At 34.4% G+C, this 144179-nt stretch overlaps 7 protein-coding genes and 1 long non-coding RNA gene across 11 annotated transcripts; 5 read left to right on the forward strand and 3 right to left on the reverse strand.

The window, feature by feature from the left end:
- The first annotated feature begins 3719 nt into the window (after positions 1-3719).
- On the forward strand, positions 3720-17796 carry LOC115446675 (alpha-tocopherol transfer protein-like). The gene is made up of 7 exons (XM_030173439.2): positions 3720-3848; positions 4911-4989; positions 5536-5695; positions 14082-14328; positions 15381-15491; positions 16255-16388; positions 17659-17796. Exons 2-7 carry the CDS (start codon positions 4911-4913, stop codon positions 17762-17764), a joined length of 837 nt encoding a protein of 278 aa, XP_030029299.2. The 5' UTR covers positions 3720-3848; the 3' UTR covers positions 17765-17796.
- Positions 17797-19674: 1878 nt separating this feature from the next.
- Positions 19675-27767, forward strand: LOC115446715 (alpha-tocopherol transfer protein-like). The gene is made up of 7 exons (XM_037436471.1): positions 19675-19809; positions 20807-20885; positions 21262-21421; positions 25502-25748; positions 26348-26458; positions 26849-26982; positions 27576-27767. The coding sequence occupies exons 2-7, from the start codon at positions 20807-20809 to the stop codon at positions 27679-27681; spliced, it is 837 nt and encodes a 278-aa protein (XP_037292368.1). The 5' UTR covers positions 19675-19809; the 3' UTR covers positions 27682-27767.
- Positions 27768-28823: 1056 nt separating this feature from the next.
- On the reverse strand, positions 28824-58500 carry LOC115446704 (alpha-tocopherol transfer protein-like). The gene is made up of 7 exons (XM_030173482.2): positions 58131-58500; positions 47184-47274; positions 37943-38102; positions 36698-36953; positions 31993-32103; positions 31116-31252; positions 28824-30410 (listed from the first exon to the last, which is right to left on the reverse strand). The coding sequence occupies exons 2-7, from the start codon at positions 47269-47271 to the stop codon at positions 30281-30283; spliced, it is 882 nt and encodes a 293-aa protein (XP_030029342.2). The 5' UTR covers positions 47272-47274; positions 58131-58500; the 3' UTR covers positions 28824-30280.
- A 2287-nt stretch (positions 58501-60787) lies between these two features.
- LOC115446414 lies at positions 60788-63009 on the forward strand. Its single transcript, XM_030173074.2, has 3 exons — positions 60788-61201; positions 61684-61902; positions 62298-63009. The coding sequence occupies exons 1-3, from the start codon at positions 60992-60994 to the stop codon at positions 62973-62975; spliced, it is 1107 nt and encodes a 368-aa protein (XP_030028934.1). The 5' UTR covers positions 60788-60991; the 3' UTR covers positions 62976-63009.
- Positions 63010-63387: 378 nt separating this feature from the next.
- On the reverse strand, positions 63388-104409 carry LOC115446477 (DENN domain-containing protein Crag). 4 transcript variants are annotated; one of them, XM_037436379.1, is made up of 35 exons: positions 104207-104409; positions 103841-103985; positions 94698-94862; positions 89156-89395; positions 86868-86955; positions 84648-84807; positions 84116-84307; positions 83789-83890; positions 83219-83391; positions 82846-82937; positions 82421-82542; positions 82175-82277; positions 81953-82041; positions 77299-77463; positions 76454-76670; positions 75220-75400; positions 74498-74684; positions 74053-74219; positions 73664-73788; positions 73254-73370; positions 72654-72827; positions 72216-72322; positions 72008-72119; positions 71757-71868; positions 71354-71542; positions 70420-70494; positions 69612-69689; positions 68658-68884; positions 68280-68404; positions 67712-67894; positions 67259-67349; positions 66990-67172; positions 66369-66549; positions 65873-65989; positions 63388-65642 (listed from the first exon to the last, which is right to left on the reverse strand). In XM_037436379.1, exons 2-35 carry the CDS (start codon positions 103965-103967, stop codon positions 65450-65452), a joined length of 4959 nt encoding a protein of 1652 aa, XP_037292276.1. In that variant the 5' UTR covers positions 103968-103985; positions 104207-104409; the 3' UTR covers positions 63388-65449. The 4 variants fall into 4 exon arrangements, with proteins under 4 accessions (XP_037292276.1, XP_037292275.1, XP_037292278.1 ...); XM_037436378.1 differs by having other exon boundaries at positions 70420-70506; XM_037436381.1 differs by lacking the exon at positions 69612-69689.
- A 1038-nt stretch (positions 104410-105447) lies between these two features.
- LOC115446818 (U3 small nucleolar RNA-associated protein 15 homolog) lies at positions 105448-108062 on the reverse strand. The gene is made up of 4 exons (XM_030173621.2): positions 107818-108062; positions 107502-107600; positions 107176-107358; positions 105448-106657 (listed from the first exon to the last, which is right to left on the reverse strand). Exons 1-4 carry the CDS (start codon positions 107917-107919, stop codon positions 105470-105472), a joined length of 1572 nt encoding a protein of 523 aa, XP_030029481.2. The 5' UTR covers positions 107920-108062; the 3' UTR covers positions 105448-105469.
- Positions 108063-108758: 696 nt separating this feature from the next.
- On the forward strand, positions 108759-110155 carry LOC115446807 (mitochondrial inner membrane protein OXA1L). The gene has a single exon (XM_030173611.2). The coding sequence runs from the start codon at positions 108892-108894 to the stop codon at positions 110077-110079; it is 1188 nt and encodes a 395-aa protein (XP_030029471.1). The 5' UTR covers positions 108759-108891; the 3' UTR covers positions 110080-110155.
- A 29920-nt stretch (positions 110156-140075) lies between these two features.
- On the forward strand, positions 140076-140946 carry LOC119188676. The gene is made up of 2 exons (XR_005112008.1): positions 140076-140205; positions 140480-140946. It is a non-coding gene; the product is annotated as an uncharacterized LOC119188676 (long non-coding RNA).
- The last annotated feature ends 3233 nt before the right edge of the window (positions 140947-144179 follow it).

The raw sequence follows: 144179 nt of genomic DNA on the forward strand, positions 1-144179 counted from the left end.
TATTAAATTCTGTAAATACAGGAGTATTCCAACGTATACTGCCTGATCCGATGTGTGATGTTGCTGAAGCCTATATTCTAGAATCACTAATATTAAAGAATAATTATTTCAACAAAATTGAAGTAGTAGTAATACAATTACGTACAATATGACTGACATAGTCGCTAAACGACTCAAAGTCCTTAATAAAAAAATAAAGAGAAAAAAGACTGAATATCATGTGCTGTTATTAAGATGATACTAAGTCAAAAACCTAATTATGTAAGTATATAAAGGACCAACACGTATATTGGACCACCAACAGCTAAAATTTAAAAAGTTGTATAATTGTAAAATGTATGTACTTAGGTAGATATTGTAACTTTGACTTTGCGGATGAACAACACCTCAGTCCCCTCCGTGACCAGGAAGGCTGCAAAGTCTTCGAAACGCCGGGAGAAGACTAAAATATTAAAACCGCAATAAAATCCGAAAAATAGTTTTATTTTAATGTCTAACATTCGCGTAAACATAAGAAATCATTATATAAAGGACAGATAAAAAACTAACATTAATTTTATAAAATTGTTATGAAGTTAATGAGTTGATTTTTATGATAAGTTTTAAACTATACTCAATAGTTTTTGCTCGTGACTTCGTTGGATTGAATGAGTTTTTCTGGGACAAAAGTAGCTCTCTCTTTTCCAGATTATCAATCTATATAGTCAGGGCGCCCTATTCCGTCTACGGGGGCGAATCCTTCTTTGCAATTACGAGCGTACTAGTCAAAATACAAGTTTGATGGCCGTATAGGTAATTAGAGTATTTTTTTATTCTTTTACCTATACGGGTAACAAAGCTGTTCTTCGATTAGGCCACCCGTAATTGCAAAAAGACGGATCCGCCCCCGTAAGAACGAAGTGTCCTTTGAATATACCCATAAATTTCAACGAAATGCGTTTAGTAGTTTTTGAGTTTACCGCGTTCAGACTCGGCGGGGGACTTTGTTTTGTATAATATATACAGTTCAGGGGGGGGGGGGAGATTGCGTATCAAATAGGGGAACTTCGTCCTACCCGTTACCCTATGCGAAACACTTAATATTTTTGATAATAATTGACAATATTTATTTTTTTTCATCATATTCATATGTTTATATTTTATGAAACTATATCTAAAATTATGCGACCTATATATTTTTTTTCAAAACTGATATTTACATTGATAATTTTCACTTTGAATTTTGTTTTATTCTAAACGCCGTAAACATTAAGTGACGTCATATATACGGCTCAAGAAGTAACGACATTTGCTTTACAGTAAAAAAGAAGTGAAGTGGCAGTTTTTTTATTTCTCTCTGTCTCTTTGAAAGTGACACTTGTGATGTACCTATTTGTAATTTCGATTTTCGTGTGCTTGGTTCTATATGGATGCTGGTCCTACAGTCTACTTTAATGTCAAATGTGTTATGCCAATTGCTCTTTGTAGTTGGTGTCTTTTTGTTCGGTTAACTTCGGGTCGAAAGTTATTTAAACTCATATCATAATTTAAAACTTCTACCTACTCGACATTGACAAAATCACCGATAAAACTGTGGAGCCATTTTTTTTAAAAGAAGAAGAAGAAGATGTACCTATTGTAATATTGACATTTGACACTGAAAAAATATGTTATATACATAAACAAAATATGAAATATACATAAACGAACTCATAGTAAAATAATTAAGAAACGGTATTTTTGTTTTAGGCACGTTTACATTTTAAAATGGTTTCAATTAAACAACAAATAGACGATTCATTTAAAAAAAAAAAGAAATATGTTCGGATCTTATATAAATCTCCTGATACGTTACTACGTACATAACCGAGATACATTTATTATTACTATAATTTTTCCGCAGTGTGGTTGCATTAAATGTTTTTTTGCGTCAGCCAGCAATTAAAGTTTTTAAAGTAGAAACTGTAAACAAATTGCATACCTACAGCAGTTGGACTCTACCTATTTTTTATATAGGTCAAAAAGACGTGTTAGATAATAATCAGGCCGCAATGTGGATTCATTGACCCACTTAAGTCTCTAAAAACTTAATTAAATTTAACGTTTTTTATTTTAATAAAAAGTATTTACAATTAACTTGATTTTATTCTTATAGAGCTATGAGCTATCATTCACAATTAACTAAATAATTTTATTCTTAAAGATTATAGAGCTGATATATAGTTCAGGTGAACTTGAGAAAAGGTTCTAAAGTGATTTTTTTAAGTCAGGTGGGCCATTTGTCAAATCCTTCAACGCGTCGCGAGTTGAGAGTCCGCCTGGGTAGGTACCACTGCAATATCTATTTCTACCGCCAAACAGCAGTATTTAGTCACTATGTTCCAGTTTGAAGGGGATTGTAGCCAGTGTAACTACTGAAAATAATAAAACTTAACATCTCATGTCTCAGTATAGCGAGCGCAGTGGAATACCAAACACTACTTTGTAATTCAAGGTGTTGGATGGTGTTTCTTTTATTTATGGGTAGTCGTATTACTTACCATTAGGCAAACGTAAACGGCAAGCTTGTCTCGTCATACAAAGCAATAAAAAAGAAGGTCCTCCATGCTGGCATAGTACGGGTTGGCAAACTTCACATACCTTCGAACTTTAAATGTAGAATACATAGATATGAAGGTTTCCTCGCGATGTTTTCCTCCATAGTTAAAGCGAAAGATATTTGATAACAAATCATACGTAACTTCGAACAGTCAAAGGTGTATGTCTTAAATTTTGAACCTGAGGAACGTCGTCTCAACAGTGCGTTCCAATTCCAACAAGTCTAGCATACACTTAATATAGTTTATAAAAATACAATAAATTATTCGTATTCAACAAAATACAATACGGGATTTTAGTTTGGTTTGTTGCTGCTTTGCTTTCCCTGTTTCAAAAGAGATATTGTTATAATATCAATTCTCTCCTTCAGCTTTTGAAGTTATGGAATTTAATTCGAGTCACTATGGATTTCTCAGTTTCGAATATAAGTTTTATTTAAATATTCTTCATAAAACTGCCTCAGTGGCGTAATTGTATTACGGCACGACTGTAATGGGGAAGTCAATCGATCCCCGGGTAGGGCAGTAATATTCTATTTTCTACTCAGTATCAACCCGGAGACTAGAATTTGCGCCCAATATGTCTTGCCTCTTGTAAGTATAGGAAGGAATACACACGGTGGAAAATAAGTGCAACGGAGGGTTCAGTTCGAGATACAAGGCGTGAATTAAGGCTTTGAATGATGGTATTATATAACTAATTTATCATTTACATAATAGAAGGTAAAGGTCATTATGTTCCTATTTAATATAAGCTATTAACATTAAATACAGTTTAATTTTTGTTCCTTAATTTTATGATTGTTAACGTTACTTATTTTATATTTTATAATTGTTTTTTCCAACATATCAATGCATGCCGTGGCAACTAAAGGTAATGCATTTAAAATATTGTTAGTTGTTTGTAAGGTTCAGTTGTTTTAATGTAATTACCACTGTTTGTCCTTAAAATAAATAAATAAATAAATAATGTGTGTAATAAAAAAATAACATGTTAAAATAGCTAATAATAATATTCTAACAATTAAAATAATATTTTGTATGTAGTCCATAATAGTATACAATTCAAAAGTAGAAAAAAAAATACGCTCTACTAAGATAAATAGCACGTCGGCCCGCGTTTGCCTTACAAAATATTACTCATATTATCACCACGCTCGTCGAGGCATTAGTTAGAATTGTACCACGGAGCTAAGCGTTCTTGTCAGTGAAATTCGACACTTCGCATAAGCAATACATCGTGACAAATATTTGGCGAATTGCGAAAACAAGGTAACGATTTCATTATGATTTCTGCACAAAGAAAAATTTTCCTATACTTTTATGTGCATATTAAATTCACGAATAATATTTATTTAACTGTAATAAATTTATGGGTATTTTATTTTAATAGCATAAACTTATATATTTTTAAATTTAATTTTGGAACAGTCTAAAGGTGTAGCTAATTCTTGTACAATTTTGCCACGAAAATAAATCCCATTCTATTACAATGAATTGAAATCCTAAGATTACATGCGCTTTTGAATTAAAGAAATCTTAGATATTCGTTTTTAGGCTAGTACCCGAGAAAAGAAAACATGCAAAAATATTTATTTTATATTTTAAATTATTTTGATAATTGTGTAGCCATAATATTATTATACTATGGTGACGGAAGCAAATATTAGTTCACCGGCTTAAAAAAAATGTTAATAAGGAAACCTTATAGAGAAAATAGAAGAGCTAAAGATGTAAAAAGAAAAGGCGAGGTTTTTATAAATTTTCCTTTATATTTTCCTCTATATTTTTTTAGCAACATAACCCTTTTACCTAGAGCTTCACAACTATGTAACCACATGTAATAAATGAATGTATATAATTAAATATATACACACGAAGGTTTAAATAACAAAAAAAAACATATTTATGAAAATTAGAAATAAATAACTAACTATATATTTTATGTCTTTGGAAATAAAATGAAAATAACCAAATAACTAAGTATCTATTTTAATGTAAAATTCAAATTAAATAATAATAATAATAAACTCCGTAAACCGCACGACAAACTCGCATCCTAATAATATGTGAGTTTACTTCGAGTTTGGGAATGTTTTGACATGAAATAACGCGTATTAAGTAAAGATAAATTCATTTCTAATTCTCGCCGAAGTCCTGCTTTACGTTTTGTAAGGGACTGTGGTACAGAAAACATCGATAAATCTACCCATTTAAGCTGTCAAATCTATCAATGTTGAGATTTCTAATAAGTAAATGTATCTTTTTTAAAATTGGTATATATTACGTCAATAAAAACTTTATAACTCTAGTAATTACACATTAATATTACAGATGACAAACATCAGCAACAATGATATCCAATTTATCAGAGACTGGATGGCGAAAGAGGATCATCTGCCGAAAGACTTCAGTGAGTTGTTGAATTGTCTATAATTTTAAGACTACCCTCATGACACTCTTATCGCTGAAATAATGACCATTAAGTTTTAGCAAAATATACAACAATAAAGAGCCGCGATGACCTGGTTGTGCGGGAACGGACTGCCGATACGAATGTTCGCAGGTTCAAAATCCAAGGGCATGCAACTCTGACTTTCTCTAAGTCACATAAGAATTCTTTGTGAATTATCGCTTGTCGTGAAGAAACCTGCAAACTTTCTCTATAAGAATTTTGAGGATATGTGAAACATTAGTTTCGAAAACCACTGGTTTTCAGCCTCTCCTAACTTCATGCTATTATTGCATAATAATGTAAGATCGAGTGTACATACAAGGGATAATTTGACCGCGCACTTTATACCATTTTTATAGCATTTTCCTGTCATATAACTTGAACCTATAACCGAGGAATATAAATTACGTAGTTGTGCACAAGGAACTAATTTAATGTATGTAGGTAATACAAAATCTTTACTTAATATGTACATTTGAGAATTTATTCACATTATATTTTTAGCCGACATGATGATCAAGAAATTCCTGCATAGCTGCTACGGAAGTCTGGAACAAACTAAACAATGTATAGAGAAGTTTTGTGCCGGCAGGCAGAATATGCCGGAATTGTACACTAATAGAGACCCACTGTCGCCCAGAGTGTTAACTGCGAACTCCATTACGTAAGTATAGAAAAATAATTCTAATTCTGCCACCATGCAGCAGTATGTATTCCGGTTTGAAGGATATTGTAACCAGTGTAACTACTGGTCATAATAAGGTAACAGCTCATGTCTCAGGATGTAGAGCGCAGTGTGATACTAAATAATACATTGTAATTCAAGGTGTTGGATGGTGTTTTTACTGTTTATTGGCGGTCGTATTACTTACCATCAGGCGAACGTCAAGCTCGCCTCGTCATTCAAAGTTTACACAGTACACGCAACTGAATCTCTTAAAAGGAAAACTTTCCTCGTTTTTGCAACACTTTTCATTGATGTTTCACTTCTATTGGTTATAGAGTGAAGTATTATAGCTTATATGCCTTCCTCAATAAATGGGTTATGTAACACTGAAAGAATTTTTCTATTCGAACCAGTCGTATCGAAGATTAGCGCGTTCAAAAAACACACACTCTTCAGTTTTATACAATAGTATAGAAATATAGATAGATAAAGTGAACTATGAAGTTTATTTTGGTGAAGAAAAAACGAACAGGGACACAAAAGTTTAAAGGTGATTTGAAATTTTGATTTGTTCAACTACTTTTGTGCCTGATGTTATTGAGAAATAATATTCATTTATATAATCCATTAAATTAATTCTAGAATTTTATAACTTCTTTGAAGGTGAAATAATAACATCTGAGATCCATACTCAACACGTATAATTTATTTAATGGCCTTATTATAAAATTATCGGAAATATATATATGACTTAATGGAAATATAAAGTAAATGTAAGGAAAACAACATATAGAATAGTTTCGCTTGTTTAGCGACCACTTCCAGTTAACAACCAGTTGTGTTAATAGATTTCATTAATTTCAGACAAGCTTTCGTTTCGAAATAAATAGAAAAAGTATTCTTTAAATATTATTTGAAAAGTTGTTGCATATTATTTGACAAAATTATATACCAGCCACTGAACTTGAAATAAAAAAACAACGTTCGTTAACCGAGACGTGTGTTGACTTACAGAATATAATAAAAAATTAACAAGGCGCGCGACATTCAAACTTAGTTTTTTTTTCATATATGCGTTGTTCACTAAAGTATGAAGGGTAAATAATTTTATATCCATTTCAATTGTTTAATAGGTGTCAAATAAATTTTACCTAAATTTAAAGTAAAATGTATTTGTCAGCTACTGAAATATAAACTTCAAAAATATATTAGAAAGCCACAAATGAGGTCGTATTGTAACTCATAAAATTTTATTCTCTTTTACTCCTTATTCTTAATAATAAGTTTATGGTTATACAATTTAGGATTTGGAGTTATAAAAAGCCTTAAAGATGCACATGTTTATTTTATGAAAAACGTTGACTATTGTCTTAATCTAACACGCTAGAAAGCGGCGATAGCCTAATTGGTTGTGTAACGGGCTGCCGAGATGAATGGCCGCAGGTTCGAAGCCCAAGGACACATACCTCTGACTTTTCTAAACTTATGTGTGTATTTTTTCTAAATAATTGCTTGCTTTAATGATGAAGGAATACAGCGTGAGGAAACCTGCATTCCTGAGAAGTTCTCTATAGGAGGGTATATATATCGAGGGTGTGAAATCTACTAATCCGCACTAGGCTAGCGTGGTGGACTAAAGCCTAATCCCTCTCAGTAGTAGAGGAGGACCATGCGCAACAGTGGGACAATGTATAATATAGGGCTGACATTATTTAATAACACGCAGGTGGTCGCCAACTGAAATAAGTGGTCTTAGACAGGCGCATTATCCATTTTTGCAGTTTTTTCTTTATTTTCATAATTTATAAATTGAATGCTTTATATTTAATTCCACAACTAGATTCATTGACATATATTCTTTTATTTAGGACCAATTTTTATGGTCGCCAACTATTTTACATCTTATCTTGGTCTTGAATTATTCGTGGAGGTCTAGGGAAGGTTTAAAAGGTGAGAAAAATTCGAATAATTGCCGGGAAAATCCTCAAAACAGCATTTTTCTATTTCCCATACAAACGTTTTCTAACTAATACGTAGAGTCAATTTGAGCTTTATTGCTATTGTATAAAGTTCACTGTTGTCTAAGCAATGTAGGTGTGTTCCTAACATCAAAGCAGTGTGCGTTGGAGCACAGAATATAATAATGTAATGTCGCGTTCTGAAGTTCAACAAAAGTGATATCGCGGACCCGACTAAATTGAACAGTCACAAAATTTAATATATCATTAGTTATTTGGTTGGCTTCACGATATTATTTCTTTTGTTTTACTTTAAAATGCATGTTTTCGTTATGGCCAATTTTTGAGCTACTTTTGCATATCTATACTTATAATAAATCTGTAAAGAGGTCAATTCTGTACATGAAATATATTTCCAAAATGACTATCAGGGGGTGATTAGGGATCGATACTGATGCCAAAAATGCAATTAGTAAAATTTTTGTCTGTCTGTCTGTATGACCGTTATAGAAACAAAAACTACTCGACGGATTTTAACTTAACTTGGTACAATTATTTTTCATACTCCTGAGCTGGTTATAGTATACTTTTCATCACGCTACAATTAATAGGAGCATAGCAGTGATGGAAAATGTTGGGAAAACCGGAGAAGTTACTCCATTTTTTAAGCTTCCGTCATTTCGTGTGCAACCTTAATGGTTAAAAGTTCCTTCGATTTCACCAGGATCCCATCATCAGACCCTGACCGGACAATCGGACCACCTGCATACCACCATAAATTAAAAAAACATCCCGACAAATTGAGCACCTTCTCCATTTTTGAAACCTGAAATCCACGCGGGCGAAGCTGCGGGCGGAAGCTAGTGTAAAATACATACTATATGCATTGGTGGCGTAGTCGTATTGCGTGCGCGGTACGATAATGTTCCGAGGTCCCGGGTTCGATAGCCAGGTCGGAAAATGTAATATTGGGTTGTTCTGCTCAGTATCAGTCTGAAGTCTAGATTTGGGTCCAAAATCACGATAGGCTCCTATTACATCATGGGATGGAAAATACTGGCAAAAATTAGATGCCCCGGGTAGCACTCTGCCTATCCTTTTAGGGATAAAAGCTTGATGTAAGTTTTTTTTCAAATTTGAAATTAACAACTCAACTAAGTAGTTGCCAAAGACGTTCAACTATATATTTTGTGAAAGACCAGACATCAGGACCAATTTTTTGCTTCAAAAGTTATTAGAGGTAAATATTTTACTTGTTTCCTCATCGTTCTGGTTTATCAAGACAACTGCGATTAAACTGGTTGTAAATATAGGTGTAAAAGTTCTTTGGGACATTTACAAGGGGACAAATAATTCGTCCTGTCTAAAAGGTCACAAAAATAATATAATATATGTATATGAGAAATTCATGCAATATATATCTTTGACTATTTTTTATTCACGTAAGCGAAAAGGCGTTGTTGATCTTGAATGATAATGTCAAATTAAAAAGTTAAGCTTGTTTAATAGATTTTGAATTTCTTGCCAGGGTTGCCAATCATACTAGTAATACAATATAAAACTTATTCCGCTCTTCAATATGTTGAGGTTTGCATAGCCAAATACAAAGCCTTTTTAATAATGTTATGTAAACTGGCCGTGTAACAGTATGTATCTTTTGAATTATTGTATTTGGAATGAAATAACAATGTACTGTTACTAAGCAATGTGTGCTAGTCTAATACGGTTGTCTAATGTGTTAACTCTATTAAAAATATAAGTTCCTATTCTACGGAAAACCTGGTTTACTTTCCACACTTACTCTGTAAGGGCGACTCGAAGCCCAACACAATACTGTTTATTTTTTATTTTTTAAATGTAAACAAAATACTCATTTCATCGTCGCTCATATCGATGGTTCCGTGAAACTATTAAAGAGTTATATATAATTGATAAATATCTACATACACACAGAAAAGTCAATGGTGTGCCATGTTATTTGAACCTGGGTACATTCGTCTCGATCCGTTCCAAATCTAACTGGGGTGTCGGCGCTCTCTTCTAATTTTGAAATAAAAAAAAAAATACTCTTCATTTATTTTAATGTCGATTTAAATTGTGAAGAGACTTAAGATTTTGTTTGAAATACAAAAGTTGTTAATTTGCGTGAGAAAGGCAAAAGAACATGTTTTTAAAACTGAAAAAATTGAAATACGTGGGGTTAATTTTTCTATACAGTTTAGTTTGATTCTCTGACCTCGATATACTATATTTCTCATAATATTATAATATTATTATTAATACAGTCTACTCTCGACTCACAAGCTAACGAGTACCTACAGATACGTAAAATTGAAATGCAAAATTATACCTATATTAAACTACCTCGGTGGCGTAGATACTGCAGTGCTGAGGTCTCGGGTTCGAACACCGAATTGGGCATAGTGATATTGGGTTTTCTATTCAGTATCCGACCGGAGTTTGGAATGTGTGCTCGCATGGTGATAGGCTCGCCCACTATCACATCATGGGACGGAATACACAAGGTGGAATGAGGATGTACATGTTACATCTATGCGTACCCTTTCGGGGATAAAAGGCGTGTGTATGTGTGAAATTATATGAAAACATAAAATATCTTAAAAAAGGTATACCTACATCAGTAGCTGAAGAAATTGAAACCGTTTTCAAACTGCTTTGTCTTCTATCAACATATTTTTTTCTTTACAAAAATAGAATATAAGTGATTTACGTTATTTAATATAAAAGAAAAAAATATACAAATAAACTTACGTGTGTCATTGATTGTCAGGTTTGAAATTGTTAAACTATTTGTAGCTGACTGTACCTATACAATGAGATAATGTGCGAATTCTCACATTGAATATAATTACACATCAATAGTAGATAATATATAATAAATCAGAATAGTATAAAACAAAGTAACGTTTTATGAGTACTTATGTCAACTACATAGTTTCTTTTAACACATTATATAAAGTAAACATAAAATATTGCTTGATTTCTACACATAATCTATCTTTCTTACTAATATTATAAATGCGAGTATGTTAAAATGTTTCGTTGTTTGTTAGAAGTAAACGCAGATATAGCTGAACGGATATATGTGCTAAGCTCAAAAGCGATATCTCTCAAAAAAAATCAAAATCTTGATTTTTATGGCGTCGGATAGCTTAAAAAAATACCCACCCTATGAACTTAAGACAGGCCTTTACCAAGAATGTCAGCTATCTGATCTGAGGAAGTGTAGTGTGGTTGACTCCTTCCCTCTCTATCTAGTCTCCCCTTATTTTTAGTTGTCAGTCTGTATACTCTTCTGAATTTGTCACCATATTATCTTGTCCATATCCATCATAAAAAGCGGCGATAGCCTAAAAAGCGGCGATAGCGTAGTTGGTTGTGGAACGGACTGCCGAGACGAATGTCCGCAGGTTCAAATCCCAAGGGCATACAAATCTGACTTTTCTAAAAAAAAAAAATATGTGTGTATTCTTTGTGAATTATCGCTTGCTTTAACGGTGAAGGAAAACATCGTGAGGAAACCTGCATACCTGAGAAGTTCTCTATAGGAATTCCGAGGGTGTGTGAAGTCTACCAATCCGCACTAGGCCAGCGTGGTGGACTAAGGCCTAATCCCTCTCAGTAGTAGAGGAGGCCCATGCTCAGCAGTGGGCAAGTATATAATACAGAGCTGATATTATTATTATTATCCATCATAATAGTGTTTGCACTCTGTCATTCAGACCACACATGATGTCAAAAAAGACAAGTTAAGGTCTAAAATTCCAGTTGACTTTAGTAATTAGGTGACGTGGTTTAAGTCTTTGATCCATTTAAAGTTCAAACAGGACGCCTCTATGACTGAGGTTAGGACATCGACATTCAAAAATAACATTAAATAATTAATTTATTTGACCTTGGGTTTTAGATCATTATCTAATTTATTGCTGTTTTAACATTACAAGCCGATCGATAGTTTTTTTGGATATTTTTTATTATAAAACGGGCACGACAAAGTGACTCTACTGTACCTGATGGTGTGGGTTTTTTTTTTTTAAATACAGACCCCACAGTCCACACCGGGGGGACAAGTGAATGGGATACTACGAACCCCCCGGCTTAACGACTGCGAGGCCCTGGAGGAAGAGAGGAAGAGGAGAAATAGGGGGGAAAGAAGGGGGAAGGAAGAGGAAGTAATAGGATGGGCGGAGAGGAAAGGGAGGTGAATAGTTCTACGAGTCCCTGTCAGACCCCCCATGTGAACTTGCAACCATGGGGGTGTAGGCATCACCTATAGTGTGCCTAGGTCCGCGACATAATGTCCCCCCGTGCATGGGCGTGCATTCGGTGTGGAGACCGAGCGCACAAGAATTTCCTCGGGGGGAGATGGTGTGGGGTTAAATAGAATGTCAATTGATGATGATGACCCCTCGCAGTCGACACAATTATGCCGGCCTTTTAGATCTGGATATATACAGGCTGATCCCGGAACGCGATACACTTACATGGCCTATTATGGCGGGTTTTAGCACCTTGATTTTATTAATATCTATACTATTATATAAAGCTGAAGAGTTTGTTTGTTTGAACCCGCTAATTTCAGGAACTACCGGTTCAAACTGAATTTTTTTTTGTGTTGGATAGCCCTTTGTTCGTGGAGTGCTGTAAGCTATATATCATCACGCTATAACTAATAGGAGAGGAGCAGTAATGGCTAATCTCAGGAACTACCGGTTTGAAATGAAAAATATTTTTTGTGTTGGATAACCCTTTATTCCTGGAGTGCTATAGGCTATATATCATCTCGCTATGACTAATAAGAGCGGAGCAGTAATGAAACATGTTGCAAAAACGGGGAAAAAATATTAGTTTTGAGAGCTTCCGTTGCGTACGCTTCGTAAACGGTTAAAGTTATGCAACAATGATGTATGACGGGATTGTTCCTGTTAAAAAGTTCTACAAAAATATATTATAAAACAAAGTCCCCCGCTGCATCTGTCTGCCTGAACGTGTTAAACTCAAAAACTACCCAACGTATTAAGATGAAATTTGGTATGGAGACAATTGGAGACCCTGGGAAGAACATAGGCTCCCGGGAAAATATATATATAGCGTGACTTTTATAATGGAAAATTTTAGCCCGAAAATGTTTATAACGCGGGTGGAGGCGCGGGCTAGTTATAAATATAAATGCGGAAGTTACTGATTGCTGTTTGTTAGCAGAAAACGCATAAACCGTGAAATAAATCGGGTTGTTTGGCACAGAGTTCAAGCAAGACTTCCATCATAAAGCATCAATTTAAACCCTAAAGAGCGAAGAGTATATTTTTACCCTTATTTATTGATTTGAATAATTAAATTAATATCGATTATTATTTGGGATCTATTGGAATTACGTATTAACTTCGGTTGTTACCTAATCTAAGATTTCAAAATACTGATATAATCAGTCACGTGGTCACTGCCACTTAATATCTCACGTCATTCTAACATGATGGCAGAAATGGGGTACTATTAAAGCTATAAGCCATTATAATGACTGAATTGATTTGCAATAATCGTAAGTACCGTGATAAGAATTAATAATAAACGTTTCTGATCACTATGTCTCTCGCATACAGATTATATGACGTCAAACTGTACTGCATTTTTAATGTAGTATTGTATTTGTATTGTTTTGATATGGTGATCTAAGTGAATGTTGCTATGTCCTGTTTAGTAATGTCCTAGAGCTCCAAATGCCGTAGTGAGGAGTTATTTGGTCTTAGCCATGGACATAACAAATATAAAGCTAAAAAATTGAATGTACTTAAGTTTAAATTTAAAAAAAATATATATTTTTTAATTTACAATAATGTTTTGATATAAGCATAATTTCAAATACAAAAAGTTATGAAGTCAACAATAATATAGATGCAGCTTACTCATAATGACTTCATACGAATTTTGCTAACGCAAAAAAATTAAAAATAACATGAGTAACTTCCAAGTAAGAAAAACACAAAAAATACATTACAAAGTTTAACCTCATGTCTGTTCTTGACACACTACCAAATGTTTACATCGTTTAGTAACCTTTAGTACACTCAAACCACTTACAACAAGTGCAAATAAATTAATTCAATATGTAAACATATATTTGTTTTTATCTAATGTCGTTAGAGGCGTATAAAGGGTGTATGTCGGCAGATTTTTTTTTAATCTTCATATTTAAATAGGAGTTCTGTCACTTAGTGACTATGAGTCTCCCGTACGGCAGATTCTCGACTTTGAAAAATAATAAAAGACGTTATCACAGCAATGCTCCGTCCTTAGATAAATAACGTCCATGAATAAAAGGGTAATTGATCACTGGAATGCCTAAACACATACGAGGCCGCGAGCAGAAATGAGTCTCAAATGTAACCAAATATTGTTACTTTCAGAACCGTGGCCACATACAACGTCGAAGGCGACGAAATACTCATTCACCAGTTGTACGATCCAAATCTTGAGAAATTCGACTTCTATGATGTACTAAAATCGTTCAGCTTACAGGCTGATTACTGGATCAACCACTACCCAGTGTTTGCAGACGGGCACATAGTACTTTTGGACATTCAACATTACTTTCTAAAAATAATACCGAAAGTCAATATATTTTACTTCAGGCAGTTTCTTTTGTATTTAATCGTAAGTATATTTACTTGTATATTTATATTATTATTTTCTCCCGACGTTTAGAAGACTTTGCAGCCTTCGTGGTCACGGGGGGGATAAATAACCACGATAAAATCCGTAAATAAATTTATTTCAATGTCTAACATTCGCGTAAACATAAGAATCTTTATATTTGTAAATATTTAACTAGTTCAATGGAATATTTATGTTGTAAAGTTCCTAATAGTTTTGAATATAATTCTCTACATAAATACAATGAAATAGTAGTGTGTTTCTTTGCGCAATGTGTAAAGACGCCTAACGAAAATGTATAAATATTCCAATATAATATATAATTATCGCTTAATATTTTAAGCGATAACTATATAAACGTGCAACTTAAAAATGTTTTTTAAGACAGCCAAGAGGGGTTAGGTGGTTTAAAAAATACGAATGGAATTTCTTGTAGAATAAATTGCTGACTTCATATCACCTGTAATATTATGACAATAAGTTTTGATTTTGTTGATTCTAATATGTATTTAATTTACTGAGTGACATGGCTTTCAATTCCCCCAACATGGCGCGCGCACTGACCGTATTTTTAAAAGCCATCTATTCTAAATTTATAATATATATATATATATATAGATTAAACATCATAATATTTCTACAATATGTTTTTTAATTTTTTTATAATGTCAATATAGTTTCATTAATTTTATAATTAAAATACTTACAGCTAAAATCATAAAATTTCATGCATCTCTTCTTAAAGAATACATTATTTTAATTTGCAACCGACACTATTCAATAGTAAATTCAAAAACAAATATTTTGTTACTCTAAAATTTTCATTAAGAAAAAAATTATAGATAATTTTTTGCATATTCCCGCAAGTAACTCGTGAGCATTAAATCAATGGAACGAATGTCCCACGGCGTTGGTAAAGAGGAGGGCCTTAAATATTCTAACACTCAAGATTTTGTGTTGTCAGCTCACGAAAAGACAATCAGCCACTTTTTCATATACATCTGGAAGTTGCTAAGGAATGATGGTTCACACAGTAAAAATCTATATTTCAGGAAGCCATGCCGGTTAGGCTAAAACAAGTTCACGTGTTCAACTGCCCGTCTTACTACGAGAAACTGTATTTACTTGTGAAACCTGTGCTTCCTCAAGAGATTTGTGATATAGTAAGTTTTATATTATTTCTAACTAATATTATAATCAAATCAGTGTCCTGCGACTCGCCGAGCTTCACTGCTCGGTGTCATAAAAGGCGCGCCACTGCTGATACTGGCTTGAACAGTTGTAGTGGTGGGCGTGAGGGCGAAAAAGTATCTAATAATCTTCAATAAAGACGAAAGTTTGTGTAAATATTTGAATGTTTGTTAGAACTAAACGCAGTAAAAATTGAACGGAATTGTCCCAGTATATATTAATTCTATACTGGTATTTTGCTCCCATGCGAAATAATGTAATTTTTTACTCAGAGTTTTTAAGTAGATGGCACTAACGTCGTAGTGTTTGAAGAATTTCTGTGGCGTAAAGGCTTTACACGCAGGTGAAGCCGCGAGCAATACCTAGTAACTTAATATAAAAAGTATTAGAGTGTTCATAGTAAGATAAAATTATAGTTTCACATAAATTGTGCATCAAAACGTGAGCTCTGATATATGTAATTATAGTTGGTCAACAGCTAGTTTTTAATGTTAAGTTTATGAACAAAACAAAACATATGAGTTTAATAATAAATTATTTTTATCGCAAATACTAATAGATTCACGAAGCTTTTAAAGTGCATGTAAAAAACTAATTGAATAAAGGGAACTTTGTGTTTGTATTTTAAAATTATAATAATATTAATTCCTATAGATTTTTTCAAATTAACTATGAACATAATTATTTATAATTATACATAGGTAAGTACAATCTTATTGTTTTGTCGGTTTACAGATACATTTCCACCCCAATCTTGAAAGTCTTCACAAGGTAATAGACAAGAAATACCTTCCAGTCGAGCTAGGAGGAGAGGCACCGAGTATGAAAACACAGACGGAACAGTGGGTTAATAAAATTGAAGAGTCAAGGTGAGAACAGTTTAAAACGATCAGGAGCCTTATTCTCTATCTCACACGTTATTTTAACAGTGCGTAACAAGCACGTAACACAACGCATCATGTTTAAGACTATAAACATTTTGCTTACAGAATACCATTCCACGCACATTTCTCGAAGATAACATGACACGGCCGCGTTACGCGTTTACGCTATCTTGCAGAATAAGGGCCCAGAGTTCTAAGATTATTAGAGCGGACATTGGGTAGATTGTTATGTAAAAATATTGCGCTTATGTGATGCTTACTAAATATACGGTGACATAGCAAAACATCAATGTAAAATGCTTTATATTTTTTCCATATCGTGATATGCACGCTTTTAAGGTGTACATTAGCATATTTCCTGTAAATATGTTATTTTTATATTAATACTAGCTAACCAGACAGACGTTGTCCTGTCTTAACTATGTATGCACGCGCGCATTCTGTCGATCGCTGACAGTTATGTAAAATTAATATTGTCGTTAAGTTTTCTAAAATTTTCTAATTTTCCGCGCAATTTTTTGAATTTTGTGTTTCATAAGAACTTTCTCCAGACAAACACAACAAAAAAAAAAATAGTGAAATCAGTCCAGCTGTTCACGCGTGATGGCGTGACCAAGGGTAATAGGAAATCATTTTTATATATAAAGATCTAAGGACGTTGTACTGTGACATATTGTCACATGGATAGGTCGAATGAGAGCGACGTATTACCAATTAGTAATAACTTTTGGAGCAAAAATTTAGTTCTGATGCCCGGTCTATAATTATTTATACTGTTTAATGTCTGAAAAAGATGTTTTATAGCTAACATTATGGTATGGAAAGTTAAGAAATCAATACATTATTGTCAATTTATGTACTAAGCCTAGATGATTATGAAAATAAAGTTACAGGTCAAATTCTCCTTCAGTATGATTCTAAAAAGTGTGAATATTTTTCGTGTACAGTGTCTTACTCTATTTAATTAATATCCTAACAAGTTTTTTATTTAGATGTTTTTAAAAAATGAAGATGATTAAAATTTCTTGCCTTAGCATCACATCTTCATTCAATAATAATGCTCATATCGACCCATTAGATTCACACAATTTTTATAATAGCTTTCTTTGATTCAGTACAATGAATTTCAAACAAATAAAATATACTTTCTGTAAACACAATGCTTGAACAATGAACAGTGCAAAAGACAGCACAAGACCTGCCAACATTGAACCCATTAATTAAATATTTATTTATTCTTATTATTTATTTCCAGAAAAACATACCTAAACGACAATTTATGGAAGGGACTAGCGGCGAAGAAATCAAAATCGGCGGACAATGCAATGAATGGATCGTTCAGAACTTTATCTATTGATTAAATTATTATAGTAATTATATATAGTATAGTTTATGCCTTTTTATATTTATTGAGCACGTTAAAGAAGCACAAATGATAGTCAAAGCTTCTGCTAATATTGCATGGTTTTTAAGAACAAATAATATAAAAAAGTAAATTTAAAATATAAGTACTTGTTTTTGTAACTTGTAGAGATACTAACAACATAACCCTCAAACAAAACTGCGTTACTAATCTGTTTTATAAATTATAACCACAAATATTTATGCTTGGAATCACAAAAAAATAAATAAATTAATTAAAAGAATATTTTATTTTTGTATTTTAATTTACTTTTAGTTATTACCAACTTATTGTTCTGTTTATTCTTCCTTATACCAAATAATGTAATGGCTAACGACGGCACGCTGACACGAATAAAATGAAGTCGCATCAATACGCCTGAGAAACTTAATAGCCATGAAATAAATCCCACTGAGGTGTTATTGTGTATTATTTTTACAATAAACGTATGGCCGTTTAAGATATTTATTTTGGTAGCCAAATCCATCATCAACCATTAAAAACTGGTTAAGTTTAAGATCGCGAGATCTATTTTTTAGAAGATAGATTCCGCGCGTTCTTAAGGCCATAAAAAAAAATTGCTTATCAACTGTTTTTTGAATAAAAAAAACCTAAAAGATTATTTTAATGCCGACTCGGTTCTGAGGAAACGAAATACCTATAATATAAATTTTGCAAATCCCCATAAGATCGTATCCCTTTGAGAGGAAACTGCATGCTTCAGTTGATAAGATTTGACACCACATTACATAGCACATGCATGCCGATTTAATTACGTTATGTCTACCAAGAATGCAAAGAATCGACCGAGCAATGCTGTCAGAAAATAACCTTGCTCTATAAAGAGATAAGGGACTATGAGGCTAATATATCTTTCTGTTCTATAGTTATTTTTTATGCCTATGGCCCGCAGTCTGCATTTCGCTATCACTCTATTCTGCCCAAATTTGCCTTGATAGGAGCGGTAAAATTCGATTTCGACGTGCCTTATTTATAATCTGTATTTTATGTTTTTGCTTATAAAGTAGTTAATTGAATGTGAAATTTTATTGTAGGCATTCGCCTAAACAGACCTTAAATCCTATTCTAAGTAACTTTTTATTGATTTCAAATAGATTTAAAATTAGCCTTGTTTACGATGGCCGAATATTATATAACTCGTTTCCCATGAGTTATTCGATTATTTTACGTGTAAAAAACTTCGAAAAAAATTTTTTTTTAGTTATAGCCAATTTTTTACGCAAAACATGAAACCTTGACAATCACTCCAACATATTGTACCTATAGTTAAAGCAAAAATATACATACACGTTTCGAAGTATTATTATATAATATCTTTTTTATTGCTTTGAATGATGAGATGAGTCTGCTTTTCACCTAATAATAAGCGATACCATCGCCCATAAACAGAAGAAACACAATCCAACACTTTGAATTACAAAGTATTGTTCAATATTCCACTGCACTCGCCATCCTGAGACATAAGTTTTGAAATCTTATTAGATATGGCCAGTAGTTGCACTGGCTAAAATGTCCTTCAAACCGGAACACAACAGTGACAACAAACTGCTGTTTGGCGGCAGAAATAAACATTGCGGTGGTACCTACCTAGGCGGACTCTCACATTTGAGAGACCTACCACCAGTAACCAGTATTCCTGCAAGAACTTGCCAGTCTAAATATTATGAACCACGCATCACTGTAAAATAAATCATATTTCAATATGATAACAATGTTAATGCAATTTAAAACCAGTTCCATTTAATTATATTATGTAAAATATCAGCAAAAAAAATAAGCTATCTCAGTCGCACGCGTAGGTAATCAAGATTAATGATATAGTCAGAATATAATTTGCGCAACAATAGTTAGAGTTATACCACGAAGGTACGCGGACTGTTCTGTAAAATTCAGTAAGATAAAGAAATAAAAATTTTATTCGCACAATATACAGTACTAGACAAATAACTAAGAAATATTCGGTGAATTAAGAAACTTATAAAGGTAACTAGTTACACCTTGTTATTTTTGTATTATCTATAATTTAAATTTATATACCTAGTATAAATTTAAATAAACTAGATTTATTGAGGACGAGTAATAACAAACATGGTATTATAATACCTACAATCTCCTGAATTACGTTCCTATACATGTATGTCAGGAAAGAGTTCCTTCCTTATATCTAAACATTTTAAACAATAAATACAGGTAAGCAATTTCATGATATTTTGGTATTATTTAATATTTAGTTTCTTTATTTTGTATTTTATTAGTGCGTTCTTACACAAAAAATTTTCATCTTGTCTGTCGACGAAAAAGTTTTGACTACGGTTGCAAGTAACTTTTCGTTAGTCTACTTTTGTAAATTTATTTAATTGTAATTTTAACTTATTTTTTTTACAAAAGGTTATTTAATACTAACTTTGCTCGCGGCTCGGGCACGCGTGGCAAAGTTTGCCCCAGGCCCACTATATATTTCCTCGGAATAAAAAGTAGCTTATGTCTTTTCCAGGATCTTAGATTATCTCGGAACCAAATTTAATCAAAATCGGTTTACTGTTTCAGCCCTAAAAACGTAGCAGACAGATACACAGTTACTTTCGTATTTATGATATAAGTATGGAAGATAGATTGCTGCATCGAATCATTTCATTTTTTGTTAAAAAAATATTGGACGAAGATGAATAATTATTTTGTCACATTTTTTCATATAATACTAGCTTTTGCTCGCGGCTTCGCCCGCGAGAAAGAGTTTGCCGGGTTTTTTTTCCGACTTACTTGATATGTATCGTTATATTATGACCAAATTACACAAAATCATTATAAATTGTAGTCTATGTGTCATTCTGATGTATAACCGATATTACTGTAAAGTTTTATCCAAATCCGTTTACTAGTTTTTTTGTGAAAGAGGAACAAACATACATACATCCATCCTCACAAACGTTCGCATTTATAATATTAGTAGAATAAGCAGTTAATAAACCTTCGTTTCCAGATGAGTAATATTACAAGCCAAGATATCCAATACATCAGAGACTGGATGGCGAAGGAGGACTATTTGCCGAAAGACTTTTGTGAGTTACAGGTTTATTATAGAAATATAATATTAAGATACATTTATTTTTGCCTATTTTCCTTTCTACACCAGCTTATTAACAAATTTTAAAAATGAAAGAAGTTATCAATTACTCAGATTTTATTAGCTGGTTATATTACGTTATATAATTATACTCTTTAACTGGTACGTCTATGAATTTTGGCCGAGATACATTCCCAAGTATTGACTTGGGAACTTACGTACCTGGATGCGTATTGGATTGCCAATACGCATCCACTATCGATTTTTTATTAGATTTTTTTTTATGTTTTAGTTAAATAAATTAATAAATGTAATTTTTAAACATTTAAAATTATTATGAAACACAATACAACGGAGTAATATTTTTTTAGCTGACATGATGATCATGAAATTCCTACACAGTTGCTACGGAAGTCTAGAACAAACCAAACAATGTATAGAAAAGTTTTGTGTCGGGCGACTGAACATGCCTGAAATATTCACCAACAGAGACCCACTGTCACCTAAATTGCAAACTGCATTCTCTATCACGTAAGTATTTATCTACCATTGTAAAACATCGTGAGGAAACCTATTTGAGAAATTCTCTATCAGAATTTTGAGGGGGTGTGAAGTCTGCACTAGGCCAGCGTGGTGGACTAAGCCCTAATCCCTCGCAGTAGTAGAGGTGGCTCGTGCCCAGCAGTGAGACAGTAATACAGCGTTAATATTATTACTTTATATTAAAAGTGTCGAAATTGAATATATTTTTTGAATATAGTTCACATAATTAGTATTTTTAATAGTCAATAAAATGGAGAAAAAACTCCCGTTTATTACTTTAATCGCGGTTTTGATGGGAGAACCCGATTTACCACTTAATTGGGTAATTAAGTCCCATACAAAGATTTATTTCTAAAAGCGAATTGGATTACAATTTGCCAAAAATTGATGTTTTTTTTTGTCATCTATCTATATACTATTATATAAAGCTGAAGAGTTTGTTTGTTTGTTTGTTTGTTTGTTTGAACGCGCTAATCTCAGGAACTACTGGTCCAAACTGAAAAATTCTTTTTGCGTTGGATAGCCCTATGTTCGTGGAGTGCTATAGGCTATATATCATCACGCTATACCCAATAGGAGCGGAGCAGTAATGCCTAATCTCAGGAACTATCGGTCCGAACTGAAAAATTCTTTTTGTGTTGGATAGCCCTTTGTTCGTGGAGTGCTATAGGCTATATATCATCACGCTATACCCAATAGGAGCGGAGCAGTAATGGCTAATCTCAGGAACTACCGGTTCGAACTAAAAAATCATTTTGTATTGGATAGCCCTTTGTTCGTGAAGTGCTATAGGCTATATATCATCACGCTATGACCAATAGGAGCAGAGCAGTAACGGCTAATCTCAGAAACTAGGAGTTTGAACTGAATAATTCTTTTTGTGTTGGATAGCCCTTTGTTCCTGGAATGCTATAGGCTATATATATCATCACGCTATGCCCAATAGGAGCGGAGCAGTAATCGCTAATCTCAGGAACTACCGGTTCGAACTGAAAAAATATTTTTGTGTTGGATAGCCCTTTGTTCCTGGAGTGCTATAGGTTATATATCGTCACGCTATGACCAATAGGAGCGGAGCAGTAATGAAACATGATGCAAAAACGGGGACAATTTATTAGTTTTGAGAGCTTCTGTTGCGTGCGCTGCGTAAACGGTTAAAGTTATGCAACAATAATGGATCACGGGATTGTTCCTCTTAAAAAGTTCTACAAAAATATCATAAAACAAAGTCCCCCGCTGCATCGGTCTGCCCGAACGTGTTAAACTTAAAAACTACCCAACGTATTAGGATAAAATTTGGTATGGAGACAGTTTGAGGCCCTGGGAAGAACATAGGCTCCCGGGAAAATATATAGCGTGACTTTTATAACGGAAAACTTTACCCCGAAAAACTTTATAACGCGGGCGGAGCCGCGGGCAAAAGCTAGTTTTTAACATAAAAAAGTACTCATTCTTTAATTCTTTTTACCTTTATAGAGAATAGAGTCGATTGACATAACAAAAAAAAAAATGAAAAAATGTTTGCGTAATTTGCCCATTGGCTAACTGTGACTTATTGTTTCGAAACCCACGAATACTGATTTTGAACCTTAAAAACATCTGGACAGTGCCCAGATGTTTTTAAGGTTCAGGTTTTCTTATATCTATTGCATCATCAATACGTATCCGTTGATATTTTCAAATTATTTATATCTAATAAAAATATTATTTACGCAAATTTAACTGAGTTTTGTTGTTAATAGGGATTTTGTCGATATTTTACACTAGCTTTTGCTCGCGGGTTCGCCAGCGTGAAAAAGTTTTTTTGGATAAAAGTCCCGCTATATATTATTCCGGGATAGAACCTTATGTCCTTCCCAGGGTCTCAAACCATCTCTATCTGCTGGTTAGTTTTTGAGTTTATCGCGTTCAGACAAGCAGACAGAATGGTAGGGGACTTTGGTTGCATAATTTTAACAGCTTACACAGAACACGTAACGGAGGCTTTTAAAAAGAAAAAAATCCCCGTTTTTGCAACATTTTCTATTCATGTTCCACTCCTATTGGACATAGCATGATGTAATATAGCCTATAGTCTTCTTCGATGAATGGGCTATCCAACACTAACATGATTTTACAATTCGAACCAGTCGTTCCTGAGATTAGCGCATTCAAACAAACAAACAAAATCTTCAGGTTTACTTAATAGTATATATAGATAGATAACGAAAAAAAGATGTTACGTAGGTATGTTAGGCATACGTCTGTTATTTTAATTATGACTTCAAAGGATACGCTATATCGTCAAATAATTTAAGACCATTTATGTAATTTTTTTGGTCTTGAATCTTAATTATTCATAGAATTAGAATTTATGTATATATTATTATGTTACGTAACCGGTGAGTTTTTACATAGCCTACACATATCACTACATATGTAGGGGACAAGGAGGCAGCTTCGGACTGAGGCATATTAAGGCAAGAGTAATAAAAAAATCGTGAATACAGACTGCTTAATAAATGTATTAATTTAATGACTTCATCTGAAATAATACATTACTCTATCATTTCTTATATTTACATCCTACACATGTTTAAAACTGCAAAAAAAAAGGATTTTTTGTAAAAACGTGTCTAATAGTGCAGTCCTACCCTTATCAATCTATATGTTTATTTGATTACATCTCCGCTATAGCCAATCACATCTACGGCATACATGGGCCAGTTAAACTATTTAAATTAAACACCGAGCATTGGTTCGTAGTGCTATATTCCAATTGCATAAAACAACTAGATTAAAATTGCTTTTTATACTGTACTCAAACACTAAACAAAACTAAACACTAAAAAAAAGCGGCGATAGCCTAGTTGAGTGTGGAACGGACTGCCGAGACGAATGTCCGCAGGTTCAAATCCCAAGGGCACACACCTCTGACTTTTCTAAAAAAAAATCAAGTGTGTATTCTTTGTGAATTTATGGTTCCCTTTAACGGTGAAGGAAAACATCGTGAGGAAACCTGCACACCTGAGAAGTTCTCTATAGGCATTTCAAAGATGTGTGAAGTCTACCAATCCGCACCAGGCCAGCGTGGTGGACTAAGGCCTAATCCCTCTCAGTAGTAGAGGAGGCCCGTGCTCAGCAGTGGGCAAGTATATAATACAGGGCTGATATTATTATTATTATTATTACTGTACTCAAGTACTGTATATATCGACGGTTTAAAAGGCTAATTGATTTAAGTGATTTTCTTTTCGAAATTTTTAATTATGTAAGAAATTACATATGAAAAAGAGCTGATTTTAAATATGTATGAAACATAGTGTTGCCTAAGTGAAACAGTCTCAACCGTCGATATAGATTTTAGAAATATTGAGTAAAAAATACTGTCTCGGTGGGGTATACATATTCCGTGTACGGCATGACTTCCGTTCTGAGGTCCCGGGTTCAACCCAGGTCGGATAAAGTTATAAAAGGTTATTTCCACTATCAGTCCGGTGTCTGGTATTTGCGCACGATATGGCAATAGGTTAGCCCCCAATAGGCAAATAGTTGGTGAACTATATGACTCTGCCTAGTCCTTCAGGAATCCAAGATGCGTGTTTTTGTGTAAGATTTTTTTCGACTTTGTGAGTTCATTAAACTAATAGAGGTCGTCCTGATATTGCGTTACTAAACAAATCCTTCTTAAAAATAACGTTTTACAATGTTACTCGAGCTGTTGAAAATAAAAAAATTATACCTATGTTTTCGAACAAAATAAATATGACTAAAAAGTAATTTTAATTTTACACGTCCTAATGCCACTTCTACTACAGTCAGAGAATTCGTCACTTTTAGTAAGAAATACACCCACACATACCATATTTGCAAAAATCGAAAAATAAAATTGGGACTTTTGGGTTAAATATTTTTGTTGTTCATGGATAATTTGGCACAATGCTAGCAGAGGTAAAGATGCTGTCGATTTACTTATTAACGCAATGACAAAATTTACTGTATACTATTTCCCAACTCCTGCTATATTTTGCCCATACTAATTATGTTTTGTGCCTTTAATAATATAAAATAACGTTATCTATTTTCTAGAAATATGGCGTCATACAATGCTGGAGAGTGCGAGATACTTTTATACCAAATAGATGACCCGACTCTTGAAAACTTCGACTTTTACGACACACTAAAAATGTTCCTATTACTCTCAGACAATTGGATCAAATGCCATCCCGTTTATGCGGAAGGACACATTTTTCTTTTAGACATGCAGCATTACTTTTTAAAAATAATACCGAAAATAAACATATTTTACTACAGACAGTTCTTATTATACTTGCTTGTAAGTTCATTTTTCTTTGCATTTTGAGAGATTTTATAAGAGAATCAAGCACAGTTGGTGAATAATCGACCATAACGAAAAGATGGATATACAATGTTGGTGAAAATCTTTGAAAGATCTACAATAGTTAAATCCAATAACCTCATCTATGGAATGTAGGAGCAATGTGTTTTTTTCACGTGTACAAGTGTGAAAGTTTATTTTCTGTGTGACAAAGCTATCACCACAATGAAATCGATCCCTTTAGAAATTAACTTAGAAAACTATAATGACCATCCTTGCATCATAAATAGTACAATCGGGGTGCAAAGAGATTGGGATGGAACCTTGTCAATGTAAAACAAAAATGACAATAGTATCTTCTGTTCACAATATGACTCTTATAAATAAAAAGTGATTGAGTGGATACACAGATATAAAGTGATCACTTGAAATTACTTTGTAATTAACAGAATTTATACTATCAGTCTTATAGCCTTTACATTTGCATGAATTAAAGAAAGATATTCCATTACCGAATTGTTAATGACAGAAAGATCATTCGTCATTATCACTCCCTAGAAATATTAGTAATTCAATTATGGAAATATATATTCCAGGAAGCAATGCCAATGAGGTTAAAAGCAGTACACGCATTCAACTGCCCCTCTTACTACGAGAAACTGTATTCACTTGTGAAGCCTGTGCTTCCTCAAGAGATTTGTGATTTGGTAAGTTAATAGATATTAAAAAAGACACAAATCAAATATCTGATGGCACTGCAGCACTTTTACGGTAAGACTGCCATAACTTCCTGGCGCAAAGGGCGGAATTTTAATTTATTGGGGTATACAATACAACAAACCAGAACATAATCTATATATCTCCATAGCATATGCTTTGTTTCAATAAATATTTTGTAATATCGTCCATGGGCGGGATAATGCCTCCGCTAAGATAAACCAAGAGAAGCTGAAAATTGAATCAATCGAGAAAGGTTCCATGTTTTTTCAAAGTAGTTAGATTTATTTCCAACCCACATAGATTCGGTCTGGATAATACTAGAGCATCTAAAACTAAATGCATATTTCGAGAGCTTATTAGTTTGCATTTCTTTCCAGATACACTTCCATCCCACAGTTGAAGGGCTTTACAAATCAATAGACAAGAAACACTTACCAACAGAGCTGGGCGGAGAGGCACCGAGCATGAGGAAACAGATGGCGGATTGGGTCAATAGTGTTGAGGAATCAAGGTGATACAGAGTTTAATAATCACAGAGCTCTCTGTCATGCGGTCTAAAAATTTGGACCTTCAGAATCAATTGAATTTGATTTATTATCATCGTAAATATCTTTAAGAAAACAAAACAAAAATGGCGGAGATGTTTAATAATATTATTTAATTTACCTACAATTAAAAACATCACCGAATTTAATAAAACAGACAATTTCAATAAACTTTTTATTACGAGAGAATCGCTGGCATTATGTTATCACGGCTGCCTGTATATCGAATGCTTGTTGGTGGTAGGATATGTTTTATATCCACCCGAATAGTGTCCACCGTACACGTCTTAAAACCCGCCATAGGAGCCGACATAAGTGTGTCGCGTTCGGAATCAGCCTGGGTATATTCGGTTCCAACAGGTCGGCATAATTATATCGACTGGCGAGGGCTAATCATCTCTCATCAGTCGACATTCTATTGGACCCCACTCCACTTACCATCAGGTGCACTGGGGTAACTTTGCCGTGTATTAGATATAAAAAAATATATATCCACTTAATTTGTATAGATTCAGAATTAATAACTTTACAACTATTTAAATTCCATTTATTATTGCAGGGAATTCTACTTGGACGACAACCTATGGAAAGCAATTCCTACAAAAAAGTCAAAAGCAATGGAAAACGCAATGAACGGCTCATTTAGAACTTTGTCGATTGATTAACAGTCTTTAAAACATAGAATTAAATATTGAATTACTTAATTAAACTTATATTATTCAGTGGGTGGTCCCGTTTCACATCGGTTTAATAATTGTGTATTTTATTATTATTAACGATTACTTTTGAACTGATACCTGTGGCATAACTTTGGGCATGACTTTGTTGTTTTTTCTTAAAAAATAATTTATTACTTTTAAAAGTCTTTCCGGCTACAAAATTTCATAAACTCTAAAGCAACTGATAGCGTCATCTGTACGACGCCAGCGCAATCTATTTAAATATTAGATTAAAGAAATCATTATTTCCCATTAGAGCAAATTAATGGATAGAAACGTAGCCTATATATGTTATTCAGCACATGGTCTATTCGAGTGTTTTTGTGTGTTTTTTTTAGTTTTATTCTAACATTAAAAAATATAAACATTGCCATTTATAATATTAGAAGTAAGATGAAATAAGATTAATTTTTATACACCTAACTCCTTTTATTCCTGCATAATCCAGCAGAGAATGTTAGGCATTATTCCGCCTGTAGACCTTTGTGTATAAACACGCTTGGATTTTTTAATAAATAAACATCTTGAGTCATGTTAGTGACCATACGTTACCTTGATATTCGGCCGGAGAAAGTTGTCGGGCGACTCGTTTCTATAATTAGGTCATATGTGATTTACGAATGTATATCCAGCTATATAAGTATTTGGAATACAGTTTGTTGACCTCCCATTTTACTTCGAAGCCTGGAAGGTACGTAGGTATCTAAATCTTAGGGCTTTGGTAATGTCTGTGGAGAGCATGGACGTATAGTCGAGAGTTATTTGTGTTATGAAAAATATTAGTTTACTCAATTTTATTTATTTATTTTATTTTATATATTCATGAACCTATAACAGCTATATCAGCTCACGGCGTCCACTGCACTAGGCTCCAGGTCCGTATCGCAGTAGACCAAATAAGAATTAACAATATGTATACATTTTCATTAGGCGAAATACTTTATTTGAAGATAAGCAATCTGCGTTCGATGTGTAATTAGCCTTATTATATTGAGGAATATGGTTTTGTGGATATTTTTAGACATAAACTCTGATGTTCTCATTGGTTGAATGCGTAAATTAACCAAATTTATTAATAAAAAAACAACTATTCCCTTATCAGTATATTTAAAAAGGTAATATATCACATTAAATAAGGCACAAAAACCTTTAACAAATATTAATTAGGGCTGATTTTTAATTATTAGATAAAAGATATGAATTCAGGAGATAAAAAATTAAATAGGAGTAAAAAAATGTTTCATTCTTAAACTAGTCAGGTTATAATTTATATGATTATGTCTTAAATAATAATTAAAAAACGCCCCTAAAAAGTATTTAGAATTTCAATAACTGCATAACTTCGGTATCACACTATGTTTTTTTATGAAAAAAAATATTCCAGTTTTCGAAGCTAATTTCAATAAGTTTAAAAACAATTTATCGATCTTTTTATGACTGAAACAATAACAGTCGTAAAATATTGACCTTATTTACCAACAAATTGTCAATAAGGTCAGCGGGCCCTATTCCGTCTATAGGGCCAATTCGTCTTTTTGCAATTACGGTCGTTTCATTCAAAGGACAGCGTCTATAGCTGTATAGGTAAGAGTAAAAAAATCACCGATTTATGTGCTGGTGATTCATAAACGATTTTCGGCCACGGCGGCCAATCTCAACGGAGATCAGCCGAGTACGCAGGAGATATAGTTGACAACTGTGTGAACAATACACAGGCGCATTCTCTGTTTGTTCACTCTAATAGTCCGGTGAGACGGCATTCCGACATGACCAGAGAGAGATCAGGCGTAGGACCAACGGCTTTACGTGCTTTCCGAGGCACGAGGATATCACACCGCCAACTCTCTGACACCGAGCTGCGACTGAGTAATTTTTAAGATGGAAAATCCCAGTCATAATTATTTTGGCCCGACCTGGGATTCGGAGCCAGGAGCTCAGCGCGGTAGTCATACTCGTACCGTGTACAATTACAACTACGCCACTGAGACAGTTACCGATTTATGTATACTACCATCAAAGCTGTCCTTGGATTAGGAAGCCCGTGATTGTTAACAGACGAATATACCCCCGTAGACGGAATAAGGCCTTACATAATATGCTTTGTACTAAAAATATTTTATACATTGTTAAACATCAACTTGCAAAATGGTAACTTGAAATACATTTACGTTCGAAAGTCTTTGAAGCGCGTCGAGCGATTAGTTTAGTAAGACTCTAGATGCGATTCCTGGATCGAGACAATTCATATTATTACAATTTACAAATATTTGTTCAAATGTGGGATTTATACGACCAAGATTTCCTTACAATGCATTTTTTGTGACAAAGGAATTTAGTCGTAGATCCAAAGCATCAATTGTATTTTAGTCTGGAGTCAGATCTATGAGCTAGTTAAATGTGTTTACATGGACGGTTGTCAAATTATTAGGCCTACCCACAAGAAAATCCTGATTCGACCCTCCTATGACAAAAGCTGGGTACGTTCATTATAAAAAGTAATTAAAAAATAAAAAAAAAAAAATAAATACAAAACGCAAAGGGACTATCAATCCAGAGCTAAAGACCTGAAGGATCCAGGCAGTTCTTTGACTTTGTCCACCCTGTCGTCTTTGGAGTTGAGCGGTCGGAGAGAGTCATCCACGGCCCATCGCTTGTCATTTGTCAAGAACCAATCCCTGAAAAAAAGCATAAAAATTATTTATAATATTTTTAACTGACTTCATAAAAAGGAGAAGGATACTCAATTCCTCAGGAAATTTTAGTAGAGAGGGCAATGGAAGAAGTGAATTTTTTGATACTAAGTGATCATAATACAGTACTGATAAGAACTATACGGGTCATTTTGACATTGCGTTACTATATATTATGAAACCATATATTCGTCTTTTCCACTGCTAACTTTGTGTCAAGAACAAATTCCATGAATAACAAATATTTTCGCCAAAAATCCCAGTTATAGATTTCTGTTTTTTTGAACATTTTGTAGTTTAGTACTTCCTTTGTGGAAGCAGATGGCGCAAATAATTGACTTAAGGTATTAGGGATCGCGTCCATAAGGCGTGTCCACTAGGCCTGGCCGGTCCACCTAGTGGACGTGACCCCTAAAGATTATGTCTTGTAATGGCCAGTAAATTGATTAGTTACCATAATCAATCGGTTATTTCGGGTATCAAAAATTGATTTGTATTACTGACAATTGACACGTTGAAACATTTACAAAATGTAAATCAAGGTAAATGCACAACAACACTTACATCACAGGATGCAATAGGAATTTCAATATGTTGTACTATATACTAATTCATTAAACCTTTTAAAACTACAAATGAGTGGACTTAATAGCTTTTATTTAATTCTATTCTGGCTACTGACTAATTTACCTCTTGGATTCCATCTTCTTTATCCACTCTCTCTTGATTTGTTCGACGGGGCCAGCCGTGCCTCCGTATTCGTTGGGCAATATTTCCTGTGGTATGTCTTTGTATAATGTATCGGAGTTTGGCTCGTGGAATTTAATCTGTAAAACATTATCATTTGGATTAAAAGGAATGAAATGTGTGATGGTGATAACTTGTATGCTTAAAATAACCGTTATATAAGTGATCTTAATTGTGATTTAGAAATAATAATGATTATTCTTATAAATTATTTTGACGTATCATAAGTGAAACTTTGTTCGCCTACGTGAAATATAAAGTGTTTATTTATTTATTCATGTATTTAATCTCGATAGCAAAATTCAGGATATTTCGATTCATATATTACAACTATAACAGTACAAAATTTATCAATTCTTGTACATGTCTAAGACATGATCTTTACAAATTACTATACAATACGTATTTTAAGTCAAGACCTATTTAAATAATCGGCAGTTCATGGTTGCTCTCATGCGTGGGTACACTCATGCTAGTTGTTTGTTTCATCTATCTTATTGCGTATAAATTTGACCTTTGAGTACGATGAGTTTTTCCATCTTAAAAATTACTTAGTCGCAGCTCGGAATCGGAACGTTGGCGGGGTATTACCCCGTCCCTCAGAAAGCAAATTGGTCCTGCGTCTGATCTCTATCCGATTGCCGTCTCACCGGAATATGAGAGTGAAAGAACAAAGACTGCAACTGTGTACTGCGCTCACACTTGTGCACTATAATATCTCCTGCGTACCTGGCTGATATCCGTTGAAATCTGCCGACGTGGTCGAAATTCGGCTATGAGGATGCAACTAATAAACATAGATGTATTCCAGTAAACTTACCAACTTGGCGACTTCTGTCTTGAGGAACGGCTTGCAGATCGCGTGCAGTTTACCGATGTACGAGGGCGCGTTGATCACGTGTACCTGCTTTAGTCGGATCGGCATCGCTTCCTGGAATAAAGAAAATAAAAGTTACGATAAGCAATGTATGAAACTTATTTATAACTGGAAACCAAAATATGAGTACAACACTACGGCTCATTGTGAAGAGTAGCAAGTAAAATAAATCCAATATAAGATTCTCTATAGAGACGGACAAAGCATGCAGACAGGCAAAGGATACAGAAAGCTTTGCATCAAATTGCCTTTATACTCCAAATAAAGTCTGCACTGCGCTGGGTCCAGTGAAGTTAATTACTTCATCGTTTCTCATAAATGATTATATTCCTCATACTTGCTTTTATTTTCTATATGAAAAACCATCTTAATAACTCGTAATAACTACAAAATCTACAAAGCATAGGCACTTGCGAATCGTAAAACATTATTTCGTATACACTATCATAAAATCAAGAACATTACGTCAATAATTATTTTCCCATCCATTATCATTTAGACTAAGTGTAATTATGAACGTATTGAGATCTTGTCGATTTAAATACTAGAGGCTATCTATCATACTTCCTACATTTACTTAGAAATCGGTGTGACATCAAAATTTAAATGAAGTAACATCGGGAAGAATATATAATTTCATAATTACACAAAAACTGTATGTAACCCAGTATTTACTTTCAACGCTCCTTTCACTTCCTCAGAAGAATGACCGATATAATTTCGTAATGAATTTAGTTTATTGACACGTACTAGAGGTCCATTTTTATCTATCTAAACAATCTTCAAACACATTATGTCAAATACTATAATTGAAGAACAATACATTGATAGTTAGGTAATTCATAAAATAAATATTGATATCTAGATTAGACATGCTTCAGAGTTCAATACGTTTTCCAAATGTACATCCTTTTCTTTACGTTTTCGTATTTAAATTTGAATTTTTAACACTTATTGTAGAATCTACATCAACAGCAAAAGGCTTCTTGTAAATAAAAATATATCCGTTGTAAATTATTTCTATATTGCTTTTATTACTTTAACCAGACAAGACGAAAGTACAGCTCTTCAAGTTACTTTCGAAATATTCCTTAATTGACCAGTATCAACACGAATGTTTTGAACAGCAATGATTTTGCAAGTATACAAATTGACGAAACAGTTCGAAGATCGCTTTATGCCTCTAACGAAACCCCATGGGCAACGGGTAATTGTTCTCTAGTAGAGCCTAAAGACTTTGGCATTTGCGTAACTACAAGGTTGCTTAAATGCCTCCGCAAAATCTTTATGGCAGTACTGGGCCCTAAACGAACAGTTTTAGTAAATATTTCAAAAACACGTAATAAAATATCTAAAACAGTCCTTGAGGAATTTGAACTATTTTGAAATAGAGTGATGTTCGATAACTGGATGTAAATTAGCCAATGATCGCTTTGGAATATCAAGTGTGTATGACATCGTGGCTTTTCTAAGGGATCGAACGTGCAATGTGTGGAGGTCTGAAGTTTCAGATTAGTAAGAATTTTATGACTTACGCTGGCCTGACACAGAAAACGTACGTACGTAATTTAAAAAAAAGTACTGTGCGTGGAACACGTCATTTCGGAATTCTGTGATATATATTATGGTCTAGGATTTTTCAACTTAAATGTGCTACATTTAGAATGCCTGTTCTAGATGTTTTGTTTTCTAACTTTTGTGTTTTTGTTTATTTAAATAAAACGTACCAAAATCATAAACTACGCACTTTACTCCTCCTTATAGGCTTGGCACAATTACAATTTTACAATTAGTTATTCGAACTTTAAATGTAATTATAAAATAAAAAAAGTGTAAGTTTCGATCAAATTAAATATCAATGAAAAGTAATTTAAATTTTACGCACCCTAAAATCACTACTAATCTCAAAGAATTCGACACATCGGCAGCATCACACTTTCAGTCAGAAATACCTATACACTTACACACATCATATTCGCACTAAACTACAAAATTATTAAATTATCAGAACACTAAACTTGCGAAAATATCATGGATGTTTTTTAGCAGAATTTGATTAAAAGGTAAAGACGAGTATGTAATTGCATTTATTAATGTAATATAAAAATAAAAACCGTGTAAAGATAATTTTATTTATGAAAGTGCACTTTGGTCACAAAACCCCGCTGATGTAAGGCAGTGTGTGTACTACGTGATTATCCAGTTTAAGTAACCGTAAGATATAAATTGCTAAAAATAAATTATAATTATACCTATCACAGTATAATTCGCTTTAAGAAGGTTAAACTAAACGGATGTTAATCTGCAAATTTTCCGTTCCTACATAAATACTTTATGATATCGAAAAACATTCCACACAAAAAGGCTTCATTGTTTTTGTAATGTTCAATCATTGTTAGAATATTTTACTTTATGTAACCGAAGATCAAAAATTTATACATATTATTACTAAGAAATACCAAGAACTCTACACTGATCACTACACGATACTTTCTACTTAATACTTTGTAGGTAGGTAGTAATTTGATACATACGGATTATTTTTATTTTAGCGTAATTCCTAAGTCGATACCAATTATATTCAAGATGCTATGTACTGCATCATCAGCCACTTGAAGTCCACTACTGATCATAGGTCTCCCCTAAAGATTTCCAGACGGACGTATAAAACTTGTCTGGCATCCAGATGTAACGTACGATGATACGAAATACATAAATTTAATATAAAATATTCATTGCTACAATCTACAAAATAATATCATTAAAATATTTTCGCCGCGCAATGCAACATTAACGCAACCTGTCTAGACAATATAGCAATCAATTTTTTTCCTTATAACTTGTACTATGTAATAATGTTACAATTACTCTTGCCACTGAAAGTTAGCGGCGGCGGTTAATTGTAAAATAACTGTTATGTAATACGCTCTACTACCTTTTTCTCGTGGCTTCACAAGCTTAAAAAAATATAAAGTTTATATTTTCCCAGGTTTAAAAGTAGCCTGTGTGTTATTCCACATAATAATCGATTTTTATGCCAATTACATCCCAGATCCATACATCTATTCTGGCGTGGATGATGAACAAACATCCATACTTTCGTATTTATACTCTTAGCATAGATAGTAAATACACTTATACTACATTCTCTAATAAAATAATTCATGAAATGCGACGTATGGCACAAGTTTGAAAACAACCCGGTAAATCCTATGCATTTTGAGTCCAAAATTGTTGATCGAGTAGATTTTCTGTATATGGATGAGAAAAAGACATAAAAGTTGTACAAGAAACAAAAAATACATTGTCATGTGGGCTCTGAAAGCTCGGACTCTGGAATATGTGTCGAATATGGCGATAGGCTCGTCCTCTATCACGAGGTAAAGAGTGAATGCCTCGGTTCCCTCTACCTCTTCAGGAATTAAGGCGCAAAGTGTTATGTGAAATAAGATAACTTTTACTTAGGCGGATCTATATGAGCTATCATAATGGCGATTAGAAATACGTGTGAAACACACCATGCAACTTTTACACTATACTTTTGATTGACATTTGAATAAAACCTCTGTGAAATCAAACTATTCGCGGCAGTTTTATTTTGTAGGTACATACGTAGGTATCAGCCAATGGTTTTTTTTTAAATAAAAAAGAGTCAGATATGCCATTAGCTTTAAGCATTTGCAATCGAAATTAGATCGTTTGCATACACCACGCATATTAACGCGAGATAAATTAAAAAAAAAAACATTTTTTTTGTTTTTCTGATTAAATACATTATGCCATTCGCACGACATGTTAATGTAGTGAAAAGCTTGAGAAGGTCTATGTGTGCGTGCGAACAACTTTTTTTCATTTGTTAAGGTATAGCAGATATATATTTATTGAATATAGCCCCGTAAAATAAAACAGCACGCTAACCGTATTTATAAAAGCTATCTATCTATCTGTTCCAAATATTGAATACACATAGAAATTAAATTAAACATAATATTTCCACAATATGTGACCTTCACTGTACTAAACATTTTAGTTTGCAAATAAGTATAACACTATTATATACACAATTTAATAAGTAATATTTTGGTATCTTAAAACTTTCAATAATAAAATTATATTTTAAAGAAATTTGTAAGTCTTTGTATATTCGCGTACGCAACTCATGCGCAGTGCGTATGGATCAAATGTTCAAGGCCGTTAGCTCGGAGGAGCGCCTTAACCGAGGAAGTTGCGAAAGTTGTTACAAAACGTATAAAGTTTATACATCCTATTAATTATTAATGTATCATTTATATTCTCATGCCAAAGTGTACGGTCAAGGCCGCCATCTTTATATTGCACAATATATTTTAATCCCCAAAGATTTTTTGTTCCATAAAAGTGTATAGAAAAATCTTCGCAAAGTTGACTCTAGACATTTATCCTTGTACTTATACATTTCTAGACTACAATCTTTCTCTATTCTCCGCGTTGGTAATAGTATGAAATTTTTCATCTTAACACACTTCGGAAAGTACACATTAAGTCATCTAGTTAGCACTCATAATAGGTATTCACCATTTTTTTTAGAACTTGTAGCAATAGAGAGCAAGCAATAAATACAAATTAAATCTCTTTCTTGAGAGAATTTAAGTAGTATGTTTAACAGTACCTGCGTGTAAATCATGTATTTTCTCAATGCTGATAGATTGATTTTCGATATGAACTTGAGGGTAACATTCGCTGAGTCAAATATTGGTATTTCTCCTGAAGGTACATCTGGGTCTTCCGTGAGTCTCGTGTCAGCCAGCATGAAGAACGTCTTCACTGCATCCACGAAGTTAAACAGGTCTAGTTCAGGACTCTTTAGCCGATAGATAAATACTTTATAGTTCTCCTTTGTTTTGTTTGGTAGCGGTAACATGTCCCTGTAACAAAAGTTATTTTTAAGCATAAATAATAAATGCATCTATTCTTTCCCACTAGAACAATCAATCATTTATTTCAAGATAAAAATCCCGCTTTATATTTTCCTGGAATAAAAATACGTTTTAGCTACCTATTAGTGAAAATAAAATTTAAATCGGTTCTGTTCCGAAATTTACCCCTACATACCCAATATTAATAGCACAAAGATTTTTTTAGCTGTATATAAGTATTAGTATAAATTGCATAAAAACAACTACTGGAACTGACTATTTTATGTTATTACGTTCTCATCTTATTAACGTACAGATACAATATAAATACTTCTTATTGTAATCATTTTTAAATAATATTTAAACAATTCTCTAAATCTTTGGTGTAAACGGGCGTTCCTATCGCAACAAGCGACCAACCACCACCTTTATAGCATGAGTACCTACTTCATTTTTGTATTACAATTCAGCAACGCAAAAGCCTTATTTTATTCTCAGCTTATAAAGATTTATCTTACACTGACTGGTTTCTCTGAGCACTCAAGTTGTGATAAGCAAGCAAAGTATTAAAGAAACTCAAAAGCCTTATTTTATCATAAGCTAATTTAAATTTATTTTACACTTAATTATTTCTATAAGTGTTGGAGATGTGATATGCAAGAAATATTCCGCTGTTAGCCTGCTCTTTAAATACTAAGCCCCTTATTCATAGACTTTATCTATATAAGGACGGAGCATTGCTGTGATAAAAAAATATGTTTCTCAGCTTTGTTTATCTGACAGCTTGCTGTTTGTTCAGCGTTGTCTATCTGACAGCCAACTAGATTCAAGTTGTATCTCAATATGAGTCAATCACAACGGCCCTATGTCTATGCACTGCGAAGGCTGCCATGCCGTCAGCACTGAGAAATAGACTTGTTATCACAGCAAAGATAGAGCTTAGATATATAACGTCTGTGAATAAGGGGGTAAGAGAATAGAATTAAAAAAATACATACGTAATCTCAAAAACACGCCTGATCTCCGGCGCCCAGGGGTCTCTCTTGCAGAACAGCTCCGGCGCGTTGTGGCGGATGGTGAAGAAGAAATCGATGGTGCGCTTCGTTCGCTCCAAACTGAACTTGCAACTCGTCAGGAAACGTAGCAGTAGAATGTCATCTAGTAATAAAAAATAATATAATAATTACATAAATATTTAAATTCAAATGTCTAAATATTAAATGGCCTATAGCATTCAAGAATAATATAGTTATTAGTAGTAACCTATAGCAACAATTTAATTTATAGCATCCATTATTAGTAACATGTAAATTTTATCTAGGAAAAACTTTGTCTCGCGCGGATCCGCAAGTAAAATGTTAAGACTTTCGCATTTATAATATTAGTAGAATATGCACATTAAATGTGATAGAGATACTTATAACAGTAAGCCAGTGAACTGTATTTCCAAGAACCGACGATCACAAATTCATAGAAAACCGCGAACTTCCAGTGTACTTTTTTAAATTCCGATCAATAGAAAACTTTGGAACTTTCGTTGGTTTTGTTAAAATTAAAGCTAGTACCAGATATTTCAAACGTTGATTAGTAATATAATTAATTAGTATAAAATTAATATAAATTAATGCTTTGGCCTCTCAGTAGTAGAGGAGGCCCGTGCTCAGCAGTGGGCAAGTATATAAAACAGGGCTGATATTATTATTATTATAATGCTTTGGCAAATGTAAGGATTTTACATATGTATAACAGATATTTTGTGACTTTAAGTTAGAGTTTGGTTTATACTAGGTTTTGGTAATAAGGGTTGATAAATGTTACCTTTTGGGGGTGAACCAGTGCATTTATTTCTTAGTCGCATCTTTTAATTCAAGGTCTATTATAATCAAAAGCCGGTCAAGGTCTCAGACCCTTTTCATATTATACAAACGTCAAATGCACGTTGGCAAAATGCAGCGCTTAGAGAACACGTGTTTTGTATGAATTTTGATCAGGATGTCCACATGCTAACGCGCGTCTCACACTTGTAATTTGAATGGGATCATCACCGAGGTAGTAAACCGATCAATTCTTGTATTATACAAATATGTATAAGTACATGAGTCTATCAGTTTTAAAAAGATTAAATTAATTAAAAAGCAATAATTTTAATGAAATTATTATTTATACAAACATTAAAAACGTCTATAATAATTTTCTACTTTTCTAGTTCAAATCTAGTATAACGAGTAGGTCAAGGCATCCTCCATTTATGATTTTTACGGCAAAAACATTTGGACCGCATACCGATAAGGCACGGCGCGAATATAAAATAAGCTTTACGAATAAGGCATTGATTTAGTAGTGAGATCCTTTAAATACCGATGTCTACAGATATTTTGCTTTGGATTTAAGATGTATCTCATTACGTTGAATAGTGCCTATACCGAGCCTTTTATGACTGATTCCTTACTAAACGACTTTCGGCCACGGCGGCAAATCTCAACGGAAATCGAAGTACGCAGGAGATATTATAGTTCAGAAGTGTGGGCGCAATACACAGGTGCACTCTCTATTCCTTTACTCTCATAGTCCGGTGAGACGGCAATCCGACATAGGAGATAATGCGCAGGACCAACGGCTCTCCTATACTAAATCGCATCTCCTTTTAATATACTATGGTACCAATTACCAAATTCCTATCGTAGACATTAAAGATTGTAAGAAAAATGCCATCTATGTTTACCAGCTCTATAAAGTGTGGTGGTTTTGGAGGTCGCGTGATTTGTGTAATGTGACATTGACCGTTGGTTTCTTAATAAAACGGGTCTATTTACATACATAAAAATGAATGATTTCTTTTAAATTACTTTATTGGTATGTTTACGTTTATATTCAGCCTCGTTGTTCTATGTTTGTTATTTTTAACACGCTTTTTTTAGCTTCGATCGTATGTTTGATGTAACGGAAAATTTGAAGACAATTTTAACGTAAGTACTTCAATATGTGCATACTTATCAAAGATCGATGACAATGCAAAAATATGAATAAAACACGCTTTTATAAAATCCAAAAGAAAAAATAAATTTGAATTAAGAATAGTGAAAAAAAAATGAATTTGTATGAAGTAGTAGTAAATTAACAAATAATTTCTTTAAAAATAACAATATAAGATATTATTGAAAATTTTAAACTACAAAAATATTCCTTGTCGAATTGTATTTTTAATAATGCTGATTGCAAATTAAAATGATGTGTACTTTAAGAGAAGATGCACGGAATCAACAATTTTTATTGTGAATTAAATGACACAAACCAAAAAAATAATAATAATAATATTGTAGAAATTTGGTGTTTTTTTTTTCCATATTTTTTTTAAATTGTTAGCGCGCCTTTTGCTTGAGGGAGTATCTTGGACAGAGAAAATAATGAATATACAATCATATTTAACCGTGGCTTTAAGAACCCTTATTATTAAGTGCCGAAGATTTTAAACCAGACTGTGCATAAGTCTAGCATAAGTTGTCATCATAAGGTTACCTAACAAACCTCGACACCTGAAGTATCGAGTCTAAGGAAATCTAGATTTTGAAATATTTCCTTTTATTGCCTAACATTGCCATCTGCACACTATTGCTCAAATGACCCATGGCAAATGCGTAATATTAATGTTGAGGTAAAAAATGTAAATATTGATAGATTGCCGCATTATTTACCCTGAAGACATTAAAACAGATCATCTAATAAATATAGATGGGTGATGATGTCGAATTTCGATGAAGAACAAGTTATTTAAAACAATATTTTTTTGGCGCGAGTACGTATTGAAGCTGATGATTAATAAACACATACTTCTAATAAATAAATATATTTTTTACTAAAATCCCGACTACACAAACTCTTGGATAAAAAAAGTCTTCGAAACGTCGAAATCCAAATTTAAACAATTTAATCGCGCAAAAATCCGTAAAGTATTTTTATTTCAATGTCAAAAATATGCGTAAACATAGGAAATACAGTTACTTTTGCCTTATTCTTATATGCCTTCCTACTTAAAATGACTATTATTGTCTAAGAATGACTTTCAAATTTTTCAAGGCATACAAGTCTTTCACTTAAGAAACTGTCCACATACATAAAAGATGGTAATAAATATTGGTTTACCTGTTAAAGCGTTTACATTAACATTTAGGGCACGCTAATACACAAACGCACACGGATTGTCAAGAAACGTGTCAAAAAAAACTTCTTTGCGCATTATTTACGGTTGAGATGTTTACGTGTATTTTCCTTGTGGTTTTCTTTGTTTCAAAATCATTTCTCAATGGACGATCAATAGAAGTTACCACTCCAAAAAGTAATCATATTTTTAGACTAAAACAATTATTATACAAATGAATTATATGCATTATATTTGCTACAAAGTTTATAACAACTGTTTTTGCAAACGACTAAATTTTGACGAATATTTTGAGTGATCTAAAGAAATTTGACAAATTAAAGCATTATGAATTACTTGAGCCCTAGTACCTGAGATAGTATAACATCTTTATGATTTATAACAGTTGATGTAGAAACAAATAAGAGGGGCTGTTGATAATGGGTAAGAGTTCAGCCCTTAATTTTTATACATGAACCCTGCACCTGATAGTAAGTTTTAAACCTAAAAAGAATAGGAGATGGAAAGAGCAAAGACATACTTGTGATGGGCAATGAATGGTTATATGAAACACAACACGTTATCCACTTCACGCTATTGGTCTGTAGACCACATTATACACCACGTCTTCTAAAGTCATTCTCCACTTTCATCATTCCATGCCTCACGCGGAAGAGGTCGCAGATTACGGCATGCAGACAAGCGATCCAATGTCATGCTATTACTTTGTTATACTTCACTAACAGAGCGTGCAGTATACATTGCATTTTTAAACTAATATTGGATGGTAATACACTTCTTGTATTTTGTAAGTTGTAACTATCGGATGCTTTAACGATGGAAAAACACTTTCTTTTATACGAGATCGGCGAATTAAACCAACTGCACTTGATGTTAAGTGGAAAGGGGTGTAATAGAATGTCAACTGACGAGAGAGATATCAATCGGTAGTTAACACAATTCTGCCGGCCTGTTCGAACCGAATACACAGGCTGATGCCAGAACACGACACGCTTACGTGGGCCGCTATGGCGGGTTTTATCACCATAAGGTAACTAAGCATTCTCCATAAGAATTTCGAAGGGATTTGAAGTCTGATCTGCATTAGATTAGAATGGTGGAGTAATGTTTGAACGCTCTGAATAGTACAGGAGAACCGTACCCGGCAGTAGCAAAAGCCGGCCAACGATAAGTGACTCTTTACTTTGACTTTACGTGACGTCTTCAAAATCCATAAACATCCACAATTCCGAAATGCTAATCAGTAACTTCGATTAATAAACAAATTAGTAAATATTTTCACAAGTTTAAATATTTATGCATCAATAATGTTTGTTCTTAGCGGCGATAGCCTAGTTGGGTGTGGAAGGGACTGCCAAGACGAATGTCCGGAGGTTCAAATCCCAAGTACACACACCTCTGAATTTTCTAAAATCTTGTGTGTATTCTTTGTGAATTTATCGTTCGCTTTAACGGTGAAGGAAAACATCGTGAGGATACCTGCACATCTGAGAAGTTCTCTATAGGAATTTCGAAGGTGTGTGAAGTCTATCAATCCGCACTAGGCCAGCGTGGTGGACTAAGGCCTAATCCCTCTCAGTAGTAGAGGAGGCCCGTGCTCAGCAGTGGGCAAGTATATAATACAGGGCTGATATTATAATGTTTATTCTTTACGAAACCCAGTTCCTCTTAGTAGCTAAAGATTAACAAGATAGCAGCTTCCCGCGACGGATTTCCCATTGCTTTAAATATTCAATAATTTTAACTACGCGAATCCGTCTGTTCATACCGTGAGTAAGATTGCTATGGGATTATTATTTAGATTTTAATCACGCATTGCATAGAAATGACGCTTGTTATCGCTTAACAAATTCCATTTTAAATATACGCGTGTGTTTTACTTACGTCTTCGTCCGCGCGAACGAATTTTCGTTCTATATTTTGGGGATAAAAAGTAGTTTATGGGAAGTAAGTAAGTATTAAATTTCATCGAAATCCGTTCGGTATTTTTTGAGTTTATCGCGTTCACAGACAGAGGGACACGTTTGAAGGACCTTATTTTATAATATGAAAGGATAACAGATTCCTCATTAACAGACTGTATAACTCAGCGAGACGATAAAAAAACGAACGAGCGCAGGTTTGATTACCGCATCCAAGGGAATCAAAGTTATGAATGTAACTGTTGGTATTTATTGATATACAATGTTAAGTAATCACAGTTGATACATTTCCTTGTAAGAAAAGATCTATTTTCCTTTTCAAACATTGATAAATGCCTTGAAAAGGTAAGCAAAAACATAAAATTAGTTTTGCAAGCAATATATTGCCAATTTGCGATTTATTTGCGTCAATAACTCATACCATCCATGTTAACGATACACACATTAATGAAATTTTAGTTTAGATTACAAAATGGACTATGAATGATTAATGAATGAATCCTTCCGAACCATTTCTGCGAGAGTTCAACGACACTGTCGAAATCAAAGTGACTTTTACTTTTAATTGTTGCGAAAATATTGCACGCGGACCTGCAACGTATTCGAGTTGTACTACTGAATAATAAATAGGGGCAGGAACAAATAACTTTTTTATTTGGAACTAAACGTTGCTCATGGCTTCCCCCGTGAAAAGTACTTACAAAATTACCAGTGTACAGTAATTTAGGATACTGTAACAATCTACACTGTAAGTAATATAAAGATGTTTATTTACATGACGCCAGTGCTACCTATTTAAAAAAAACTAAATCAAAATCTTTACTTATTTCCCACCGGGACTTTTTTCCGGGTATAAAAAGTTAGCTATGTGTTAATCCAGGACATGGTCTGTGTATGTGCCCTATTTTATACAAATCCATTCATTTGTTAAGCCAGGTCTATGTGTGTGCCAAATTACCATTCAGACATTTCTTCGTTTACTTCTAACATTTTCACAAACTTTCACTTTTATAACAATAGTAAGTAATTACTTACAAAACCTTAAAACTCTACTTAAATATTTTGTTTTAGAAAACTCATTCGCCCATCTTTCCGGTCCGTCTAATATTTATTATTATAAGCTTTTTTGTGAATACAACATATTTGCGGATTATAAATATTTTATCTAGGTTCGGTTTGTAATGAAAATATTTTCTAGAAATACCTCAGAAACTGATTTGTAGAAATTTTGTAGGTGTAACAGATGGAAGCTGGAAGTACATAGTTAGAATTATCAAACATACATTTAATCTATACATATATAGGAAAGTATTTCAATACCAACTAAAGATAGTTCTAGCAAGCCAATAGGGGCAATAAATGCGCCTCTGCCTACCTCTTCGACAATAATGGCGCGATTGTGTGAGTACCATGTAGTAGTCGCGTCAAGTTATTATATGCCAATGCCTTTAGCCCACATATAGCTGCACAAACACGAGTATTCGTGCACGTGATGACGGCCATTTAGATTTAAGTCTACTATTAGTGTTGACCCTTGGCTTTACTTAGACTATTATATTTAATTTTTTCAATAGTACGTTGAATATATACCGTTGAAATGTGATGCATTTAATTATATTATTACTGTTATATATATTGGAGCTAGTTATAATGTAACAACTACTGGTTGTACATAAATAAAAAAAAAAACATTAGAAAAAGTAAAAGAACCTTTGAATTTATTTATAAGGATGAAAATATTCATCCCTATAAATCGTTATCACCACAAAATATTTATATTTCTCATAGATCTGGTAATGACGTCATAAGCTGTTTGTAAACATCACACTTTTGCCATGAGGAACAGTGAAAATCAACATAAATATAAACAAAGTCTACTCTTGTATCAGGAAATCCCGGATCTTGATAATATGTTTCATAAAAAGAATTCGGTGATGAAACTATATTGCGTGCGTGCGTACGACTTCTGCTCTGAAGTTTCGGGTTTGAATGCCGGCTCGGGGAATGTGACATTAGCTTTTTTCTCCCAAAAACAGCTTGGAGTCTGGTATTTGTGCCCGATATGGCGATGGGCTTACCCCCTTTCAGATCATAGGACGGGAAAAAAGTGGATGCACTGATTGCGTTTCTGTCTACCCCTTCGTGTATAAAAGCCGTGAGTGTGTGTTTACATTAATTAAATTGAAAAAACAACTTCTACCTACGATAAAAATTTTAACAATGATTTTAATTATATCATAAAATCAGATAGAAAACAATATATAAATAATATCGAGTAGTAGGAGTGTTTGCGTACTTATATTTGATTGGTAAGGTTTTAATTTAAACCTGTTCAGAATTTGTTTCACAAGATCCCATTCCTTAACATACAGCTAATAGTGTAGACATGTATATTGGGCAAGTATATCTCAATAAATCGTGAACTCAGATTTTAAGCTATTAATTTTAGTTATTAACCTGAATATACCTATAATTATGTAGCATGCATTCAAATGTCAACATAATTATTTTTAAACGTTTACGACCATGCCAAAGGAAAGTTTTGATTAAGCACAAAGAATTTTAAGATTATATAGAGTCGACATTGGGAAGACCGCTTTACAAAAATTGAAAAAAAGAGACCAATGTAACCAACACTTCATAGTTTTCCATATCATGATTTGCACGTTTTTAATACACATATTATAATGTGTTCTGTGAATATGTTATTTTTGTATTAATATCTAAGGGCGCTGTGACATCTTGTCATACGGACATTATAAATAAGTTACGATTGCTATTGATCGAATAACTTTTGGAGCACAAAAATCCAGATGTCCGGTCTATAACTTACTATACTGTTTAATGTCTTAGCTTATGCATTTATGTATCTATAATCTGGTAGGTACAAAATGTCCATATTTTTTTTTATAATTTCCTAATGACAAGCTTTTGGCACTTATATGCTGCTTTAACACTCCGTATGTTAAGTAGTTTAACATCGCCATATAATTTTACAAGCCGGAAACAAAATATAAAAGTAATAAGTAAAATTCAAACGAAACAAGAAACAAACCAGAAAATATATATTATGTAATTATATTTGCTGGTGGTAGGATATATTTTATATCCGCTCGGATAGCGACTACTGGACAAGGTGTTAAAACCCGCCATAATAGCACACGTAAGCGTGTCGCGTTCTGGGATCAGTCTGTGTATATTCGGTTCCAACAGGCCGGCATAATTGTGTCGACTGGCGAGGGGTAATCATCTCTCGTCAGTCGACATTCTATCGGACCCCACTCCACTTACCATCAGGCGCAGTGGGGTCATATTGCCGTACCCTTGTTAATATTCCAGCTTTTACTTGCAACTTTGCTCGCGTAAAGGAATTTTCCGGGATAAAAATGCTGCTATATATTTTCCTGGAATGGAAAGCCTATAACCTTACCAGGGCCTTAAACTATCTCATTACCAAATTTCATAGAAATCCCTCAGTTGGATTTTGAGAAAATCGATCACATACAGACTGATAGCTTTTGGGTACTTTGTTTTATAATATGTATAGTTAGCTGATAGAATATTAATGAAATAAGTACGATTTTTAAAATATAGACTCGCAGTCGCGTGTAAACAACTTTTAGTACTTTTTTACCTTTGTGTATCCGTTAAATAGAGTTATTTATCCATACATTGGATGTGTTAGTAATTAATTCTATAGGTATACTGGTATCTGATTGTTAATACCCATTGTAATAAAATGGTGTCTATATAAAGCTACTAAGAATATAATTGTGACTATTAATCCTTATGTAGAATTATAAAAATGTTTATGGATGATTCTTCTACAAGATTACCTGAGATCAGTCACGTATGGCCTACGGATATATGTCGCTTTATAAATATTCTCATCCATACATATTATAAAGCAAAGTCTCCCGCCGCGTCTGTCTGGTCGCAATAAACTCAAAAACTACCCAACGGATTTCGATGTAATATGGATATAGTTTAAGATCCTGGGAAAGAGATAGACAGATTTTTATTTTAGGGAAAACATATCACCCAGGTAAACCCGCAAAAGCTAGTTAAAATAAATAAAAGTTATTTTCTTTATATTTAGCTAAATTATTATTAATTGTTGTTGAATACCTATAAATAATTTCAAATATACGACGTACTTACCAACATCATGGGGAAGATGGGGTTGTTTGGAGAGCCAGTCTTTGATTGTGACCAAGTCCACACATTGCATTATTTCTTGATCCGGCATTTTCTGAAAAGAGGAAATAATATTATTAATATATGTATATCAAAAAACTTAATAAACTACATAATGTAACATTTCATTTTGGTCTCTAATTTATAACGATTGGAAAATAAATAATTTAGGTATCCAAATGAAATACTTTCAATATTAACACACACATAAATACACACTACACAGGCCTGACTGCAAATGAAAACATCATAAGTTGTGTATATCAGGAAACTAGTATTAAGTTTAGTGAATAGGGGACCGGCCTGTGTTCGATTTTGTACATTATTCTATATGAAATGGTTGATAATACGAAAAAGAAACCCTTCTGCGAAAACTGCATTAAAATTGGTTAAAAAATGAGCTAGTAAATCATATTTCAAATATTACTATGTGCCGAAGTGGGCGCGAAGTGGGAATATCGCTTCATCTCTTTCTTTCGCACGCGTCGTAATGCCCGATGACGTCACACGTGGGTATTGCGCCTCTTTTCTGTTTCTTGTTACTTACCCCTTCTACCGAAATTAAAAGACTTATAACTTGATGATTTTTTACCGGATTTAAATAATTCTTTCTGTGTTATAATTTATATAACGTAAATATTTGATAATAATAAAAAACAAAAATGAGTCCGGTCCCCTATTCTTATGATTTCTAACCTAAATCTAGTATAATAATAATACATTTTATTACACAAACACGTTTACAAAAAAGTCTATGTTAGGTAACCAATAAAACACTCAATACAGATTGATACAGTACATCCTAAAATAGGGTAGTAGCCCTGTCGCTTAGGATAAGTAGAGCTCAACCCTCCGGAAGTATTAGCAGTTAGCTATTGCAAAAAAGTATAGTGTCAATATAAATATTTGCATTTAAAAACAAGGTTTTGTATTCAGTGTAAACGAACCTACGGACTTTTCCTTCAAAGCTGTCTCATCTGTCACGCTATAGACTATCAAATACATCCTCTAGTTATGGAATGTGTGGCAACATGTTTATCAACATTTATGTGTGAGAAATCATTCTCCGAAGAATTTGGTGTTCGCAGAAACATTGCTATGACTACGAAAGCCCATTGTTACATTTACGGCAGCATTAATTTATGTTATTTTGATTGTGTTGGAATGCATTGTTTCGTGCTATTGAAATATTTAATGATAATGTAACACTTGACTCTAATTCAGATCGTACTAGTTCAGCCGCGCTTACTCTAAATAAATAATAGTATTGTGTTGGTTTGATTGTTAGTACGCTACGAATACGCGCATTATAATAGTTGTCTCATCCAGTCCCAGTGACCGTCCTGAGCCGAGGTTCGTAACCCGTTAGTGGGTTGCAATCCGCATGGTCGCTTAAATTTCAAGGGTTGCGAACGCCTAAAGGGTTCACCCAAAAGCCCATTCTAGAAGCAGTAGATAATATCAGACGTATGCAGAATTTGGAAAAGTAATATTTAAGTTCTCGACTTTATTGAATATTTTTCCTTAATATTATTAAAATGTATCAGCGCAGTTTTTTTTAATTTAATAATCCTTGAAAATCTATAATACTCGTAGACTGCAAATTTTTGGTTCACATTAATATACCTAGTTATTTTTTTTAAATCACATTTTAAATTTTATTTGTTAGGCATTAATTATACGTGTGTATAGTCTACCAATCCGCACTGGACCAGCATGCTGGACTAAGGCCTAATCCCTCTCAGTAGTAGAGGAGGCCCGTGCCCATCAGTGGGACAGTATGTAATATAGGGCTGATGTTATAATTTTTATATATTATATATTAATGATATTATGTAGCTGTATAATTAACAGCTATAAATTTTGTTTCCTATAATTTGGCACACCATATCGATGGTCACACCTTAGATTCTCTTCCAAATAGTTTTATAATTATTCCCTAAAAGCAAAACTTATTTACAAGCATGTCTATTGAATTTATTCAGATGTCTATTGTATCAACCGTTGGCACGTACCTTCAAGCCGAGTTCAGTCGACTTGTTGGCTTTAATACGTGACTCGCAAGCGTTCTTGGAACAATACAATATATGCACGCTACGTCACCTGTCTGATGTCCAAATTTATGGGTGCCGCAAGTTCGTTATGTAATGGAACAAAAATCCTTAGCTAGTTGTTTCCTATGGCCTTCATTGTTGCCCAATGTTTGTTTTGTTTTGTAAAGACGATGGCAATGATTGTTGTTAATTAGGTATGTAATTTTTGTTTTATCCATCCATTGAATATAATTTAAAGCCTATGTAGACAACGTGACGTGCTTAAACACAACTAAAACGCGCGATAAATATGATACAGAGATTTTCCCGCCCTAATACCCACAATTACAACTCCTGTAAGCCAGGATCAGCAGTGGCACGCATTTTATAACACCGAGCGGTGAGGCTCGGCGAATTATAGGGAACAATGAACTAAGAGGGCATTTTAACCTCAAGTATAGGGACCTTTACTCGATAATCCAGTTGTAAAGCGCCACGGATAAAAATTAAACAAAAGAGTCCTATCACATGAGTTGCTGCTACATGAAATGCGATGAAGTCTGTAGATAGGAATATGGGAAACTATATTCCTATATACAAAATCTGCGCGTTGAGAACTCACGTTGTTTTCATTACTAATATTATGAAAAACATGTAATGTTTTTTTTTCCAAAGGATTAAAAAAATAACAAATGTCTAACCAGTTGATTATACCAAAAAAAGAGCTGTGTAATTGTGCCATGAAACCCATCTGCGTCATAAGACAACTACTGACGTCTTAGTGGTAAAATTTGATGAACATCTTAATAATAGGTAACATGATTGGCGTTATGTAGTAATTATCTCGTAGATATATATTTTTTAAATTATTGGTTGGCAACTATAGGAAAAAAAATTGTCTTAGTTAATTTTTATGCAATTTAATTTTTGATAGCGAAAACAAACATTACGAAAACCTATCCTTTACTTATATTACAAAACATAGTCACTTCGCCGTATCTGTCTAAACGTGATAAACTTTAAAACCATCGATCGAATTTCGATGAAATTTGGTATAAATATAGTGTAAGACCCTAGAAAGGACATTACCCACTTTTTACTATAGAAAAACTTTTTCATGCAGGGGAAGCTGCAAGGATAAACTAGTAAACTACATTCATATCATCACCTAGAGTTTAGAACTGTCAAATACTGTACTCTTTTCTTTCCCTTATATGGAGTAGCTAATTTTATTACTTAGTGCCAGGTAAAATAATTGAACTTATATTATAATCTTTGTTTCTAATGCCTATGAGAAGGAAAGATATTATTTGCTGTTAAAAAATAAGGAGCGCAGACCTAGTCAACTCTTAGAAGTACCTTTAAATTGAATCTAATTTATGATTATAGATCCTATAAAGGTAAAAAAACCGTAAACTAAGTAGGTAATTATTGTCGTCAATATAGATTGTAGATTGATGTAATTTGAATCGTTACAAAATATTAGTCTTGTGGTGAAGTAATGACTAGCAAGTAGCAAGCGATAGTTCATTCCCATGAATAGAAACTACATATATAAAAACCGAAGGCAGCGCAAACAACTTAAAAAAACTTAAAATCCGTCTCACCGGAGCAAATTATCGGAATGAAAGTAACCTATATGCTTATCCAGGACATGGTCTATCCATGTGCTAAATTTCGTCCAAATCCGTTCAGCGGTTTAACTTACTGCGTTAACTTCTTACAAACATCAAATATTGTAACATACATTTGCATTTATAATATTATTAACATAGGAAAACATAGATATATTAAGAAATCCCATTGTTAAATACAATGGTTTATTGTTCAAACCTTCAATATTTCAATGTTAACATAGAAAAAAATACGACTGACAATATACAATATAATTCTGTTTGTTGCAGTGATTTATCTCATTCGCTTTGATTTAATTGCATCCTCTTTTGAATTACAATGAATTGATAATTCTATGTCTAAGCGAAGGTTTAAAATAATGTAATATTATATAGATATAAAGTCACACAACATGTTATTTTAAATACCTACTTAATGATAATCTATAAAGACATGTTTTATTTTTCCTCAATAATATTTAATTTTTTCTACATGCATACCAGTGCAAGATCTAAATCAAGATTATAAAACGCGCCCGCACGTGACCAAATATAAATTTAAATATTGCTTTAAGAAATGTTTGATTTAATAAGTAATAATCTACATCCCGGAACAACTAGTCCTATTAAAAATTCAATAAAAAAATATTTGCTAATTCTCTGATATTTCATAAAGTAGATCTATTTTAAGCGATAGAACCAGTTCACAGTTTTGATTGGATACAATACAAAATATGTATGTCAATATTTCTGTTCTTATGGATGATTTTGAAGCATATTGCTGTATTGTAGTAGCATTAAGCTGAATGAGTAGCAAATTGTTGGCATATTAATCTAATTGTTTTTAAAAAAAATACTTTATGTATTATAACTGGAGTTTGTGCCAATAACAAAACTATTTTCTTTCTTCTTATTCTATATTAATAAATTTTGTACTATCGATGTATACGGCAGAATGCACGTCGATGTGTTGTACGGATATTATTTATTGATTTTGATTGACGTTGTTCGAAATTCAAAACAAGTTTAGGTAAATGAAGCTGGATAAATTCTCGTTCCTAATATATATTTCCTGTACTTTTATTGACATAGCAACATTTTCAAACACAATAACATACTGAGATTTAGATTGTAAATACATTTTTACAATCTAAACTCTTCTTTGGAAGGAACAATTGTTAGCAATAATCTTAAGGAGATTATTGCATCATATTGTTAAGACGTATGCAACTAAAAACTCGCATGCGTCTATATCGTCAAAAATCGCACGAGCAACTTTCTCGCCCATTAAGACTTTTTTTTTTTTTTTTCGAACGTGTTTTTCTATTAATGATTTAAGAAAGCTTCAGTTATTTTCACAGTAAAATATATTTTTACAGTTATTCTGTTCTAACCGTTGAGATGTTGGAGGGGGGCAATGTTCCGTTATTTAATACGTACATAGTTCGCCCCTCGAACGGGGGGTGGGATTTTTTTTATATCTGTCAAAAGACTTGTACATTTATTATTAAGGTTAGGTGAGTATTTTCTGATAGCGTGGGTGAGAATTGCTTAACAATTGCGCATGTTCAGGGGCAACGATTTTATGTGTTTTCAAGAATCGCACGAGCGAGGCAAGAAAATTGCTCGATCTAACCGCCATTTACAATAAACGATCCCAATCATTGACGTATATTCTACAATCAGTTTTTCAATCTATCTCAAACATGAACCAATTAGTACAAAGTGTTTTTGCCATGCTTACAAATGACTTACTTTAATTTGGTTATTCTCGAAATCGGATTGAAGATTGAGATTGGGATAGTTCATTTAAAAATTATAAAGTTATAAATCGCCTCATTTATTCGAGTTGATTTAATTGATAAACTAAGAATCCTCGAGTTACATACCAAAGTTGGACAACACGATGATTGTGTGGATTTTTATAAACAATTTTCATTTTAAAACTATTTGAAGAAAGCTTCAATTGGCCGCTTCGGCGCTTAGCACATATAAATAAAAATAATCCTGCGTTAATTACCTAGTATTAGAGTATTAGCGTTAATTACGGTCCTTGTATGGAAGTTTAATTGATATAAACGAATATTTACTTGTTTTGACATTGCAAAGGCAGGTCAGAACGGACTTTATCGTCATTAACTTTAAAGTTAATATGCTATAAATTTATTTTGTAATAATTGACTATTTGCAGTAAACATACCTTTTGGTACTAATATGTACTTGTTCACATTCAAATACACTTGGATCTGAACATTTTTATATTGTTTTCGTAATTTTACACCTTGAAAAGGGTATAAGAGTAATGTACGAAACATCTACATTGTTTTTAAAAGGTTGTGCTGATTATATAGCAACTTTTTTTGGGTTTTTAAGTATCATCTAAAGTTTGAGTTTATTTGAAGTATAAAGGAAATTTATCAAGATAAGAGACATTAAATTTTGATTTTCAAGTTATTTAAAGTAATTGTAATATATGGGCCCTTATGGTTATATAAACTTAATAATAAATGTTGTTAAAAATACAACATTTAATCACAATACTTAAGATCCTCCTTCGAACAAACAGCCGTCAGCATTTGTTCCATACGTTTTCAGCGCACGAGTTACGGCGGCAACACGGGAAGATTTACGAATATTTAAAACAAAAGAAATTTGGTCTTTCTGGAAATTTCAAATTACTAATTTGTCTATTTAATTGAGTTAGTTGAACAATAAAATGATGTGTACTTTAGGAGAAGATGCATGGAATCTAAACTTTTAGTGGAATTTTAACGAAACAATATCCACATTATAAAAAAAAATTAACTACCAAAGTTAAGATAACATTGTAGAAATATGATATTTAATTATTTTTTGTAATATTTCTATTAATTTAGAGTACATTGCTTCTAAAACACGGTTAGCGCGCCATTTTGCTGAGGGAAACACACAGTTGATTACAGCATTGTGACCACTACGTATAAGACAAACTCACATGCTTACTTTATTGATCCTTCCTCGTCATCGCCTGTACAGATGTCGTAAGGCTACTGGTTAGTATTTTATTTCGTAAACTTTTAATTTCGACGATGGCCTTACTTTCCACGATTTAATTAAATTGATATAGCATATCTTCATATCCTATAGATATGATTCAATAAATAATACAGTATTTTGAATAATCAATAACTGAACACATATAAGTTAGTGGGTAAAAGGCGCCCTGTGTACAATCACCAACAAAAATACTTCGTTGATTAAATTAGGTATTTCAAATCGTCTTTATACTTTTGTGTCGTTTATTATTTACTAAGACAAAATTCGTGCGATTTACTTTATTTTAGACAAAGAAAAAGAATAATTAGATAAGTAATAAGTAGAAGTGTTTAAAAAATAATTAACAACGTTTTAATTTGTACAGCTGCTTTGCGGACCGTGCTTTTTAGGTCTAAAAGAAGCCTATATTATATTTTTATTTTATTTATTTATTAAAAGGAACAACTCACAAAACATACATCGATATTAATATATTAACTTAGACCCTCGTCTACCTGTGTGCTTGATATCATTCAACGCCGTTCAAAGGTTCCAAAATTTACTTCTGACAATAATTGAAATGCTTAAACATCCATACACTTAAGTTCTCGCTTTAATAACATAAGTAACAAAACAAGATTTTGAAGATTAGGTTTGTCAAAAATAACTAGTATATTTAACCGGCACGTATTTCGAAAATTGGCAACCCTACGCCAAATTGTTAAATTTACAACAAGCAAAAATCATATTTAACACCAAATCATTATGGCGTATAATATATTGTACCTATTTACTTACAAACGTTTACTAACAAGGTTAACAACAAAAGAGATAGTACCGGTCATCAGGTTATTGAACCCGAAATTGTTTTGCGGTTACAAAGCATGACTTCCAATTTTAAAACATATAATGCTACACAAAATGCTTCATTATTTAAAACTGTTAATTTACTAGGATATAAAAATATACAATGACTTCAAGTTAGAGCATTTTACTCAGTTGATCTTGCCTTATAATAATAATATTAACCCTGTATTATAATACTGTCTCACTTCTGGGTACGGGCTTCCTCTGCTATTGAGAGTTATTAGAACTTAGTCCATCATGCTGGCCTAGTACGGATTGGCAGATTTCACATAGCCTCAATTTTTTTATTACAGAACTTCTCAGATGTGCAGGATTTCTCACAGTTTTTTCCTTCACCGTTAAAGCAAGCGATAATTGACGATGAATACACTCATATCTTTAGAAAAGTCAGAGGTGCGTGTCCTTGAGTTTGAACCGGTGGACATTTATCTTGGAAACCGTTCCACGCCCAACTTCTTTATCGCCGTTATAGCTTGAATTTGCCACAAAACTAAAACTTAAGTCCGGGCGTTTGCTAAATCTTTGATTACGGTATCAAAATATTAAACATCAAAAAATCGAATTTACATATACCACCCATGATAATATTCTCTACAGGAAAAATAATACAATAAAACCCCGTAATAAAATTCTTGAACTAGTATAATTGCACTCTAAGTTTTACGATATTAGATACAAGTATAAAAGTAGTTCCTTATTTATAAGTGATTATGCCTATACCTGATAAGTATTAGGAAAACAATAGTTCACACGCACTGAGACCGCGCTCTACATAACTTTTTAGTCAAATTCCTGCTTTATTGCGATTAAAATTATGTTACAATATAAGAATAAGATTTTGCAAAAATCTAACAAGTGTATAGAATATTATATGGTAAAGGTTTTGCTGTAAGTCCTTTATAGAGCTGTGATCAAGTCCTAATGGCAGAAATTCTTGATACTTTTTAGAGTTATAAGTAGGTATAATCAAAGCGTTAAAAAAATAATGTTCTTGAGCTGTGAATTTTTAATATCTCACTAACGCAACATAATCTTTACGATTTTATCCTTAACAACATCATTAATATAATAATAATAATATCAGCCCTGCATTATATACTTGCCCACTGCTGAGCACGGGCCTCCTCTACTACTGAGAGGGATTAGCGGGCCTAGTGCGGATTGGTAGACTTCACACACCTTCGAAATTCCTAAAGAGAACTTCTCAGATGTGCAGGTTTCCTCACGATGTTTTCCTTCACCGTTAAAGCGAATGATAAATTCACAAAGAATACACACATTATTTTTTAGAAAAGTCAGAGGTGTGTGCCCTTGGGATTTGAACCTGCGGACATTCGTCTTGGCAGTCCGTTCCACACCCAACTAGGCTATCGCCGCTTGACACATCATTGGTGCTCATTAATATTTCTAAATCTCACTTGCCTTGACTATTGAATTCTAAACTTGGGCACGCATATTATTTTTAATTGTTTCCATTAAAATAGAGAATACAGTTTGCCTAATCGCAGCACGATCCAAGGTTACATGTTATAATAATGACTTCTATTTAAATTTATTACACAATTTGATGTCACGATATGTTCCAAAACTAAAAATGACTTGCAATAGAAATATTTAAAAGCCTAAATTTAATGTCTGTTTTTTGCTAATTAAAAGATGAATAACCGCTCGCAATCTGAGGCGAAACTATTTACGTTTGCACATCTTTGATATTGACATAACTATATTTATTTGTTAATGCTTAATCGAAATTTAATACTGTAATTATTTGAAAATAATAACGAAATACACCAACTGCCAAATATGGTCAATTTTCGTTTAGATACGCAAGAAAAGCTTCAGCGTAAATAAATTTATCGCATTCGGCTCTACAAATTATGCAAAATATTTAAAAAATATATTATGTAAATAAATCATTTTTCACTAAAGTAGGATCCTCAAAAACCGCAAAACACTTTAGCGAAACAGTATCACTAATTTGTTAAATAGCATGACGTGGTTATATTGCACCAAACGCTAAAAAATTATTACTAATTCTGTTCGAATTAGAAAGAGGAGGCTATTGCTATACGATATCAAACTGTCACGAAACATCTTTTTTTTATATCAGCACGACAAAGTGACTCCACTGCACCTGATGGTGGAGTGACGAGTGATTACCCCTCGGCAGTCTACATAATTATGCCGACATATTGGAACCATGTATACACAGCCCCAGAACGCGACACACTTAGAAGGAACACTGTGGCGCGTTTTCACACCTTGGTCGCTATCCGGGCAGATACAAAATATTTATAAGTTAATCTTGCAAAAATATATTGAGCTGATTTCATAGTTAAGGCCACATTGCACTTCTTTCGGTACTTGAATTATACATACCTAATTAGTAAAGAAAGGTATTGGATGCGAAATCCAACGTATCACATTCTCTTTTAGAAGCAGATCTCGGACAAGTTTAGTTATTAAATTTTTTTATAAAATATTTATTATACCTCGCGATTCGTGACCCAACGCCGTGAGGTAAGAAAAAATATCACAACAAAAGATCTGCTATCTCCAGTTATCACGACGAAGTGTATATTACATCTCAGGGCATATAATACCTATTTGACCTACATTTTGCACTGTGAATCTTGACCGTTGTTATCTCAGCTTAGATAACATTAAAATCAATTACAAAATAAATTCCATTTATAAAAAAATGGGTTTTTTAAGTAGTGGAAATATTTAACGCACGAATGCACAAGGTGCAAACTCCAAGCAATTCGAATAAGATAGATTAGGTATAATTGCTTCATTTTTTTGGTTGTTTGGATGTCAAATACATACAATTTAAATAAAGTGTATAACAAAGTAATTATTATTTATTTTTTAATTGGGTATTTTTGTTTTTCGACTTCAATGACGGGTATAAAATCTATGTTTTTAATTAGTTTATTCAAATTATAATTTAATCGCAAATCTTTAACCTATTTAATAGTTTATGTTCAAACCATTGATTTTAAGACAAAGGTACTTACTACAAGTTATAACTATTTATTTTTACAATCTTTTGCTCGCGAGTCTGCCGGCGTGTTAAAGGTTTTCGGAGATAAATGTCCCGCTTTACATTTTTTGGAGCCTATATTTTAAATTAGAACTCTTAATACACTGGTGAAATCAGTAGGTATTCAATTCCATTCAGTAGTTTTTGCCTAAAGCGCAGAAACGTAGAGTCAGACAAAAATTCTAAAAATGTTTTGGCTGCTGTTGCTCTTATCCCTACTCCCTATGTTAAGATTATTTATCTTACTGATAATTACTAAAAATTACTTAATAAATCATGTGGCATGTAAATTATTAAACTATAATCAAAAAATACTTTCTTAATTTTAGAAACTCACCTCTTATTTATTTCCAACACAAAACCAAAACAGATACTCGATTATCAGTTTATTTCGATTTTTGAACGCGCGCTAATACGTCCAACAATCGCGAAGAACTGAGGACTGATACCGAAGCAGACTCCGTGCGTCTGGTTCGTGCACCGCATTCACAGAGTAACCTACTTCGTAACTTGCACACACGACAGCGTGTAGCCTACGTGATTGATGTTTGTTCATTGACATGATAATTTATATAGCCAAACGTAGATATAGGTAACCCTAGCTCGATGTTATTTCTGTAGAAAAAAAATGTATCAATAACGGTTTTAATTTATAAATATAAACAATTGACCCATTTTAAGGCGTGACCAAAGTTACTCATACTGATATCAGATATGTATAGCACACGTATTTAGTTTTCCTTGCGAGGTAGTCACGAGTTAAGGTCTGCTTTTTACACAACTGAATGACGCGATAAGCAGAGCGCTCAACTTTAACCATTAAAAACACCACCGGAACTTTGAATTACAATGTAGGTACTTGGGAACAAGTACTGTACAGCGCCAATCATCCTGGGACATTAGATGATAGTAGGTATGTTATTTAAACAGTAATTAACTTATCAGTTGCTACAACGCCTTTTTTACAAAAACACACGAGTACTTGTGGTAGGTTTCTCATATCTGAGAGTCCGCCTGGGTAGAAACCACTGCAATGTCTATTTCTGCCGTCAAGCAGCAGTGTATAGTCACTGTGGTGTTCCGGTTTGAAGGACATTGTAGCCAGTGTAACTACTGGACATAATAATACTCAACATCTCATGTCTTAGGAAGGCGAGCGCGGTGGATTACCAAACATTTTGTAATTCAAAATGTTGAATGGTGTTTCTACTGTTTATGGGCGGTCGTATCGCTTACCATCAGGCAAACGGCAAGCTCTTCCGGTCATTCAAAGCAATAATTACAAAAATATCTTATAATGAACTGCTTGGCGGCAGAAATAGACATTGCAGGCACTGCAGATATCTATTTCTGGCACCGACTGCCTACCAAAGTACTTACTCAAACATTTGCGGCGGTACTTACGTACGTACTACCTATGTAGGTACTATAATAGAACAACTCGTATTTGTCATAATATTGTAACATTGAACTTGTTACATTCGATCACGATTCACGTCCCTGCCTTCCTACCGATAAACTTTGAACATAGAAAACTACAGATATAAATATAGCCAATGCATTATGCAAGTAAAGTTTACGCACGTAAATATTTATGTTTTGTTCTTTATACTTTTTAATGACAGATGCAGCAAAATATTTGAAATATAATATACACTCGCGCTTTTGTGGTTGGATTTTGAGATCTAATTTGTTGCTACTTATTTAACCTGTCTCCCATATAAGATGTTTCAACTTGCCTCTACCCTCTATAATGTTGGACTAAATTAATGATGTTTTACAAATAGACGCGTCGTAGACCAACAAAATTGCACATAAGATACACAACAGTGCAGTATTTACTATAGTCACAACCCTAGCAGCTCGCATTGATACGGCCCGAGTGGGCCCGAGCGTCGACCGGCCCGAGTGGGTCCGAGGGTCGACCCGGCCAGTTGCCATGACAGTCGAATGAAAAGCATTTATTATAATGATTTCTTATGTTTACGCGAATGTTAGACATTGAAATTAAACTAATTTTCGGATTCTATCGCGGTAATTAGTGTTTTATTTTCTCCCGACGTTTCGAAGACTTTGCAGCCTTCATGGTCACGGGGGGGACTCTCGGGAGAAAATAAAACACTAATTACCGCGATAGAATCCGAAAATTAGTTTAATTTCAAGCATTTATTAGTTAAAAAATAAGTTAAATAGTGTATACTTATTACTAACGTATTTAATGATAGGTTTTTTCGTTCACAGTCGGAGTATAATTTGTACATCGTCTAAAAACACAGGAAGGTATTTTATTTATAAAAATACAAAAAGTTAGTAAGCCGATTAGCCGCGACAGTGGTTGGAGGTTGACTAAGTGAATGTCGGGCAATTACCTTGTTTTAGTCTTGCTAGTATTGAGCTCGGACAACGTATCTATGTGATAAAAACATCTTAGGCCTAAATTATTATAATTCTCTTCGGCCTAAACTGTCTAATTTGTATCATTTGAGGTGTATTATTTTTACTTATTTATTACGGTCCTGGAGACAAGTCCATTGAGCTTGAGGCGTATCAACTGTAAGAGTTCCCAACTTAGCGGTTTCTCCCTAAATTTAAGAAGAAAAATCTTTTTGAGGGTATTTTTAAAGACCTACTTCATTTTATGATATTAATTTTTGCAATCATAATTATTCGTTGATTTAGTGATTAAAAGTGACTTTAAAATTTTTCACTACTAAAAATGAGGAATTACATAAAAATGGAAATTTTGTTGAGTTTTACGTCAGAAATAGGACTTTATAAAATTTAAAACAAAAAATTTCCTTTACACGCTTTAATGACTATTTACTTTGTCTATGAAAAGATTATAAATTGGAAATCTATTGGTTCTTATTTGCATTGAAATCGTGGAACACCCATAACATTGATATCATCAACTACAATTGTTATTTTTATTTTTATTACCCAAATATAGTTTGCCGAGGGAAAATATTTAGTGGAGTTGGTAACCCTGTATACTGCCATATTCCTTGATCACGGACCATACCCATCGGCTTTACAATCCAAAGAGAATACAAATACTACGTAAGATTACAATCTATGGGCTTATAAGATAAAAAAAATATTGATATTTGGTTATAATTTACTTTTTAGTATAAAAATAATTATTATTTATAAAGTTAAGGCCTATTTGAGTATTCGTTCTAGCCATTAGGGAGAGAAATGTTCGCTCCCCACTTAAAACAGTTATATCGCAGGTGTGATAAGTTTATCGTTAGAAATTTGCGAAGTGCTGGTAAATGGAATGAACGCGCCAGACGAAATAATCCTGGCCTGAATAACCAAATTGAAGCTTTCCAAGAAGATGGCATTGCTGTCACTGAAGACAACGCAGAGCAGTTTGTTAATGAATCTGAAAGCGACTTCTATAATGTACGTGCCTGTTCGTACTATGTGATATTCATTAGTTGAAAATGTAACAAAACAAAAGATATTTGTTTGCTAAAGATCGTTATTGCATCGACATATATTTTTATCCAGTAATCTCAACAAGGCCGTAGCTAATGCCGTATTAATAATTCGGGGCCCCCTCTTATACTATATCTAGTTAATCTTAGCGGGCGCACAAAGTGCGCACTACCCTGAACGGTTCCAACAAATTTTGATATAGTGTGGCAAGCTATGCCCTTGACTGTCAACTATTATAATAGTTATCACCTTATGAGTAGTTTTGTAAGTTTCGATGTGTAAAATTATCTTAATTGGAATATTCTATTTTTTTAACAAACTATGTTGACCAAGTCTTTTATCCAATGATAATTTTGTTACTTTTTAATTAATTAATGTAGCTGTGTATAAATAACTGTGATACACTTTATAGGGTGATTTAAGGTCAAAACCAATTCTCTTTGCAGGTTGATGGTTCATATTCAGAACATATAGAAGAAACACTCATGGGCAAGCATGAGATGCGTCATCACATAGTAAAAGAGAAGTATTTTAAAGAGAACTTGCCCAATTTACTGACTTGGAGTGAAAAGGAACAGATTCGACACTTGGCCTCAACTCAGCCTGATGAATGGACTCCTGAGAAAATTGCAGAGAGCTTTCCTGTTACTGCACCTATTGTTAAGGTGTGTCATAATTATTCATATTGGCTAGTCTTTTGACACTAAATATGTTTTTTTAGAGCCAAAAGAACAACTTTTGCACCAGTGGAAAACACAAGGGAACGGGACATGCTTAGATACACATCAGTTGTGTGCTACCTGCATGCGGGTTGCACCTAAGAAAACATATATGTGAATTAGTCAATGTGTTAAAATGACTAAGATGTTGTATTTTTTTGTTACATAATAACATTTTTAGTTAGGATTATTGATTGTTTATTGGACTAAGGCCTTATTCCTCACTGTAGTAGAGGAGACTCGTGCCCAGTCATGGGACAGTGTATAATATAGAGCTTACATTTTTTTTTAAAATATTGGTAGCTTTTGCAAAATATTCAAACACTTGTGCTTACTTTCAGAAACTTTTGAAATATCCATGGAAACCAGCTACAGAGCAGCGTATAGAAAGGCATGATGCATCTGTTATGAGAAATTGGAAGGAACTGAAGGAAGGCGGCTTGGGATTACCAGAAAATATGCGTAAACATTTCCTTAAATTCTCAGAGAGAACTATACCACCTTTGAACCAAAAATCAATTAAAATTGACATAACCCAAGAGGAGAAAATGGGAGAATTTGAAAGAATTGTGCAGAGGTGTGCAAGTCAAGGAACAAAAGAAAACCATGGTGAAAAGAGTGATTCAGTTGGAACAAACTATACAACGGACAACAAGAATAAAGTGCATAAGGATAACAGCAGAACAACATTAGATGAATTGACAGCAAAAATAAAAAAAAGGTTAGAAACTGGCCAAGATGTTGACTTGCCAGATCAAATAATTTTAAACACCACAAAAACTAAAACAATTCCAACAAATCAAGAAATGACGAAAGAAATTGAATTGTTTAAGGATGAGATAAAAGAAAACAAAGTAACAGAGTACAAAGAGCCAGATGATGATAAAAGTATAATGAATTATCCAGAAAAAATCAACATACCGAGGAAAGCTTATAAGAAAGGCGCAACATACAAAGTTAATGATTGCTATTATGACCATGATGGGAAATTCTTGTACAGAGTATTAGGAATGTGTTAATCTAGGCACCAAATAAAAGAATTATTACTGAAGCCTTATTATATTTTTTTTATAAAAATTATATGCATTTCATTACACATTTCAAAGTAAAACTAAATTTGCTGTTTGATTAAGAGCTCAAATTTAACATAATATGAAAATGTCTTTTACAACTTTCAAAATCATATATGATTCCCCTTTACAACCTAATTATTGTTATCATTAGACCAAACATTCATGACTAACAGTTATACATTGTATGGAACATAAAATATGGCTGATAAAATAATTACTAAAGGTATATATAATAATGTCACTTTTGTATGTAAACAATAATTCCATGCAGCATTAACATATATACATTTATCTGTCAAGATATTTATGAAGGATCATTCACCAAAAATCTGTTGTATATTCACTCAGAAATACAATATTTCCGTAACAGCCGTTTAACATACCTAACAACTAATGTGTTAGTTTCAATAAATATTTCGAGTTTATATAGTTTGTACAGTGCATTCACTGTTTGTTAGTACATTGAGTATTGCATTATGTTGTTAATTTGTGATGAAATAACAAATATACATGTATTTAATCCTCATGGTATGTAACAGTAACAACATAAAGTCTGAAATTCTGCATCTGTGTTAGTTTTAATTGCAAATAAAATGAATAGAATATCACTACTGATAGTGTTATTATAAATCAAAATACATTTAATACATTATCACAATACAGTAAATAATATTGACACATACATGAATACTTGAATTTTGGCAGTCACATTATTTAATGTCCCAAATAGTAGATTGTGAAAAGATTTGTGACCTGTTTTACAAGTTTTATCTTAATTTTATTTGATAGTTATTGTATTAAACCGTCAATGTAGATAGAACTAATTTTTTTCCATTTATTTAAGAGTATAGATGAGAGTGTGACTCTTGTGTTTGGTTGGCTTATATGTGATGAGTAGAATTTACTCAGAAGTTGTTAAAATTTTATCAAGTTTTAAAAAATTATCAAATGAGAATATCAAACGAATCTATTTTATTCAGAATATATCGCGTATCGGCATCATACAATTTTGAGAAATTCAGCTACAATATGTACTGTAAACAATTCAGAATATAGCAATAAATAACGTCAACAAAAAACAACAAATCCAAACCCGACATTAATAATGTGACTAATTACAAACACTTCAACACTCCATTTCAAAACTGCACATTACTTGTTAAACCACATATCGAAATTTTACACCACTGTTTAAAAGCCTCGACTTACACCTATTCTATACAACATCATTATGTACATGTAACAAACTACAACGGTTACGTACAGTACCGTTAGCACCCGCGTTCCTAAACTAATGGATATGCCAAAATGTGAATATACAAAGTGAATCCACAGCGGTGATGTGATTTTTTGAATTTGGGGCAACACATTTATGTTTAGGCCATAATTTCATACAATTAGATTAAAGTGCAGTCGATTACGTCAAATATAATTACTTAGTTGTTAGAATAGATTCGGAAAAATTTGATCGCCATCTTGATTCGATCACATGGACGGGCGATTCCGTATCACGAAGTGTGTTCAAAATTAATATAGCCAATAAACGAAATGGACGGTACTTTCGGCTAGTAAAATACCCATTTCTACACAAATGAAGTACTAATACCATGTACTGAAATATTAACTCGCCTTGCATTGAGACCTTATTAATACTTTAATTCTGGTTTGATCTCTTCGAACATGTAAAATACCTCAATTCATCATCCTTTCTTATAAAAATGGATCATTATCAGTGTTTTAACAAATTTGTGTAAAAAAACCGTGACATAATACATATATTTACTTTCCATAACTCAATTCCTTAAGATACGTAACACTGATTATTTAAAATACTGATACAAAATGTGGGAAAACTTGTGAACGTTCATTAATCAAAATATGTGTTAAACGTTAATGCCCTACATTCCACACATATTATCTAGTATATGTATCACTCTTTTCAACTAAATACAGCTTTTACTTTCAACCATATTAACAAAAAAAAAAAAAAAATAAGAAAATATGAGCAAATTATCTTATCGCAATAAATATTCCATGTGAAGTGATAAATTTAAAATATAAATACGACTCCGGTATATCTTCATTCATAACTTGCTAACTTATAAAGTTATTGTCGGCGATACATTAGAGCTATAAGCAAATTATTGTACACTCTATATTCTAGCGAAACACGCTATGTAATATTGAGGAAAGCAGTGTATCTAAGTAAGTCGTGTTCACATCGATTCTAACATCTCACACTGTAAACTTATAGTAGTGCCGTAACCAATCGAATTATTAGAATTATATTTATTGCTGCCACCCACAATCAATGTATTCGAAATATGAAGTTGTTTTACATCGATATATCGTATCGATTGTAATCGATGTGACGGCTCCATTATAACATTTACAATTGTATATTATTGGGGGTTAATACTTTATTCGTCGAGCGTTAGTCTCAGCCGTTTGAAGTAGTGCCTGCAGCAGACCGCCGTGGGTGAGGGCGGGAGGTCCTGCGGCCGCGCGTAGTTGCCGCCGAGCCGCTCTAACGCACGCGTGTATTCTTGCTGGAGGGCGAACAAATTTATATTCTGCTCACCGAGAGCTGCCATCGCGAAGAATAATATGTCTCTGTAAGAAAGTAACGGATGTTGATTTGATAAATCGGTGAATATACCGTTGGTGTTGGGTCAACAAATTTTAAATTTCGAATTTTATACCATGATTTAAACATGAAAATCTATAAATATACATACTGTGTGCAATATTTACATTTTAAACATAAACTACCAACAAATTACAATAGAAGATAAATCGATAAAATTCTTTGTTTTATCGAAAGTCGCTGCAATTGTTCCTACCTGTAATACGAATAATATCGTTTATTGCTGCAAGTGTTTTCCCGCCACTCGGCTAGTTTCCGAAGTGCTTCTGACAGATCATTGCTCTGCAATCCCATCAGCACCGCCTGTGAAACCCTGTGAATTATAAAATGCAAATGAGAATCATAAACGATATATCAATATTTTTCGTATTATACAATGTATAGTCAATTAACTAAACGATTAGTTGAGATTATGGGCGATATATTGCAGACATACGAATGCAATGCATAGGTTGCGATTCGAAAGTGTTCCTGGATTTGCCCTGGTAAATAAGTGATTCAAGACAACGTTCAGGAATGAAAACTGAGGACAATAAATAGGGTTAGTGTGCAGTGTATTGTAGTGTGTGAACTTAGTATATAAGCTATGTAAAGTATCGTAATAAGTTAGTGTAATGAGTGCAGTCTACTCGGAACCCGAAACCAACAACCCGTCCCTACAGATATTCATCGTGTCATGACAATACACGTACGAGTGCGCGGCGGCGTCGTGCTCGGTGAGCAGCAGCGCCTGCAGCGCGCGGCTGCGCTGCGTGTTGGCGCGCCGCAGCCGCCACGCGCGGTGCAGCGACACGCCGCCCTCCTCGCCGCCGCCCCCGCCGCCCCCGCCGCCGCCCGCGCGCGCCCACTCCCAGCCGCACACCACGCGGCAGCCTGTGCAACACACAACATCGACTCGCAAACAGGTTTCATATTATGCAATCTATCGTTTTATTCACTCGATATACTGCCTAATAGACCCATCGCGAGAATTTATCAATCAAAATAAAGTTGTTTTGATATGCTTACGAATAAAATTACGATTAGTTCATTCTCGATATCGAATCAAAGATTTAGATTAGGATCGTTTATTGAAAACGCCAGTTAGACATTAAACGAACTAGACGCAATTTTTAAGATGTTTTTCAAGCAGCATTGCATGTCTGTGTTTTAAATACAAACTAATATTCAATTAGTTATCGTAAGTATTAAAAGTTATGTTCGCTAAACCTTCAGCCATCATGAGGCCTCGCTAACACAATTTTTTTTTTTCGATAATTCTACACCTAATATTACTATTCACTTCCATTTTTTTTTCATTTCGGATGAATCACCTGTTTTATCCACGTCCGGTAACGTATCCGAACTTTGATATTTAGCTTGGAAGTCGGGACAAAGCAGATCGGGCAGATGATTCTCAATGTTTGCACGATCCAAAAACCACACCAAATTCCAATAAACTATCGGATGCGATTCCACAAACTCCGATTCCGCCAGACAAGAGTCTCCTTCCCTACCTAAAAAAAATAAGTAATTAGGTACAAAAAATAAGTTATATAAGAAATTTTAAATATATTAATAAATTTAGCAGTAAAACTCGTACTTAATATAGATTCGAACTCTTTCCTGAGCACCAGCGGATTTAAATAAGGCACACTCAATGTTTCCGCTTGTGTCTGGCCCGTACGCATGATCTGAAATGGACAATACATATTAACATTTGGCCATCACCTATCCTTTATTAGGGTAGAACGAGATTGTTTTTCATTTTGGCGGTTCGACCGAGAAACTGTTATTTAGCTGTAATATTTGTAGTGAATTTATAAATAGTGGTGGCCTTAATCAGCGGGAGCAAAAAAATAAAGCTTTTCGATTGAAACAACTTCGTGGGTAAGATGCTTTGTTACCCACCAGGGTAGAGGCCTAAAAAAATTCTTTAACTTAAACGCCGCACGAGACCCCTGTATGGCCCGGGACTACATCAGCTGCCCTACCCCCTCCCTCCTCCAAAAAAAAGACCGCTACAGTTTATACATCGGTGAAGCCGTGACGTCACCTGCACGGAGAGCAGCGGCACGGTGTGCCGTCCGCAGGCGGTGCAGCGCGTGTTGAGGTTGGAGTCGTCGGCCGCCCAGCCCGCCATGATGTCCTCGTCGTACAGCAGCGCCAGGCACTGGTGGCACTGCGAGCACGACGACATGTGCACCACCACCGACACCTTCTCCGACTTCGACGAGTTCTGAAATATATATTGTTTTGGTAAAACTGATATTATATGGCTAGACGCGTGGTACGATATGGTATTGGCTCGTCACCAATTTTCACCTCGTCATCTCTATCTATATATAATATATACATATAAAAATGAATCCCTATTTGCCTTGGTCACGCCATCACGCGTGAACGGCTGGACCGATTTCACTATTTTTTTTTTGTTGTCTATGTTATTGACAGGAGAAGGATCTTAAGAAAGAAAAAAAATAAGGAAGTTGAGCGGAACGTTAGAAAATTTAAGTAAAGTTAATTTTAGCGATATACAGAATGCGCGCTGCAAATTCATAGTTAAGACGGGACAACGTCTGTTAGGTCAGCTAGTTTGTGATATTGATAGATTGTGTACGTACGGATAGCGGTGGGTAGAGATTATCAGGAAGGTGAGAGATCAACGTAGCCAAGGACCCTCGTTCCATTGAGCACGCGAGCTCGGCGTCGCTCGAGGCGCGTCGGAACCCGGTGCCGCCCACCCATTCTGTATACAAATAATCAAATACTAGTATCATAGCGTAGCATCTTACAACTGTGTTAAGATCAATGATCAATGAAATTGTCCTGTTGAAGATTAGACTTTAACTTTCTATATCACATTCAATTAATTGTAACCAACTTTGTTGCAGTAACTAATTGAAAAGAAATTTATTTCTGATGCATTTCGAGCAGCAGTTCAAGCACATATCGATTTTTGTTAACCAGCAATGAATAATATCGACAATAACAACACTTACCATCCGGATTAATCTCCGACGAGCCATCGGTAGAGTCCTCCTCAGCTATGAGACTTGACAATGCATTAGTAGCTGTTCCTATCGCGCCCTTAACCGGTGTAGAGTTGGCCGATATAACCTCTTTCATTTCGTCGAACTTCTTCGCCATGCTTGTCGCGGCTGACTTCAGACTGCTGAGGCCGCTTTGCAACAACTCGTTCGATTTCTTACCTGCTATGCTCGTTGGGCTGTTAAATATCGAAAAAGGAGTAATCAAAGCATTTTTTTATGTATATTATGTGATCTGTTGCGTCCAAACTGAAATTAGTACATTTTATAGAAAAAATGTATGGGTTGATTAGCTATAAGTAATTTATTTTGTATTCATAAACCACGAGTTTTTTTATTGAGTAAATATTCAACCTTTTTTTTAAGTTTATTGATTACCCAAATGTCATAATGTCATGGCTGTCTTTTCTTTTCAAACAGAATATAATTTTGAATTTAATGTGTAGGCAGTGAAAACCAATCATGCGTTTTGAGGTGCGAGAAAATAAATCCAAATTCACATGCAATGCGCATGAAAAGGGCTTTAAACAACCACTCACGTGCACTAGGCCCTTATGTATAGGCTTGGTTACGCAATGCTAGCTGGGATGAGTTGTCTTGTGAAATTACTGCAGTAGAGAAAGTATTATTTTTTATTTAACAAAAGGCATAGCACAGAACACTATAATTATTAACAAAAGACTAGATTGTCTTCCTTAAACCTTTTTATTCGTCACAAGATCGAAGATAATATCGAATCCTAATATTACCATGGCGAATAATAATATCGAGTATAGATTAGCAGTAATTTGACTATGCCTTTTATTAATGTCGACTTCAAATTTAAACTTTATAACTTAATGCAATATAGCTTATTTGAGTTTGCACAATGTAACCAAGCCTTCATGGTGTGTAAGGCATGCTCACCTGAAGTAATTCTCGATCATAGCTTTTCCGATTTTCATGTTTTCCTTGCGCAACGACAGTCTGGCTGGCGAATAGCGTCTAAGAAAACAAACAGGCTAGCGTACTGCAGTGTCGTGTGGTGCGATAAACAATTGATTTGCATTTGAGAAAAAAAAATATGTTGTCGATATTGCCATCTCTTTTTTTTATCGATATGAAGTATATAAATATTTTTTTAATATTGTATAATATATTCATTTACATTCGTGCTGCGAAAACAATTTCGATTCAACTTTATCGATTTTCTATTCATAAACTTGTGTTTAATAAAAAAATAGAAATACATTAATAAATTATCGGGTATGGCAATACCGACAAACACTGTAAAGTAAGGCTAACTAGGACATCGAATAGCAAAAAATAAAAAGATATTTCACAATTTTCACGTAAAAATTGATACATGCCATTAATGTTTTTGTGAAGTAAACAATGAACATTGTAGCAAATGTGAAATAGCTATGAGAAGAATATTTACAAAACTTTGCCCGATGAAAGTTGATATATAGCAGAACATACGACTTTGAAAACAGTCGCTGTTAAAACTTTTAATCAATTTACATCACTATTGAAATTTCTATTTGAAGTGATTTTGGAAAACAGGTTCCACATTCTTTATGCTTTCTGATTACAAAAAAAAATCTGTATACAATTAAATATTATTAATAAAATTATTTTTTATTTTCAACAAAAAGTAAGTCCAGTCCATAATCTGAAGTCATCCAAAATCACTCTTCAAAGCAACTAGTTATCAAATCATTTATAAACTCACCCAAAACTGATCTTGAGCGTGTTCCCGAGACTGACGAGACTTGACGACACAGTGCCAGCGGGCGCCGTCTCACTCCTGTGCAGTTTCCTGCATCACAGGAAACTATCGAGGTTATCGTGCTTCAACGCGACGCAGCTCTAGCGATACGGGATCGTTAGCGTGGATGGGAGTTTATTATTCGTAAACTAAGTTTAGAGTAGCAAGTTCTTGCACCGATATACAGCGCAAGAAATTCCAGGTGCGTTTATACGAGCGGCAATAATTCAATAATTGAATGCACATGTGACTCGCCGCAAGTTCTGTAGCTTTAAAATTTGCAGAAGGCGTCTTGCCATGATTGTTAACAAGATTAAAAATCGCTTGCGTAAAATTATTTCTACAAGTTTCCTTGCTAATTTAAACCTTGCTGTATAGTTGTTTGAGGTGGGGCTACCTTGCCTTATCATGGGTAGTTGGTGACTTAAAGCTTGACCTCGAAGAGGGTTCCGGTAGTGAGGAGGTCGGTTATCAGGAACACAAACTATATTTCTACTATACGACGTAGGTGAACAGGCAGGAAAATACAAAAAAATCACGTTCACATCAAGACTATTTCTCGTTATCGTATTATAGGGATACTTGAAATTTAGATATAGAATATTTATCCACATAAAATAAGAAACAAGAAATATTATTGATGTTTACAAATAAAAAAAATAAAAATAATAAATTAATTATTCTGTGTTATAGGGTAGTGTACTCGTTGTACCATTTTTTTAAAACCTGCTTAAAAATAAATCATTATAGGCCATTCAAGTCTTAATTTTTCGCATAATTTTTTTAATAATCTCTACTACAGAAAATGTAGTCCACACAGTAAACTACCCTATTTTCAACATTTCTACACACCAATATACCATATTCTAAACTACGTATATTACAGGAGTGTGTATACCCTTGGTTGTGGTCGGGCGGGTCGTCCTGGAACGAGTTGGAACGACGGTGGAACAGCTTCGGACTGACGCTCAGTTCGTGTTTGGGGGGCGGCGGCTCCTCTGGGGGTGGGGGCTGCGGTTCCACTGGCGGGGGGTCACTTAGAGCTCCTAGGGGATCGTCGGCCAACACCGGAGTGCGTGGTGAAACCCTGGAATAGGGAAATTGTTTAGTCACACGAGCTATTATGACAGGAAAGTTTTATTTACAGGATTGTAGAAAACACCGTAGAATTTCGACCAATTATTTATTTGATTAAGTCCTTTATTCACACAATAATTATAGTATATTAGACCTAACACTGTTCACACCATTTATAGTAGACAATTACATACTAAACAAAGATTTAAACTTGAAACGCATACCTCAATGGAGATGTTTTCGCTGTTTTCAAAGCTTCCGTTGACAGATCCTCTTTTTCTGGTTCCTCTGGGAAACTGAGCGCCCTCGAACATCTGGATTTTACGTTTGGTGTGCCTAGTAATAGAAAAAAAAGTCGATAAATATTTTTTTTTCTTCAGGAAACGTCTGCTGTTTATGAGACAAATTTCTAGGCAATATAATAATATTATATGAAGGGAAACTTTGCAAAACATAGTTTAATATATTCACATACCAGTAAACGACAATCTTTGCAGATTTTGTAGGATTTGCGCGTCACCAGCAAAACTTTCCGACCTCGTGAGTATGCGCAAATCTGACGGGCTGTCTGGACTAACGTGGATTGTCTAAAGTATAAAAAAATATATATTCGTTAAGTACGATAATTTATAAACCATAATGTTCTGTTCAAAATCAACTCTTTTCTTATCTAGTATAGTTACCTGTCTCTTTTCAGCAATTGTGAGTGGAGTGGTGGTAGGTTCTTCACTTGTTAAAGAATTACTTCTCGGTCTTGCTGAACCGCTCAAATCGGGGTTGGATGGCACGCCTGTTTTATGAAAATATTTTTTATTATTTTGGTAATAACGTTTAAAAACTATTAATAAAAAACGATTATAATTCAGCAAAAATAATGCTTTTAATGAAAATTACTTTTTAGAAGTGGCATTTAATGAATTTTAGAGGCCTTCAAGTTGCAAATGTTTCTATCCTATTTTCTTTTTATCGTTTGTTTCTTATCTATTTGCTCGGTCTAACCACATGTTTTAGAAATGCATCTTATGTAAGACCCTTAATCCCATTTAGATAAAGTAAAACATATTATATATTGTTAGAATATTTGTGTGTATTTGTATGAAGTTGAGTAGTAGGTGCGTGACCTGAGATGAGTATCCCGGCGGCGGTGCTGAGGTGGTGCGCGTGCGCGGGGCGCGTGCGCGCGCGCACGATGGCGCCGCGCGCGCTCAGCGCCGACAGCGCGCCCGCCGCGCACGCGCCGCCCGCCGCGCCCGCCGCGCCCGCGCCACCCGCGCCACCCGCGCCGCGACAGCTCGCTGCAAGCATGAGTCTTGGTATAACGGCGGAAATTAATAAAACTTCAAGACCGTATGTTTTTAAATCAATGGCAGTTATGTAACAATCGGAGAAAGTTTTATGACGGTGTTCAAGTATTACTTATATTGAATGGTTTATTTTTGGTTTCGATCTAAAGATGAATATCAAGATTTGTTTCTGCTTTAAATACCAAGAACGTACTGGGGCCTTATTCTGTATCCCGCACTTTATTTTAACAGTGCGTAACAAGCACGTAACACAACGCATCATGTTTAGGATTATAGAAATTTGCCTCACAGAATACCATTCTACGCACATTTCTCGAAGATAACATAAAACGGCCGCGTTACGCGTTTACACTATTATACAGAATAATGCCCCTGACTTCGAAATTCATGTAAATTTACTAAATAAAATCATCATACCTGAATCGAGACTAGACCGGCTATGGGCAGGTTCACAAGCCGCCATGTTAGCCAAATTGGTCAACTCTGAACCTTCTGCAACAGCTGTTGCAGACCGAACTCGCGGTAACGTACCACCTGATAAATAAAACAACATACAGGAACTAAATATGAATATCGATAACGTGCAAATTAAGTGTGTCATATAAAATTTATACTTGTTCGTTCGCAAACCGACCAACAAGTCTTAATTATCACATACATTAATAAATTTTATTTTTACTGCTTTTATTTTGTATGGTGATCTCGCTGAATATTATCGATAAACAAAACTTCAATTTGCATTAAAAAAAAAAAAAAAACAAAAAATCACCCTATTAAAGAAGAGATTCAGACAGTTATAATATTGATAGCAACAATAATCTCCCCACCTTCCCCCCCGCCGGTGCCGTGCGTGGCGCCGGCGGCCCGGCTGGCGCGCCTCGCCCCCGCCTGGCGGAAGAACGCCGCGCCCATCACCGCCATGCGCAGCTTGTTCCACATCACTTGCGAACCACTACAAATGTAGATAAAAAATAATAATGCATACGTTATTTTATCGATATGACGTCTTAGACTAGTGGTTTCGTGCAAGATTCAAAAGTGTTAAAAAAATATGGCATCGTTTTTCTCTTGAAAATTTACTTTTGAGCATATTTTCGAACATAATGAAAACATGCCATAATTTAGCAAGCATTCGTTACCATTTAAACCATTCACATATTAATATTGTTTGTCTACACAACATAACATTTATTAAAATAATACATAATAAAATTACCTGAGCATATCCTGCGGCCATTCTGAACGCAACACGCAGCGGTTGTAGTAAACGTAAGTGAGCGCGTTGGGTTGCAGGCCGGCGCGTTTCATAAGGAACAGCAATTGTACAGCCAACACCGGCACTGAGTGTATGCCGCATAGCTGCATCATTACGCGATAGCACACCTTGAACAAATACATACACAATCAGTTTCGAGCCTGTTAAAAGTAATAACATTTTCAATGTCGAACTACGATACTTCTCTATGCAAAGGAAAAGTAAATCATTGTGCCTATAAGAGGTGTACCGATAGAAAATTCAGAAGGCTGTATGATTGTTTTACTGTCTTTATGCTAACTGTTCACTGCACTTTATGGACCTCCACTAGTTTTAAATGTTGGTTGATTTTTTTTTCAGTTACCAGTAACATTTTAATGAATTGTAATATGAGAAACCGTATTACCTCATCGCAAGGCACTTTCAATTTAGTGGCGCGTTCGAGTAACTCGTATGCCGATCTCAACGTGGCGTGTTCCTTGCCGCGATTGAGCATCAACCGACATGGTAGCGCCAGAAAATATAACGAGTAGCACGCTCCTAGTAAACACTTCGCCCATGCTTCTGGTGATAAGCTAGCCTTGCGCGCCAATCTGAAATAAGATTAGAAGTTTTACCAATATCATCTGTACGTATAAAAAAATAACTTGATTTAACTTCAACATCAAGTTTAAAATATAACTGCAATACACAATGGGTATTGAATTGCGAAATCTAAGTAATAGTTTGACACGTTCGATCGCCTTTTAAATTTCAAAATACAAGGAAAAAATTAGGAATACAAAAAAGAAAAAATAGAATTAATCGGTCCCAGTTATATTACCGCCGATATCAATAAACGATCCCAATGGCTTCGAACGGTACGTCGCGAAAATGGACCAATAAGAACACAGTTTTTTGACATGTTTACAAATAATTTGTTTTGATTGGTTTATCCTTGGGATCGGATAGTAGATTAAGATTGGGATTGACAAATTTGTTTTGACTGGTTTATACTTGGAATCGGATAGTAGATTAAGATTAGGATTGCTTATTGAATACGGCTGTCAGTGATATTGCACGAGGAATTAGCAGCACTATCACGTGTCTGTTTTCGCAGCCTGCAGATGAGAGTGCAGATATACGTACCGCTGCGCGGCGGCTATCTCGTTCTTGGTGCGGCGCGCCATGGGCTCCGCGTCGGCGAGCGACTCGGCGGAGGCGAGCGCGGCGGCGGGCAGCTGCAGCGGGCCCGTGCGCGCGCCCAGCCGGCTGCACAGCGACATCAGCGACCCGTCCAGCTCGAACCGCGGGTACGAGTATGTGCCCTCTGTGAACAATACCGTACTATGACATCCACGAACGTTACTTGGCTAAGTATGGGGTAATGATCTGACAGAGCTATTCTTCGCATCGCAGTGCGGTGCAAGCATATGGACGGTGTGATTGGCTTAGGCCGGCTCCACACGTAGGCCCCAACGGCGTTCCTGTAACATGTGGATCTGGAAAATAGCATTGGCCCCAACGTTGCGGCGAGCGTTGGTAGTAAACTGCCGCGTGTCGGTTTTCTGACAAAAGAGCAAAGGAATCTGTGCCAACGTTGGCAGTCCGCCCACATATTGGTGATTAGCGGTACGCGCGTGTCGATTTTATGGAAGATGATATTTTTGTTCGACGTCCGCACTCGACGCATATTGCAAAAGGACTGATTAAATCATCAATTTATGGATGGACCGCCAACATGTGCACAGATTTCTTTGATCTTTTGCCAAAAAAGCGACACGCGACGGCCAGCTACCAACGCTCGCCCCAGTGTTGGGGCCAATGCTATTTTCTAGATCCACAGGTTGGACGAATGCCGTTGGGACCAAGGTATGGAGCTGGCCTTATAATAAGATACAACTTTGCTTCAGTTGGCTGTGAGGTAAACAGAGCTGAACAAACCCAAAGAAAACTATGATATTGCCGACATTATGCGTTCGGGCGTACAGTGCGTCCTCATAGTTCATTGTTTGTGAATGCGGGTGTAAGGGCCCTTCGCACACGAAGTCCCCACACCATGACAAGAGTGCAATTGAGGTAGATTGCCTAAATAAGTTGTTGCCTAGGTTGCCTTTATTGATGCACACATGTTAGCAATATAAATGCATAGCATTATAGGACTTTAAGTCCAATGTCCTAGACTATATTCGACATACTCGATATTTATATAAATGATTGCCCACAGACACGTAACTTAATATCGATGACATTATATAAAAATTTGAACTATAATATTAGCTTACCAAGATAAATTACCGAATTCTGAGGTAACAAACACTAAATAAAAAAACGCCGATTTGAAAACCTCCTTTTTTGAAGTTAGTTAATTAAAACATCTCACCAGTATCTGAAGGATCAGGGGGCGACACAAACATAGTCCTCTCGGACGCGTTACTAGTATCCATTCCCAGTAACTGTTCGTCTCCACTGGCCACTTTCTCGATACATTCGTCGAAGAAAGTCAGCCCTTGATCGGCGTCGTACACGAACGAACGCTCCTCGATGAAACGGGTGAACATTTGCGTCCGCATCATTAGACTGAAGAAACGCTGTTGTGTCTGCAATATGTTCATATTGTTAAGTAATATTATTAATAGTGTCGCGGGTTGGGGAAAGTAAATTAATATTAAAGGAAATCAGAGGGATTTAATAGATTAGGAGATTTTGGATAGGATGGATGAAAGAGACTGACAAAGAAGATTTATAAGGGTAATGTGGATTGAAGAGCCGGTAGGGGTCGACTGCACTGAACTTTACCGACGGGTATGGAAGGTTGAGGAAGCGAGAGAAGTATGCCAGAATTATGCGAAATGGAAATCTATAGTCTCTAACATTATGGGATAGAGGCGTGATACTATGTGTGTATGTATGTATTAGATTAGGATCTATTCTTAGAGCAGAGTGATACATGAATTTTAAATTATTGGATTATTGGAGTCTAGTTTGAGACGTCTCATCTCCAGTCTGCCTCGACTGGCAAGAGACGTGTATAAACAGAACGGCATATGTACGACGTACGTGACTATTTTGAAATAAAAAAAATATATTTTATCGGCTTGTATAATATATTGTATCAAATTTGAACTGTACATTTAAACTTACAAGAATATTCTAGAATTAATATTTTTTAGGAGAATAAATATAATTCAACTTCAACCTTTGTTTAGTAGAAATGATTTGGCGTACCTTCTCCCTGGAGCGCAGAAACGCCTCCATATGGAACAGAGCGTGCGGGTCCGTGGTGCCGACCGTGGGCGCCTTCGTGATCGGTATCAAATAGCTGCGATACCCTTGTAGCGTCACCGCCATGAAACGAAGGAACGCTTCTTGGATCTTCAATTCTAAAATTTGCTGAAAGAGAAACACAAATTATAATTTCTGATAAATTTACATGACTTAACCAAACTTTCCTAAATGTTTGCTGGTGGTAAGATATATTTTATATCCGCACGGAAAGCGACCACCGTACGAAAGGTTTTAAACTCGTCATAGTTGCCCACGTAAGTGTGTCGCGTTTCGGGATCAGCCTGTGTTTATCCGGTTACAACAGGCCGGCATAATTGTGTTGACTGCCGAGGGGTAATCATCTCTCGTCAGTCGACATTCTATTGGACCCCACTCCACTTACCATCAGGTGCAGTGCGGTCACTTTGCCTTGTATAAAAATAGATAGTCGAGAATAATATACTTAGCTAAAACTGATGTTAGCCTTCAATAATCCACTTTGAACTATTTCTACCATCACATAGAAATATGTGCCTTCTTTAAGAGCGTTTACGCATCCGCGCGCCGTATGTCTCAAAAACAGCACTTTTCGAAGGAGATAATATCCATCAAAACATTATTTTAAAAACATATGAATTAGTAATTATTATAGAAAATTTTGTTGTCTAAAAAGTTAGTAGAGAAAATTTTTAGATTTATTGAGTATTTGTAAATTGTTTAATGATTACTGAACAGAGGTATTCAAATTTGCGCTTCGAACGTCTATTTCGGAGCTCAAAATATCTTAAACCACTAAGGAACATAACAATATGTTATTTTTATCTAACTAAGAAGATCCTGAAGAAAAAAGTTAGTAGAGAAAAAATATCTTTTTATGTTTAATTCATGAGAAATAAAAATTCAAAAATTCGAAAATTTCAGAAATGTTGGTCATTTAAATGATTTTTTTTTATCACTATATCTTACTTAATTGAATATAATATTGGATTACTATAATAGAAGAACATCTCCTTAAAAACATACAATTTAAAAATTCTACAAAATTAGTTCTGTTATTTTTCTATAAATATTTTAAATACCACTATAAAACGCAACGCGCAAATCGTTTCAAATTAGTCCGCCTTGAGGCTTTCTAGAGAGAGGACGTATCGCTCGTCGCTCCGGCGAGACTCCAGTTGGACTTTGCTGTGCGTAGAAAAAATAGTCACGTGTATACAGTGATTGCCACATCTTAGTACTTTAGTAAGTAAAATATTTTTTCTTTAATGATTGACAATAATTTTACTAGTTACTATAAATTATTATTATATTATTATGTTTCAGACACAATGGGAAGTAAAGCTATTTCTAGGCAAGAAAAGGAAACGTAACAACGCTGAAACTTCGGCTAAAGCAAAAGCTAAAAGATTGATGTACTAATGTTATAACATGCGTCTGTAGTTATGGTTGTTGCTTTTTTTTACTCATTAAACACTTGAGCATAGTTACTCGAAGGAAAAAATGGAACCTTAAGCTAAAACAATTAGCCCATTGAAATGTTACATGAGCTTTGTATTTTTAGAGGACCTAATTTTATTTTTAGAACATGTGTGGGGGGTCAATAGAAGCTTAATCTCAAGTTTGTGAGGTCGCCCCCCTTGTCCCCTGGCCGCCATAATGGAAAAAGGGGTGAAAACATTTTTTTCGCGATATCTCGGAAACTATGCGTCTTACATAAATTTTGTGAAGTCATAATTTGTAGCAAATTGTTTTGCCTACAAATATGTTTATATAACTTTTTGCCCTAAATTAAAAATTAAAGAAGTTATAAGCAAAAATGAGAGAAAATGTTTATAAAAGTTTTCTTTTTTGCTCTATAACTTTTTTTACATTTTACAAAAAATTACCTCAAACTAACTTGTAAATATTTTTTTGTTAAATTCGTACAACTTTACTTATTTATTCCTAACTCTTTTCTTTGCCATAGAACTTACCAAATTTAACTTATCGAATGTTATGCAGGTAGAAAAGGTATGAGTTACCATTTCGGGATAAAGGAGAAAAAAAAACATATTTGCAGGCAAAACAATTTGCTACAAATTATGGCTTTACAAAATTTTTGTAAGACGTATAGTTTCCGAGATATCGCGAAAAAAGTGTTTTTACCCCTTTTTCCAAGATGGCGGCCGGGGGAGAAGGGTGGCGACCCCACAAACTTGAGGTTAAGCTTCTATTGACCCCCCACACATGGCCCAAAAATAAAATTGCGTCCTCCAAGAAATGCAATATTTGGTCCTTAAATTGTAACATTTCAATGGACTAAACGCACATTTCAAAACTCGTTTTACGCCCGCGGCCAACTAGTAGAATCGTGCGGGCCACAGTAGCACCAGCGCGCTCTGTGGTTAGTAGGTGGGCGACTGCAGTCGTCGGTAGGGGAGGGGTGGTTACAGAAATCTGACGCCATTTTCCTCCATCGTGATCGTTTCTGATATGTGTCCATGGCGTTCTGGAACTCAACTGACCGTTAACTGTCCATCTTGTAACCGCCCGCCTTGCCATAATCGCTCGCCAAGTTTGCAGGACATAATCGGAACCGCGGTGGTTACAAATCGCACAGATCTCCGGTCGTCATGAGTTTGGAAATAAAACAGCCGTTTCTCAACCACGGCGAGCGCGAGTAAAAACCGCTTCGTGAGTTCTTAGCCTTATAGAATCACTTTGCTGTCCCGTTGTCAAAACGTTTACAACTCGCCAAATACCCAGTGCGCGAGTCCCACTCGCACTTGGCTGATTTTTTTGCATAATGCATAGGTACGCTTACTTTCAAATAACAAGGTTTTTGTGTTCACTGATGCGCACTGTTAAGAAAATTCAAGTGACGAGAGACGGAATCCTATACCTTTCTCCTCTTTGAACCTTAGAAATAAGGGATTTGGTAATTTATGTAGCTAGTGAATAAAACTACTAGTAGTAGTTAGTATACCTATCTTCTTAACTATTTGGGCTAGTTTAGGTTTACACGCTCACATCAATTTTACATATAATTTTATCCTGACGTTTAACCCTGTGCAGGTTTCGGCGTCATTATACTTGTATAAATTAAACGCGTCTAGATCCATATGCAGTTTTACTTAAGTATGTAGTGTTTGCGTAAACTTCGATAACAATAATAGTATATTCTATATATTTTCTTTAATTTTTAGGTAATCGTGCCTGATATTACACTCAAAATAAATAAGGTATATTGTATGTATATTAAAAGCCGCAAAATTGTAGATTTTCAATATTTTTTGGATCAAATTAAAACACTCAATAATCACAACAGAGCAACAGGTTGTAGTATCGAACATTTTCAACTATTGAAAGAGAATGTTTGCTTGCAGTCAACATTTTTAATGAAGTGTAATATGTGCAATATGGAATTTAAGCTATTTAAGCGCTAAGAGATATACTGATAGTATGGACGTATATCGTGGAACTGTGAATGGAGCTATGATGACTGAAGTTGGTAGATCAAATTTAAACGAACAGTTAGCTTCCATAGATTTACCAATATTAACGCAAAATGTTTACATGAAATGTTACGACAAGTTAGCTAAATGATTGAAATTAACTGCAGAGGACAGGATGCAAGAGGCCGCTAGGGAAGAAACTGATAAAGATGTTGCCTGTGGCGATGTAAAAGACGGTATTCCCATAGTTACAGTCAAAGCTGACTGCTGTTGGTAAAAAAGTACAGAACCAACTATTTTGCTTCGTCGTGTGTCGCAAATATTATGCAAAACTATGGATATAAAACTGGTAAATTGTTATACATGGATGTACAATCGATCGATTGATGATCGATGTCACTGAGAAGCAATACCTATTAAAAAAAAAAAACTATCCAAAAAAATATAACCAACTTCCGAAAAAAGAAGTCTTTTATTTCTCACTTTTTAGTTATACACCTAAAAATGACATCTCATTACATACACCTTCTGACTCAAAATATAAATTCCAATATGTAATTTCTAATGACTTAATTTAAACTTTCAATACGCTAAATATTAAAAACTGCAGATCTATGGAGTAATTATGTGGTCCATTATAAACATCGTAGCACAGTAATTTTCCTGATTTATTGTCTGATTACGGAGTTCTGGTGCCTATCTTTCGGCTTCATGATGAGCTCCACTTTACTAAAGGGTACTTTCTAAATGCAAATGCTTAAATTTTTTAAGCATTTGCATTTAAAAAGTGAAAATAACAATTTGTAAAATTGCCGTTAAAATTTGTTAAAAATGTTTATTTTTTTTATAATTACAAAATGATACATATAAACTATTTCATGATGAATTCTTTTATATTTAATAATAGAATTCTTCATTTATCATAAATTCATAAATCATAAGTTACATTCCAATTAGATAATTAAAGCGAAAAGATCAAAATTGGTTGGTCTGACTATAAAGATAGCCGACGCGCTAACTCTACGCACACAGCTACGCAACGGCTCTGTGTGAGTGAATTTTGCGAAGAATTACCTATAGTTGACTTCACGCGCGGCACGTAAACGCTCTTAACATAGACATAACAATATATTTAACGGGAGAAAAATAAGAAAACAATAGAAACCTTTGCTTATACTTACCTCCTTTTTCCGCTTTTGAAAATCTCTATCTAAACTTGTTGTGGGTTCACCGTTGTATTTACTTTCACTTGCATGGTGGACTGGTGACGCTAAAATATAACATATATTATTATATTCTTATTTTTATGTATTTCTTTTTTGAAAATAAAATATGATAAACATACGTTTAAAACATATCTTTTTCGCTTTATATGTTTGTTTTAAAAATTTCGCGATTGTTACCTGGTCGTATACTCCCGTATAAAGTTTCGAGCGTCTGTCGCAGCGCTCTCGTCTGTCTCTTCGGCAGTATTTTTATCGATATGTGACGTTGTGATTCACATATCTGTGAACAAGATATAAATAAACATTCTTTATTACACACATACACAGTTCAATTAAATTCTTATTGAATAACTATAACGTATAAATAGGTTAAGGATCTTGTTATAATTTTTTTCATTTTGAAGAATGTGTAGCATAACTTACTGTAATATTGTTAGTGTCTAAATCAACACAGGTCACGTCTGGTGGAGGTTCGTAGAGGTCGAAAAACCTCGAGTCGACACCGATCAGATACGGCAGAGGCGCGTGCAACACTTCCGCTAAACCTGGAATCAATGTTATGTAGGTTGTTTTTTTTTACTATGGTGAATGAATTACAATTTTTCTTTTGGCAAATGTAATTAGTAGAATTTATCGGTAATATGTTATGATCAATATTTTTTTTTTTTGTATGAAATTAAATACCCGATTTTCATTTAGTACTCGTTCGTAATCTTTTTTAGGAAGATTTTTTTTTAATATGTATTGTGTAATAATCATTTGCGATATTATATATGAAAAAAAAAACAATCTTATTACGCATTATATATAAACAAAATTAAACACAATGTTCTTATAATCAAACTTACCTAATGGACATAATGGTATGTACGGACACTGCCATTTAAAGGGGAACAGTAAACTCGATACCGCCTCAGAAACAGCAGTGAGTGTGTCTGGCCTGCAAAATAAATACTAGTTTTGAATTTGATTTATTGTAATTATTTCAGATATTGCTAATGCGCTGTATTAAATTGTTGACATGTACGTAAGGCATACAAATTTGACGAAAGCGCCGCAAATATGCATGGTTAGGTTTGCGAATTCGCTATATCTTGGCACACAGGTATGAAATTAAATGTTAGTGTTTTAAAAATGCTTTTGTTTTATCTCCAAAATAATACAAGATAGACTGGTTCATAAATATAAGATATAAGTTTATTCTATATACAATGAGCTCACCTAAGCGAATGTATAAGTATCTTCTGTTCCGTGACGGCCAGGGCTAATAACAGTAAACAATTGTCGGGGCCCAAATTGAGCAGTAGTTGTCTAAAACTCGCCCCACTGCGGGCGAGCGGTTGTTCGTCACAACGCGTTATTATCACACTGTCACTTGGGTTTGTTGAGGATAGCTGAAAGGGAGAAAAAAATATGTTGTTATATTATCGAATGATGATATGAGTCATTGTACGCGTTACGACTAACCATAAACCTACAAGGTTAGGGCGCCTTTAAATAAGTTGCGTGGCCACAACGGGGCAGCAGAGAGGCAGCCGCATTGCTATGTAAATTTATAAGAATTGCCACTACAACGAAGCTAAATCAAAGATCTAACAGCACTTTTAATTTGCCGCGAGGTATCACGTGGCTGCGTTGCGGCAGTCGTGCGTTTATTTGATACGGATTGACCATACCGCGTGACGGTCGCGCTGCCGCTGAGCGAATCGTTTGAACGCGTCTTTAGACACTACCGTTTAAGTAGTTCTATAAATCAGTATTTTTATACTATTAATAATTACGGTACATTACCTGCACCAGTAGGCAAGTGTCTGGAAACGCTACGCCTTCTAACAAATGTGTGATATACCTCTCAATAGGTATATTGAGAGGTTGTTTACTCCATGACATTTCCTGGAACGCGATAAAACATCATTAACATATGGTCCTTCGAGCCGGATATAGCTTTAAAAAACATAGATATATTTGTATAGAATACGTGCCAAAACGATCTAGTTTGTTGTGACTAGATATAATTGCTAGTTGACTAAATTATACGAATCATGTTTACAAGAAAGTGTGAACAGTGAAAGACCCTATAAATTCTACAAATTTTAATAAATATATAAAACTACTTACAAGTATATACAACAGCCACCTTTCGAACGTTTCACTAAATGGCCACCGCGACAACAAACAAACACACTTTATAGCGTGTACCGAGTGTGTATTGTGAGACACGCCGGCCCGCCATCCCAATAGCTCCATTTGTGTCTCGGTTAGCTGCGTGTAAGGATAGCTCTCGTAGAACGTTACTGCTGAACCGTACACCTGGAGATAAAAAATGATATATAAATAACTGGAGATATGTGGGTATGTTACACCTCTGAGTACACCCAAAAAAGAAGAGAGTGTGATTCTTTAGACAAAATTGCAATATTACATTTATTCGTCGCAGATTCGGTAGCTATGGTACAAAAAGTTAGGAATATCGACTTTATACCGAACCAAAAAATACGTCTGGCACACAGAGTAGACATATTATACTTTTATTACTTTTGATTCCATGTATTTTTATCTTAAAACATTTTCATTGATTAGACCTAAAACAAGTTTCAGAAAAAACATTGTTAATAATTTTTAAACAACAAATACTATTATGAAAATATACCTTCTCCGTAGCGTCGGCAACAGTCAAAACGAACGTGGAGAATACAGGTTTTGGCGAGGCAGCGTTATTAGGCCACAACTCCAACGTCGCTCCCATCGGTAAACAAAACAGGGGCACTGATGCTGGAAATGCTAAGCTGCGTCGTTCTGTCGTTGGATACCTGAAAACATTATATTTTTATTACAATTTTGGAATTAGCTTTATACGAACATAATAATGACAAAAATAGTCTCGATAAGTTTCTTTATAAGCCTTAAGCCCTCTTGTGCCCAACTTTCCAAAGAGCGCCAGTAGTACCTGTTTTAATCAAATCGCATAAAAAATTAAAATCTTCACATGCTACACCTTAATACCACAATACAATACTATTGGACAGACGATATCATGACTGACAGCTGGCAGAGACAAGGTAACGGTAGTAAGCAATAAGAAACCCTTCCAGAAGATCTTAACCTGGAAGGGATTCTTCTGTTCCAATAAAAATTGACAAAGTAAATTTAATATATGATTTCAATGAAGTATTCCACAAAATGCTAATATTGATTTCATTTAATATTGTTTTATAATCTATTTTATCAATTTTAGTAGATATCATTTTATTTTATTTAGTTCAATTGGTTAAATATGTAATTTATTTATTATAATGCTGTTGGGAAGCGTAACATTTGTTTGATATATTGACAGTAATTAAACTGAAATCCTTCACAGTTTTTAATTCAATAAGTTCTAAGAATCGCTAGATCTTACCAGAAGTAAATAGCATGAAAAAATAACTATCTTTATTGATAATATGTTTTAAAATAACAGACTTAACATTTCAAAGTGCCTAATTACATGCAAACGAGGTACCTGAACCGCACTCTCGAGAAACAAATTACTGACTCAAAAGTAACCGTTAATTAGCATTAGTTTATTTATAAGCATCGTATTCATTTGTTAAATCTACGTTGAATGAAGCGATGAGTAATCTTTGTTATATTTTTTATTGCTCCTAATTTTTTTTGGTTAAAAACGATTTTTAACCATATGACAAATTCAACCTCAATTATAATCATCATCATCATCATCAGCCCCACGACGTCCACTACTGAACATGGCCCTCTCCCAAAGATTTCCAGATCGCCTTATTGGAAGCGGCCCGCAATTAACGATTATAATAGATAAGAATATAAATGAATAAGATGGGGTTAAAAAAGTTACATTCATGATAAATTCTAACTTGGAAACAATAATCTTAAGTATTATTTTACTGTTCAGACTCATCCATTTTGTATAATTATCACTTCCGCACAAGTAACTGCATATTAACAATAACAATATTATCAATAATTCGAGTATTGTGTCGGAACTAATCATCACAAGTGACCGCAAAGAATGAATCATCGATTATCGATTGTAAATTATAAGAAATACAATATCATAGTAATATTAATCAGAACACTACATTTTATAATATTCTTGAAATAGATGTGCTTTATATTATTCATAACGAAATAAAAATAAATATTTATTTAAATTGGTTATAGATGCACTCAATTTTGTGCTTAATTTATTATCAAGTAATCCGTCATTGTCAATAGGTTGACCTTATAGCCGGTCCTGGACTCTGAATACATTATAAAAAGTAAGCTTGTATCAGTGTTTCGTATTTTTTTTAAGACATTTTAGGTTATTGAAGTCATTTGATATATTTCCTAGTGCAGGAATGGCGCTTTTGTTGGTTTTGGGCGACTCTAGTACAATCCGTTAGCTGATCGCTTTTCGCTTGCTTAGCATTAAAAGGTAAACGTTAATTTTTTATCGATGTTAGAAAAATAAGATTTACAATTTTCATATTGGTAAAAATAAACAAACACAATAGCTCATGATTATTTTTTCTTTATCTTTCGGGATTATTGGAAATTTAAAAAAAGAGGCGTAGAATCATGTGCTATATATAATTCAATTAAGCCAGAAACTATAATTTAGAACCTTGTAATAGTGAGCCAAGAGTTGTATCTTGGCTAATGCACATCGCTCTCTCATTGTTTTCTTTTCAAATTTTGGTACAACCATTCAACAAATCGCTTTTTAATATTACCTTATGGTTTATCCTGCAAAATATTAACTCATAAAGAAGCCATCGAATCTTATGTAATTTGACGCGATAATAACTTATTTATAAACTTGTTATACACTGCGGCTAAAACAAGTCTAGTACGAAAGGAATATTACACTCACCTGAATAACACTTCTGGTTTGTAAGCAATTAGCGGTGGACGGTTCATTGACTTCTTGTAGCATAGAAACACATCGCTGCCCATTAAGCCTGTAAACAAACAAATACTTATTAAATTATATGTTGCTTTAAATAAGATTTATTTTTGTTTACAGCACAACCTGACAAACGGATAACTCGGTCAGAAGTTTTTAGACAATCTTTACCACCCATAAACAGCCACTATATTGATGTTTCCTTATTCTTACTGTACTTCTCCTCTGGAGGAATCATGGATGCCGATGTTAGTCTTGAGGCAAAAGGACCAGGGATTTGAGATATAATTTATGATTTCTTCTGTTTACGCGAATATTAGACATTGAAATTAAACTAAGCTTATGTTATATTTTAAAAAATCGAATTCACTTTTAATGCCATAAATTATATTGAAATTAAACTTATTTTCGGATTCTATGGTGGTTTTTTATATTTTAGTTTTCTCCCCACGTTTCGAAGACTTTGCAGCCTAGAAAACTAAAATATAAAAAACCGCGATAGAATCCGAAAATAAGTTTAATTTCAATATAATTTATGGCATTAAAAGTGAATTCGATTTTTTAAAATATAACATAAGCTTAGTTCTAATCTAATTTAGAACGACAGTCTCTGTAGAACCTAAACTATTATGGCGTAACAATTGAATAGTCTAAAACTTAGTCATGAATTTAACATAATCTTAGCAGAAAGCTTTATCTCAACAGAGACAACACGTCTCTAGACAATACGTTTTATTTTCATTACAAACAAATTTAATGTTTTGTTTAAGAATTGCGTCAAGATCGGGAATGTATGCAATGTCTTTTTCCAATGTCTAATAAAATTAATGTTCTGCAAACAGTCTTTGTAGTATTTGAATAACTTTATATCTTGTTCAAATTCTTTAGTCAATTATGAACAAAATATGCTAGTTATTAAATGTAGGTCAAGGAGATGCATTCGCGATGAAATGCTTTTAATTTCTTATGTGAAACGCCCTTTTCAGAGCGTGAAGGCCGCTCCGTGAAGTGCGATGGCAGGAGGTCGAATTCTTTAGTATTTACTAGTTTGTGTTATATTTCTGACGAATGTCGATTCAGACGGCGAGTAGTCGTATTAAAAATAATGACATAATGACTAGAACGTCGACATGCAACAGATAACTTGATGTAATATGTACTTCCTTGAGTCTACGAGTCTGCGACACGGCAGAACTTTGAGGATAATTTGAAGAAATCATTATGTTTAATTATGATTATTATATTTACTGAAACATGCTTCCGATATTTATGAAGACTCGTCAAAACTTGATAATCTTAAACCTCTTGTTAATCTTCAAATAAGATGAATGAATAATCGTACTCTTTCTATCGATATCGGATAAAAAAAGTTCCATTTCATTACGTGGTTTATGAAGTTTAAAGACAATTCCCAAAGCCGATACTTTAACGCCAAAGCTTAAAGACACAAGAAGCATAAAGGGAGGCTTTAATGACTATTCATATTCCAAACAATACATGAAACCTTTTGTTAGAGACTTGGCACCCGCCCAACAAATGGTTGACAATATAAATCGTAGACTATGCAAAATAGTTGCAAAATGAACGCAATATATTTCTAACTTATTTATTATTAATGTATTCATATTACTAGACAAATTTTGCTCTCAGTTTTGTTGAGATGAATGCATTATGATTCCATATTTTTCACGCTACTCAGAAGTAGACATAAAGTAGCAGTAAACAGAGTTTTTGAATAAATAGTATTCTCATTTCACACTGAAATATAATTAATATTATTCAAATTTTATCATTTAAGCAAGTTCTTTCGTAGACTTTTAAAATGTTCCTTTCATGATACCTTCACTTCCTAAAATTCCACTCAACACCAGTACTATAGCAGTGCAAGCTTTGCAGATCCTGGAGGGTCACAGAAATTACAGGACCAAGTTTTAGGTCTTGCATGGACCTAATTTTGGAAACTTGTGCCGGCCGCAGAAATGGTTAATTGCGGCAGTGCCAAACTAACAACTATTAAATATATCAGTACTCAAAATCTCATCATCCTTGATGCCTCACCTCCTCTCAGCGGCCGTCCTGACCTGAGGTTCATAACGTGTTAGTGGGTTGCCCTCAGCATGGTCATTTAATTTTTCAAGGGAGCGCTTAATACGCTCTTAAATGTCCAGTGTTTGTAATTTGTATAAGCCGACCTTTCGGGGCTAACAAACGCAAGTCGTATTAAAAAAAATAAAAACTTAAAATCAAATACTCACCCTTGTTCAAGTTCTTTGCTATCATACAGAAAGCATGTGGCGGGTTCTCGCCCTTGCTCGCTATGATGACGCACACGTCGACCACGACGAGAGCGTTGCACGGCGCGCCCGGGTGCGCTCGTCTGTACGTTATGAACGTTTTAGCGGTGGAGTTGTTCACGTTGGCGAGTCGACCGCCCGCTGATACCAGGACCATCTCCGCGTCAGCCATGAGACGCTCTTTGCCGTCATACATAACCCCTGATGGTAAACAAAAATATTGATGAAATTGTAGCGTTTATTTTTAGCAGTATTAATATTGTAGAGAGCCTAAAAAATTCTTACATAGGTATTAATAATAATTAAGCTCATGTACTGAATGGTAATCAATTATTATTTACTTTTATATGATTGTAGCTAATATTATTGGGCATTATAAAACTTAACATCTAAAGAGTGCAGTTGAATACTTTTAAAGAGTAACATTACCACCAGACGATGGGCATGTACGTCTCGTCATTCATTTATGTGAAAAAAAAATTTAACTTTTCGGTTAAACATAAGACTTCCAATGCGATAAAAACATAAAACGCAGTCAACATAACTTCTGCATTGCTTATTTATGAATTGGATACAGATAACAACCAATAACAAAAACAGGCAACATAAATAAAACCCGAGCAACAACTTGCGCATACATATTTAAATTAGCTTCACAAATCAGGGTGAAAACCATTGTTAATCTGGCCATTGTGTGGCGGCAGCGACTCATAGTTTTATCGAACCGACGGTAGTTCCTGTATTTGTTGCATTTGTACTTATCAATACTATATGTAGGGACGAAAATGTATGCAAAAGAATATCTCCACATAATTCAATTACCTCTTTTGTATGTACTGTATTGATAAGTTCTTAAAAGGCATTAAACAAGATTCTTATATCTTAATTTTTTCTATCTAAAATCTGAATATGGTGAAGAATTAGCTTTTGACGCTGGAAAATCAAAGGAAACTTGGCATGATGTAAATCTATAGAATGTGTCATAAGTATACTACTAACAAAAACGGCAGCAATCGTAAAACGCAAAATGCTTTCAGACAACCATTGCCAAAACCGTCCATCGCAACCGTAAAAGCCATCGAAGGCCAACGGACTCCTTTCAAAAAAAGTGTCTATTATAATTTCCGGACGGGAATAAACGTTTTTGAGGAAAAAAATGGGTTCATTGAAGCGCGGTGACGATAAAAACGCGGCGCCTAATGCCTACATAGGTATTGTTTGCATCATTGTGAGCATTATCATTTCTTATCAACGATGACGTGCCCATAGTACTTTAATTCATTACGGTTATTGGATATCGTGACCGCATTAGTTATATCATCGTTTTATGTAATACTATCTTCGCAAGCCTTCATTTATATTATAATATTCACAGCGAGGCCGCTTGCTACCCGACTCTGTAGGATTCTGAGATCGGACGCGGACCTGAGATATCGTTTTATTTTTAGCCATTTCAAGTTTATGCTGTTAGGTGTCAGTTGAATAATTTAAAGAGATCACCTGCGTAACTTAATCATTTGACTGGATACAAGAAAGAACGAAATGAAAATCTGACTAGTGACTATCGACTTTTCTTCCGTAGGTTTGGCTATCTACACATTAACTTGGGAACTTTTGTAAGTTAGACAAACTGATTGCAAATGAGAATCTGTTACTTCTATTTACTTAATTAAGTTTTTTACCAGTCGTAAACTTATCATGCTCTATAATTGATTAAGTAGGGGTTGTCTAGTCTGCTTCTGACGTCAAAATACCTATCTGTATAATATCAGGTCAGAGGAAAGGTTACGCGATGCTGACGCCACGAACGAAACTACGTAAGCATAGTAGTTTTCCTGTTACGTAAAAACAGTAGCAGGAAGCCAACATTCTAGGTCAAGTTTAGGGAAGATCATTATGTTTATTAAGTTCAATGTGTTAAGGATGGCTTCACAACTGACATTACTAGGTTATTTATAGTTATACCACTGAACAATGAGGCGGGCAAGCCGCTGGCCTGATAGTAAATGGGACGACTCAAACAGTATCAACACCCAGAACTTTAAAATACAAAACATTACAAAGCTTCGCATTGCCTCTGCATACTGAAAAATAAGACGTTAAGATGGCTTTGTGCATTTATCCCGCGAGGTATCGATAGACAAACACCGTCGTCGTCTGATGGAAATTGCATCCAGTGTTATTACTGCGCATTGGGAGACTTACACCCGTATTCACCAACAATAGAGAAATTTCATGATTCCTGAGAGGGTTGTGCAGTCATATAAAAAATTAAATTAATTTATTCCTTATTTCACGAGCCTATAAATGAACTGCTCTAAACTTTTTTCTTTTTTTTTTCTTCTTACTTTATCATGTACTGTAGTCTTTACCCTAAACTGATTGAAAAGAGCAACACCAGAGTTTCTTGCCCGTTCTTCTCTGGTGAAAACTGCTTTCCGAACTGGTGGTAGAGTTAATATTGACGGAATCTAAATAATGAATAACATTTTACAGATTCAAATAAATCATTTCATTTCAATACTATAAGGACGTACAATGGGCCAGATCGCCTAGTACCGGAATCTTATAGCTTTCTACTTCTATGCTCACCTTTGTTCATCTTACAGCCAACTGAAGTAAAGTTGTATCTCAATATTATTCAATCACAGCGCTCCTATGCCTACGCACTGCGAAGGTGGTCATGCCGAAAGCACTGAGAAATAGGCTTTTTCAAACATGGCCCCGTACTGAGCTAAGTAACGTTTGTGAGTACCGGCTTTAATATCGTGTACCTCGGGATGACAAACGCAGTTCAATATTATGCATTATTTATAATTCAGATTTGAGCGGTTGTCGCGAGTTATAGGCATGCATACCTTAACATCAGACGAGCAACGTCCTTGTCTCCTCAATGTCTAATGAGTCGAAGGGTACTGTCAGATGCAGTTGATTCAGTACCTCAGATACCGAATGGATCTAATTATTACTTGTGTACGTTTTTTATTTAGTCATAAGTATCTTTGACTGTTGTACCAGAAATATAAGTATTATGTAAGCTTATCCTTTCGAAATAATGCACGTGAACAGAGGCGCGAGACGAGACAATTAATATTCAGACTTCATAAACGCAGAATTTATAATATGTCTAAAATTAGCCTAGCTACTATATTGAAATTAAACTAATTTTCCGGATTCTATCGCGGTTTTTTGTTTTTTATTTTTCTCCCGACGTTTCGAAGACTTTGCAGCCTTCATGGTCACGGGGGGGACTGAGGTGTTGTTCATCCGCAAAGTCAAAGTTACAATATCTACCTACATTTTACAATTATACAACTTTTTAAAATTTTTGCTGTTGGTGGTCCGATCTACGCAGATAGAATCCGGAAAATTAGTTTAATTTCAATGTCTAACATTCGCGTAAATATAAGAAATCACTAGCTACTATATTTATAAAATTAACTTTTTTTTTCATAAAATGAATATGAATATAAAATTATCTCATAGACTGCCTACGTGACTATTGTTTATGTATTTCCTGAATGTTAATTGTGGAAAAACACCAGTTTGGAGAAATATTGGGAGAAAATTTCTTAAACTACATTGTTTAAGGGTCCAGAGTAATAATTGTTTATTGTATTAAATTTTCAAAACATTAAAAACATATTTACAATCTATATATATAAAAATGAATTGCTGTTCGTTAGTCTCGCTAAAACTCGAGAACGGCTGAACGGATTTATCTTATCTTGGTCTTGAATTATTCGTGGAGGTCTAGGGAAAGTTTAAAAGGTGAGAAAAATTCGAATAATTGCCGGGAAAATCCTCAAAACAGCATTTTTCTATTTCCCATACAAACGTTTTCTAACTAATACGTAGAGTCAATTTGAGCTTTATTGCTATTGTATAAAGTTCACTGTTGTCTAAGCAATGTAGGTGTGTTCCTAACATCAAAGCAGTGTGCGTTGGAGCACAGAATATAATAATGTAATGTCGCGTTCTGAAACTCAACAAAAGTGATATCGCGGACCCGACTAAATTGAACAGTCACAAAATTTAATATATCATTAGTTATTTGGTTGGCTTCACGATATTATTTCTTTTGTTTTACTTTAAAATGCATGTTTTCGTTATGGACAATTTTTGAGCTACTTTTGCATATCTATACTTATAATAAATCTGTAGAGAGGTCAATTCTGTACATGAAATATATTTCCAAAATAACTGGGGGTGATTAGGGATCGATACTGATGCCAAAAATGCAATTAGTGAAAATTTTGTCTGTCTGTCTGTATAACCGTTATAGAAACAAAAACTACTCGACGGATTTTAACTTAACTTGGTACAATTATTTTTCATACTCCTGAGCTGGTTATAGTATACTTTTCATCACGCTACAATTAATAGGAGCATAGCAGTGATGGAAAATGTTGGGAAAACGGGAGAAGTTACTCCATTTTTTAAGCTTCCGTCATTTCGTGTGCAACCTTAATGGTTAAAAGTTCCTTCGATTTCACCAGGATCCCATCATCAGACCCTGACCGGACAATCGGACCACCTGCATACCACCATAAATTAAAAAAACATCTCGACAAATTGAGCACCTTCTCCATTTTTGAAACCCGAAATCCACGCGGGCGAAGCTGCGGGCGGAAGCTAGTATAAAATAAATAGGCACGTTTAACAATGTTATTAATAGCTAAATTATGTGCGCGTTACACGTGTACATAAAAGTAAATTCACGTATGTCATTATTAAACATCAGGGTCTTTATTCTAACAGAGTAGTTTTATCTAAGTCCTACATGTAAGTATATGGACGACCCACTCAACCGGAAGTCGCTCTGCCCAAGCTACGTACGGTCTGCATAGAAGTGTAACTCGCGATCTACACTAGAGAATATATTCCACAAATGTTGATAGATATGCAAGGCAATATGGACTACAGCAATAAGACAAAAATTAACTACAATTAAGTTCTTCAGGAAGTCACAAATTGGTAAAACCGTTCTAATGACATTTACTGGTAAACGAATATCTGAGGGTGACGAGCTTTACGCAATTAATTCCACGCAGCATCGTAATTCAAAGTGTGCATAGTGTTGCAATTGTTTTTAGGTATCTAGTCGTGTACCAACAGGTAAGCGGCTTGATCGTCTTTAGACTAACTGGTAAGTGTGTATATTTACTTAGAACCTGCTGCTGCTTGCTGGTGGTAGGATATATTTATATTCGCCCCGATAGCGACCACCGTACACAAGGTGTTAAAACTTGCCTTAGTGGCCCACATAAGCGTGTTGCGTTCCGGGATCAGCCTGTGTATATCCGGTCCTAAGAAGCCGGCATAATTGTGTCGACTGTCGAGGGGTACTCATCTTTCGTTAGTCAACATTCTATGAGACCCTAGTCCAGTTAACAACAAATGCCCTTCTTTGCTGTGCGGTTATAAAAAAAGACATCTATCGAGCAAATACACATTCACAATGATATTATCAATATTGTAAACATGACATTCCAAAGCTCACCGATATCAACGAGCGGCGGTCGATCCCTGCCCCTCCGTAGACAGAGATAGCACTCCGGCGACCGCATCGAGCCATGATTCAAATCCGCCGGCAGACCGGTTGGCGTCAACTCGACTAACTCAAAACCGTCGGGCACCGTCTCGCCTAGGCCGGGGAAGACTATACCTGAAACAAAAAAGAATAATTGTTGACAACTTTCGTGGACCGTATTTATGTTAGGCAAGGTCTTGGGGAAGTAGGTCTTTGCGAAGCCGATTTGCTGAAAGAAGATAATGTTTTTTCTTTGTGTCTCTTGTAAACGCAAGGGCCCTCGAAGAGCAATGCCTTAGGCCTGGGATAACTACCCCGTATGCAATTCCCTAAGGTCATCAAAGCCGCCGTCGATTGGTAGACGTGAGATTGTTTGTTTATTCTTGAGGTAAGTATTTATGTGTTTCGTTAATTTAAATATTAAACGATTAAGGATTTTGCGTGCCTAAAGCACTCACCCCAAATTCCGGTCTGTTTGCATAAGCCGGTCCTGTCAGGCTAACAAACGTATAGTCAGGTTAAAAAAAATAAAAAAATAAATTGTGTTTTTTCTGCTGTCCTTATTCCACTCCCATGTGATATATTTAAGCATATCGCATTAAGAACTTAAGGATGATGCAAACATGGGCATATCGTGTCAAATCCGGGATCTTATAATCCATATCCCATAGTTAATCTAACAGGTACAATACATGTTTTTGAATCGTACTAGATAACATACCTAATTTGGAATACAGGGCCCTTATTCTGTATGATAGTGTAAACGCGTAACGCGGCTGTGTCATGTTATCTTCGAGAAATGTGCGTGGAATAGTATTCTGTAAGCCAAATTTCTATAGTCCTAAACATGATGCGTTGTGTTACGTGCTTGTTAGGCACTGTCAAAATAACTTGCGGGATAGAGAATAAGGCTCCAGTTTAGTTTAAATAATTATTAAGAATTTCTATTTTTATTGTTTTCCATAGCTTAATTTGTTTTGTTTTTATTCATAAAATAAAAATAATATTAAGAATCTATACTATTATATAAAGCTGAAGAGTTTGTTTGTTTGTTTGTTTGTTTGAACGCGCTAATCTCAGGAACTACTGGTCCAAACTGAAAAATTCTTTTTGCGTTGGATAGCCCTATGTTCGTGGAGTGCTATAGGCTATATATCATCACGCTATACCCAATAGGAGCGGAGCAGTAATGCCTAATCTCAGGAACTATCGGTCCGAACTGAAAAAATCTTTTTGCGTTGGATAGCCCTTTGTTCGTGGAGTGCTATAGGCTATATATCATCACGCTATACCCAATAGGAGCGGAGCAGTAATGGCTAATCTCAGGAACTACCGGTCCAAACTGAAAAATTCTTTTTGCGTTGGATAGCCTTTTTTTCGTGGAGTGCTATAGGCTATATCATCACGCTATGACCAATAGGAGCAGAGCAGTAACGGCTAATCTCAGAAACTAGGAGTTTGAACTGAATAATTCTTTTTGTGTTGGATAGCCCTTTGTTCCTGGAATGCTATAGGCTATATATATCATCACGCTATGCCCAATAGGAGCGGAGCAGTAATCGCTAATCTCAGGAACTACCGGTTCGAACTGAAAAAATATTTTTTGTGTTGGATAGCCCTTTGTTCCTGGAGTGCTATAGGTTATATATCGTCACGCTATGACCAATAGGAGCGGAGCAGTAATGAAACATGATGCAAAAACGGGGACAATTTATTAGTTTTGAGAGCTTCTGTTGCGTGCGCTGCGTAAACGGTTAAAGTTATGCAACAATAATGTATGACGGGATTGTTCCTCTTAAAAAGTTCTACAAAAATATATCATAAAACAAAAGTCCCCCGCTGCATCGGTCTGCCCGAACGTGTTAAACTTAAAAACTACCCAACGTATTAGGATAAAATTTGGTATGGAGACAGTTTGAGAACCTGGGAAGAACATAGGCTTCCGGGAAAATATATAGCGTGACTTTTATGACGGAAAACTTTAGCCCGAAAAACTTTATAACGCGGGCGGAGCCGCGGGCAAAAGCTAGTTCTATTATAATATGGTGTTGTAAGTAAAAACTCTTTTATTATAGAATCCGATGTGACTTACACCTTAGCGTAGGTCAAAATAACGTGTTATAGTAGAATATTTTTATTCATAAACGACGTTTAAATACTAAGTTTAGTCAAGGACCTTCGGCCATGAACCGATAGGGTTTACGATTGCATCGCCCTTGTTAGACTGAGTGGGTTTTTAGTCGAAAACAATGATTAGTCAGACATTGGATTTATACTTGACTCAGAGATAATATGTCTTTATCATTGTTTCATTATATCCCAGAATATAAGCGTGTTTATTACTGCTCTATATTGCAAAATGGTATTGGTAGCAACTTCATTTATTTCTTCTTTATTTATTCGCAATGATTTCACTGGATCTGATGATAAGTATGTACTCTAAAATATAATGTCGATTAACGTCCTTCGAATGGCTCTGTTCTTGTCGAGGGCTCGGCATAGTGGCCTCAAAGCCCTTATGGTAACTGAACAGATGCTCAGAAACACGTCGACCGGCAAGAGATAAACATCCTCGGACGGAATATCTACAATAAAACCGGTTCTATTTAGTTGATACGAGTTGACCTCAGGAAAACTCGTCTGAATGAATCACTATGGCGTATTTACACCATGTTTTTTTTACTTTGAATGACGAGACGAACTTGCCGTTCGCCTGATGGTAACCGAAACGACCGCTCATAAACAGTAAAAACACCATCCAACACCTTCAATTAGCAAGTATTGTTTGGTATTCCATTGCGCTCGTCATCTTTAGACCATGAGATGTTAAGTCTTATTAGGTACATTAGTTATACTGGCTACAATGATTTCGGAATGAATGTTGCCGGTATCCACTACGGGCGGATACAAAATATATCCGGTACCCACCCACCGGTAAACATGACTCGCCTGTACGAGACATGAACGGTAGACTCTAACCAGTCGTGAGTAACATATTTTATCCTGTATTGCTCAACAATTCAGCAACAGGTCGTAGTCAATGAAAATATCATATTGTTTGAACCCAAATTAATATTTCTAAATTAATTTATTGTAAATCGCACGTCTGTATTATACTTTAGATAACACATAAGTAAATCGGTTAGATAACACAATAGTTTGTTCGCAATTTATACAAGCTCTATTAAAAAAGATATTATATCCACCTAATACTTTGAGTATATTGAAATAGCATATTTAAGTGTTTATTTAGGCTTAATCTAGGGTATTTACTATTTACTACATTTTTCCAGAAAATAAGAAATTTTAACTGGTCGAACTAATAACCTCATACCATAGCATATCCATAGAAAATAACTTTCGGTAATTACAATTAAGGCATGCACAGACAAGACAGCAATGTTATAGTAAGTATATTAGTAGTTATTGGCTACCAGATGATTTCTCACTGCAAGCCCGATCGATTTCCGGATAGTGCCATTACGATACGGCTGTCTACGGTTTGCCGATCGTAACAAATGCTTCCACAGCCTGATTACATTTTGCAGTCAAACCGCAATAACCACACGTACGATATTAAAACCGCTAACAGAAAGTTTTGTTTTCTAATTCCCGTGCGATTTCATCTCTTTTATAATACTATGAAATATATTCAACTAGCATTTGCTCGCCGCTTCGCCCGCGTGAATGAGTTTTCCAGGATACCTTTTTTCCTGACTTACTTGATATGTTTCGTTATATTATAACCAAATTACACAAAATCATTATAAAATTTAGCCTATGTGTTCTTCTGATGTATAACCAATATTACTGTGAATTTCATCCAAATACGTTCAATAGTTTTTTTGTGAAATACAAACATACATTCAACCTCAAAAACTTTAGCATTTATAATGTTAGTAGCACTACAGGCCTAAAGGCGCCTTCAAATTAGTCGCGTTGCCAATTTAAACAATTCTAATAAAATAGACCCTCTACAAATCTCTTATATTTCAGCTCTCAGGTAGTGGTTTCGACCGGTATTGGATCGTCCACAAGATTGATGTCAATTCGAAGGCTGGTCATAGCGACTAAGTCAAAATCCTTTCTGTAATGTACTCGAAAAGGTGTATTGCGCTGATCCCACGATAGTATGGTATAAAGACAGTAGAAGAATAAAAATAACGTAGGAATTTCTATAAAAAAAAATGTTATAGAATTACGAAACACGTGTTTTCAAACTTTCTAATTTATTTTCTATAGATTAAAATCGATTTCTACTAATCACACAAATTGTCAATGAAGCGGAACTAAGTTCAATCTAAAATTAATCTTATCTTCACTGCCTTTCACTTTTATTTCGATTAGAACACATTTATCATGTGTATCATTAATTGGATGATAGGATTGAAACAGAACTATTAAGGATAAAATGATATCAGAAGAAACCACATCGAATGCAGAACATTCACAACATTGATTCATTTCTAGCATACCGGGAGGATTTTTGAGATGGGGCAGCGAGGGTAGCTACCTTCACCACCGTAGCTACAATAAAAATTTTCTTAAGAGACTGTCCATCGGGTGACAATCATTTTCGAAGACATTAAGATCGTATCATGTACTAATATCAATAGAAATGCATACAAGAACTGAAAAATACACGAAAACCTATTTCCCAAAGTTATTTGTAATCGTACCTCGACTTAGATGGCAATAACCTTTGCTTGTTCTTAGGTATTTAAATATAACTTTAATCCGTAAATAGGCCAAGAAGACCCGAAGAGCCTCAAATCTAATTAGATCACGTTCAAATTCTTTCGCTAAAGCCAACAAACATGCGCTAAGCGTTACGTAAACGCTTTTATCTTGTATGGACAGAATAATTAACAATTCATATACAAAAGAACGTGTATTCTGTGTTACGTCATGCAAACAATACATTATTGAGAGTACGTAAAGGTTTTGAAGTGGCAATGAACCCGACAATGGATTGAAGTTCATTCAGAACATTGATACATATAACGTAGCTTTGGTTATCTAGATACAAATAAACATGTCGCATTTGGTAGTCTGAGCTACATAGTATGTATTTTAGTTTGATATTTATAAATTAGATAAAAAAGCGTGGAATAATTTTTCGTGAAACTTTGCTCAGACTTTTAAAGTAAATTGAACCATTTTGGAACTACACCTCATCTTTCGTAGCCAATAAACTGTAAATCTTATAAATGAATAAAAACGCTATATACTGTAAATAAAATAAATTAATAAAAACCACAATAAACTCTTGATAATATAAATTAATAAAAACTACAATAAACTCTTGATAATATAAATTAATAAAAACTACAATAAACTCTAAATAATCAAAAATAAAAATCCAAGACATATTTGTCTTCTAAATCAACATAAAATACTGACCAATCGATGTCAATAATAATGCAGTTCTTTCACATACAATACGAATGCCATATCAATCGGTCTCGTCAATTATGTCAATAAATTTTGAGATGAGGGTCAAACATGTATGGCCTTATTAGGGTTGATATCTATGCCGATATAGAACGCCGGTGGCCCGAATGATCAAAAAATTTCCTGGCAGTCAATTATAGTTAATAGGTGTATAACATATTGCTAATACGTAGAGACTGTCACGTGTGTCAGTGATTTAAAAAAAGGGTTTATTTTTTATGCGACATACCATAATCATCGGTAGTTAAGAATATTCCAGTTAGCATTCTAAAAGTTATGGTAACCCTATATTAAGTAATCGAGAGTACGTCGCAAGTACAAGTTCGTCGCTACGAACAAATCACACCTGCCTTTATTTGCATAACGTTAGTTCAATATTATGCGTTGAGAGAAAATGGTGAGCATGTTTTGTAATTATGAACTCCGTTACTAACTACGTAAGAGTGGGCAGATTTTTAGCATGTTTTAACGTCAGGACGAGTGAACTTTTCATCAATGTCAACAATGTTTTGATAACGAAAACACGAAATTGCACTGTAACATTTACTACACCATAGGAATTCATTATTTAAATACCACATTTCATAGAAATTTGGACAAATAGTTTTAATGGCAGGTAACATTAAGTTACACAAATATACACTCAGGAATTTTATCTCTGGTTCCAACTGGCCGGCATAATTGTCTCGACTGCCGAGGGGTAATCATCTCTCGTCAGTCGACATTTATTGGACCCTTTACACTTATCATGAGGCGCAGTGGGGTCACATTGCCGAATAAAAAAAAACAGAAGTTCGTCAAGTGTGTTTCTCATGACAAGATAGAGAACGGGCCTATTGCGATATCCAACACAAATTCCAGACCCGGCTGATGCTGAGCTCGATTCGGATTTCGAACACGAGACCTCAGAGCGATATAGTAGTCAAACCGCGTATGCAATACGACCAACCCACTGAGGTAAACGTGGCATAGTTTAGTTATAAGTTTATAAATATGATATTATGTAAATACCTAAAACTGCCAAGTGAGTAGTATCCGAATTAATATAAAACGTAGAGTAATAATGGAAGAATAATGATCAGGATTTTTTATAATCATATCTAATTATTATATTTTACAATTTTGGCTCCTACATACATGTATTATATTATTTAAAATTGCCTGACTTATAATTTTATGGTCATTTATAGTTGTATTTTTACAAGACTTGGTAATATAATAGCATTGAGATTTTATCTTTTCATTATAATATCGTAAGTTTAATGAGCTGTACTTATATAAGCTTTCATAAGAAGTATATATAACTACATAACTTTTATTCGGCTTTTTTGTAATATGTTGTATATTTAAAAAATGTAGGTAGATATTGTAACTTTGACTTTACGGATGAACAACACCTCAGTCCCCCCCGTGACCATGAAGGCTGCAAAGTCTTCGAAACGTCGGGAGAAAATAATTATATATAAAACCGCGATAAAATCCGTTAAATAGTTTTTATTTCAATGTCTAACATTCGCGTAAACATAAGAAATCATTAAATCTTTTTTTGGTATTATTCTTAATGTTTTTTTATAAAAACATTATTTGGTTACGATCAAACTTCTAGATCCATTTACAAATCGACAAATTGTATCTAAATTAAAACAATTACTTATACGAGAACAATCGAAACTACACATTTAAACATACATTTACTTGTCAATAAGTCACAAGTTAATACGAATATTGACCGCGTGTTTGACCCGAGAACGATCCGTACGATCTTAAGTAGTCAGTGTAACTAGTTTTTCCTGATAAGGGAAGTGTCCCACTTGCGGACACAGTAGATTAAACCAGTTACTCATTAACCGACCAATCAGCAAGCAACATTCGTACTTGCCACTTGAACTTGTTTGTGCTTTCATAAAGGGTTATTTTGTACTTATTTTATATTCACATTGCACTGCCATGATGACAAGTAATTTCATGTTCATTACATAACTGGTACTTGATACAATATTTTTTTTTATTTAATTATTATTGAAAACGAAAGTGTAATTTCAAAACATTTGAAAAATAATCAGAATTAACTTTTGCATTCAAAGATAGTTTGCAATATGTTTTATTCACTAGCCTGCCTGGATTTAATTTCATAATATCTATATCTGAATCATAACTATTAATGGTGTAGTTAAAACCCATGTTAATTGATAATATTTATCTTTAACCTTGTGTTTTATGTATTCTACAGGCAGTGTACCTACATAATGGATAGACTATAAAAAAACTAAACTCAGGAAAAACCCTGTCAGTGATTTAATATGTAACTAAAATTAAAAAAACCGAACTTTCATCACACAAAACAAATGCTTGCATGTTTTATAAGTGTTATAAACAAGGAACTATACCATAACAAGCAAGGGCAAGGGTATGAAGGGCAAACAATCCTGTTTCAACATAAACAGCATTAAAATAATTAGATTGTGATCAGTGGCCTTGGAAGCCATTTAACTATATAATTAAGGGCATTACAGCAAAAAGGTTTACACAAGTCAATGTCCCCTTTTGGTAAGACCTTATTTTATGTTATGTCAATGAAATAAAACGTAGATTAATACAGAAGGAATGTGATACATGAAACATGATGCTGACCACAAATCCTATGAGGTACCACAACTGTTCATTGCACAATAATTTCCTATAACTTGATCTCAAGTCATAAGTAATAACTGCAATTAGTATTACAGAATGGTAACATGTTATACATATGGTATTAGTTATGTTTTTGTAAGGTTTTATAAAGCAAAAAAAAAACTACATATTTTATTACCATTCTATCCTGGAATGAATATTCACCATACATTGAAACAAAGCAAATAAAATATTGATAATGTAAATTAAACTATAGTATTATCTATAGTAAAAAAACATAATAATAATCGAAATATACAATTTGTTTAAAACTAAACTTATTAATGATCAATGCTCAGAACTTCTTTTAAGTATTAGACCAGGAGACAATGAAATGGTTCACTATGTTTATAAGGTTACCAAGCGCATGATCACCCAAAATGCTAATAAATTCAGGAAAAAGATAGTACTTTACAATACTGATAACACAAATCATGTTGAATCAACATATTTTATGAATGAACACAACTACTACATATATACTTGTGAGTACTATAAATAATATTGAATAAATAACATTGGAATCTGTTGACATCACTTGAATAACAATAATGTTGTGACCTAGAGAATCAATTAGTGGTGTGAAGCTGGACTTTAATATATAATTAGGTACTTCCTTTTTATGCACTGTGTTTGGAGTTGTGTTTATCAATGATGTGATAATACAGGTCTAAACCACACATTCATAAAATGTTTTTTTTTCTTATTTGGTTTTATATTATAAGAAGATATTTTTTAGCTAGTTTTAAATGATATTTTGTGATGATTTGAAAAGTAAACAGTAGGCATATGACTGCTATCACATTCTATGAACCTAGATTTTATTTAATTCATATTTTTAACAATAATAAAGTAAACATTATTTTGTCTAAAAATTTTCCATTTCTGAAAACATGCATTAACAAACCATAGTCAATATTATGCACATATTCTTTTAAAGAATATTTAAATATTCTTTTAAAGACTATTTAAAAATACGAAGGACTTACTTATATCTGTGATAGGTGCCTTGGAACTATATCCTTTCAGATGCCCAGAATCCGAGTCGTCCAGAAGCTCAGGGTTGTCAGGCAAGCCAGCCACTACGAAATAATCCGCGACTCTCCGGTCGTCCATCTCCTTCGCGTTATGTATCTACGGACACGAAAAAACGCTTAAATTTCTAACAATTATGTTCAAAGTGACAGCAATAAAAATATATAACCTGAATTATTATTTAACCGAAAAGTAACTTAATAAGCAACTATGAACTAATTCATACATATTTATTCATATGTAAATACGTAGATAAAAAATTATATAAAAACAAAAAATAACTGAAAGCAATAAACATGAAACCCTTCAAATGATCTTACACTGTATCTCAACAATTAACAAATTTAGCAACGATGCGTCACACATATTTCCTCTTATATATCACTTTAATACATTATTTTTGTGTCTTTTAACAATTTGACAATTTACAATAAGCTGTACTATGAAAATTATTAAATTTCGTATAATTATTTGCAAAACGTCACTTTGTCCATTCCGACATGACAACAATTGACCATAGAGCAGAGAGCTAATATAGAGTTGGAATAAAGCATAAGGTACCACTAATAAAATATAATGTACCATAGATACTTTTATTAAGCCTAGTTTACACAGAAAGAGTCAGTAGTGAACGAATCATTATAATAAAGAAACGAATAAAAAATAACGGCCTGATCGTTTAGTATTTCAGTTATACAATATCGCTGTTTATACTTACATACTAGTTACAACTGTTCGTCATGCATAAAAATAATCGGGCTTCATTTTGCTTCAACAGCTAGCAACAACAATTACTTTTTTATTTTTAATATTATGTAATCTCTGTGCATTTTCGTTACTCAGATAGCTGTAATCTAAAGCATAGAAATAACCGAAATCGCATGATACCGGTACTTTGATTTATATCGGTTTTTGGTTCTTGGTATGCATGACTGCGTACCTACAGGAAAAATTATTAATGAATTTATTTTTACAAAAAGCGAAGTAACAACCCTAAGTATATACCACAGACGTTTAGTACATTCCTATATTATCTGAGGATAATATGTTTTACAATAACACCGTGGCGCCTCTAGCGGGATAAATCGGAAGCTTTATTTGTAAGTAGATTTTGCTCGTGGTTTCGTCCGTGTAAAACGGACCTTACGATAAATATAAATGTGACTGTTAAACGAGTTGGATAGAAACTATAATTTGATTCTATATTCTCTGTTTGATTCTAAAGTACCCTATATACCATACTCTATACGCGAGAGCTTTGTTCTTTGTATTCTGAGAATACCCATGATTTTTATTTTCAGTAGTGACGAAAACCTTGATTTTTTTTTCTTGACGATGATATAAGAAACCACAAGAGTATTATTAATTTGCTTTGTTAGTTAACGGCGGTCTTAGTGCGTTACTAGATGGCATATTTGCGAGGGCTTTTTAGCCGATTGCCAAAATAGGGTATTTTTTTTTGTCCCCCTTGAAAAGGCACGTCCTATTGCGAATGCCGCGTTCGCCACCTCCTTTTAAGGCCGCTACTGTTAGTTTATAGTGTTTAAACATGAAAACAGCATTTAAAATATTAGTATTTTATTTTACACATCAATAACAATTTCTTTTTGGGCTTTCACTGATGGTGTAAATGTATCATTGAGCTCTAGAGGCTCTGAACTTGTGCTGACTTGCGCACCTGCCATTAAAAGATTCAAGGCACCTTCCAATTCACTAACTTGCTTACAAACGTCTATTTCATCCTCAATATGTTTTAACAACAGTTTGTATAAGGACAAATTACGTTCAGAGAAAGTATTAAGTTGACTTTCAAACACATCTATAAATACATTTGCTGCATCAATGATAGTTCTGGTAAATCGTATTTCTCCCAAATTTTTTATGAGATATTTAAGCATCGCTCCTATACATTTTTCATTAAGGCTGTCCATAGCAATATGGAGCACTCCTCGTCTAAACAATTCTTGTATTAAGGCTGCAGTTTTTTCTGGATATTTAGTTGCTGTGTAAGTTCTTAAACCAACAGACAGTGCTCTACCGAATTCCATTTTTCGTAACAAAACATCATATTCAGGCATTTTAGTAGCTTTGGCAGTAGACATGGATACTTCCTGAGCTTTTGCTTTCAAATGGTCTGGAGCAAATTTCAATAAATTTCGTCTTTCCTCTTTATTCTGAGCTGGCCTTTCTCTTTTTCTTACCGATATGATGCCATCAACCATGCCTACCGCTAGAATATCATCATGTTCTGATATTGCCATGCTAAGAATTGCATTAGGGAAGTCAATACTATGAACAACCTTGAATGTAGATATGTCATATATTTTGACATGTCTGTCCAATGAAGCAGACATAAGTCTACTATTGTTAGTTGCAAGACGAAGACTGGTGACAGTTTTATGATGCTGAGATATGTTCGCAAGTTGCTTTCCTCCATTGAAAATGTCCCACACTTTGATTTCAGTTCCACCAGCACTTATGAACAAACCTCCGGATGGTAGGAATAATGTTGATTCTACAGGACTACCATGATTCACAGTCAAGACAGTTTCATTTGACCTGCAGTCATATAACTTAACCAAGTGGTCATAGCTTCCTGATAAAATAATGTCAGGGGAGATGGGGCTAGGTGCACCAGCTCTCACATAATCTGTATGCTCTGAAAAATTTGCAATTCTCTCCTCTGTCGATATATCCCATAGTGATACAGATTTGTCATCTGAATAACTAATAACCTTGAGTTGGTCTTTAGTAAAGAAAGTTCTGTGCACCTGAAATTAGGAAGAGTTCAGATTTTAAATTATTTAATTACAATCAAATATATTTTGGTAGCACAATGTATTCTTAATTTTGAAGGTATGTAAAGTCTGCCAAAGTGCACTAGATCATTGATTTTTAAACCCTCAGTAGTAGAAAAAGACTATGCCCAATAGGGGACCAGTACACAATATACAAGATAGATTTTATTCTATAGACACATACATATAAACTATTGGTTCAAAATCTGAACTAAAATGGCAACCAAAATGTCACTGTTATAGCCTATTTATTGAGTTGAACAACAAATAATTTTGCTAATATAACTGACATTTTTTATTCAAATCCAGGTTTACACTTAGACTTTGTAATTTTGAATTTGAATTTTTGAATTTGAGCACCACTCCATAAATCACGACAAGCAGGCAATATGGACTATACTAAGTTAAAAGTTCGGAATACCAAATCTAGTACGTAGCACATATATATTGATGATATTATTATTATGATTTCATAGTTTATTATTACTTACTGGCCCTGTGTGTCCCGTAAACACCCTGAGTAAGCTTTTTGATTGTACATCAAACAGTTTGACCCCTGATTCTTCACTTCCTGCCACCAATAATTTTCCATCAGCTCTAAAACATCCACCATAAGCAGCTTCTACAAATTTCGATATGTTCTTTGCTACTACTTTGGTCACTGGGTCATATATCTGAAATAATAAAAAAAAAAAAAAACATGTGGCATTCAAAGATGCAGACTTAAAAGACACAAAAAGACTAATTAAGAAGGCTTTGAAGATGTATTCCTTATGTAAAAAAATCAATTTAGCAGTGATTTTTTATTATTTCTTACCTGCACTCGAACGGAGCATGTGGCTGCAAAATAGTATGGTTCCACAGGGCTAAAATCTAAGTAGTCTATTGCACCAAACTCCTTTATTAAGACTGGTAACTGTAATAAGGAAACATAACATTTAATAAGTTTTTGATAGTTTATAACAGCACACCTGAATATTAGACTGACTGAGACTCTAGATGGTAGGCACAGGCATCAGCACAGCAGAAAGATTACGTTTCCTATGGTCATATTTTTATTTTCAAGCTACATAGGAATGTCTTATAATTTATAATTATTAAAGTCAAACAAAATTATGAGAAATGCTACTTACTCCAAGTTTCTTCCAATAGATTGCATCGCTTGTAAGAACAGAGGCCGGCTTTTGAAATGCGGCTTTATTAGTTTTTTTGAATGGATATGATATGTGTGCCATATTTTACAGATCTGTAATATCTTCTTTTCGCGTAATTCTCAATTCACATGATAAATTAATGTTATTGAAATGTAAACACGAGTCTCGAAAGTTTATTTTCCACACCACGTTGGTTTGGCAAATGACATTTCACATAGTTTTGACATTTACAGGACTGACATATTTAGTTTTTAATTCTCAAAATCTAAAGGCGTATGAAACAATAACTCACTTTTATAAAATTCATAATATATTTTATTAATCGTTAAAATCAATATTTTCAGTGAATAATATAATTTAATAACTATAATGTTATATTATTCCAAAATTAATTTTAATGATTATTTTTTTCATTTTATATTTTTTGTTTTTGACAAACATTAGGAAGGTGCATCAGTGTTGCCAGAAGGTTACATTTCTTACATTTTTCGTTACTTTTGACCCCCTCGCGTAACATGTAAGTAATTTTTATATTTAAGGTAATTTTCGTAACTTTTGAGAACAACGAGATTCGTAATACAAAATTTTTATTGTAAACAGTTTACGAACGCGTTTCTATTCAACGCATCCAAATTGAACGCACCTAAAACTGGCGGGTCTAAAAAATATTTCACTCCATATCACACTTAGAGATGGCTCGCCATGACAAAATGAAAAACGTATCTTGCACATATCAAAACTTGATTTTTGCTTGAGTGTGCGCACGCACGTTTCCTACTTCGCGAGTCCCCGTGGTTTCGTAGCTATAGAAATGCTTGCCCAAAAACGCGGAAATTAAAAAAAAACAATAATGTAACTTTTGCAGCAAAAATGTAACATTTCAGGAAACGAAACGTAACTTACGACTCAAGGGCCCTGGCAACACTGAGGTGCATAGATGTATGGCGTTTTTGTCGAACTGTCAATGTCAGAAATGTGCCGTAATAAAAATTGTGCAATTTTGTTTTTCTAAGGTTTTTTTAATCGAAACATTGTAAGTTGCATATAACAAAAATGTTTAAGTTACTCAGCCGGCATGGGCGCCGTGGTGCTGTTATGAATGTATTCTGCGAAAGGTTTGAGGTTAAGAAGGCGCGAGTCTTCGTTTATTCTTCAAGTGTATCAGTGAGATTTGCTTCTAATACAGGCAGCGATGCAGGAAAGACTGCCCCGCTGGTCGACCCTATACCAGAACCGCCGCCAGTACCAGATCCATCCACTTTTGCTGATGTAACAGAAGCAGTACAACAGTTGGCCGCAAATGGGGAACCTACCTTTGCTAGTCTGGGACTTGGTGGATGGGGCCCTGTAGGCATAGTTCAGAACTGTCTGGAGTACTTGCACGTGTCATTAGACGTGCCCTGGTGGGGCGCGATCGTCATGGGTACATTAGTGGTCCGTATTCTCATGTTTCCACTTGTTATTATATCACAAAGGAATTCCGCGATTATGAACAACCATTTACCGGAAATTCAAGTCTTGCAACTCAAGATGACACAAGCTAGACAGACGGGCAATCAGATCGAGACTGCTCGGTACGCACAAGAAATGATGCTTTTCATGAAAGAGAAAGGTTTGAACCCACTCAAAAATATGCTTGTGCCATTAGCTCAGGCCCCACTCTTCATTTCATTCTTTGTTGGATTGAGAGGTATGGCAAATTGTCCAGTTGAAAGTATGAGCCATGGTGGTTTATGGTGGTTCATGGATTTGACAGTGCCAGACCAATTCTTCCTGCTGCCAATAATAACAAGCGCCACACTGTGGGCGACAATTGAACTTGGAGTGGACGGAGGCCGTCTGGATGCTCAGAACATGCATGTCATGAGATACCTCCTCCGTGCAGTTCCCCTTGTGATGATACCATTCACAATCAACTTCCCTGGTGCTATCCTTGTCTACTGGTGTTCCAGTAATTTCATATCATTATTACAAGTTGGCTTGCTTAAAGCTCCAGTGGTGAGAGACTATTTTAAAATCCCCAGATTGATGTCTCACAAGCCCGATAACTTGCCAATGAAGAAGAAAGGATTTGTCGAAGGTGCAAAGGACTCATGGACCAATTTAAAGATTTCCAGGGAGTTGGCAGACAGACAAAGGGTTGATGAAATGATGTTCACAAAAGCAGGAAAAGGTCCCCTACAGAAAACATATAAATATGATCCAACTAAGTTATCAAATGTACAAACTAAACCAAAGTAGGTTATATCAAGCATTTAGAAATTATTGTAGACTTATTATGTAATTAATTATATAAAACTGTAAAGGTTTTGAAATATTTTGTCTTTTATTTAATACATTTATCCTCTCCATGCCTTCCACCAAGGCAATTCTGGTGTGGTTGGTCTTCACTGAATGCATGCCCACACCAGGGAGAAATTTGACATGGCTCTAGGGACACAGTAAGTTATTCTGACTATTAATTGATTTATCTTCAGCTATCATAAATTTTAAGGCTGTCCCTATACTTTTCATTACCTATAATTGTATTTATATTCAACATTTTGGAATGTTGCTTTTATTAAAATTTTATTATGAAACAGGGAATGGCTACTTACATTCTAATCAAATAAGTATTTATATTGAAGGAATTTTGTGTTCTAATTCTTGAACTTAAATATTTTAATTATAAACCTTTTTTGTTCTTTAATTTTTACCGCAGGAACTTTCTTTAGGTTTAGATCATCACCCTGTTAACCAGCGTATAGATCTAGAATCTTAGCTACGATTTTTTTATAAATTGGGGATTGTTATTTGCTCCCGCTCGGATATTCGCGCAATTAAGGCCGCCATTTTTCCTGATAGTATGACAATAGGCACACAGAATGTGATACTATTATATTATGTCTAATATAGTAATGAATAATATAATAACGATGTATAATCTGCCTGTGTTTTGTTGGCTTGACTCTATCACGAGTCACAGTACGAGACGTAATAAGCATGGGGAGCAGTGGGTGAATTGGTGTCTGTCTACCCTTACGGAGATCAGGATGTGTGTTTGTGAAAAATTTATGCCATTACTCACGGCCTTCGCTTTTTACCTAAGACATAAAATTTGTGACATATACATTCACAACTTAATTGTTAAAGATGTAATGAGAGAAAGTTATATTATTTCAATCGTATTTAATCGTGTGATGTGGGAGGTGACGATCTTATCGCCAGACTTGGTCGGTAAATATTTAATAATTACTCCAGGAAAATTCGGGAATGTGAAGGTGAAAATATAAAAATGTGGGCGTACGGCAAGCTTATTGTTCTGGATTTTGTTATTTAGTCGTGCGTTCGATGAAAATAAACTTAGGACTTAGGTAGGTATAATATGTAAGTTAGAAATACAGTTGTAGCTATATGACATACCAAAGATCACTGGTTGAGCTAGGTGGCCAAGGGCCTCGTTGCAAAACAAAAAATTGGGCCTGACCCAGAACTTACTTTTTGGTAGATAAGATAATTTGTTAATTGAGGTGACCTAAAAAAGTCTTAAGGTATACCCCGTGTTCTTAGTTTCACTGGTCCCAGTAGACTCCACCGCCTAGCCATGCGTTTCACCCTTGCTAAAAATAACATACTTAGTCTAAATTTTAAACTTTTCATAGCTAGGCGCCCTGTAGTTCGGCTTCAAAGGAACTTGTACTATCTATGTATGTGTATTGTGTTCAGTATAGATATTCCTTGAAATTAAGATAGTCATGGTCGCATAATTGTCTGGTGTCCAGGGCGAAACCATGTAAAAGGGTTTAGGTACTTCGAAAAACGGAATCCGTAGTTTCGGTCTTAGTTCGGGGATCGCATATTTTATTACTACGAAGTGTTATGGATCCGATCGGTTCATCGCAATATTTCAGACATGAAATTTGTAACAATTTATACCATCCCTTTTTAAAACCATCTGCAAGGATAAAGTTCTACTACTTTCTACAAAATAAATATACTTACGGGAAATTAAAATAAAATAAAATAAAATACTTTATTTATCACGTAGGCGAACAAAGTTGCACTTATGATACGTCAAAACAAAGAATAAGAATAATTATTATTTCTAAACAACTATTAAAATCACTTATATAACTATGGAGATTTTAAATTCGGGATAAAGTTTATACAAAAGACTAGGTACAAACCGAAGTAACCAGTTCGGGCTGGCAAGTAGGGGGAAATAGAAGGGTAACGCGTCGCGATCCTCACCGGTGAGGACATGAGCCCTAACCTAGCTAACCTACCAGCCTTTCACTAGCTACCTAAGTGATGACTACCCGAAGAAGAAAGGCAGAAAGAAACTCCGGGCTTTCTTTTTTGTCATCAATTGTTCAGTACTTCTTTTGTATTTTTTTCCAAGTCTTTCTTGTACATAGTCACAATAGTTATATAAGCTAATGCACGCACATCACCGTTTTGATCCTACCACCAAGGTAAGCTACAGAACGATGACGGATCCGAAGTAATTTGGTAGTAAAGTTAAATCCGAAGTTCGTCGTTCCTTTGTTTCGCACCGACGTTTTTCGAAGTAGACCCTCTAAAGTCGACTAAAGCCTTGTATTAGATGACTTTAGACATGCTAACAAGACAACAGTTGAAACTTCGAACAACTGCATTGCACCGCAACGCACAAACCGGGCCATATACAATAACTGCTCGCATACTATCGCTCAACAGCAAAAATAGACGAAGTAGTGGTGTATAGTTACTAAGTCTCACATTGGATTACCTATAGAATATACATTCAGAAATCTTAAAATCCGATTTCAGTAAATATCAGGTGTATCAAATTGATATTTAAAATATCGTCATGGTAATAAATATAATACAATCGTACTATTAGAACACAAAGAACTACGATGAACAATATCTAGCGAATATTGGAATACAAATGGGAGTGCTCCCAAAAATATGTATTGTTAGCGGAAAATGTTCGGGCCGAGTGTCGGTATGTTTTCGACGGAAATAATAATAAAGAGGGGGAAACCATCGCCATTTCAACAAAGCAAAGGCTCAAAGGCTGAATGTTTAGGACGCAATTACAGATGTTGAGAGCGGGGGAGGGACGTGGCACGAGGTACTTTATTAACTAGCTGGCTCGTAATGATTTTCGAAATGGTATAATTAATAATAGACCTGCTATTTAAACCCGGTTGTAAAGTAATTTTGTACAAATTATAAAATGTGATTGTCTGTAAAAGGTCTGATAAAACTAAAGGTTCAATCTCTGTTCAGGTTAAACTGGGCAGGCCAATTTAATGGTATCTAAGTACTTTTCTTAAGCCACCCATTATGCTCACGATTAAGTACTGCCTAGATGGATATAAAAAAATCTTTGATATTATGTAGGAATATCATTGACGTAGCTAGTTAATTAATTACCTACTGCATTTCTTGCCTTAAACTTTCCCTGGCTATGTCATCATTATATTCCTATGTCCCCTAGATGGGGCAGAGGGCATCCACAGTGCGCCGCCATCCCACTCGGTCTTGAGCTTCGCGTTTTATTTCGCTCCAGGTCTTCTCGATGTTCTTTGCCTCTGCGATGACGGTCCGCCGCCAGGTCTGCTTAGGGCGGCCACGTTTCCGCTTTCCTTGGGGATTCCAGTCTAGGGCTTGCCTCGGTATATGCTCAGGGTCCCTTCGGAGCGTGTGGCCGATCCATTTCCACTTGCGGCGTTTAATTTGTTGGTCAATCGCAGTCTCACCGCAGCGTTTCCACAGATCTACGTTGGAAATTTTCTCAGGCCAGTAAACATCGAGGACACGGCGAAGACACCGATTGACGAAGACCTGGAGTCGGTGCGAGATGTCCTTTGTCACCTTCCACGTCTCGCATCCGTACAGCAGCACGGTTTTGACATGGCTATGTACCTACCTGGTTAAACTGTTTAAGAATAGTCGATTAGATAGCAAGAGACTATTGATAAAACGGGCCATTGGAACTCTATCAGTGGATTTGTAACGATTTCACCCGCTGTCTTGAGCTTAATTCTTAACTATCACCTACTAATAGTTTTGAGAATAACAATGTTAAGCTCTATGACATCCTATGAAGATATTATATCTATGTGCGCAGATTCGTCTCAGACTTCGAAACACGGCAACAAGTAAGTGAGTGAACTCTTAGAATTAAGATGTTGGATTAAGATTGTTTTCAGGGTACGGTAATAATAGTTGAATATACACCGGCACACCAACTAAAACCTGGTCGTTTTCTATGCGTATTAGGAACCGTTCCGGGATTCTCTGGCGAATCATGCTTAATTAATCTCAGTAACTGGACCATGACGTATTCAGCAGTATTTCATGGTGATAATGTTAATGTTTATTATTAATATTACGCAAAATTAAAAGGGCTGAATTTTGCATTTCTCCTTAGCTTTTATACGACTCCTTTGTAACAATTATTATAAAGCACAAGGTGTTATCGTATTCCGACTTCTTATTACGTTCAATGACTTTAAAAGCATTAAATGTAAGTGCTAATCTTTACTACTATATAAAGCTTAAGGGTTTGTTTGTTTCTTTTAACAGGCTAATCTCAGGACTTCTAAACCGATTTTGGATTCTTTTTACTAATAGGAAGCTACATTGCTCCTTAGTGGTATAGGCTACTTTTACCACGGGAAAATTTACATCGGGTCTTTAAGCCGGAAAAAGTTTATCAGTCGAACGGAGCCGCGAGGTATAGCTATTAATCATATGGTGATGTTCTATGATCATGTGATGTGTCTACAAACAATTATATAGGGTGTATGTTCAAAGGAAATGGGGAGTTATGTTATTTGAGGAAAATCATAATGTTATGTAAATTCATACGAAAATGTATTTTTGGTAACTTTTTCGTTTTGTATTTTCCACTGAAATAGATTCATATTATAATATGAAAAACAGAAAATGTAATAATGTCCTACTTTAAACGGGCCTTAGTTGCTGGCTAAGTTTTACAAGTGGTAGAATATATTTTATATCTGCTTGGATAGCGACCACCGTACACAAGGTGTTAAAACCCGACATAGTGGTCCACGTAAGTGTGTCGCGTTCCGGGATCAGCCAAGGCAGCGTATATTCGGTTTCTATAAGCCGGCATAATAGTGTCAACTGTCGAGGTACATAATCATCTTTCGTCGACATTCTATCGGACCCCACTCTACTTACCATCAGGTGCATTGGGGTCACTATGCTGTGCGCATATAAAAAAAATATATATCCAGGGATGTTTTTTTGGTGACCTATTTTTGCCATACTTGCATTTTAAATTATTATTGGCGTACCTGTATTTAGTCCATTGAAATGTTACATTTTTTAGGCCTTACCTTGCGTTTTTTAGAGGACGCAATTTTATGTTTTTGCAGTGTAGGGGGGGGTCAGTGTAAAGCTAAAACCAAGTTTGTGGGGTCGCCACCCTTGTCCCACGGCCGCCATCTTGAAAATAGTGGTTGAAATGGTTTTTACGATGTATCTCTTAAACTATTTATCGGAGAAAAAAAAATTATAAACATTTTTGTTGCAAATTAAATTCTCTACAACTTTGGTCCAGTAACTTTTTGTCGTAGAACTATAAATTAAAAAGTTATAAGTGAAAATGTTAAAAAATTCAATGTTAAGCAATGTCCATTGCAACGTCATCAGAACGTGTGTTTATAAGGTTCATAATACTTTTTTTTTGTATTCTCATTACGTACAACACAAACCCGCGGTTGTCGGCATGTACGCGAATTACTTGGATCCTGAATCGCTTTCGCACAGATGAAGCAATTGTTCACAAAAACAAATTTTTACGAACTGTTTCGGAAGTTACTGTACATATTGCGTGTTATTGTTATTACGTGGACAATCGAACCAATAATGTTGTTCGTCGTCGCAGCAGCAGCTCCAGTAGTTTATCGTCAGTTTCAGAAGCTCCAGACTTTGATTTTGTGAACAATTGCTTCATCTGTGCCAAAGCGATTCAGGATCCAAGTAATTCGCGTATAAGCCGACAACCGCGGGTTTGTGTAGTACGTAATGAGAGTACAAAAAAAAGTATTATGAACCTTATAAACACACGTTCTGATGACGTTGCAATGGACATTGCTTAACATTGAATTTCTTAACATTTTCACTTATAACTTTTTAATTTATAGTTCTACGACAAAAAGTTACTGGACCAAAGTTGTAGAGAATTTAATTTGCAACAAAAAATGTTTATAATTTTTTTTCTCCGAAAAATAGTTTAAGAGATACATCGTAAAAACCATTTCAACCACTATTTTTAAGATGGCGGCCGTGGGACAAGGGTGGCGACCCCACAAACTTGGTTTTAGCTTTACACTGACCCCCCCTACACTTCAAAAAAATAAAATTGCGTCCTCTAAAAAACGCAACCCCAAATGTAACTTTTCAATGGACTAATTACTTTGTCGCGTGCCGCCACTGGCACGCATGCTTTTGGTTCGGTATAATATATTTTATCATGCATACCTGACAACACTGAAACCGCAATAATAAGGGATGACCTGCCCAACAAGGAGTAGCCGTCATACTAAGAATAAATCTGTAATCTTTGATGAAGTCAATCGGTGGTATATATTTACATAATTTTGGCTACCGTCGATCGACACACAGCCCTCATGACCAGTATTATATTTGGACTGTACTGTACTTGTCAGACGCAGTGTAAAGGGTTTCATGATAAAAACATTCGTAAAAATAATCTTAAATATGCACTTTACACAATATCCTGTAAAAATGCTAGACAGTCTAAGTTTTAAGGCTCTCCCCCGTAAAATGGCCTTGAGCAATCGTTCTAATTTACTCATACGAGTTACAGGAAATAATATGCAAATATTTACGAACAATTACTTAAAAAAATATCATTTTAGCGCGTTTTGAAAATTTTATACAGCTGAAGTATTCCTTAAAGTGTTTATCTAATATTGTTAATTGCAAATTGCAATGATGTGTAAATTAGGAGGAGACGCACTCAATCAACAATTTTATTGGTCATATTATGTTTAATTTTCTTTCTATATATATGTATTACAAAATTTCGAATAGATAGCCTCTAAAAATACGGTTAGTGCACCGTTTCGCTGGGGACACCGCCTTCAGTAGCAAGAGTTGATAAATCGAAGTGTTCGGCACGACAGTATCTAGCTCACGTTGCGACACCGTCTGCTATAGAACTTGTGCTTGAATTAGGGCTGACTGCCATAGGTTCTTCGAGTCGAAACGGGACATTAAATATAAAACCCGAATTTTTTTATAATCGAAATTTTCACGAATTAAATAAGTATAACACCTTCGTACATGAGAAGTTTATGGCAATAGGTATAATAATAATTATAAGTGTACCAACATGTAATATTCATGTAACTTATTGGCGGTAGATCGAAGACACAAACTATAAACCGAAACATGTCTTAGTATAACAGAACGTGTTGCAACCCTAGCATAAATAGTAATGGAGTACTCTGCCGAGTAGAAACTTCCAAATATTTAGTTAGATATTGACACACTTGGAAACTCGGGCGGTTTGCTTTACTTACATTACATGTGTACCGTCTTGTTTACACTTAGTTAGAAAAGCTGTTAACAATCAATAAGAACTAGAGAAGTCTAATGTTTGTTATTTTCTTTCAACTAGAACTAATTGGTTACAGTATCCATTTCAAATATTGATTGTAATGATTAGTAGTGAATGTTTTTAGTCAATATATTAGCGCTGATGGAGTCAGGTCCGAAATAATGATAAATGCCAAGTTCCTTCTAAACCTATGGGCCATTATGGGTTAAAGTTTATCTACGTCAATTATTACCTCACCATTTTACCACTGCACGACTCGCCATCGCAGTTGAGTTCATCCGTACTACGTTGAATCTGTTCGTAGTAGCACGGTGCCTTTTTAACAGTATTTTTTACTGCATACGGGCAAACTTTGGAATGGACTTCATGCATCAGAGTTTCCCGAGCGCCATTACTAGTCTTTTAAACGAGGCTTCAAAAGAGTTCTCGCCTCCTAGTAGGCAACGGCTTGGCTGCGCCTCTGGTATTGCTCAAGTCTATGGTCGGCAGAGCTGCTTATTATCAGGCGGACCCCTCGCTTGTTTCAATAAAACAAAAAAAAAGAATGTATATTAAATGTTAATCTTTGTATAAGCAATAGTATGTTTATATAGGTATAGTATGTTTATATTATTAAGTTACCCACATAGATCAACATAGTCTGAATATTTACGGTATATCGAACTACACTATTCATCTATCTTCGAGTAAGTTATGATTGATGGATCACAAGAGATCCAAATATCGTCTTGATAACAAAATAATTAAATTTCAATATAAGATACTTGCATGCATACTAATTAAATTTCTATAGTGCTCACAACACAATCACTCCTTCATTCTCGAAGGGGTAGACAGAAGTGCAATCAGGACTATGGGCAGCAACTTTTTTCACGAAATGTAACCGATAAAACTACACCATCGAGGCAGTCAAGTAATTATACAATAGGTATCTGTATTGTGTACATTAATCCGAAGTCTTTATTCTACAGTACAATTTTATAAAAGAATGGCAGTTTTTATTAATTCTTTCTTTGTCGTATGTTTCTACTATGTTGCTCTTTATGTCCGTTTTGATTGGTGCCTACGTTCACATTTTCCTTCACCCTACATTGCAGCTGGCGGTAAGTAGAGTTGCTATAAAAATAATGTTACGATATAATAAAATGGCAGAATTTAAGCAACAAATACGCACCGCATTGAAAATTCGGCATCTTGATCGCGTCAATCTTAAATAGGGATGGTGTGCCCCAAGGCCACAGCTTATTTCAAAATATACAAGCAATAATATTATATAAGCGTGGACATTCCATAAGATATTGTATATACTTATATGTGCAAAAATGTTGACATAATAAATGTAACAAAAATTCATAAACTTAATGAAACGATATTTACACTATAACAAAACTTGACAATCAAAGTAAATATAAGATATTGTAGTAATATGATGTTTTTATTGTTTATTGTTTAATTTATTTACTATAATATGTTTTACTTATAAATTTCGAATAGATTGCTTCAAAAAATATGGTTATCGCGCTGTTTTGCTGGGTGCATTGTATAATTATAAGTAGATAAAGAAGAGTCCGGATAAATAATAAAACTATTAAGTTGACTGAATATGTGCAATTAAACTAGGAATCAATTATTAATTATGATAGTTTGATTTGTTTATTGAACCTTTCATTCCTTTTATTATCCCTTATTCCACCCCAAAGTAAGCTCTTTTCAAGTATGTAGTAGGAAAGATTTGACTTAACATTCAGTCGATTCACCCTTGAATTTAATTATAAAAAGAAAATGTTACCTTAGTTTGTCATTATTGAATTTCATAAGCCAACCAATCAATACGTTTCACTGAAACTTATCAAGACATTATTCAAACTTGCTTCGTTAACAAATTATTCCAGAATTCCAATTATAATTTGAGATTGCAAATTAACTTAGTATACTTCGTTATCGAAGTTTCGATGCTTTTTTATAGTCACCAACTTTATTTTGATAACAAAAAAAAATGCTTAATATCATGAAGATTCATGTAGACGGTATTAATATTTATAATAGAAATATATTTAATTTCGTATCCATCATTTAACTAACGTAGTTTTGTTACAGTCCACAGATAGACGTGACTGAAAATTGCAAGGGTATTTTACCAGTAGGTATATAAGTATCGATAGTACATTCATGTGGACCACATCGACTTGTTGAACGAAGCGGTAGTCTCCATATTAATACAAATTATTGTAATATAATATTATAAGTACATAACTCGCCGATAACCTTGTTGGAAGCGAAACGGACTGCCGAGATGAATGTCCGCAGGATCAAATTCCTAGGGCAGGTTCCTCTGACTTTTCAAAAATGATGTGTGTAGTCTTTGTGAATTGTCGCTTACTTTAACGGTGAAGGAAAACATCGTGCGGAAACCTGCATACCTGAGACGTTCTCTATAGGAATTTCGAGGATGTGTGAAGTGTAGCAATCCGCACTAGGCCAGCGAGGTAGACTGAGGCTTAATACCTCTCATTAGTAGAGAAGGCCCTTGCCCAGCAGTGAGCCAGTATATAGGGCTGATATTATTGTCGGGTCCTTTGCAGTGCCCGTATAAAAAAAAGGAACCACATAACATCTCTTGGTACACTCTTTTGCTGTTCTACGCTGCAAACAAAACATTCCTATGCCACTTAAAACAATTTCAGCCAAACAAACCACGAAACGTATATAGTGACAAACTGAAAACGGAATGCGATACTTTCTCCTATCCCCTACAGATTTATAAGAAAGGTTTGGAACAAAAGAATATTACCGTTGATATATGTTACACTCGCGGTGAGTGACAGGACACGTGGGACTATAAATGGTACCGATTGTATCATGATGTGTGGAACGAAAAAATCGTCTTAGCACTAAGTCTTGTCTTTGTAATAGATTACGTTATATCTTTGTTACTTTGGTGGTAGTGAACTATTGTGTTATTGACCTACAAAAAGTACTCGTACCTACATCATGAACTGTTCAGTTATTTGGATCAGGAATATTATAAAGTTCACCTCAATCAGGTGAAGGTAAATAAAACATCAAATTGTCCCGTTTGGAAGCTACAATGCCACAGACAGACACATGTACCCAGATATACATACTTATAACACCCCTCTTTACCTCTCGGGGGTTAAAATAAATTGTAGCAATATTTTGACAACATACTTGATTGCTTAAGTATAGCAGAATAAAAGGTATCTTTCATAGCTTTATTATTTACGATTCAAAAATACAAATAAATATTTACCTATTGCATTAATCAGCTTACATCCACGAATATACAATTAATGTAACAATAAACATTTCGTAGAACTGAAAACATGTTAAGCCAGACAAAGTATTGTTGAACATTAACGAATATTTTTAACTTCTTTCAAAATGCTAACGAAGCGAAGTAAATATATATTTTAAAGTTTATTTAGCAACACGAATTCGGCGTAATAAGTTAAGTACATAACAATCCAACTTCAGACTGAATTAAAAGGGTAAATATAGCATTCTCCAACTGTGCATGTATTTATCCGCTGGCTTGACAACGGATTTAACATTTTGTACTCTGTAAACCAGCTAATGTTTAATGAGATTTAATTTAATAAACTCAATACCGTTTTATTTAAACAGATTGTTGTGTTACATTAATAGCCTTGAATTATTAATAATACTGTAATGTAGTGTATAATTTAAAAATTTATCTTATAATCCTTTCCCGACAGTCGGAAAAGGGGATGACAAATATTCAAAACATAAATTATTGTTTTTAAAAAATGTATTTTTAATGTTCAGATCTCTGGAGACACGTCCTTATTGCTTTGGTCAACATGAGAATCAGTTCAGTTTATTATGAAGTCGTAATCCGCAGACAATATTTTCTTGTACACTTGCCTAATTTATTCCCAGACAATGACGATGACTATTCACTGTCAGTTAGGTAACAGGCAAGAGCTATTAGCCGCAGACAGCGCGTTGTTCCGAGCTTGTCGGACGAGACCTATGTTTCGAACTTAGAGTTTCTACCCAAAAATAAACTCTTCATCTAAAAAAGTAAGATAAATTGTTCTACCATTAGTTAGAGTCTTCGGTGTTATTTATTAAAACTATGTAGGCAAAATAATGTATACAGAAGACATGCGTAGCCAAGTATCAGTATCACGGGATATAAACGGATAATAAAACAACAAAAAAGTGCATTTCATGACATTAATAGTATACATTTGAAAAAAAATTATAATTAGGAGATTTTCAGTCTTAAAACGTCTAAAACCAATCCAAATACATTAATTGCATATAATTTTTTTTTAGTCTTTACGATTATGTCGGAGAAATTAAAGTAGTAAAGGTTTTTTTTTATTTCTGTTATTATAATATTTATATATTTAAGCGGCGATAGCCTAGTTCGGTGTGGAACGGACTGCCAAGACGAATGTACGCAGGTTCAAAATCCAAGGGCACACACCTCTGACTTTTCTAAAATCATGTGTGTATTCTTTGTGAATTTATCGTTCGCTTTAACGGTGAAGGAAAACATCGTGAGGAAACCTGCACATCTGAGAAGTTCTCTATAGGAATTTCGAAGGTGTGTGAAGTCTACCAATCCTTACTAGGCCAGCGTAGTGGACTAAGGCCTAATCCCTCTCAGTAGTAGAGGAGGCCCGTGCTCAGCAGTGGGCAAGTATATAATACAGGGCTGATATTATTATTATTATTATAATATTTGTTTTGTTTTGGTGTTCGTGCAAATAAATGTGTTGTTGTAAAACGCAGTGATGCATGTCAGATAATATTATAAACAATGATAAATACATTATAATAACCAATTTCTATCTAAATAATTATTATTCCGCTTCAGATAGTAGGTATACAAGCCATAGTATTTGCCATAACTGTGTCGACAAAACATGCGTGAAACAAAAGGCTAGTGAATATCAACTACGACAATATCTAAAGGATATTTATCTATTATATTGTCGGCTTCAATAACGTTTGTGTATTTTAGGCAAAACATCAGCCACGAATGGTACAGTAGGACTGTTTTGTAGCGTGTTTCGGTACAGTGACCACCACAAAACATGTGAATAAGGATTGTATTCCGGTGTTACAGACCTAAATTATATTTAGGCGAATATCCATTAAAGAAGGGGTTTACGGCAGTTGTCTAAGCTTAATATTTAACAAATTTTAAGTACATTATTTAATATAGTTTGTTCATGACTTTCTTGATACGGTTCGACTAATCTTTATTTGTTTTTTTGGACCTGCTGTGTATTCGAAAGCCTGAAATTGTACAACCAAAAAAAAGATACAATTAAAAAAGAAAACAGTTTATTGTTTTAATATCATCCTCTTACAAATGAAACATTACACCAGCATAATAATATTTTGTTAGTTTTAAGAGTAACAATACAGCTATACATAAATACCGAGTTAGATATTGTTTGATATGCCATACATTAGGTAATGTAGTAAACACATTATACACAAGTTAACCTATCCTAGGATAAATATGTCTATCGTGAAACCAAAATCAAATCACGTACGTAATTATTGGTGGCGTGGATACAGGAACGGGGAAGTAACATGGGAATTTTGTATTATAAATTATCTCGCTTTGATTTCATAGGGAATGTAGTAGAGTATACCAATTTGTTCGACGTAAGGATGGCTTACTCTTGTCTCTATATCTATGCTAGAGTACTTTGTAACGTAGCAGCCTCAGAGACAGATTACTGCATGCAATCTCCTTGGCATCTGTGGTATCCTTTAGTTTAAACTTCGATATATTTTATACCGCCATATTGGTTTATGTTTAGACTGTAGTAAACGGTGTTCTGGAATCTTCTGGTAAATTTTAATAATATTTTACAAATTAATGCAAACTAGTGAACTTTACAAACGCTTAAATAAGACGAAATTTTTAGGCTGTAAGTTTACAGAAACACTTGTAAAATGCACAGAGATCATGTTATATTTTTGTAATATCCACTTGTTTGTCCTTAGAAATATTTTCTTGTACTGTACACTGTCGATGTTGTCGCAAAGCCGGGCCGTTGTCTCAAGTTTTAGGGGATTTGTCCACGCGCGGCCGCCTCAATCTCGGCGTCCCTCGAGAGCTGTAACATTGAAATATGACTATTATTACCCGACTTTATAGCTGTTTTATTTAATTTTTCCACCAAAATGTTTCGTATTTTATTTATTCGCATATAACGTGTTTGCATTTATTACCTATAATGTGTGTAATGGTTGTTTTGGTGCGAAATTATGCCTATTAAAATTTACGATCACGTTTAAGATGTTTGCGAATATATTGCTTGCACGTGTTCACAACTATGTGATGTTAATGTTGTGCGTAAGTTTTACGCATTTGATAACATTGTTAAAGAAGGGAAGTACGATGTGCAGGTGCTTAAACTTTTGTTGGTGTGGTTCGGTTATTGTATTCACCTAAAACCTTATTTGTGTACGTCAATACTAATTTTGCTCGTAGATCCACCATATTGTGTTCCAGAACAAAAATACGTAAATTGTAGTAAAATATAGAGTAGGACCAGCGTTGATTACTATAATTACTGAACCATTCAGACATCTCCGTACAAACAAACTTCAACATTTCATAATCACATAAAATGTACGTACAAACTCATAATAGTTTTATATCATTAAATGGTGAGAGTCGCCGGAGTCCGATGGATGAGGGCGGCCCAGAATCGGTCTCTGTGGCGCTTAATGGGGGAGGCCTATGTCCAGCAGTGGACGATTCCCGGCTGAAATAAAAATCTATTTCCAAAAGTTGACAATTTGATGACACCAAACATTTCAACTTGTGATACTGCTGTGACCATCGCAAGTCCATCTTTCAATATGTCGATTAATAACATGGCACAACCATTTGCATAACTGTAGCTTTATCGAAATCACGTACAGAATAATTTGTTTCGGGACCTCAAATAACGTTGGCAGTGGCCATTCCATGTTTATATTTCGGACATTATTAAAATTATGCGTCAATATGTGACGTTATTGCTTAATAAGATGCTATTGAACAATTATTATAAAAAAGATGCCATTTTTATATGACTGAGTGATAAGAGTAGGTTGCTTGGTGGTTGGTAAAGACGATTATGGTATAGAAATAAAAATAAAAATCCTTTATTGCAGATTGTAGGTACTTAATATAAAAGGCAGTTTTTAAATATTAAAATGTTCCAGTACATTCTACCGGGTTAGGTACCGGTGTGCAATAATATTATAATACACAATGCTACTACTGTTACATCGATATTTATATACAAAATGATTTACAGTAATTTTCTTATACTTTTACGATGTTCAGAATGAAAGTCATCATACATGAATTTATATATTATAATTTGTAAAACTTAAATAAAATACAGTAGTAGAGTTTTGTAATATATTCTCGTATGTTGAACAATGATACCTTGAAATATAAAGTTCAAATTTTGTGTTACTAAACTGTCAACATGAAATATAGGGTGTTAAGTTTTTTATTGCCTGCAAAGGTAGACCAGCTAACAGCCCATCTGATGGTAAAAGGTCAACGTCACCCATTGACATCCACAACGCCAGGGGCACAGCTAGGCCATATTATTTTCTAAGCCAAATGCTTTAAACTATTAAACACAATATAATAGAAAATTGATACATGGTAACCCTACTGGCTTTGGATAGATAATAATCTATATCGACATGAATATTGGCCAATGTGGTAATAGGTAAGTCTGATAGAGGCTGTTTATTGCGTTAATTACTCAACAAGGGGTCAGATGTATGTACCTCTTGTGATATTCTGCTGTCATATTCTATTTAAGCGTAAGATAGAACTGTATTTGAGTTTATACAAACTTAAGGAGAGACGGGAAATATTTTTGACGACAGGTCAGCGGTATCTCCTCTGGAATATTCTGTTCTGATATTCTATTTACGTGTAAAGTAAAACTGTGTATGAGTTTATGCATACTTAAAGAGACAGTAATTAGTATTGACTTTTTCTGAGTGAGTAGATGAGAAAGCCTGGTAAGAGACCGTTAGTCATTGAAATATCCTGATGTTTCGAAGACTGCAGCTTTTGTTACGTGGCAGACTGAGATGTTAGTCAGTCGCAAGTGAAAGTTTTAAACTATCTCCATACCAAATTACATACAAATCCGTTCAGTAGATTTTGAGAAAATTGGTAACATACAGACGGACAGAAAAGGTTTTTTTTTAAATATGTAGAGATGTTAATCTAGCGCCTAGTTTCTAAGAAATAATGGAGCGCTATAGAGAAATAAATACAATAAAATATTTTTCACTGTGCGTTCGAAAGGAAATTACTTGAGTACAGCGGCAAGACACGCAAACGACATCATTTTCTCCGGAGCAGTCGTTTCAGAAAATAAATTATTTTCAAGGGAGCTGTTACATGAAACTGGCACCAGTTGGTATTTTGAATAAGTAAACTATCATTTACTATTACGATTCGAATGGCTGCATGTCTCAGATTTAGATTTAGACAAATCTTGTTTCTTTATGATAGCATAATTTGTATTGTAGCCTTGAAGAATTATGAAGAATTAATTCTAAAAAGTTTCTAATTTAGTTAATAACACGGCAAAAATGTAGATTGAACTCTCAATTTGACGAATAAAGAAGAATCAACTTACTGCATAATCATTTTCACTACTCTTTGTTAGATACAACTAATATAGAAAATCCAAAATGACAATACATCTTCTATAATATCGATACAGTTTAAAAGTTGTTCGAATATCCGGCGTTGAAATATTTCTGAATCTATTGTATACACAAAAATGTTTGCATCAGGTAAAACTGACAGCACATAGATGCAACCAGAGAGTTAAACATCTTCCGTTACGAATACTTAGTTATAATGCAAGCATATGTTTTATGTAAAATGCATGAATTTACCATCGCAAACCAGCGTAGGAATGCTTATATTAAATTTTATTATATCCAGTACAGTTGAGGTATGAATTTCTGTAGTTTTCTATTGTGAACTGCCCAAATGATTCTACTGTGCCTGATTAAATGTAAAAACTTATATAATTATAAAGTTATGCAATAAACATGTATGGCGGAATCGTTCTTTTTAAATAGTTCTAAAAATACAATATAAAACAAAGTTCTCCGCCGCGTTTGTAACGCGATAAACTCAACAACTACCGAATGGCTTTCGATGAAATTTAATATGGAGATAGTTTGAGACCCTGGGATGGACAAAGGCTACTTTCTATCCGTATAGATAGACTCTGTGGTAAATATATAGTTTAGTGTATTTTTTCTGAATCGTGGTTGTCGAAAACAATTTGTTATGAAGTTTACACTGCATACTGCAATCCGACATATACTTTATACATACCAGCAACTAATAAAATCCAAATATTAAAGATTAACTTCGTTTTAACCGAAAAGCTTAAAACTCATTAGAGCAAACCTGATTAAAAAAAAAACACGAAATTACAAGAAAGCTTAGCGACGAAATAATTTAAGTTAAATCAATTCAAAAATTACGTTAAACAAATCCAAAAGGGCAAGAACAATTCAAGTAAACGGTTATTCTATTCGACGGAGTGTGTCAAAGCACTGATTTATTCAGTACTTTCGGAATGGTTCATTAAGATTGTCTTAATGTTCCTCTTTAGGTACGAAAGAAGGAATAAGAGATTTAGACCTACTCCTCGAATCCAATTTCAGCTTAAACAAATTAATGCGAGGTGATTTTTTCTCTCTTTCTACATTTACTCGTGTTCAGACGAGTTTTATAAATAATTGTGGAAAGGAAAGCACGTTGAATTTAATAATATTGTGTTTTTATTATTTGTCTACTTACAATTGTACGTAGATTTTATAATCACGGCAAAAACATGCATTGTTTTGATTACGTAAATGACAAGGAATATTTAGCTATCTTTTAAAACTCTTTAATACTACTAAAGTTCTTATTCGTTGTAAAATACCTTGCAAAAATCACAAATACTTCTAGTGGTGCAGTGGTCGAAATTTGACCGTTGTTCAATATATTTTAACACATACATGAATCATATTTTTTGCACTACTCTTATATAACCTTCAATCATGCGAAGTCTCATTTTCCTCCGTGCGCGCAAAAATGCAACGTTTTCTATTCATGTGTGTATATCGGAGTGACTGTACTCCGGTGTTCGGAGTACACTAGAGGTTCACCACAAGTTTAATATTTGACGCTAACATCTCATGAACAAATGTGTTCGCGAAGTTTGAATACAAATTAGGCGCATGCAATTTCGCGGGGTGATGTGACATTTTGCCCCACAGTTGAGTGTTGGCAATGATTATTTGCTTGTATTGGGTTATTTCTGTTTCTTCATTTTGTATTCCCTCAATAATGGTTGTTTTCTCGTTTCCTTGTTATTGTTTTCGAGATTCAGCTTGTGAACAGATGGTGCGTATTTGCTTTGTGTTGCATTTACGTAAGTTTGTGGTTTTGGAAAACATTTTAGAGAATTATATTATGTTGGTATGATGGGTATTAGTAAAAACTAACCGGTTTTAAATAAAAATGCTATTAATGTTATACATTATAATAAAACTACTTTTCGGATTCGGATTCAAAACGTCGGGAAAAACTATAATTTAAAAATCCGCGATAAAATCCAAATATACTTTATTGAATACTTCATAAGAAAAATATACATAAAGATTTATATTATTAGTATTCAAACTGTCATTGCTATTGCACACCTGGCTTAGACTTAGGTTGCGATTACATATTACAATAATTGTTTCCAAACCAAATTTACTTAGACATTAATTTTCGTTCAAAAACATCAATCACTCAACAGAACTCATCCATAAGCCGCGGTATGCATTCTCGCAGAATAGAGTCGTAATTTTCTTCAAAGTCGTTGTCGTTTTTGCTGCACGTTTCGCCAGTATTCCATTAACACGTGAGCGTAATGGCACGACAAAGAAAGTAATGAACGATTGTTTCTGACGGAAACCTTCCGTATCATTCCGATGTTTTGTTCATTCGGAAACGATTCAATATTGTCATTATAGAATAATAAGATTAACAAGTTGATTATTGATATCTTGTTTTTGAAATTTACGATATTATTTCATTTTTGATCACCAAAAAAATTATTCATGTCTTGAGAGAGAAATTAGAATATATTTATGTAGGAAATTGTAACCCAAGATTATACCATGGTGACTTCTATATGTTTATTACTCGATTATATAAAATATCTTTACCAAACATACAAAACACACAAATACAAATATAGACGTTGTCTAACTCGCACTAAAAAAAATATATATATATTTTGCCTGCGGCTGCGTAAGCGTGAAATATTGTTTAATAATTCCCAGAATAGAATGTAGCTTGTAGCACTTACAAGTAATATAGTTTCCTATTAGTGAAAGTTTTTTAAAAATACGTTTAGTAGTTCCTGAGATTAACAGGTTCAAACAATGTCTTCAGCTCTATATATTCGTATAGATTATAGGTATATTTTTTTTTTCAAAACGCAATGTCAGCCTAATTTGAGAACCGCTAGCAATTATTATATTATGTAACTTTCCTTTACTTAAATAAAGAATTTATTGTCCATTCTTATTTAATTTTCATCAATTTTTTGAGAACATACCGAGAATTATCTACATGTAATCTGGTAAATAAATTTTGAATTGCCATTATGAAACTTACCTTAAACGCGCAAGACCCCAAAGCCAATAAACTATAGCTCTTAAACAATTCAGTTTTGATAAATTAAGGGTAGGCAGGCGCTGCAGGTAATCGTGGGCGTGTCACATAGAATTGATATACGGCGAGACTCGAGCCCGGAGACTGCGGAGGCATTCGTCATGATGATCTTATCGCTATTTACATTATGCGTTTTATTATTGCAAAATATGACTAGGTGATCTGATTGTTACGTTTTGTTACATTTGATTATATCTAGAAAACATAAGAAGTTTTTTTTAGTAGGTACCTAGTTGTGATATTTATTAAATATTATTAGGTCATTGTAATGTATTGGTGAATATTCTTTTTAAGAATTCATTCTGACCATGACTGCCCTATTTAAGTTTTTAAGAAAAAAAGTTTAAGTGGTCTTTTTAGGTACAAAATGTACATATTTTTAGAAACAGATATTTAGTTCTGTCCTACAGCGTAGTGTACCTTTAAGAAATATAACGATTTGCAAACTTATTAAATATATTGTAGTTTTATTTACGTTTTATTTGAGATAAAACCTCTCTTATTTACTAGCCGTGCAGTACTTAATAATGCAGTACGTAGTAACCGAAAACTAGTAAATCTTCCCTAGACAAGATTTGTGGTAATGCGTGGAAACGTAATTAGATCCAGTTAAACAGAGCGGTAAGGTTTGTAAATGTTAATACTTCGATATTATTTTATAAATAATTCCTTTTATTTCCTTCCTTCCTTCGTAACTAAATTTGGGCCACAGCAACCAACCTCAACGGAGATCAGCCAGGTACGCCAAAGATGGCACTCTCTGCTCGTTCGCTCTTATAGGTAGTACAGTGAGACGGCAATCTGATATTACCGGAGAGAGATCAGGCACAGGATCAACGGCTTAATGTGCTTTCCGAGGCACAAGGGTATCACTCCGCCAACATCTTGACTCCGAGCTGCGGTTGAGTAGTTTTATAAGATGGAAAAACCCAATCACAATTATTTCGTCCCGACCCGGAATTCAAACATAGGACCTCAGCACGGTAGTTATACTCGTGTCGTCTACAATTACAAAGGCACCGCCAAGGCATTCAAATTCCGACAATTGACTATCGCAGGTCACTACTGTTTAGATCTCTATTGCATTGTATGTCATGCGCGATACGACTACGGCCCTGTGGTCTCAGGTTCGAATGATTGATTAGGAAAAGTAATATTGGTTCTGCTTAGTATCAGTGTTCGAAATTTGTGCCCGATGTGGGAATAGGCCCGCCTCTATCACATCATGGAACGGAATGTAAGTACACGGCGAAAAGTGGGTGCACTAGTTGTGTCTCTGCCTACCCTTCTGGGTATAAAAGACGTGGATATGTAAGTGTGATTAATAAAGTAACATAAAAGGATCCGTTCGGAATAAATACTGTAAGTAAATCACCACTGAGACTATGAACGTGAAAAAGTAAGATTTTATACAAAAACATTTCGTACATTCGTAACAAAGATTTGCTTCGCAGCAAATTGCAATGGGATTGCGAGCATAACTCAGCACAATGTTTAAACGCGTTCAATTAACATATTTTAACATATTTTGTACGTACGTTTTTTTAGATAGTATAAACTACTAATGAACTTAGTAAGGTGACAATTTTGATAAAATACGAGTGTTAAAATGCAGTAGGTCCTTATCTAATTGCATTCAAGCTTTGCTTACGTAATATTGGTAATTAAAGTCTGTAGAATAAGTACAATAATTTATCTATGTAAATAATAATATATATAAAATGTATAATGTATCTTTATCGACGGTATGGCGAAGTAGCCTTACTGCACTTGATGGTGAATTAGGAGAAGTCTGGATAAATATGTCGGCAATAGATAAACATCCCAGGACGGTATTTCGTATTAAAATATTTACTTAAAAGTTAACTTTTAGTATCTTACATTAAGAAGCGGCGATAGCCTAGGTGGAAGTAAAACGGACTGCCGAGACGAATGTCTGCAGGTTCAAAATCCAGGTGCACACACTTCAGACTTTTCTAAAGCTATGTGTGTATTCTTTGTGAATTATCGCTTGCTTTAACGGTGAAGGAAAACATCGTGAGGAAATCTTAGAAGTTCTCTATAAGAATTTCGAGGATATGTGAATTGTGAAGTCTACCAATCCGCACTATTTTATCGTGGTGGACTAAGGCCTAATCCCTCCTAGTAGTAAAGGAGGCTTATGTCCAACAGTGGGACTGTATATATAGGCTAATATTATTGATATAATATTATTTATACTTACTTGCTATACTTTAATGACTATGTGGCTGTTGTGCATCTGCAAATCCTTCGAAGTTTCTGACACGTGGTACCTATAAAATTTATATCTGTTTGTGTAACATATTACTGCATATCAGGTAGTGTAGTGTAGTCTCATTTTAAAACTATTTATAGTAAAATTATGTGTAGGTTTTCATGAGAATTATTTAAAAAAATATAATAAATGAAACTTAGCGACGGCAAATAAATAAGTTACGGGTTTCGTGATTACAATTCACATACAACGGACAAGAGACTCTTAACAAGCATAAGAGGAAAAGAAAAACCCGAGACGAACGTACAATCATTTAATGAATTCGCAATTTGCATACCGACAACGAAGAAAAAAATCAGATTTATACAGAACTGGTACAACTTCCTGTTGAACATTCGTGAGCACCGGAGAGCACACTTAAGTGTACAAGTCGAGAATTTTATTAAGACTAGTATTGTTTAAAAACAATCCCTTTAATCCGTAGGAAGTTGTGTAAAATTTACCTTCGTATATCTATTTTCTGTGTTATACTCTGTGCTATATTTGTAACGTGCGATTTTTATTTTACAAAATATTAAATGAAATGTAGTTCAGTGTTTGCATAAACGCTATCCGATGTCAATTTACGTATTGAAAGTCGGTTTTGATATTTTTACTATATTATTTATGTATAAAAATTTGGAAAGTACAAATTTTGAAGCCACTGGTTATATCAAATAATTCACAAATATTTTAAAAATAAAAAATATTTCAACTTATTTATTTTTAACATCGTTAAAGGGCCAACAATAAAAAAGAAACCAAAAAGGTATACTTCATAAGAAATTATAATCAATTAATTTTTGAATGATTATACACACGCCTTTTACCCCGTAAAGGTGGACAGAGGCGCAACTGGTGCCACCACTTTGGGGCATAGAGATAGGGGGCGAGCCTATCAACCAATATCGTTTTCCCCGACCCGATGATCGAACCCGAGATAAATACTGTAGTCATACTGTAATATAACTACGCCACCGATGCAGCCAAAGTTGTATCAAACAACTCTATAAAATCCGAAAATAGTAACGAGAAAGTCATTCTGTAATCGCGTTCTTGTCTTTCCTATTATTGGTGTCCCTTTTGTCCTGTCTTTAAATTAAAGACTATTGACCTTTACTTTTCCTTTTGCCGATGGCCAGTCCACGTTTGTAGTAATAGAAGAACTCTCTACTAATTAGAAGCGGCGCGGTCTCTTCCGTGAGCAGGTATCATTTGTCTTTAACGAGCTCTATGCAAATGTCTGTCGTTAAATACACGTAGTAATGAAAATGCAATACAACCCGGTGTAATTTATAACACTGAGCGGGAATAATATTGCTTCAATCAAACAATATTGAAGTCTTGATACGGATTCGATACACGATCAGTCTATCTAGCACGGAGTTGAAATACGTAAAATAGTTTGTGCAAAGTTCCCGCGCGGCTGAAGTCGATAAAATGCTGATGCGGACGTGGTAATTTGGGTAATTTTTCGACTGGAAGCGTCAGTTCGGCGGTCAAAAGGAATGATTCCATTTCAGAGAGATGTGCTCTCACGTACTTCAACTGGTCGTATTAATTAAATGCAAGCCCCTGAGTCCATTTTACGAGCCCCGACAGAGTGGAACTCGTTTCGTTTATCCGCTTCTACTCATAAGCAATTACTTTGCCGAAACGACTTTCCGAGGGAGTCAGAACGTGCAAAGAAATTAAGCTGTGTCGGATTTTAGGGTTTACAACTTTAATAGAGGTCACCGATTTATATATGAAAAGTCAAGTATTATGGTCTAATTAGATACGCATCTTGTTCAGCGGTTTATGGTTTCCGTTACGGGTGTTCAGCTCGATGGAGAGTATCAGAAAACCCCTAATTGTTATGATTATCCTAACGTGTTGAGTTTTCTTGTACCGGCAAGTACAGTGATGTACACCAACGACGACTGATAAAGGATCACAGGAACTCATTGGATACAGTCACCTTTTAATAGGTTGGTTTGGAAATCTTTAAGGGAGGCCTACGTTCAGCAGACTTCCTAAGGCTAATGATGGATATTTTTTAAATTAGAAATATTTTAATGCGCCTTTGATAACAGTGTATGATTGTATTTTCTCAACACTTATAATTTTACTGTAAAATAATAGCAATTTAGGGAAAGTGTAGTGGGAAAAGCAACATAATATTATGTCGGTTCATAGCGCTTTTACACCATGTTTCCATTATTAGGTTTGAAACACATATAATATAAAAAATGAAATTATTACTTGATCAACTCCAAATTCGGATGATGGCCTGTTGTGATGTAAATCAATTAATCGGCCTGTCGCCATTCACGGCTAAATGTAGGTCTTTCCAAGTAAGCGCCAACCACCCTAGTCTTGAGGCGCCCGCATCCATCCGTTACGCGCCGCCTGTTTCAAGTCGTCGGTTTATCGTGAAAATATACATCCTACACTACATCTAATCACGGTCTCCACTCCGGCACCTGTGTGCTCCATCGACCATACATCTGTAGACATGGCCGGCACACATCCACTTCAGTGTGTTAATTTTGCCAGCGACGTTATTTACTCTGGTTATGATTCAGACTGTATGATTGTGGTTGTGATGTTCAAGTAAATGATATCCGTCAGTTAACGTACATAAAACAATTGCTGTATATATACTTTAAATTACAGTTTATATAGGAGCCCTATATCAAATTAGACGATTAGTGATTCTCAGAAGTCGTGAAATAAGCGCCTAATGTATTGGAAATTCACACAGCTAGTATTTAATATGCATAAAATTAGCCAGCTGCATAATCTACCGCATACATCAGTAGGTAAACATAAATTCGGTTTGGTATTAGTGTTTCCAGTCGCAACTGTGCTGATTAGTTTGAATATGGACTCAAATCACGATAATGGATGGCGAAAACCGAAATGTCGGCTTGATGAAATCGAATTTGATCGTGTGGGTTGCGTAATTCACTACGATGATGTTAATATATCTATTTTGATTCGTGCACCAATTCGTATAACTTTATGATTGTGTGGATTTTAATTTAAATATCGAAGTCCATAAGAATAAGTTATGTATTATATCAATATAATCACGTGGTTTCTCAGAAATTTCAAATAAATATGATATGTGATAACTGATTGTTGTTACGTAGTATTCAAATTATCAGTCTACATTCTAAATTGTTTTAGAATTAACTCCAAAGATAAACAAAACCGCTACCTCGATCACAAATGAAACTAAAATTCGAATTGTTTAGAATCAATCGGAATTCCGAACTGATATAAAATTATAATTCAATCGAACAATAAAATCGTAGATACGGAACTTCGTAACTGTGATGTTTGTTTAGAAAATTGCACATGAAACTCAGATGCTTTCCCATGCAAACTTCGCTGCCGAACTTTGTGCATCTCGCAAAAGAGTTTTTGCGAAAGAACTCAGTGAGCACTTCACTGCAATCGAGTTCTCTTTAGATAGAGTTCCGCATGAATCGAATGTAAAAGCGTTCGAATATGCGGGCGTCCGTTTGCACTGAATCTGCAGGTAACCAACACAACACGCTTCAAACGTTTCGGCACTTAAGACGTTTCTAATACAAATACAAGTTTTTACCGAAGAGTTATACGGCTTTAGTTTTGCCGCGACATGGGTTTAATAATGCCATTATGCGATTCTTTTTGTAGTCGAATGGACATGGTACAGTAACAACAAAAGCAAATCTGACTCCAAATTCCAATTCAAAAATGGTTGAACTTTACACACACAAGTAATATCTTTTGTATTTTTATGTTTATACGCACTTATATATTTTAGGGAAGTCGGTGCTTAATTTAAATTGAACATCTTTTCTATATATTTTTTTTGTTAATTAACTTAGATGACAATTTTTAGTCAGTTTTAAAAGTGGATTATTTATAAGATTTATAATAACCCGATGGTGTTCAGTTCGTTAGCCATTAATGTACCTTTAAAATGTTTCCTTAAAAACAAGATTGTACGCATTTTTAATGCGTACAATCTTGTTTTTATTTATAAAAACATATATGTTAATCAATTCAGAAAATTCTTCTCCACATACTTGTTTGAACGAAAGTTTTTTTCGTGACCGGTATACGTAACTTCTCCAACCGATCTTAGATGATCTTCGCTACATTCGGTGAACACAGAACTTTTGTGTTAGTCGGTCCGTTCTTAGTGCTCTGTGGTTGCTTCGTTCACGACGTTGTATTAAACTTGTTGGAACTCGCACAAGCATCTACGGTAAACAGCGAATAGATAAGATTTGCTGTAATTAGCTCCCGAGTTTGTTCTATTTAAAATAGTAACTTACTAGATTATTGCTATTGCGTTTCGTGTAAGTTTGCGGGTTTGTTTTTCATTAAATAGGGGAAACCTTGAAGGCCCATCTAATATTAAAATCTGAAATCGGTTTGAAAACATATATGGAGAAATCTTTGTTTAAATTCCACCATTTTAAATTAGTACATATTATAACACATAGTTTACTACATAAGTATAATAAAAGAACTAATAAAAAATCGTAGTATGTTTTTGCACTACAAAAAATAACAACATATGGATGGTAGGCCTTCGTAGGAAACGGGCACACTATGCACACTATGTTGTTTTATATTCATTTAATCTTCGTAGTGTTATTTCGGCTTTTTAGCTTTAGAACTAATAGCCGTTGGTGTCATCACGAACCTACACAAATGTTTATGTGATCCGCAAATATTTACTTCGGGTCTGTGTTGTGGGACGGTCTATGACGTCACAAGGTAACCATATCCTGTTAGCTCAAGACTGAGTGGCTGTCAAGAGTAATTAATTAATTATTATTTAATTAGGCATATAACTTGGTACTTAGTAGTGTATTTCTTTAAAAAAATTACCAAAAATAAAAGTTATAGATTTATCGCTTCTTACGAGTTATTCAAGATTTTAGACACATATCGTAGTTGTCATTCTATTTCACCACTATTTATTTATAGGTATTATTATTCTAATGGGAGTACAGAAGATCGTCGAAATCCTCTGCCAAGATTTAAATTATCAACCCACTTTGTTGTAACAAAGCTGATGTTTGTATTTGCGAGTTGCTCAACCTTTGAATTTTTTCCTCAGCCTACACATGGCTCCAGTAGCATCAGTTAATACTAGTTCTAATGTCTTGGGATCGAATTGACATCGTTTGCGCGATGCCCAAGTACTAATATTCGTTTCTTATTACTTGTCACCACTTGTTTACAAATCTTATAATATTAATTAATTGATAATTTGGCGGGAAAAACCTGCAAATTCATATGGTTAACTGTTCTGCAACTAAAGCTGAGATCAGACAGAGCTGTACAAGCTAGTGCATCAAGTTAAGCTATGGCTCCAGTTCGAGGTAAAACAGATTTTATATGTGTCCTTTAAATGAGTTTGGTGTTTGTTTTTGGAATAGCGTTTTTTATGACGGGTTGGTTTTGTTTTGTTTAATGTTGACAGTAATTACAATATCGATGTATTTGTAGTATGATAAGGATGTTTAAAATGACTTCTATATAGACACTCTTACTTATATACTTGTTTTAGCGTAAAGAGGTGGTTAAGAATTGCATAAATAACTGTCAAAAACATCACCGGTTCCTAGTTTTAACCTAATTAAGAGGGAAGATGGCGGCTTTCGACTAGCATTTGATCGAGTAAATTTGTGTTTTAACTAAGCATAGCTTTGCGAATTTTTTATAAGTAACACTGATAATTTATAACAATAAATGAGAATGGCATTTTTCAAAATTAAAAATATAATTGTATTTTACTATCAATGTGATGTTACGTAAACACTATTTGAACCACTATTTGATCAAACTTTGGGTAATCTGAACACGCAATTTTCAAATCACGTCACGTAAACTGACATTTGACATTCAATTCTACTTGGAGCTTGGAATTCCATCACGTAACATCAAATTTATGTATTTCGATTTGTTTCACTGATTTAGATCCCAACTCGAAACGTTCTGAAACTCGAGTTAGGTACAATTCCCATGTGAAATTTGAGCTGAAAACATTGTAGGCTGTAATAGTTTATCAGAAGTGCTACTAGGGCTGTTAAATTTAAGAGCCTCTTCAAAAATTGAACAGCTAACTTTAGTTTATATAATCCAACATTGTTTGCAAAGTCGTATAAAAATCGTATTCCTTATAATTCAATAAAGACGTATGCACATCAATCGATATCCGTTATACCGACAGCAATATCATATTCTGATTGCGTCATAATTGTCAGAGAATGAAGAATGATTGATCTGTGATGAAGTTAAATTAAAATAAAAAGAAAATACTTGAAAGAACTTCCTTCTCAACAACCCTATACTAACATGTTGGAAACAAAGCTGTGGAAATAAATCTATTTGATTGCATGCATGATCACCGACGAGCGGTGCTGCACGCCTTTTAGCATCGCATGTGTTGCCAACAATTTTGCAAATAGCCTGGTTTGAGTCTAGTTAGATTTTGTGATAGCGCAAAACTATGCAAATTAGTTTTTTATGCCAACACAGGAGCGCCGTGCGTGAAATGAGCGCATTGGAACATAAAAAATGTTTATTAACTTTGGCAACCAGTGTATGTTTTAAAAGTATTTTTTAGTTTAAAGAGCAAAATTAATTTTATATGTACGAAGATTATTGTATGTATATAGTCCATTATGATGAATTCAAATAAAGAGTGCAAGTTGCAAAATATGGTTGGCAACAACTGTACGAAAGGATTTGAAGGTGAAGTTTTGGACGTTATTATTATGTTATTAAGAATTTCTACAGTTAATCCTGTAAGATAAAGTATGAGAAAGCTTAGAAGAGATTGCTAAGAGTTAATATTAATAACTCAGAACTATTGAAAGTTATTAAGCTAAAAACAAACCTAAATGGACTTAGGTATAAGTCTTTGCGATAAATAAAAAAGAAATTACGATGTGATAAAATGTGGAAATTTTTATAATGGTTAATAATATATTATTATCTTTATATAATAATTGAGTAGGCAAGTCTCTTGTCTAAAACACACAGGGCTGATATTATTTATTTATATTAATTGTGCACCGTTACGCAAAACAAACGAAAGCCTAACTTAGCCATTTTCATCATCACTAAGAACATGTCTCCACGCTAATCGGTACTATAATAAAATTGTCGCACTTTGATTTACGGATTCGCGTACAAAGAGTTTGAATAAAGGCAAATAAACATCACCGTGTTTAAGTAACAAAGCATTGCTTCGTACTGTATTTACGAGCACCTTTTGTTACTGTTGCAAATGTTACTGAAAGAAAAATGTATTGAAAGCTGGGTATTCTGTTCTACGTGAAATGTTTGGATGAGTGGTGGGCCTGTTGTGGTTCAGTATATTTAATATAAACTTACGGCGAAATATGGCGAATAATGGTCGAATGCCAAAACCCTTTTAATAGTAGAGGAGACCTTTGCAGTGGCGAAGGTAAAATTTTCTGAAAAATAACCCAATACCACATATACTTAGGTATTAATCATATGCATGAATGTGGTGTGCCAATCGTTCTAATGATAATTCCTTTTTACATGATTAGGAAAGGGAAGCGGAATCGGGAACCCTTCGCCACTGGACCCGTGTCCAGCTGTAGGGCTGTATATAATACAGGGTTGATGTTATTAAGTTCACGCCACTATCAACGAGATGTAGGCAGAAGTGCGATAAGTACAATTATCTGATTACTTTCATTTCATTTTTAATAATGATGTTTATATTATTATGGTTATTATGAAGTTTAATTATAACTTGTATTCAACCAATTTCTGTATCCTGTAGAATAGCATCATCATATCACATTACCTGAAAATGGTTCGAAGTATAAAATAAGGTCAGCATATAATGGTATTTTCATAATATATATAAAAATACTTATAATTCCATTCATCAAAAACCTTCATATATTTCCATTTTCCACCAAAACTCCTCATAAACAAAGACAGTCATCACCCAAAGATCTCTAAAAGTGCATCGCATTGATCTGCGAGTGATTTAGAAACATTGGAGATTGAACAATAGCGTTTATTCGTCGACCGCAAGCCCGGCCCGGGACATAAATTACTCCACCACTCCATCCTTCCTGCGGACGTATCACATGCGACATTACCGAACTGAGCGGGAGTAGTTAACAATTATTTTCGGTTGTTTTAATAATAGGATGGTTGTCTTTGGACACAAAACTACGCTGTTGAATACACATGGACACACATCACTCCTTTATTAGCGAAGGAGTAAGCAGAGGTCCAACGAAGGCACCCATATTTGGCTATGCGTGTTCCAAACCATTAAAAGATAGAGATGATAGCCATATTGGGCTCAAATTTCAAACTGCGGGCTGAGACTGTACTAAAACGTAAATAATACTACGCCATGACTCGGGATATAGGAAAAAAAGTTCAAAAATGTATGTTGGTTGTGGAAGGATGCTGGATATTTTATATTTATTTTATTTAAAGTGTGGGAGGGTGTTATATATTACATTAGAACTTTATGCATTAGAGCTCTTTGGTAATTTTTAGATATTTTCTTAGACGTCTGTCAATCAAAACATTTAATAAAACCGTGTTCCAAAATAGCTGTATTAATTAATTACAGGCAAAATATAACATTTAACATTAACACTGGGCCATCTGATATGCGACATCTATCAAAGAGACTCGCGTTGGGCACGTTCCGAGGTCAGTTAGTATGTATTCAGTTGTAAAAACCGACAAAATTCTAGTAATGGTGGACTTGTACTTACCTTCGTGTCCAATGTTACTGTGCCGCGGCTGGAAGATAAGACTAGGTATTGGCAAAAATATCAGTCTGTCAACGATTTAAATATTGACAATATGAGAATAAAGTGCCAACTTATACCTCGTCTTATCGTCAAGGAGTCTATAAATGACGAAATTGTAATTGAATAAACTTAAAAGTAGCCGAATAATTCAAGATGATCTCTAATTTAAGCAATGAGCTTGGATGTGTTTCCTGGGAGCACTCCATTAAAGAAGTTTTATGAAGAATAAGATCTGAGACTTGATACGGCTTGTATAAGGAAAGATATAGCATAAGAACGTTTTATGGTGATACATCCTTGACATTGTATGTGATTGAAGATGGTGGAAGTTTTTGGATTTATGGTACGCCATACTTGTACAATAATACCCATTCGTCGTCCCGCCCTCTGGCTAGATGGCGGGATGACTTAACCAAGAGGGTCGACGATGACTATATGCATAAAGCAGCAGACCGGGCTCTGTGGCGTATCTTGGGAGAGGCCTATGCAGTGGACTGCAACGGGCTAATGATGATAATGATACTCGTACATGTTTGCTGTGTAAAAATGTGCGGTCACAGAAATTACGTAGTTTTTATCCTGTTTTTGCGTCGCAGTGTTTAAATCTTAGTAATATGAAAAAATAATTTAAAAAGTCCACAACGTATTGTTTGATTTTCAACTGTGTTACTCCGAATCAACTAATTGCAATTTCAAAATGGGATAATGTCGTAAGTTCTCATTCATTTTCGCGTTTTGAGGCCAGAGTGGCTAAAAAGGTCAATTCCTGTGTCAAACGTTGGTTTTTCCTTAATTCTTAATAATAATGTTTGATGCCACTGGTGCCATTATATTTTATTTATTCATATTTTGCTGTTCAGTCATGTTTAAAATTGGAATCGTAATTTTAATATTGGATTCATGTGTTATTTATTTGGAATTATGCTTCAACCAAACTGGCTATGCTGATGTGAGGCAAAACCATCGAATGTCCACTACGGTCGCTTTCATAACGTATGCAATCCATAGAGCTTGATGTTTATAACCTAAAATTTCACTCTGACATACTGCGCTGTATCATCGAAAATAAATTAAAAATTTAACGAAATCATTCGGTAATTAGCAACGGACAAGGTCTGGGCATTAAGGTCGGCCCTCAGAATTTCAAAAATAAAAGGTAATGGACAAGTATAATTAGGCAGGTTTTGGAGTTTGTTTATTATTTCGGATTCAGGGGCAATTTTAACCCATTTGCAAAGAGACGGATTTAATCCCAAATATAGACACGTAGATTTTAAAACAATATGAGTAAATGTATTTACATTTTGCTTTTCGGGAGATGACACTTCAGAATTTAATTTTATTTTAGTGATGTATTTATGAATCAGTTTAATTTGAACACTGTTTTACCACGAAGAGGTAAGGTACATCACTACTTCTCGATTTTAGCGACTTAGTGAGACTAGTCTAACCACATACTCACTACTGCAACTTCCGTAAGCTAAACACACTATAGCACGAATTAATGACATTGAAGCTTGAAATTGGGTCTCTAGAAATGTTATTAGTCTAAGAGGTCAGTGACTGACAATAAAATAAATCTTGCGGGATTCGATTGATGAGTCAAAATTAGAAGTTGAAGAATTTGATGCAACCACGATTTGATTATTTGTTTGAGCGTGAAATCCGTGATTTAATGATCAAAATCCACCAGAACTTGACGACAACATTGAAAGACGTTATTTCAATTGCATATTTTGATTTTAATTATTTTTAATATGTTTCTGCTATCATGACTTATACTTTATTTATTTATAAATTCACTTACATTGGCAGTTAAACTAAACATATAAGCTACTTAACTACTGAACAATAACTTGTCAATATAAGTCTACAGACAATAGCAAATTACAATATAGAACTAAGAGTTGATTTATGTCCCAAGTAAATAACTTACTATACTATTTAATATCTTTGCGTATGTCAGGTAAAGCCTCCTAGAAGATTTGAATTTATGAAAAGCCTTTAAAATTAAAAAGAAAATTGCATTTAAATTACAAATCTAATTAATCCTATTTGGATCACAGTGGCTTTTCGTTGACACTTTTAAATGCGGTAATTTATGCGACCACGACAAATTTTATTCAAATTTAATAAAAATGTTAAAAAATCAATTTGTCGTTTAAAAACGTCAAAGGTCTGAACCAATACCGAGATTTATTGGAACTTCTAGAGGCGGGTTCCATTCTTGCACTCAAAGGTTTGCAGATAGGATGCCTTTGGAGCTAAATTACTAGGAATTAATAATCGGACTCTCCGGTTAATTAAGATCGGCTTGAGGGTGCCTGTGACGTCAGATAGCTCGGGATCCAGGCACGAAGCCAAACTTTCTACGTGGTCCATTATGGTCGCACAAAGGAGCGAAACTTATAAAAACAATTATCGGCGATTTCTTTACTTATACTTTTGAGTACAATTAGTATTTTGGTATGGAGCTATAACGTTCTTAGTTGTGATTTTTTTACTTATACTTTTGAGTAGAATTAATATTTTGGTATATATCTATAACGTTTTTAGTTGTTATTTCTTTACCTATATTTTTGAGAACATATTTTATATTTTGGTACATAGCTAACGTATTTATGTTTGCTTTTAATATGGTGTAAGGTTTTAATTATTAGATTTCTCATTGATTAATATTTTATACGATTCTCCAAGTAATAATGAAATATGTTTTAATGTTTCTAGTTAATATCACGTCCGCACCCCATTAAAATAGGTAACGCTTTGAATTTTGTACGTTCGTGATTATATCCGAATAATTTACTTACATTAATCTCTTCAAACATTTTTTTAGATAATGCTACTTGATTTACTTCCTAACGCTCATTGAAGTATATGTTAGTCATCGAATTAGGCTGTGTATATTATTATTGCATAATTACGCTTATTGCTAATCATAAATGGTTCGTAAGATATAGCCCATGGCTTGTTTAAGTAGAGTTAATAATTCAAAAGCAAATAACGGTAAACACTTTTTAATTTATTTTATCAATTAACACAAAGTTTTTATAATAATCAGAATCCACTTCAAAAATATTTTTAAAATATTATTCACTTACTGAAAAAAAACAGGTTATTTAGGCTTTGAGATCCTTTTATTGTTCCCGTGGTAATTTTTTTTTTTTTTTTTTAATTTGTTTGTGTTGGTGTCTTAGTGATGACTTTATGGATAGCTACAGTGATTAAGAGACTGTACCAGGAACCCGTGCTTGAAGTTGGAAACAACACCTGATAAATAAGTAAATACTAAATATTACTGGCGCCCATTCCAACGTTCCTCGAATAGTTTCCTGTTTATAACAAAGTTCTTGATAAACCAAGTTTTGATAAGTTTGATACTTATGTTTTAGTTAAGGATTGACTTTGACGTTGATGTTTCATAAACTATTAATTTATTAACTATTTAATGAAAATATTTCATCTTTAGTAACTGGAATCGATAACTATATTATAAAACAACATTTGGGTTATGACATCGAATTGCAATAAATATGTAATATGTTTCATATATTTACTTTAATTTAATTGACCCGGTGCCGTAGTTGTATTGTGCGCTGTAAAATGACTGTTCTGAGATCTCGGGTGCGAATCCCGGGTTAATCCGGAATACAACGTGATATTGGATTTTTCTGCTGACTATCAGCCTGGAGTCTAAAATTTGTGCCCGATATGGCGATAGGCTCGCCCTCATCACATCATGGGACAAAATATACACGGCGAAAAGTGATGGCACTAGTTGTGTACCTGCCAACCCCTTTAGTAATTAAAGGCGTGAATGTGTGTGATATTTATTTTAATGGACCTTATTGTAAATACAGTGTAGTTTTA

This window comes from Manduca sexta, chromosome 8, assembly GCF_014839805.1.
Source record: "Manduca sexta isolate Smith_Timp_Sample1 chromosome 8, JHU_Msex_v1.0, whole genome shotgun sequence".
NCBI lineage: Eukaryota > Metazoa > Arthropoda > Insecta > Lepidoptera > Sphingidae > Manduca > Manduca sexta.

Coding starts and splice junctions, on each gene's coding strand:
- LOC115446477 (XM_037436378.1), bottom strand. CDS start 103,967: ATGGACGACCGGAGAGTCGCGGATTATTTCGTAGTGGCTGGCTTGCCT. Junction 82,042..82,174: donor ATACGGGAGTATACGACCAG/GTAACAATCGCG, acceptor GTTATATTTTAG/CGTCACCAGTCCACCATGCA. Junction 75,401..76,453: donor CCCTGATCCTTCAGATACTG/GTGAGATGTTTT, acceptor TATTGTTCACAG/AGGGCACATACTCGTACCCG.
- LOC115446715 (XM_037436471.1), top strand. CDS start 20,807: ATGAGTAATATTACAAGCCAAGATATCCAATACATCAGAGACTGGATG. Junction 20,886..21,261: donor CTATTTGCCGAAAGACTTTT/GTGAGTTACAGG, acceptor ATATTTTTTTAG/CTGACATGATGATCATGAAA. Junction 26,459..26,848: donor CTCAAGAGATTTGTGATTTG/GTAAGTTAATAG, acceptor ATTTCTTTCCAG/ATACACTTCCATCCCACAGT.
- LOC115446675 (XM_030173439.2), top strand. CDS start 4,911: ATGACAAACATCAGCAACAATGATATCCAATTTATCAGAGACTGGATG. Junction 4,990..5,535: donor TCATCTGCCGAAAGACTTCA/GTGAGTTGTTGA, acceptor TTATATTTTTAG/CCGACATGATGATCAAGAAA. Junction 16,389..17,658: donor AATAAAATTGAAGAGTCAAG/GTGAGAACAGTT, acceptor ATTTATTTCCAG/AAAAACATACCTAAACGACA.
- LOC115446414 (XM_030173074.2), top strand. CDS start 60,992: ATGTTCGCTCCCCACTTAAAACAGTTATATCGCAGGTGTGATAAGTTT. Junction 61,202..61,683: donor CTGAAAGCGACTTCTATAAT/GTACGTGCCTGT, acceptor TTCTCTTTGCAG/GTTGATGGTTCATATTCAGA. Junction 61,903..62,297: donor TTACTGCACCTATTGTTAAG/GTGTGTCATAAT, acceptor GCTTACTTTCAG/AAACTTTTGAAATATCCATG.
- LOC115446807 (XM_030173611.2), top strand. CDS start 108,892: ATGTTTAAGTTACTCAGCCGGCATGGGCGCCGTGGTGCTGTTATGAAT.
- LOC115446818 (XM_030173621.2), bottom strand. CDS start 107,919: ATGGCACACATATCATATCCATTCAAAAAAACTAATAAAGCCGCATTT. Junction 107,601..107,817: donor TCTATTGGAAGAAACTTGGA/GTAAGTAGCATT, acceptor TCCTTATTACAG/TTACCAGTCTTAATAAAGGA. Junction 107,359..107,501: donor CATGCTCCGTTCGAGTGCAG/GTAAGAAATAAT, acceptor TTATTATTTCAG/ATATATGACCCAGTGACCAA.
- LOC115446704 (XM_030173482.2), bottom strand. CDS start 47,271: ATGCCGGATCAAGAAATAATGCAATGTGTGGACTTGGTCACAATCAAA. Junction 38,103..47,183: donor CCATCTTCCCCATGATGTTG/GTAAGTACGTCG, acceptor TTTTATTACTAG/ATGACATTCTACTGCTACGT. Junction 30,411..31,115: donor AAGAAGATGGAATCCAAGAG/GTAAATTAGTCA, acceptor GCTTTTTTTCAG/GGATTGGTTCTTGACAAATG.